The 144,179-nt window shown below is 41.8% G+C and overlaps 2 protein-coding genes and 1 long non-coding RNA gene across 4 annotated transcripts; 2 read left to right on the forward strand and 1 right to left on the reverse strand.

The window, feature by feature from the left end:
• Positions 1 to 19,599: 19,599 nt before the first annotated feature.
• Positions 19,600 to 28,575, forward strand: LOC308398102 (uncharacterized protein). Its single transcript, XM_080884528.1, has 2 exons — positions 19,600 to 19,710; positions 22,498 to 28,575. The coding sequence occupies exon 2, from the start codon at positions 22,504 to 22,506 to the stop codon at positions 28,330 to 28,332; it is 5,829 nt and encodes a 1,942-aa protein (XP_080740654.1). The 5' UTR covers positions 19,600 to 19,710; positions 22,498 to 22,503; the 3' UTR covers positions 28,333 to 28,575.
• Positions 21,728 to 86,843, reverse strand: lsp1b (lymphocyte specific protein 1 b). 2 transcript variants are annotated; one of them, XM_080884529.1, is made up of 15 exons: positions 86,640 to 86,843; positions 80,926 to 81,066; positions 78,188 to 78,446; positions 58,770 to 58,924; positions 57,747 to 58,041; positions 56,091 to 56,216; positions 39,360 to 39,383; positions 38,937 to 38,978; positions 38,046 to 38,077; positions 37,746 to 37,830; positions 34,353 to 34,493; positions 34,053 to 34,151; positions 32,546 to 32,629; positions 32,357 to 32,462; positions 21,728 to 21,990 (listed from the first exon to the last, which is right to left on the reverse strand). In XM_080884529.1, the coding sequence occupies exons 1-15, from the start codon at positions 86,696 to 86,698 to the stop codon at positions 21,965 to 21,967; spliced, it is 1,674 nt and encodes a 557-aa protein (XP_080740655.1). In that variant the 5' UTR covers positions 86,699 to 86,843; the 3' UTR covers positions 21,728 to 21,964. The 2 variants fall into 2 exon arrangements, with proteins under 2 accessions (XP_080740655.1, XP_080740656.1); XM_080884530.1 differs by lacking the exon at positions 39,360 to 39,383.
• Positions 86,844 to 128,309: 41,466 nt separating this feature from the next.
• Positions 128,310 to 130,760, forward strand: LOC308398970. The gene is made up of 4 exons (XR_013972049.1): positions 128,310 to 128,374; positions 128,473 to 128,533; positions 128,650 to 128,816; positions 129,728 to 130,760. It is a non-coding gene; the product is annotated as an uncharacterized lncRNA (long non-coding RNA).
• The last annotated feature ends 13,419 nt before the right edge of the window (positions 130,761 to 144,179 follow it).

Genomic DNA, 144,179 nt, shown 5'->3' on the forward strand with positions numbered 1-144,179 from the left:
TCTTACAACAGTTCTGACCTGGCTTTCAAGTTTAGGATCTGCATCTATTTTAACTCCCAGATTAGCAGTGACCAGTTTAACATAATGTGCCAAGGAACCAAATCCACCAAAAACCATCACTTCTGTTTTTTGCTCATTAAAATGTAAAAAGTTCAGAGTAAAACCATGAGCTAAGCTCTTCTGAATCATTATGGTCGAGCTGCATTAGTGAATAAATGACTGGATTTAACTGGTCAGCTGAAAGTCAGAAGTAGCCATGAACATGCTATTGATTATTAAGCATGGCTAAATGATGACAAATGCTGATAATTCAGCAGACTTCAGTGCTTTGCTTGAGCAAATACCGTTGCAGGAGATATAAGTCTTTAACCTCTCCCTGAGGCAGTCACGTCCCTCAAAACATCCACCATCATTCCCATTCCTAAGAAATAAGTGGTCTCCTGTCTGAATGACTACAATCTTGTTGCACTGACATCCGTCATCATGAAGTGCCTCGAGCGGCTAGTCAAAGGTCACATCTGCTCCTCCCTCCCCGACACAATTCAATTCAATTCAATTCAATTCAATTTTATTTATATAGCGCCAAATCACAACAAAGGTCGCATCATGGCGCTTCATAGATACAGAGAAAAACCCAACAATCATATGACCCCCTATGAGCAAGCACTTTGGCGACAGTGGGAAGGAAAAACTCCCTTTTAACAGGAAGAAACCATCTGCTGTGACCGGTTGGGGTGAGAGAAGGAAGACAGGATAAAGACATGCTGTGGAAGAGAGACAGAGGTTAATAACAGATATGATTCAATGCAGAGAGGTCTGTTAACACATAGTGAGTGAGAAAGGTGACTGGAAAGGAAAAACTCAACGCATCATGGGAATCCCTGGCAGCCTACGTCTATTGCAGCATAACTTAGGGTGGATTCAGGGTCACCTGGTCCAGCCCTAACTATATGCTTTAGCAAAAGGAAAGTTTGAAACCTAATCTTAAAAGTAGAGATAGTGTCTGTCTCCCGAATCCAAACTGGAAGCTGGTTCCACAGAAGAGGGGCCTGAAAACTGAAGGCTCTGCTTCTAGGAACAACAAGTAGGCCTGCAGTGCGAGAGCGAAGTGCTCTAATAGGGTGATATGGTACTACAAGGTCATTAAGATAAGATGGGGCCTGATTATTTAAGACCTTGTATGTGAGGAGCAGGATTTTGAATTCAATTCTGGATTTAACAGGAAGCCAATGAAGGGAAGCCAAAACAGGAGAAATCTGCTCTCTCTTTCTAGTCCCTGTCAGGACTCTTGCTGCAGCATTTTGGATTAGCTGAAGGCTTTTCAGTGAGTTTTTTGGACATCCTGATAATAATGAATTACAGTAGTCCAGCCTGGAAGTAATAAATGCATGAGCTAGTTTTTCAGCGTCACTCTGAGACAGGATACTTCTAACTTTAGAGATGTTGCACAAATGGAAGAAAGCAGTCTTACATATTTGTTTAATATGTGCGTTGAAGGACATATCCTGGTCAAAAATGACTCCAAGGTTCCTCACAGTGTTACTGGAGGCCAAGGTAATACCATCCAGAGTAAAAATCTGCTTAGATACCATATTTCTAGGCTTTTCAGGGCCGAGTACAATAACCTCAGTTTTATCTGAATTAAGAAGCAGACAGTTAGCGGCCATCCAAGTCTTTATGTCTTTAAGACATTCCTGCAATTTAACTAATTGGTGTGTGTTATCTGGCTTCATGGACAGATAGAGCTGGGTGTCATCTGCATTGCAGTGAACATTTATGCTATGTCTTCTAATGATGCTGCCTAGGGGAAGCATGTATAGTGTAAACAGAATTGGTCCTAGCACTGAACCCTGTGGAACTCCATAATTAACCTCAGTGTGTGAAGAGGACTCTCCATTTACATGAACAAACTGGAGTCTATTAGATAGATATGATACAAACCACTGCAGTGCAGTACCTGTAATACCTACAGCATGTTCTAATCGCTCTAATAGGATATTATGGTCGACAGTATCAAGCGCTGCACTGAGGTCTAGCAGGACAAGCACAGAGATGAGTCCACTATCAGAAGCCATAAGAAGATCATTTGTAACCTTTATTAAAGCTGTTTCTGTGCTGTGATGAGCTCTGAAACCGACTGAAACTCTTCAAATAAGCCATTCCTCTGCAGATGACCTGTTAGCTGTTTGACAACTACTCTTTCAAGGATTTTTGATATGAAAGGAAGGTTGGAGATTGGCCTATAATTAGCTAAGACTGCTGGGTCTAGAGATGGCTTTTTGAGTAAAGGCTTAACTACAGCCAGCTTGAAGGCCTGTGGTACATAGCCGATTATTAGAGATAGGTTGATCATATTTAAGATCGAAGAATTAATTAATGGCAGGACTTCTTTGAGCAGTTTTGTAGGAATGGGGTCTTAAAGACACGTTGATGGTTTGGAGGAAGTAATTATTGAAGTTAACTCAGAAAGATCAATTGGAGAAAAAGAGTCTAACTTAACATCAATGGTACTAAGAGTAGCTGTAGATAATATTACATCTGTAGGATGATTATTGGTAATTTTTTCTCTAATGATAAAAATTTTATTTGTGAAGAAGTTCATGAAGTCATTACTAGTTAACGTTAAAGGGATGGTTGGCTCGATAGAGCTCTGACTGTTTGTCAGCCTGGCTACAGTGCTGAAGAGAAACCTGAGGTTGTTCTTATTTTCTTCAATCAGTGACGAATAGTAAGATGTTTGGCTTTGCGGAGGGCTTTCTTATAAAGCAGCAAACTATTTCTCCAGGCTAAATGATGATCCTCTAAATTTGTGACACGCCATTTCCTCTCCAGCTTATGAGTCATCTGCTTTAGGCTACGTGTTTGAGAATTATACCACGGAGTCAGGTACTTCTGATTTGAGACCTTAGTTTTCACAGGAGCTACAGTATCCAGAGTTGTACGTAGTGAGGAGGTAAAATTATTAACAAGATAATCGACCTCTGTTGGGGTAGCGTTCAGAGCTGGTCTGCTCTATGTTGGTACAGGTCATTGAAGATGATAACAGTGGGTGGATTATATTCCTAAACTTAGTTACAGCACTTTCAGAAAGACATCTACTTTGATAAAGTCTACTCTCCACTGCTGTGTAATCAATTATTGTAAATGTAAATGTTATCAGGAAATGATCAGACAGGAGAGGGTTTTCAGAAAACACTGTTAAATGTTCAGTTTCTATGCCATATGTTAAAACAAGATCTAGAGTGTGATTAAAGTGGTGGGTGGGTTCTTTTACATTTTGAGAGAAGCCAATTGAGTCTAATAACAGATTAAATGCCATGTTGAGGCTGTCATTTTTAGCATCTACATGGATGTTAAAATCACCCACAATAATTATTTTATCTGAGCTGAGCACTAAATTAGATATAAAGTCTGAGAAATCAGACAGAAACTCTGTGTAAGGCCCAGGTGATAGATGATAACAAGTAAGACTGGTTTCTGAGTTTTACAGCTGGGGTGGACAATGTTAAGCATCAGGCTTTCAAATGAATTAAAAGTCTGTCTTGGTCTTTCGTTAATTAATAGGCTGGTGTGAAAAATTGCTGCCACACCGCCCCCTCGGCCTGTGCGTCGAGATTTCTGGTAGTTAGAATGACTCGGGGTGTTGATTCATTTAAACGAACATAATCATCCTGCTGCAACCAGGTTTCTGTAAGGCAGAGTAAATCGATTTGTTGATCAATTATTAAGTCATGTACTAACAGAGACTTGGAGGAGAGAGAACTAATATTTAATAATCCACATTTCACTGTTTTACTCTTTGGTTCAGATGTGGATACTGTATTGTTCTTTCTTTGTGATCGTTTATGTTTAAGTTGTTTATTAAACTAAGGGTGATAGAGCTTTTGCTACTGTGGCCGCCAGACTGTGGAATTCTCTTCCTCAGAACTTAAGATCTGCAGACTCAGTGATTACTTTTAAAAAACAGCTAAAAACACATCTTTTTAAAATTGCGTTTTGTTAACTTTTGACTGTTTTTTTTTTATACCTTGTGAAGCACTTTGTGATCTTTTATCTAGAAATGTGCTATATAAATAAAATTTTACTTACTTACTTACTTATTGCTGGTTTTTAGTTTGTTTTTCGTCTTTTTGGGAGCTCCTGCTACCCCCCCAAAAACCCATCTCTATGGAGATGGGTTTTTGGGGGGGTAGCAGGAGGAGAGAAACTGCAGAGAGGCGTGTAAGACTGCAACTCTGCTTCCTGGTCCCAACTCGGGATAGTCATATTTTGGGGGGTTTAATAAATTTGTCCATATTTCTAGAAATGAGAGCTGGCAATGCACAGCACCCTCACTCACCTGGAATACATATGCAAGAATGCTCTTCATCGACTACAGCTCGGCATTTAACACTATAATCCCCTCAAAACTTGCCATGAAGCTCGTCGACCTTGGGCTAGGAACACACCAATCTGCAGATGGATTCTAAACTTCCTCACAAACAGGCCCCAGGTGGTGAGAGTTGGTAAGCACACCTCCTCATCACTCATCCTAAACACAGGAACACCACACGGTTGAGGAAGTTTGGCAACACTAACATCGCCTCAAATTTCTACAGGTGTGCAGTTGAGAGCTTGCTGATGAGCTGCATTACAGTTTGGTATGGAAGCTGCTCTGCTAGCAGCCGTAAATCACTACAGGGGTGGTGAAGGCAGCAGAGCACATCACTGGCACGAGACTTCCTGCCATTCAGGACATTTATCTTCAATGATGCCTCCGCAAAGCACACAGCATCATCAAGGACCACAGCCACTCAGCATATAAGCTCTTCTCCTTGTTACCATCTGGCAGACGTTACAAGAGTCTGTCTGCTTGGACTACAAGACTTAAAAACAGTTTCTACCATCAAGCCATACAACACCTCAACCACAACACTTAAACACACACAACACACTCCACAGAATGCACTCAGACGCTACCCTGCAGCTTTACAAGTAAACTGTAAAATCTGCACTGGTCACTTCACTTTATTGGTATTTATATTAGGAAAAAAATGTGCAATACTGTACTAACTGCCACTAAAGAAAATTGTACTGTTCAGTCTGTACTGCTGCTCATTCCTGCCACTGTGCAATATTCCATGTGCCCCCCCACCCCCCACATTCCTATTTAAGATTTTCTTTATTTAATCACTAGTGTGTACATATATTTATATATACATATATAGCTGCCTCCACCAGTGTGTGAATGTGAGAGTGAATGAATAGTGGCATTGTAAAGCGCTTTCGGTGCCTTGAAAAGCGCTATATAAATCCAATCCATTATTATTATTATTATTATTAGGGGTGCAACGATACTCGTATCGATATTGAACCGTTCGATACAGTGCTTTCGGTTCGGTACGCATATGTATCGAACAATATAAAATTTGTAATTTATTTTATCAACTTTCCTTCTGACGATGCTGTCTGTGTTGAGCGCTCAGTGAATCTGCGTTCGACTACTCCGCCTAGGCTGCACTGTCAAGGGCAGATCCACTGAGCGTTCAACACAGACAGCATTGTCAGAAGGAAGAGCGCAGGGCAAGCTAGCGAGACAGAAGTTAAGCTCTCCTTGCAACATGGCAAATTGAACCTCCCCCACCCTCATTCAGATCTGGCGTTTAGAATTATTTTGGTTTTCATGTGACGTATGACCCTGAAGGTAAGCGTGTCATGGACTAAAGTAAAACAGTATGTTCAATTACATGGGTGGGAACTAGTGTGTTAGCGCAGTTAGCTCGTTAATGTGTTGGCCGTCTAGCCCCATGCACGGGGCGATCAGGGGTAGCTCGTTAACGGAGATTTGCCGTGTTGTGGCGTTAACGTCATTTCAATGAGATTAACGCTGACAGCACTAGTGGGAACACAACGAATATGACTGCACATTTACGCCGACATCATCCTAGTGCAAAGACAAGTGGAAGCAGACAAAAACAACAAGCATGCATGCTACAGACTTTACCCGAGTCGTTTAGACAGCCGTTAGCACATGATTCTCCTTATGGGGACCTGATATGTTTAATATTGTGGCAAGCTCAGACAAGGAGGAGACGGAGGTGTCGTTTGGTCTTGCTTCCCGTGAGCTAGCCAGGGAGCACAGCCGTTTATTAACATCTGCAGAAGAACACTGCCGCTAGCTAACTGCTCAGCGCCGCAACCGCACAGCAGCAACAACAACAACAACAACACACAGGGCGCCCTCTGACCCCGGAAGGACACACCGTCGCAGCGAGAGGGCGTCACCCGTCACTATGGCAACATAAACAAAACATAACTGTACAAACAGAACCCCAAAAAGCCCTGACCCGCTACAATATGCTGCTGAGAATATAGCCCAGAAGAAGCGTATAGTATTTCTTTTATTTTGGAAAGAGCCATTTCTCTGTAATAAACTCTCTTTTCCAAAGATGAGTGATTCCTCAATCAGATACAGGGCTCGCAAAATCGCTAGCCCGACGTCCCGGGGCTAGCGATTTTTCCAGTTGGGCTACCAAAATCTATCTTTGCCCTGCCCGTCGGGCTATTGTAGGGAGGAAAAATATATGTCAATGCTTTTGTATTCTTTCGGAAATGTAGCTGGGTAATTACAGTGGGGCAAAAAAGTATTTAGTCAGCCACCGATTGTGCAAGTTCCCCCACCTAAAATGATGACAGAGGTCAGTAATTTGCACCAGAGGTACACTTCAACTGTGAGAGACAGAATGTGAAAAAAAAATCCATGAATCCACATGGTAGGATTTGTAAAGAATTTATTCGTAAATCAGGGTGGAAAATAACTATTTGGTCAATAGCAAAAATACAACTCAATACTTTGTAACATAACCTTGGTTGGCAATAACAGAGGTCAAACGTTTACTATAGGTCTTTACCAGGTTTGCACACACAGTAGCTGGTATTTTGGCCCATTCCTCCATGCAGATCTTCTCGAGAGCAGTGATGTTTGGGGCTGTCGCCGAGCAACACGGACTTTCAACTCCCGCCACAGATTTTCTATGGGGTTGAGGTCTGGAGACTGGCTAGGCCACTCCAGGACTTTCAAATGCTTCTTACTCCTTTGTTGCCCGGGCGGTGTGTTTTGGATCATTGTTATGTTGGAAGACCCAGCCTCGTTTCATCTTCAAAGTTCTCACTGATGGAAGGAGGTTTTGGCTCAAAATCTCACGATACATGGCCCCATTCATTCTGTCCTTAACACGGATCAGTTGTCCTGTCCCCTTGGCAGAAAAACAGCCCCATAGCATGATGTTTCCACCCCCATGCTTCACAGTAGGTATGGTGTTCTTGGGATGCAACTCAGTATTCTTCTTCCTCCAAACACGACGAGTTGAGTTTATACCAAAAAGTTCTACTTTGGTTTCATCTGACCACATGACATTCTCCCAATCCTCTGCTGTATCATCCATGTGCTCTCTGGCAAACTTCAGATGGGCCTGGACATGCACTGGCTTCAGCAGCGGAACACGTCTGGCACTGCGGGATTTGATTCCCTGCCGTTGTAGTGTGTTACTGATGGTGACCTTTGTTACTTTGGTCCCAGCTCTCTGCAGGTCATTCACCAGGTCCCCCCGTGTGGTTCTGGGATCTTTGCTCACCGTTCTCATGATCATTTTGACCCCACGGGATGAGATCTTGCGTGGAGCCCCAGATCGAGGGAGATTATCAGTGGTCTTGTATGTCTTCCATTTTCTGATGATTGCTCCCACAGTTGATTTTTTCACACCAAGCTGCTTGCCTATTGTAGATTCACTCTTCCAAGTCTGGTGCAGGTCTACAATACTTTTCCTGGTGTCCTTCGAAAGCTCTTTGGTCTTGGCCATGGCGGAGTTTGGAGTCTGACTGTTTGAGGCTGTGGACAGGTGTCTTTTATACAGATGATGAGTTCAAACAGGTGTCATTCATACAGGTAACGAGTGGGGGACAGAAAAGCTTCTTACAGAAGACGTTACAGGTCTGTGAGAGCCAGAGATTTTCCTTGTTTGAGGTGACCAAATACTTATTTTCCACCCTAATTTACGAATAAATTCTTTACAAATCCTACCATGTGAATTCATGGATTTTTTTTTCACATTCTGTCTCTCACAGTTGAAGTGTACCTCTGGTACAAATTACTGACCTCTGTCATCATTTTAGGTGGGGGAACTTGCACAATCGGTGGCTGACTAAATACTTTTTTGCCCCACTGTATGTCATTGGCATCGGTGAGCCACTGTCAATATGTGACATATTGAAATCGCGTTTGAATTTACGCTTGTTTTTTGCTTTCACTTTGCAATCGCGCGAACTGTGTATAGAGAGCGACAGTACTGATTGGTGAGTGATGATAATTTGCGCACCATTTCCTCTGACATCGTCTTATCAATCGTTAGCTTACTATGCAAACATGACAAGTGAAATCTCCCGCAGCAAGCTTAAACATATGAGAGATTGATCGCGCAGAGAATCGCTGACCGTTATGTGTGTGTGTGTAAAAGCAGCAGGATATATATTTTAGTTCTGCTGAGCCAAATGAGACAGGTCAGGGTGAAGAAGTGACAGCCAAAGAAAAGCTTACCACAAAACGGAAAAGTTATGACAAATCAGACTATAAGGCAAAAAGAAAGTGCAGCTTTATGCTTTCATGGACAAAAGAATTTCTGTGGCTGCAATATGACGAGCTATATAACCGGGGCTGCACATAAGTGGTCCGCAGGTGCGCATTCGCTGTCAAAATAAAAAAAAACGCGCACAAGATATGAAGTTGCAACGCGTGTTTGCATACATACGATTTTCTGGAGGAGGACAGACATTTGTTTAGAACTCTTAAAGATGTCGAAGAAGCAAGCTCCTTTAAGCAATTACTTTGGTGTTCCTCCACCTCCAAACAAATGTCAGAAGGAGTCCGAACCACAAAAGAAGCACGTATTCTCGGAAAAGTGGTTGCAGGAGGTGAGCTGGCTTCAAACAAATGATGAACGCACAGAGATGTGGTGCAGAATGTGCCGTGAAAATCCCGCTCTAGCAGACAAAAACAGTGCTTTTTATATGGACGCAAATGCGCGTTGCAACTTCTTATCTGGTGCGCGTCTTTTATTTTGACAGCGAATGCGCACATGCGGACCACTTATGTGCACCCGTGTAAATAACATAATGTTCTGCCGGGTGTGTTGTTGGTTTTCTCTCGATTTCTGAGTCGACAAGCGCCTTTGTTACTGGGACCAGTCATTTTAAGAAAGGCCCCCATTAGAACCCATGAGAAATGCAAGAAATGCATTATTGCTCAGTCTGCAATATCTTTCCCAGAACAAACACCAATTGCAAATAACATACTAAAAATAAACCTGAAAAATCTGTTTAGAACAGCATACTATGTTGCAAATAGTGGCAAAATTTAGCAGTCTTTGCAAACTTCAAAAAGCAAATGGCCTAGATCTTGGTTCCACTTGTCTCTTACCCGTGACTTCAGTGGAAATTTCAAATTCAGGATCTGACACAGACTGATTCATGTCCTACACAGTTCTTACAAGTTCATAGAAATTTCTGTTCAATTAGAACCAAGTATTTGAGTTGATGATTGTAATTTTTATACAATGTTGTAATTTGTTTTTCAACAATTTTTTAATTAATGTTTTGTTTCCTTTACAATATTATACTTTAATGTATAATATTGTAAAGGAAACAAAACTTCAATCAAAAAATTGCTCTCTTTTTTATTCGGGCTAATTACATTTATTTTGGGCTACGAAAAACTGAAGAGTCCCTGCCCGAAGGGCTACCAGGGATTTTGAAATTTTGAGAGCCCTGAGATATATATATATATATATATATATATATATATATATATATATATATATATATATATATATATATATATATTTTAATTACTTTTGTTTCAGCAACATTAAATTTAAAAACTGTACTTTTGAGTTAACATATATATTTATAATTTTAATAAAAGACAAATTAAAAAGGCATGAACATTTTTTTTGTATCGAAAAAATATCGAACCGTGACACCAAAGTATCGAACCGAACCGGTTCGATACTTTGGTGTCACCCCTAATATATATATATTAGGGGTGCAACGATACACAAAATTCACGGTTCGGTTCGGTTCGATACTTTGGTGTCACGGTTCGATATTTTTTCGATACAAAAAAAATGTTCATGCCTTTTATTATAAATATATATTTTAACTCAAAAGTACAGTTTTTAAATTTAACCCTAACCCTTGTGCGTGTTTTTTATTTTGACAGCGAATGCGCACCTGCGGACCACTTATGTGCAGCCCTGGTTATTTAGCTCGTCATATTGCAGCCACAGAAATTATTTTGTCCATGAAAGCATAAAGCTGCACTTTCTTTTTGCCTTATAGTCTGATTTGTCATAACTTCTCCGTTTTGTGGTAAGCTTTTCTTTGGCTGTCACTTCTTCACCCTGACCTATCTTATTTGGCTCAGAAGAAATGAAATATATATCCTCCTGCTTTTACACACGCACTCACATAAGCTCAACGATTCTCTGCGCGATCAACCTCTCACGTGTTTAAGCTTGCTGCGGGAGATTTCACTTGTCATGTTTGCATAGTAAGCTAACAATTAATAAGACGATGTCAGAGGAATTGGTGCACAAATTATCATCACTCACAGATCAGTGCTGTCGCTCTCTATACACAGTTCGCGTGATTGCAAAGTGAAAGCAAAAAAACAAGCGCAAATTCAAATGCGATTTCAATATGTCACATATTGACAGTGGCTCACCGATGCCAATGACATAATTACCCAGCTACATTTCTGAAAGAATGCAAAAGCATTGACATATATTTTTCCTTCCTACAATAGCCCGACGGGCAGGGAAGAGATAGATTTTGGTAGCCCGACTGAAAAAAATCGCTAGCCCCAGGACGTCGGGCTAGCGATATTGCAAGCCCTGTATCTGATTGAGGAATCACTCATCTTTGGAAAAGAGAGTTTATTACAGAGAAATGTGTCTTTCCAAAATAAAAGCTATACTATCCGCTTCTTCTGGGCTATATTCTCAGCAGCATAAGGAGAATCATGTGCTAACAGCTGTCTAAATGACTCGGCTAAAGTTAGTAGCATGCTTGTTGTTTTTGTCTTTGCACTAGGATGATGTCGGCGTAAATGTGCAGTCATATTCGTTGTGTTCCCACTAGTGATTTCAGGTTAATCTCGTTGAAATGACCTTAACGCCACAACACGGCAAATCTCCGTTAACGAGCTACCGCCGATCGCCCCGTGCATGGGGCTAGACGGCCAACACGTTAACGAGCTAACTGCGCTAACACACTAGCTCCCACCCATGTAATTGAGCATTGCACGGCACATCCAACATACTGTTTTACTTTAGTCCATGACTCGCTTACCTTCAGGGTCATACGTCACATGAAAACCAAAATAATTCCAAACGCCAGATCTGAATGGGGGAGGTCCATGTTGCAAGGAGAGCTTAACTTCTGTCTTGCTAGCTTGCCCTGCGCTCTTCCTTCTGACTATGCTGTCTGTGTTGAGCGCTCAGTGGATCTGCGCTGGACAGTGCAGCCTAGGCGGAGTAGTCGAACGCAGATTCACTGAGCGCTCAACACAGACAGCATCGTCAGAAGGAAAGTTGATAAAATAAATTACAAATGTTGTATTGTTCGATACATATGCGTACCGAACCGAAAGCACTGTATCGAACGGTTCAATATCGATACGAATATCGTTGCACCCCTAATATATATATATATATATATATATATATATATATATATATATATATATATATATATATATATATATATGTATTTCCCGTAGTGCTGCATTAACATCATCTAGCAGACCTTCTGAGGGTACTTCAGGTAATCTTGGTAACTGGCTACGGGGGATCCAGGTTTCAAGCTTGGCCATGATCCTATTTTTCAGGTCAGTTCCTCTCGCACTCAACGATCCTTCTCCTATCGCACTTGGGGCTATGTACCCAATCTCGGGTGGGGGTGATGATATTGCCCCCCTGACCTGGCGTCCTGACTCCTCCTTGCCGTAGCATTTGTGTTGTACCTCGTCAATCTCTAGCTGTGAGAGCAGTCCCTTCTTTCGAATGTTGGAACACTGAGCTACTAGTTGTTTCGCCGTCATTGTGGATGTTGGGTATCGAAGAATCCATAGGTCCCTCATCCTATTCATGTAGCCCCTTCCGCCGGGGTTACTTGCGTAGTAGCATTCCAACAACGCTCTGTTTTCGTCTCTTGCCCACCGATGCCTTCTTGTTCCAGTAGCCCACTTTTCGTCAGGGTGCCCTGGTTCCTCAACACCTGACGCGGACCTTGTTGACTTCCAGATACAGACGGACAAAATGGTGGTGGCTAACCAACCATAGTGGTGGTAGACAAACAGAAGAAGACGGCCGTAGTGATCGATGTAGCGGTTCCGAATGACAGCAATATCAGGAAGAAGGAACACGAGAAGCTGGAGAAATACCAAGGGCTCAGAGAAGAGCTCGAGAGGATGTGGAGAGTGAAGGTAACGGTGGTCCCTGTGGTAATCGGAGCACTAGGTGCGGTGACTCCCAAGCTAGGCGAGTGGCTCCAGCAGATCCCGGGAACAACATCGGAGATCTCTGTCCAGAAGAGCGCAGTCCTGGGAACAGCTAAGATACTGCGCAGGACCCTCAAGCTCCCAGGCCTCTGGTAGAGGACCCGAGCTTGAAGGATAAACCGCCCGCAGGGGCGTGCTGGGTGTTTTTATGTATATATATATATATATATATATATATATATATATATATATATATATTTAGTCTGTGAACTGTAAATCTGTTTTTCTTTGACTATTTTATTAATATTTTGCTCTTTACTATTTTGTTCTACTGTACCATTCTGCTGAGTGACTGTCTTCTGCTCATCAAATACATTTCATTGCAATGTTGACCCAGTGCTAACTTGCATATGACAAATAAAACTTAAAACTGAAGTGTTAAACATATTGTAACGTGCGGTGGAGATGAAGCCAGCCGCCTACAGCCAGATGCCGGACATTTATTAAAGGACTTTCTCTGCACAAAGCATGAACTGTTTTTATTGGAAAATTACAAGACCAAGCAATATGAAAAAAGTGTACTTAAACAGTGTGGCCTTAATCTATCGCAGAGGTGTGCAGGTGGATAGCGAATGAGCAACAGCTTTTGACTTTCCAAAAGTACTCATTTATTTACAATATCAAAAATAAAAGTGCTACCTCTACCACACATTACACGAGAGCACACACGGGAGCATCCATTACAGGAGGAGTGCGAAGAAGAACAAAAAGGGGATGACACACCAGTCATGAGACAGGAGGCGCCACCATGTGGTGATACACTGCATTACAATAGCAACTATTACATAGTCCCCCTGGTGAGAAAAAGGCTGTCCTCAGCCGTACACAGCTGAAAAAGCACACACCGCACCTAACAGTACCCTATACATAGAGGTTACAGCTAAGATTGGTGCACACACACAGGGCAAAAGACCATTTAAAAATGAAATTGGTGAAAATAAGACGAATATGTACAGTGGAAAATCAGTTTCCTTAGATTTTTCACTTTTTTTTTTTTAAGTAAATGCCAAGAATGAATCTTAACACACTAAAGAGCCATAAAACTGGATTAAGTAGAGCAAACAGAAACATCTACATATCATGACTCAAAATAGCAATGCAACAAGACAGCATCAAACAGGTTTAACCAAAACATTTCACTTCAGATCAAGCCTGGTTGTGTGAAAATCATTAGTCCATCTTTTGTTGCTCCAGCCAGACGTAACTCTGGGGCAACGTCTGGCCGTGAGATTATAATGTCCACCAGCAGCTGGGTGCTGGACAGATCTGGGTGAAAGACTGTCTGAAACAGCTCCCACACCAGAAGAAGAGTCAATGTCCGGTAAATCAAAGGGGAATGGCTCAGAGTCAATGTCAGTGTCTGCAGGGCGGCCAGGGTGGGTCTGAGAGTCAGAGTTCAGATCCCCTGCGGTCTCTCTCCCAGCAGGTGATGAAACAAAATGTTCTTTGGAAGTGAGAGAGTCCCAGGTATGGAACGGTTGCATGTTCACAACATGATAAACACCTGCATCCACACCGGAGTCCACCCAAGTGAGCTTGTAATTAACATCACTGAGTCTCTGAGATACACACAATGGTCCCTGAAACAGTGGTGCAACTTTAGCAGTAAAGTTAGACTGAGCGTCTGACCTGGGGTGCGTCTTAACTCTCAAAAGGTCACCAACACGAAACGTGGCATGTCGATGTCTCAAGTCATAGTAATGTTTTTGTCTGTCATGGCTATAGTCCAGAGCTGCTTTGGCGTGGTCATGAGCTTCCTGCAGGGAGGCTCTCAGAGTCTCAGGGTAAGGCACACCCAGTTCATCAACACCTGCTGTAGAAGGCTGAGTGATAAGGTCAAGCGGGGTGTCTAACTCACGACCATAAAGCATCATGGCAGGAGTCATACCTGTCCTGTCATGGGGGGCGGTACGCAGAGCAAAGCAAATCTGAGGGAGAAACTTGTCCCATGATGTGTGCTTATCACCTACATAAGCGCGGATTGCAGTTTTCAGAGTCCGGTTGACGTGTTCAGTAGCATTTGTCTGAGGGTGATATGCCGTAGTGAGTCTGTGCACCGAGCCTAAGGCAGAAACAACATGTTCAAAAAGCTCACTCACAAAAGGAGACCCTCTGTCAGAAATCACGTAAGTGGGTGTACCATGTCTAGCAAAAATGTCAGTGACGAATTTACCAGCTGCTACCTGAGATGTAGCTTCTTTGACAGTGCTGGCTTCAACCCATTTAGTCAACAAACACGATCAAATAAGCATTACCAGTGGGGGTGCGGGGAAGTGGCCCAACAAAATCCACACCCACATACTCCCAGGGTTTCTGGGGGACAATGGGAACCATAAGACCAGCTGCTTTTTTCTGACTTGGCTTGGTGAGTTGGCACACTGAGCATGAAATCACATAGCGTTTCACATCAGCTGCCATTTTGGGCCAGAAAAACCTAAAACGCAGTCTAGCCAATGTCACACCCAAGTGACCTGCTGTGGAGTGGTCGCGGTAATAGTCCAGCAAGGTGCCTCTCATGGAAGTAGGGGCAAATAGTTTCAGCTCTTTCAAAGGGTGCAAAGCACATGTGGACTTGGGTTCTCTGTAATACAAAAGAGAGTCATACACAACATACTGTAACAAGGTGGCACTGTCCGAGCTGTTCAGAGAGTCTGCTTCAATGTCTCTGAGGAGTGGACCTGTGACATGATCGTCTAACTGCAGCTGTCTCAATTGTGAACGGTCAGCCAGAATGACGGGGGGCAGAGTACGAATGTCCAGGCTGCCCATAACAGCATGATCTGGTAAAAGATCAGTCGGCCTGTCACAGGTCAGAGGCAAAGGGTTGCGTGACAGTGCGTCGGAAACTTTGTTTTGTGCACCCGGTTTGTGCACTATTGTGAAATCAAAGTCCTGCAAGCGAAATGACCAGCGGGCGAGTCGCCCCGTTGGGTTTTGACGAGACATGAGCCACCTGAGACTGTTGTGGTCAGTGAAGATAGTAACATGAACACCTTCAACATATGGGCGGAAATGTTCCAGGGCCCATATCACAGCAAGGCACTCCTTCTCTGAAGTGCAGTAGGGTAGTTCAGCTTTGTGAAGGGAGCGACTAGCAAAAGCCACAACATACTCACGACCCTTGTCATTCTTTTGCATCAACACTGCCCCAAGACCCATGTCACATGCATCAGCGTGAATGGAAAAGGGGGGGTTGAAGTCTGGAAATGACAGGATCGGGGCTGATGTGACATGGTCCTTCAAAGTGTCCATGGCCCTTCGACAGCTGTCATCCCAGTGGAAAGCATTGTCCTTTCTGGTGATGGCGTGAAGAGGTTCAGCATGGCAGGCATAATTCTGAATGAAGCGCCGATAATAGCCAGTCAAGCCAAGGAACTGACCGACGTGTTTCACCGAGGTTGGGGTTACAAACTCCTTAACCGCCTTTACTTTGTCTGGATCGAGCTTAACACCTGATGATGTGATGCGGTACCCGAGAAAGGTGAATTCATCGAGGCAGAATTGGCACTTTTTGAGCTTTAATGACAAGCCAGCAGCCTAGAGTCTGCCCAGCACCTCCTCAAGATCCACCAAGTGCTGTTCAAAGGTAGGTGAGGCGATAACAATGTCATCCAGGTAGACTGCGCATGTTTTGTAAATGAGGCCAGCAAGCACAGAGTTCATGAGTCTCTGAAAAGTTGCAGGTGCGTTGCAGAGCACAAAAGGCAGCACCCGAAACTGAAAGAGACCCCAGTGAGAGATGAAGGCAGTTTTAGGCTTCGAGTCCTCTGCTACCGCAACCTGCCAATAGCCTTGCGCTAAGTCCAATGTCGAGACAAACTTTCCCCGTGCCAGAAAGTCCAAAGACTCATCTACACGAGGCAGGGGATAAGAGTCTTTTCAGGTAACTTGGTTGAGCCCTCGAAAGTCCACACAAAACCTTGGTTCCGCGGCAGCTCTATTTACAATGACTACAGGAGCTGCCCAAGGGCATGTGGAAGGTTCAATGATGTTGTCCTTCAACATTTGTTGCACTTGTTTGTCAATCACACGTTTCTTAGCAGGTGATGTGTGGTAGGGTGGGAGATTGACAGGTGTTGCATTGCCAGTCTCTATGGCGTGCTCAGTGAGAGCCGTTCGACCAAGTTGACCATCAAACAAGGAGCTAAACTTGCTGAGCAGATTGAGTAAAGCATCCTTGTTGTTCTCTGAGAGACTTGCTTCAGACAGTTTGGCTGTTAAGTCTGAGCGAATCAAGTCCAAAGACATCAGTGTTCCAGGTGAATGTGAGTAATCATTTTGAAGGTCCTCTTCATTGTCTGCGAGTGGGCAGGGGATGTCCTCAATGTAGACTGTTCTAGTGGGAATGTGAATAGAAACAGAAGCTCTTGCCATAAAATCCATTCCCAGAATGAAAGGAGAGGACAAATCTGGTATTATTGCAAAACGCTGGTAAAGGTTTTTGTTCATGAATCCAATATTGAGCCAAATAGCACCGTCAGGGATACAGGGCGCATTATTGGCGAGGTTAACTGCAGGACAATTCCACTCACTTGTTTTTCTAGGGTAAGAGTCATTTACTTGAATGAGATCTGTTCGTACAGCCGAGAGGGAAGCACCCGTGTCGAGGGTAGCATCCACAGATGAAGCATTGAAGTTCACTTTCGTTCTTAGTGGGGTATTCCAGTGGACTTGTGAAAAATTGTCTTCCAAGTATCCAAGACTGTGTCCACCCTGTAGTGAATCGGGCGTGTAAGGCTCCGTTAGTAACTGGGGGAAGGTTGGCCTCTGTGAAATGTCCTCCCCTCCTGTAGTTTCCTGACTGCCTGTATTGTGGCTGGAATGTGGTGCTGCTTAATTCCACCTTTTCATGGCCAGGGTCAGATGGGCCAGGTACCAGCAATGGCTGGACTGGGCCATGCCTAGCGGTGTTTGAGGCTCGTTGTGGCAAATGAGGTTGGGTGTTACAGTTTGGGCAGGTGCGTGTAGTGAACCCTGGCTGAGAGCATTTGAAGCAGTAAGGTTCAGGCTTATAGTTGTCTTTGCCACATAAAGCAGGCTGTGGTCTTTGTGGTCACTGAGTGAAGCTCATGAACACGTAGCAGCAGGTCCATTACAGAAGTGACATTAGCACCATACAGGGCAACTCTGTATTTTTCAAGAGCATGTTTACTAATTAGGTCGATTCTGTCTTTTTCAGGTGGAGGACTCTTCAGTTTGTCAAACTCACTCAACATGTGGGCAACAAAGGTTGGGAGCGGTTCGTCCTGAGCCTGAACATGATCCAAAATTCCTCTCAGGATGCGTTCTTGGTTGTCGGAGGGCAGAAAAACTGTCTTAAACAGTTGACAGAATTGAGCCCATGATGTGATGTGGGAGCTCAATGCCTTGAACCATTTCCCGGGCTCTTTTGCAAGAAAGTGTGGCAGTTCGTTTAGCAATTGCCCATCGGTTAGGTTCAATGAGGCTTTGTATGTGCCAACTGCATTAAACCAGTCCTCAGGTTGCACTTTGCCGTCCCCAGCATACACAGGAGGCTCCAGTTTGACGTGATGTAAAGCTGCCGCAATTACTCTGGAAGTGCTGCTGAGCTCAAGTGAGTGAGATGGGAGGAAAGGATTTGTAGGTTGAAATGGGTTGCTGGCCAGGAACGGATTGGTACTGTTGGTGGGTTCAGTTTTGTCCCTCGCAGGAACATGAGGTATCGATGTGGCCATTGGGAAAACAGGAGACTGTGGGACAGCAGGAGGGGGAGAATTCCCCGTTGTGAGTTGGTCCCACTGCTTTAGTAAACTCTGCTGTATGTTCAGTGAGTCACGTGAACAATCACTAAGCTTATTCACCTCAGTTCTTAACTCCACCACTTGTTGGCTAAGGCTAGGAGTCACATTTTCAACTATCTGGCACATAGGTAACGAGGTAAGTTCCATGTCTGAGTCAGAGTCGTCTGGGTAGTGTGCCATTGCGATTTCAAAAAAAAATTAAGCCGCTCCAGGGCACAGCGCAGTTATTGATGTAGCAGTAAAAGAGTCAGTTAGGTCAGACTAGAAAGACAAAACTGCAAAAATGCGTTCAAGATTAAATTTAGAAAAACCACAAATAAAATTTCGCCCAACAACTGAAATTAGACTGGAGTGATCAGAACCATGTTATTACAATAGCGTGGAAGTGGAGTGGGTAGGGGTGAGCTGCCGTTTCTTTTGATCACCCATTTTCTCCTGTTTTGAATTAGTTAAGGAGGTTAGACTCTGTCTTTATTTTTGACTTTGTTTTGGTAAGGTCAGGGGTGCAAGATTTGTGTAGATTTGTTTTTGTTTATTATTTTGGCCTTGGCTCACCCTGAAGTGTTGACACTCCCGTTTTGTTGTTCCTCTTTTTTTTTCACTTTGTAAATAAATCACATTATAAAGAACGAATTTGTTTCCTGTGGCTGCTTGGGTCTTGTAATATTTGCAATGCAGTGAATTGCCGAATATCCCCACCCCATCTTTTAAAACTGAGTGATAGTTAGTTATTAATTTCAGGTATCAGAGCTCAGTATTCAACAACCAGCATCCCAGCACAGTTTCACATAAATAAGTATATTGACAATACTATCTCATAGTTGCTACACTGTGCGGCACAATACTGCCTCTGGTGGTAAATTCTATATCTATACTTTCAGAGGCAAAAAAGATTGTCATACTAATTTATTAATCACAACTTTATGATTGAGTCGCTAACCATATCATTATAGTGGACAACTAATTAGCCAGGTAACCATGCATGTTTTTTCTGTATTGCATGGCTGTGATGTAAACAACAATTAAATGTGGGTTACAAACCAGTGACCCCAGTCCAGCTGATGTCCACCCGGATGACTAAGTTGCTGTAAATAAAAGTTACCACCTTTCTTCAGGTAGAGGTGGCCTTCAGCTGCCTGTAGGGGCGGCACCTCCGCCATCTCAGGTGGCATGGAAACCCCCCCATCTGCCATTGCAACACACACTGCAGGAAACATTTTTATTTTTGGAGTAGCCACGGCCACTGTAGCTTGCTCCCCAAGGCTCAAATTCACTTCAGGACGGGACGGCCCTGTGGCACCCTGAGCTGGGATTAACAAGCAGAGAGCAGTTGGTCCTGACAGCCACTCACTGAAGGTAAACCAGTCAAACTCAGTGTCTGTTTGATTGACAAGCTGGTGGTTCTTTAACATATTCCTGGGATTTGATAGCAACAAGTGCACGATGTGAAATCTTAAACGCATGATGCATATCAGACATAATATCCGTGAGAAGGAAAGCTTGCAATGCAAAGTTTAAAATGAACTTTTCAGCAGTTTTGTGCTATGACAGCAAAAATCAAAGCACGAACCAGTTTTCAATCAAAACTGTGCAACAACAGATTTATTCTTGTCTAAATTAATTCTTCAATTATTTTCTTACACAAAAATGTTGTTTGCTTTGCAGTTTGACCAATAAAACACAAATAACATCTACCTAACACTTAACACTTCAGGTAAGTGTTTCGAATATGTGCAGCACTCTGATAACAATTGTCATGCTCGGCCTCCATTTTGCCTAATTGAGCTCTTTAAAGATTGAGGTCATGACACAGTTTGAATGCAAGCAGCTAATCTTATACTTTCCTCTTTTGAGTTGCTGCTCTGGAGACCTCCCACGTCCAACCCCAGAGCCTTAAAAGGGGGTCTTCTTGAGTGTCAGCTGGCCTTCTTGTCACTGTGACAGCAGGAGTCACTTTGACAACAGGGGTTCATGATAAACATTTGCAGAAGACCTTCCAAATATCCAAGGGTGTTAAAATTTGAAGGTGGGGCAGAAGATTTCACAGAAGATTTGCTACAATTAATGTATTTAAAGGAAATCAAGCTCATGTAAGGGCTAAACGTCTGATGCTTTCTTCGGACCAAACTGGTGCAAGCAGGACAATAAAAATTTAAGAAAAATCATCACTTCGAAACATGAGGCTAAGCTCACACTGGGAGCAACTCAGAGGATTTGGCCCTGGGATTAATTTCCAGCAGACTGAGGCTGTTTCAGTGAGTGCAGGACAGCAGGCAGCAGGTGCTCGGTGTCAGGATGTTTGCTCTTATTTCCCTAAGACTAAAATTAGAGTGCAGACATTTTCTGCAGCCACCCAAAGATACTCCAGAGTTCAGGAGGAAAGGGAACGATTCAGCTCATACTCAGCAGCACAGACTGCTTGAGTCCACAACAAAACAACATTATATCCAACTGAAACTAAGCCGGTTTCAAGCCGGAGTTCAACTTTGTAGAGTAATTCTCTTTCATTTGCGTCTTAAATTTGCTTCTTTTATAGGTATGTCTGATAATCATGGTTTTAGGCTTTGACCTCTAATTCTGTTTGGTAAGGTGTGGCTTAGACAGTATAGTAGATAATCCGTGAAATGCTGTATTTGTAGATCTATCCTCAGTTGTTCTCTTTGTGCCAAAGTTTCCTATGCTGAACCTAAAGTTGCCCCTGATGGCTCCTGTTGCCATTGTTGTGTGAATGACTGTATGAACAAACACATTGTAAAACACTCTATACAAGCACAAATGCTAAAAAGTTGTTATGTAGGTGAGGACACTTTACCATTTGTGCCATCAGTGGTTGATCATTTTCAGCCGAGTTTACTCCCTCTCACTTTTTAAAACTTTGGTCATGGACTCAAAGCTACCACCCCTCTCCTCAACATGAATCTGGTCACCCTCCTGTATGTGTCAGTGAGCTTCCTTGGGTTTACTTTTATTTGGTACAGAGGCCATTTTTAAATCCTGCAGTCTTCTTGAGACACTATTTTTAGTAGCAGTTTGTCATCCTTTCAAAGCAGTCTTGCCTTAAGGAAGGACTTTACATGCCTTTCTATTTCAAATAGTGACACTTCTTGTAACTGTGCAGCATCTTCAGGACCCAATTAAAAGTTATGAAACCTGCTAATGAGCCTGCTGTCATATGAGCTCATAGTTTCCCAAACCTAGCTGAAAACTTGGCCTGGAGCCCATCTGCAGAGGTTAAATCAGTAAATCTAGCATGCAGATGAATTCTGGGCACACAGCAAAAGATTTTAAGTGCACCTAAGCAGCAAAATCAATGAATGCAAAAGAAGAAAATTATAAACAGATAAAATACCATAATCAATCATCAGCACTCAGTGTAACTGAATTTATTTATCTGTAGTCAAAGATGTATTAAGTTCCATCAGATATCATTCACAGAAAAATATAGTATAAACAGAGATAGGACCTACTTTTTGCTTCACTACATTTTGCAATATTACAACAAAGTGCCACAAGAAACAGAAAATTTAAGTACTTTCCCCAACCTAAAGGCAGAAATACAGAGAATTGTCAAGTGATAGTGGCATTGTACTTTCAAAATCCAACATGCGTTTTACAAATCTTCATAGAAGTGGCCAACTGTGAAGGAAAAAACAAACAAACATATTATTAGCATTTACACTTGTAGAATGAATTACCTTTATCAAACACCTATTATCTCTAATTAATGAAGATAGGTTGCTCATAATATTTCTGGCACTTCATGTGTACATTTTGTGTCAACTTTGTTGTGGAACAAAAACAACATTTGCAGCTGTGCAGCGACTGAGATTATCATGCATTGCAACATCTCATAAAAAAAAACAAAAAAAGCTGCTCTGAAGACTTAATAGTCTATTTCTTAAGCCTTAAAAGGGAATTCCAAAACCTTTTTCATCATCAGTGTGTTTAGCAATGGTGATGTCTAACATCATCACAAAAGTATTTGTTTGATGTTTTTATAGAGTTAATTTCTTTTTTGAGGAAATGTTGTCTTTGTCTAATTACAAATATTGACTAAGCAAACTAGTCTTAGTCAGAACTCTTCTTTTGCATTATTTAGACTAATCCATCATCTCTCACTGACGTATGTCACCTGTTTTGTAGTGTGAAATGCTGATGGAAATCAACTACAGCAACGGGCTGGAGTCTGACCTTTCCCAGCCATATCCTCCGCCCTTATTGCCAAAGCCGGGAAAAGACAACGCAAGACTTCAGAAACTCAAGAAGAAGAGAGCCAAGAAAAAAGGCAGCCTCACACAGACGCCAATCCCCTTTCGCTCCTGTTTGTCGCCTGTCAACGAAGCAAGCACAGACCTCGAACACAGCGACCAGTCTAGCCCACCAAAGACACCAGATTCAGTCTACATTGCTGATTCATCTGTTTTTGGTTTTCCCTTTGGTTCCCTTTATAGTTACTCTCCATCTGCATTCCCTCATTCTCAGAGTATCTCGTATGGCCAAACTGGTGGCTTCCCTCCTCAGCCCCTTGCAGCTCAGATCAGGACAGTAGACGAGCAGGTAGCTCCGCTGTATGAGTGCTCCTCTTTCTTATTTGACGATGCTACTCCTTTTACAATGCCACCTTTGAGTCCACCAGCCCTCTTGCCACCCGATAAGCCTAAAACGTCACTTCTTTCTTCTACTGTCAATGTAAACATGACACAAAATTCCCATGGGTCAGCCACAACAGTCCCTCCAGTCACTATGTTGCAGTCCAGCCCTAAAATATCAACTCATGGCTTGACCCTCTCCCCAGCTGCCACCCACTATGGCCCAGACCTGGCACCTCCTCAAGCTGCAGAACAACCTTCTGTTCCAGTGCTGAGATCAATTTACAACAGTCACACACAACCTTTTATTTCGAGCCAGAGGGAGAACGATACTGGTTCAAAGGACAACCCTCAGAGCCAGATATCGTCTTGGACCGCCAGACCTACCAGTAATAGCCACTTTGTTCCAAGCCACATGTCTCCTGAAGTAACCGCCTCAAAAATATCACTTGTTGAAGCAGTGAAAGAGCCAAAGCCTGAAGTCACACAAACTAGGATTTATACATCAAAGGCAACATTTTATGAAATTTCTAAACCTTCCTCCATCCAAGACCTCACAGCAATACATTCAGCTTACCATGGTGCACAATTATCTGCCACATTCAAGGAGAAAACAGCTGTGTCAGTGGTGAAAACAGAGGAGAACACATCATTTTCTAGGACACAGCATGGAAGACCCAAGACTCCCTCTTGCATGCCAAATCGAGTATCCACACCCATTTTTGAAATATCAAAACCTAACCCGCTTTTATTTGCCGCAAGTCCTGCATTCAGCTCTTCTGAAGATATGCAAGTACCTGCTCTCCCCAAGGAGGCTCCAAGACACAATTCAGTGATTCACACTAGTGCTATAAGTAAACCCCCAGCTGCCACAGAAGAACAAAGGCAGACTCATAATAATAACATGTCTGCTTTCAAGCAAGCCAGCAATTACAAAGAGGTAGACATTCATACCCAGAGGAGTTCTATAAATTTAAGTGTTGGCAGTTCAGAGCTGTGCCATAGAGAGAAAATGACTGTACCTAACATCCCCATGGTCAAACCAACACCAACAGGACTTGTCACTCCAAAACAAAATGCAGGACACTTTTCTGGAAATGAAGCTTTGTCTTTGCCAAAGATTCCATCATTTCTTTACGTGCCAAAGACTCCTAACCCTACACCAGTGACATCAGTCCAAATACCACCGTGTTCCAGCCCAGTGTCCACCACCTATCGCCCTCCTGTCATCGAGGCACGCAAGTCTTTGACATCACTGCTGGAGAGTCAAATGTCATTAGCAAATTCAAAGCCCAAATCACGATCTACATATTATGGGCTGACTCCAGCTGAATATGCTGCCTATGGTGGAATTAGGACTATCACATCACATCACAGCCATGTATCCCTGAGGAATAATGAAAGCTTTGCCGATAAACTACACTCAGATGTATGCATAGATGGCTCAGATATCTCAAAGCCAGAAAAACAGCTCAATGGACATGAGGTTCTGCCCTCTTCAGTTCACAGTTTACAACCTGTGTCATCATCAAACAATTCTGAACATGCAGCTGAACAGGTTATATCTTGTAGGAAAGATGTCTTTGAGGAAAATTGGTCTGAAGCTCACAGTAATGGAATGCAATCACTTAAAACATCTAACGTGGACACAGTAAAACCTGAGATTCCCCTTGGCTTGGCACAGAAAACAATACAACAATCCCCAAGTGATGTATCCACACCAAAAGCCTCATACTCTGAGGCTCCAATACCAATACCTAAAGCAGGTGAGGTACTCACACAAAGTGTGGCACAGTTTTCTGTAGAGGCAGCACTAAAATGCCTCACTGATAACAATGGTTTGTCAAGTTCTTCCTCAGCCTTAACTAAAATACATCTAAATGCAGAAACACACCCTGAAGCAAAACTGGTACATTTTATAGAAAATGGTTACAAGCCCAATAAAACACCTCCAGTTTCACAGACTAATAAAAGAGACCAGTCAGGAAAAACAGAGCTAGGCCCAGTCCAAACTTACGAAACTGCTGGTGGAGTCAGTTTGCCAAATGTCCAAATCAATGCCAAGCCCGAGAAAAACCTGTCCGACTGTGAAAACCCATTAGTTCAATCTCCTCCCACACAGACAGAGTCCAAATTCTCAGAAAGCGACATAATTAATGATGAGTTCAACTCAGGAATGCAGCAGTCCAACAAAATGTTGATTAAAATACCTGCCGAAGCCACACTACACAAACAAAGGGAAGATGTCAAAAAGCAAACTAAAGTGTCCACTAAGACAAACATTGGGAACATTATGCCTTTAATGGCCGAATGCATCCCTGATATATCAATCAGTGAGCCCACTTTTTTAAATATGCACCCTAAGAAGACAGTTATCACAGCCCCAAGATCTGTGGTATCCTATGGGCCTGTCACAGCATCTGTATGTTCTGCCGAGTATAGTATCTACACACAACCTGTAGCTGACCAAAGACCCAAATTTATACAACCACCCAAAGCAGAAATGCAGGTTTATACACATAATCAACCAGTTGAAAATAAGAGCTGTCTGCCCATGTTATCAAATATGTCTGTAAATACAGAACCAAACCCTCCTGCCCTACATACCGCCATAATTCAGTCACCCAAGATTTCAAACAAAAACCCTTTAAAATCAGACTCATTCAATGTGCCAGCAAAAGAGCCTCAAAAGCTAACAAATATTAGCAAAAATATAAACACACAGACTATAGAATCCAGTAATCAAAGTAATGTTGTTCAAGGGATACGTTTTTACACAAACTCTAGCAGAGTAATTGCTCAACAAGCAACTGAAATCGTTCTTAATACTAAAGATGGAGTAATATCAAGCCAAGCAAATACAGAACCCAAACTGACAAATTATATTAATACTGATGCTAACAGAGACAAAAACTCAGCAGTTGACAAAGTACATCCACAGGCCATCACTGAGAGAGAAGGTTTATTAACTGATAATATGGCAATAGAATGTCTTTCCACTACAATTTCCAAAACAGAAAACATGCAAGAAAATTGTGAGTTTGAAACAAAACAAGCTGCTCCTAGTCTTTCAAAAGGGACCACGGCGGTTAGCATACCCTTAAATGAAAACAAACTAGCCAGCAAACCAAATGCAAACTCTTTCACAGATGCAGTTCCACCAAGATTATTAAGAAATCTGGAGGCAATTCATTGGGAAAAGACACAGTCAAACAATTTCCAGAACAGCAATACTCAGTTTATTCCTCCTGCTGAAACCAAAGTCCCCAACAGGCTTAACATGGAAACTGCCCTGCCAATAACGGCAGATGCAGCAGTGAGTGGTAATCCAATATTTAATGCTTCACAAGCTGGTAAGCAAACATTGCCTCCTAGCCCTACAATGAGGCATATGATACCAAAAGGCCCTCAGATGAAAAATGACAGATCTGAGAGTCTATCTTCAATAAAGCCAGTCATGAATACTTCTCTTTGTGGCTCTGTTGATGGTAACCAGTTTGGCAAATCATCTGACACACCTGAACAACAAATTGCTACTAGAAACCATGTGAATAAACAAGTCTCTTCCAGCGAGCCAGTTATAAGCAATAAATCTTCAGCAACTCCACCTAGAAAACTGAAAAACTCTGAAATATCTATGGATACAACAACTTCCCTTTGTACTGTTCATACTGCACCATATTGCGCATCTATGGAGCAGCAAACTACACAACTGGCAAGATCTAGTCAAATTATTGGAAATAATGCTCAGACTGTGAATTCAGTGGGCTCTCAGACTCTACTGAAACAACTTAGTTCTGCCACTGAAACAAACAAATCAATAGAAACTAACATGTGTGTTGTAAATTCTCCTATAATCTCTTATGGTGCTTCAAATAAACAGCCTGCTACAAATTTTCAATGGTTCAATGAAGCCACCAGTAATTTAAAAGTCCCGCATAGCCCCAATACAGCAACTAAACCTTCCCCTCTACCAGAGAGAAGAGTGTGTAATACACCTAAACAATCATGTACTCCTACCATACCCCTGTCCCCTCAAAGCTCTGTGACGTTAAACCATGTGACAGAAATAAACCCCTCTACTACCATAATGAACGATCAGATAAACCCTCCAATTACAGCTTTTCAAAATAATACACCTACTAGAACCACCGAGCCATTTGCTATCTTAGAGAATACCTCAAAAACAGAAATAAAACCCCTTAGAACTAATGATACTTCAGCCACTGAGGTAAAAATAAACTCCCCAATTCAACACAATAAAATTTCAGCTCAAGATGTAAAACTCTCCCAACTAAGCACTGACGCTAGTATTCTCACCCATCACAGCTATTCTTCGCTGCTTAGTGGACCTAGAGCAGAAGCAAAACCTCCCATTAAGCAGGTCGGTCTTGGGTCTCCAAGACAGTCCTCAGATGTACAAATAGAATCCTCAAAGTGTCCCCAGTATGTGGCTCAGGTTAGCTCACCAACTATTAGTGTTCATTCTATGACAGAGCAACTTGTAGAGAGCATTTCCCCCACAAATCCAGCAACAGATACTGTCATGAAACCACCCATGATTAAAGCCGATGTGATTGATTCTGCCACTCCTGCCTCTCTGCCTCAGGCCTCAATCTCAGTAAAAGCTCCATCCCCAAACAGAGGAACGTCACCGCTATCTCAGCAAAAAACTGGACTCAAAGGCAAGGATGTTCTCAAGTCCAAACCAGCTGCACCAACAGGAACCCCGATAGTCGAAGCCTCCACGAAGTCAGTGACATCAACTGCATCTTCAATTGCTGACAAGAAGCCTGTTGCAGCAGAAAAATCTCCTTCATCCAGTGAGCAGAAAACAGCCCAGAAGCCAAAAGGCCTTAAGAGTAAGCTTAGTGGTTGGACACGACTGAAGAAGCACATGGTCGTTGAGCCAGAGGAACCCCAGTTTCCAGAGCCAGAGGCTAAACCTCAGGTTAATTCCAGTGGCAGCAATAAGAAAATAGAACAAATTGATAACAAGTTGACAGCAGACCAACATGATCAGGAGGTAGCTACGAACAAAGAAGGTCCTAAAGCACTGAAGATGTGGGATGCACTCCTCTTTCAGATGTTCTCCACTAAAGAGCGAATTATGCACCAGATCAACGCCAACAAGACTGATTCAGACAAGAAAAAGTCTGCTAAAGATAATCAGGCAGAGGTTCCTTCATTTGTCAATCGTCTCCCAATTTTACTGTACAGCCCTCGATTTGACGCCAGGAAGCTGAAAGAAGCAGTGGAGAAGCCACTCACAAAAATAGCAGCAGTGTTTGAAAGGGGGCTGATAAAACGGAAATCTCAGGAGGAAGAACGGAAGGACTTCAACAGAACAGCCAAAGGATTTGGTTCAACAAAAGCTGCAGATATGTAATGATGGAAATGATAATGATTTGAAAATTATATATCAAATCGCTAATTCATAACTCAATAGACAGAACACTGAAAGTGATTTGAAAAAAACAAACAAAAACAAAACATTGGCTGACTATTCTTGGAAAGGTGATGAAGGCTGCAAAATGACAGCAACGCTGCAACAAGTGTTTGACCCAAGGCTGGAACTTTGTCATTGCCGTGGTGTAGTTTAAAGTATAAAGGTAAAGAAAGTAATGAAAAAGTAAAGAAAAAAAGAAAAGAAATCCCTGCTACACAATAGATGTTTTCAAGTACTCTTAGTGGTGAAGAAGTGCAGGTTTACTTGACCAAAAAAGTAAACTTGACAAAATAAAACATAACGCAAAAAGGAGGAAAAATATTAAAGAAACACATTATAAAGTCTAAATCTACTTGCTTAAATTTTTCTTTTTTCATTTGATCGTGGGCTAGTTGGGAGTTTTAAATGCTTTTATTGTAGACTGTAGATTTGTTTGTTTTATTTGTAATGCTTGACCTTTTTCTATTTTTCTAAACAATTTAAAGCTTCTAGTATTCATTGCTGGCAGGCAGTTTATCTGTGTAATAAAAAGGGCTTTGACATTCCTGCAACAACAGGGCAGATGGATTTTGAAAGAAGGCACACTTCCTGAGACAAATGAAGATTCAACGTGTGGTCAGAATAAATGTAGGTTTCTGTAAGTCAGATATTGATGAGAAAAAAGTGTTGGTTTTCAAGCAAGGCAGGAAACAACAATCAGTGTATAGGTTGGCATACTGCAGAGGTGGGCATTAATGAAAAAATATTGTGTTAACTACAGGAGCAATGTTTATGGTTTTAGCCATGCTAGCAACTTTAGGACGTGGATAGACCATTCTTCCAATGGTACGGTGGTCTGTTGGGTGTTCTTGACCTAATATCTTCACCTTCTACGTAAAGAAGCAATATATTTTGTACTGATATCAATGCCCCTGTTAGAACACAACCAAATTATCGTTGTTTTTATCTGCCACAAATAGTCATGGTCAAGTCTGGGACTTCATTAGGTCCAAACTTTAGTTTGTCCAGTTCTCAGATACCAAAGTACCATACATAATGGCTTATTAATTAACAATAGCATGCTAGCATGCGAACACACTAGACTAAAATGATTATGGCTGTTAAGTGTTATGCCTGGTAAACTTGTGCTAGCTTTGTCACAATGTTCTCAAAGCGTAAACACTGTTGTGCCTCAGTGCAGTCTGAGAGAGCTGCTAGCATGGCTCAAAACTTTTTTCTTTTTAATATCTTAATCATATATTGCTCAGGCTGGGGGCATCCCAGAATCAAATCCCTTTTCCATCACTCTTAATTCATAATGGTAAAGATTAGCTCCTCCGTCAGCAAAGTCAGTTACACCAACAGTTGCCTCAATGTGCTTTCTATTGTAAGGTAAAAAAAACCCTACAATAATACAACAATACAAAATGATACCTATGAAAGTAGATATTTTCCTGTATGAGCATGTTGGAGAATGATAGTTTCCACCAAACAATGATGATATGATAAACTATCTTCATCTAGTGTGATAGTTAAAACAACATGAACTGTTTTATTGGTGAGGATTAGTTTTCTGCATTGTTACAAATTGTTAAGGGCTTCTGACTAAATTGCAAGAAGGATGTATAACCACTGGTAAATGATGATGACAGTAAATATGGCTGATGTAGGAAGACAAACTGAAGGAAAATGAGTGAAGAGTAGATTTGTGATATTTCACGTGTCTGTCTATAGGATTGTGCTGGACGGGATGCTGTTTTGTTTAAATCTTTCTCTTACATTACTGGGATTCAACATCTGTTTAGTTTGGGTTTTTTTCTGAGATCACCATTGTGATGTGGAATTTCTTCATTGAAGGGACTTAAATCACGTAATCTAAAAACAGACCCATTTATTATGCTGATGCTTAATATATCTTTGTGTGATTTTTAAAAATATATAAAGTTTTGTGAAACTGTTGGATTTTTCTTTTTTTTTCCTTCTCTGAGGAAATACTGTGAAAGTTCCAAGTGGCGGCACATCAGAGAGGATAGCTCATTAGAATGTTCCACTGTTATACTTATTATTTTCAGCCCCTCCAAAGTCTTAACATTTGACTTCCCCGTTTGGTCAAAAACAGGGAAAGATCTTTTTTTTTTCTGATGGCAGTTTCCTGATGATGACAGTTTTGATGAAAAAAAATGCAAACAGGTAAAAATAGAGAAAATGTGACAGACTAATATAACACATTAGTTCACATTTGATGGTCAAGTGATTAATTCTGGAAATGGGCTAAAAAAAGTTTCAGTGTGCATTTGAGCAAAAGCAACAAATCTTTTATTTGTTACTCAGACAATTGGGTTTAAGTAATTTAATTTCCAAATTTGAGTGTAAATATTGTTCAAGACTGAACCAATTTTAATTCTAACTTACATTTAAGATTCATACAGTAAAACCTTTAGCCAGTATTTCACATTTTAAAGTAAAAGTAAGGCTTTGGTATGTGGAAAAGCCATGGTTAAACTAACTGTAAAAGTACTTCCTCCCATTGCTCAAAAATTAAGATAGATTATTTTCCATCAATATTCCACACATAGATTGTCTCATTTGAGCCCCGCCCACAATGTTATGACTTAGGGCTGGGCGATATGACCCAAAATTCATATCTCGATATATTTTTAGCTGGATGGCGATATAAGATATATATCTCGATATTTTTTTTTAAGCCATAAAGTAAGAACAAAAAGAGAGTTCTTAGTCAAAGCTGTTTCCCAGATGTCACACAGGCACTTTTATTAACATACAGCACAGATGTACATGAAAAATTACTCAAAATTAAATTATGAGCATTCATTAAATAATAATGCTCCATAAATAAAAGAAAACAAGGTTGTTTTTGTGCTAAACAAAGAGCTCACAATTGTGCAGTCAAAATGTAAACTAAAAGACGCTGAGCGTAATAACAAAGACAGACAGATTTCACAGCTGCTCTGTTCCCAAGTTTTACTGTGTGACTGATAGCCTGGAGTTTGAAATCCGCTTCATAACCACGTCTCTTACAGGTGCCATTTATGGTCCTTATACACACACAATACGGTAATATTACGTTGATGCACAGTACGTATCACTCCGCGAAGCTCCTCGGTAGCCGTAATGCGCCGACAATCTATCAAGCGGTGCAGCTTACCAAAGTCGTACTCAAACATTTTTGACAGATTGCTGAGCGCCGTGTACCACATAAAATCGGTTCGCGGCCATCAAGCACAACCAGAATTCATACATAAGGTGCGCTATCAACTTTTGAGAGAATGAAAGGATTTTAGGGTTAGCGCGGTTAGCTCGTTAGCGCGGTTAGCTCATTAGCATGTTTAGCTCGTTAACACGTTGACGCCGTCCAGCCCCACGCATGGGGCGATGCGCAGTAACTCGTTAACGGAGATTTGCCGTGTCCGTCTTGTCGCTGCCTGCACGTGAAGCGATGGGGTAGGAGGGGGAGTTGTCTTCAGTGAAGGCGAGGCGGAGTAACGTTGCGTAGAGACAAAAGTGGACGAAAGAGAGGCAAACTTGCGGCTCCACAACTATAATTATAACGTAACATAGACTATATCGATATAAAGGATATTGTCACATCTTATATCTCGTATAAAAATATATCGATATGTTTTAAAAACTCGATATATCGCCCAGCTCTATTATGACTCTATAAGAATATTTAATCACTTTTTCCCTGATCAGCTATCTCTCGATTATTGTGTGTTTTATTGAGCTCTTCATCATTTTCTATTTTGTATTTTATTGAGCTCCTTTTCTTTCTCCTTTTTGCTTGTTTTATTTTTATTTATTTTTATTTTTAACTTTTCCAAGCTATTTGCTGTTTCATAAAATTGTACTGAGCTGGGTCATTTTTGACATTCTGGCTGCTACGACATGACAAGTGTCCAACATTTTCCATTACAATAGTGCATCGTATCTAATGTTAGCATTACTAGTTAAAGGATTCTCTCACCTGACTGGCAGTTTATGTCCTCACTGCATCCGCTGTCAACAGAAACCTTCTCATACTTGCCGTGACCTGTCACCACAAATTTATATCTTTTGCCAGTGGAGCTCTCCTGCAATTCAGTCGATAAAAGAATATTGATCAAGACAAACGTTTAAAAGTTTCTGTTCCGCTATCCTCCGTGTGAGCGTGTACCTTTCCTTCTTTCCCAGACGATAACGTGTCTCCAAGGCTCTCCCATAAATTTTTCTTGTTTAAAACACCACCAGGGTTGATTTCCTGAAAACAGGAACAGTAAACAAACCACACTTTGGTATCTCTGTCTGAAAGAGCAACATGTAAAAGCTGCTGATGTTGCCATGAGGGGGCAGACTTTCACTGCCTAGCCTGCAAACCTGAGGCTGATTTACACCAGACAGAAGAGAAAGTGGGAAGCGAAAACTTCAAGTAGAAAAGAACAGAGAATGATGTGGACTGAAAGACTTTAAAGAATAAGAAATAGTAAGAAATTTAGAGAATAGAGGAAAAAGCTGAAACTGTATGAAACTGACAATAATAATAAAAATAATAATAAATAATGATAGGAACGGAATCATAGCTAATTTTAGAGATTTTTGTGAATCTGACAATAAATAAATAAGAACAACAACAAAAAAGACATTTTAAGGTCACAGGATGACGAAAAATCTTAAAAATGGGCTTTTTAAATTATATTGGCATGAAAGACTGCCATGTGGGAATAGCTGAGCACTCTTAATGTCAAGCACTATCAATGTAGAAAAAACAACAATGTGCATAGCAAAGCCTGGCAGTGAAAGCAGATGACACACACATGAAGAGCGGGGCAAAGTTTGATTTGCTCTTTTACCAAATACTCATGACATCATTCCCTTGCAGATGGCAGAATTCAACATTGCTTCTGAAATCAAACTTTTCTTCTTTTAAGGTTCACTATTTTGTACTTTATTTTGTATTCACTTTAAGGATTCACATTATATGAATCTTATTTATTTACTGATTTAGAGAGGTCTGAAGTCTGAGCTTTTGGTTTTATTTATACAAACTACACTGACCTCATGATACTTTGGGTATGTTTAAGTTGAGCATCCACTGCTATAGCAGTATATACAATGACAAAAAATATGAAATATGAAAAAATATGAGCAATGGGGTACCCTTTAAACAAAAGCTGATAGCAGCTGACACCGTGAACAGTGTGATACTTAAAGAGTGTGTTATAAGCAAGAAAATATTCATGTTCAGAGAAACATCCATTAAAGCAGAAGAAGTAGTTTTGTGTAAAAAGCACTAACCACTAGCTTGTTGAATAAGAAGTTTTTCTTTTTGCTGTGTGTGTGGGTTTTTTGTTTTTTTTTTAACTGTGACAAAATCTGAACAAAAACATGCTCTTAGAACCATAGAAATCTTCCTGGGAGGATTAATAAACATGGAAGCAGAGGACATCATCCTGACATCCTGGTAAATGTTGACTTTTGAGCCACCCAAACCGACCGTATGAACAGCATGCATTAAAATCATAAATTAAACTTTTGGTTTTGTATATTTTTAAAGTAGTTGTTGCCTTTCCATTTTTGGTTGGAAAAAGACATAAAGACTGGGCAAAATACCTGTTTAAAAACTGATGTAATCAATTTAATGTAATTCATGTAGAAATAATAATAATAATAATGATATGACTTACGGCTGGTTTGGAGGGGGAGCTAGATCTGCTTCCGTCTTCACTTCCTTTCACCCACTGGTTGATGAGATCAGCAACACCCACTTTTAGAGCATCTGCGTCCTGAGAGGAATGTGAGAAACATCATGTATTACAGTAATATCAAAATCATTCCCCTAGGAAATCTTCCCTCCTGTTTTCTGTTTAAAATATATTATTTTGGAAATTATTGGAAACATAAAGGAACAACACCCCCCCCCCCCCCCCCCCCACACACACACACACACACACACACACACACACACAAGTTATGTTTCCATAAACCTTAGATGCTGTGATCGAGGTGGCATTTTGGTTCCAGGCGTCTCCGGCCTCAAACAGGTTCTTCTTGGATGCAACTGGTTCAGTGGGAGCAGTGAGATCAGTCACTGTCTGGCAGCCTGATCTGCCTTCCTTTGAGGAGAGCTGAGAAAAATAAGATGACAGAAAGAAAAGTAGAAAGGTTTAGGTCAGTTCTGAGAATCTAGTGAGAGAGTCACTATGTGAGCGAGTAAAGGAGTGCTAGTTTGTAAAGCAACCAAATATTAGTGGAATTTTTTTTGCCTTCATTGTGAAACGATGATACTCTACACATACACAAAAATGAAAACTCATTTGCACAACAGACCAATTTCTTCTACAACACGGGACTCACGACGGGGGACATGGACCCGTACAAAGCGTGCGGAGGGCGGTGAAAGAGGCGAAGCAGCGCTACGGGAGGAAACTAGAGTCACAACTCCAACAGAGTGACTCTAGGAGCCTGTGGCGGGGACTAAGGACAATAACCGACTATAAAGCACCAACAACCGGTATGACGAACGCGGCCGTGACTCTGGCAGACGAGCTGAACACTTTCTATGCTCGCTTCGAGGCTGCAGCTAAGGACTCCAACAATGCTAGTGCTAGCGGCGCTAACGGCTGCAGACAGGAAGATACTGCCAGCACCGGAAACGTGCTCGTCATCTCCAAGCATGAAGTAAGGAGAGCCTTCAAAAGAGTGAACACCAGGAAAGCAGCAGGACCAGACGGCATCCCAGGTCGTATCCTAAGAGACTGCGCATACCAGCTAGCTCCTGTGTTCACTGAGATATTCAACATCTCTTTATCTCAGTCGGCGATCCCCACATGCTTCAAAGAGTCCATCATTGTTCCTGTCCCGAAGAAACCCCACCCTGCTCCTCTCAATGACTATCGCCCTGTAGCCCTCACCTCAGTAGTGATGAAGTGCTTTGAACGCCTGGTCAGAGACTTCATCATTTCTTCACTACCAGACACACTGGACCCACTACAATTCGCTTACCGTCCAAATCGTTCCACAGACGATGCCATCTCTCATCTCCTCCAAACATCACTCACTCACTTGGACACTAGAAGGGGTAATTATGTTAAAATGCTCTTCATAGACTACAGCTCTGCATTTAACACCATAATTCCCTCCACACTCACCACCAAGCTGGAGCATCTGGGACTCAGCTCATCTATGTGTCAGTGGATCTCCAACTTCCTAACTGGCAGACCACAGGCAGTAAGGATGGGCTCAGCCTCCACCACTCTCAGCACTGGAGCCCCCCAGGGGTGTGTTCTGAGCCCCCTGCTGTACTCTTTGTACACATGACTGTGTGGCCACTACCAGCTCCACCACCATCATCAAGTTTGCTGACGACACCGTCGTGGTGGGCCTGATCTCTGATAACAACGAGACAGCCTACCTGAAGGAGATTAGGAATCTGGAGAACTGGTGCCAGAGGAACAACCTCCTTCTAAACGTCAGTAAGACAAAGGAGCTGATAGTGGACTTCAGCACTAAGCAGGAGAGGAACTACCAGACCCCCGTCATCAACGAGTGCCCAGTGGAGAGAGTGGACAGCTTCAAATACCTCGGAGTTCACATCACGCAGGACCTGTCATGGTCCTGTCACATCAACACCGTGGTGAAAAAGGCCCGACAGCATCTCTACCACCTCAGACGCTTGAGAGACTTCCAACTGCCCTCCAAGGTGCTCAGGAACTTTTACTCGTGCACCATAGAGAGCATCCTGACGAGAAACATCTTAACCTGGTTCGGGAACAGCACCATGCAGGACAGACGAGCTCTACAGAGGGTTGTGCGGTCAGCTGAGCGCACCATCCGCTCCGAGCTCCCTGACTCAATCTACAGCAGGCGGTGCTGGACCAAGGCCAGGAAGATTGTGAAGGACCTCAGCCATCCCAACAACAGACTGTTCTCTCTGTTGAGGTCAGGAAAGCGATTCCGCTCCCTGAAGACCAACACAGAGAGACTAAGGAGGAGCTTCTTCCCGCAGGCGATACGGTCTCTCAATCACACCACCACACAGTACTGACCCACACATATAGTTCTTACACACACACTGGACATTCTGGACATTGTTTTCACTTCATCACTTAAATCACTTGTACAGCTGCTGTTATTGTGTATATATTTATTTATATTTCTTCATACATTCTTATATAGTTCTATATTGTGTATTTTGTTGTACAGTTATTTTATACAGTTATTTTATATATTTTATCTTATTCTTTCCCAGTTAAATTTACCCTTCATTCTAATTTGTGTTGTACAGTTATTTCATTTTTAACCTTAATTTATATTTTATTCCTTCCTAGTTAAATTTACCCTTTTTAATTTTTCATATTTATTTCCTATCTTATTCATAGCCTTTTCCTTTTTTGTTTTCTTTAGGTCACGAGCAGTTGTCCAAGCATTTCACTACATATTGTACTGTGTATGACTGTGTACATGACAAATAAAATTTGAATTCTTGATTTTACATCCTTCACTTTAATACTTTACCTATTATTGCTATATATATATATATATATATATATATATATATATATATATATATATATATATATATATATATATATATATATATATATATATATATATATAGCAATAATGATGTGTGATTCACAAGACAATGTAAACCAGTTTATTTAAAAAATGTTTTTAATGCAATAATTGTTGCCAGTCACAGGCAAATTGAATAGATGTAACTGTTTTTTCTCCACTTTCTTTATGTTTTATTGAACACCATCACCTTTTCGTTAATTTTAGAATTCTTTTTATTTGGATAAATACCCAGAAACACTTTTTCCCTGTGATCAATGATAGCCGTATTTTCAAACGAGCCAAGACCACACCATCTTTTTCACACTCAGGTTAAAATATGTTTATTTTAACAAAGACCTCACAATGTTAAAAAGATGTCTAAAGCAGCGGTCCCCAACCTTTTTTGCGCCGCGGACCAGTTTATGCCCGACAATATTTTCACGGACCGGCCTTTAAGATGTCGCGGATAAATACATCAAAATAAATCTAGTACCGGTACCGAAAAAAGAAGATTTATTCATAACACACCTGAAAAGACCCAGGAAAACTGAGTTAACGATAAAAGCAATAACAAAATAACCTGAAAACCGATAAAAACCCTGAAAACCATACATTTCAAACCTGAGGCTCAACTCTCGCGGCCCGGTACCAAACGACTCACGGACCGGTACCGGTCCGAGGCCCGGGGGTTGGGAACCGCTGGTCTAAAGTATCCTCTGAGATTTCAAGTGATTAGTCTGCGGAATCTGTTAATGATTACAAAAAATTATCCCACGAATATCCTCTTACTGGTTGAGAAGAAAAACACTCTGCAGTTTTACCTCCAGGGCGTGTGTATATTGTTCCAGTCTCTTGTCGATCTTGGAAACAGGAAGAGGTGGCAGTGTCTTCTTTATGTTGCTGGTGCTTTAGAAGAATGCATAAACAACTGAATCAGTCATGGCAAAAGTGTAATTCTGTCTGATTTTAGCATGTGGTACAAACTCTTTATGTCCTTCCAGAGGAAAGTTTGGTGTTTCTACGTGTAAATGGTGATGGACATCATATCACACTGAAAGAAAGCTTCCTGCACGTGTTAGATTTTGATCATTCTTGTGTGTGTTTTTTATTGGTAGGCCTACCTTCTCCTCAGAGACTCTGTTCGCTCTGTGATCTGAGGAATGGAAATTTTCTGTTTATTAATTTGCATTTCGCAGATCAACAATTTAAACAGGAGTAAAAAACCAAACAAAAAGGAGACACAAAAACTTCAATGTTCTTTCACAAAGGAAATCAGCTGTCAAATAATATTCTACTAACAATTACATAATTCCTGTCTTCATGACAGGCCAAAACATTACTCTGATAAATTCTCTGTCTTCCTTCTCAAGTCCTCATCTCAGGTCCATGCAACAAAGATAGTAAATGTTCCCTCTTCAACCAGGTTCAGTTTAACAGGATAAACCTTGATCCTATAATGTTTCTAATAAGAGTTGTTCAATACTTGACCTGTTAGACCTTTTGCAAAACACTGCAGGCAATTTGTTATCAGAAAACAAAGGTGTTTTATGCCTTGTTTTTACCCTCTGATAGAAATCCTTAACTTTCTGAGGCCAAAGTCATCCTTAACAACTCCCAAACCCAACCCTAACTTTAACCCTAGCCCTAGCCTTATATGTCATTTTTGTTTTTATTGAATTGTTTTTCCAAGTCTTGACTATCAGGGAACAAGGATTATTCTAATTGACACGCATGACTCCTATTTACATTTGTTTAGAAAAACGTCTCTTTTGACATTCTTCAAAATATCGGGTTAGTCATATGTCATGACTTCAGGGGGTTAAGTTACCTAATACTTTTATTACCGAGACAGATTTCACTTTGCAGCTGTAGGTTTTTCCTCTTGTAGCAGGTCAAATTATCAGTAGTTTTGCAGTCTTTCTAATAGCAGTGCTGCCAGATTCGGGGTGTATCAGGGTGTGTTTGCTTGAGTTTGCTTGAGAGTAGGCCTGCTGTTTTTCATCCTGACTCACCTTGAATTTACCATCTGCTGTGATGCGGCTGCTCACTTCATCCTGTAAAGAGACAGAGTAAGCTGAGACACAAATTCCTATAGAAGTCAGTGACACTGCACCAAAAGACACTGCAAAATAAAAAAATATATATCTCTGTGGTTCAGAGTTCATTTTACCCTTTCCCTGTTCTGAACTTTTTAACATCCATCAGGTCACCAAACCACTGAGGGTTAATGTTAGGGTGGTATAAACTTCAAATTTCAAAGAGGTTTTTTTTAACCAACAATAACAGGTTTTCTCACCATTTAAAAATCCTACCAATAAAACTGTGTCATGCAGTTCATGGCTGCTCTTTAATCAGTGCAATCAAACCTTAAGTTTGACAAATGACTCTCTTCCATTGCTGCACAATAGGTCAGCTGACACATGCAGGTTACTTACTGGGTAAAACTGTATGAGGAGTTTCTTTTGGGACATCAGGAGGCATTAAAGAGACAATGGGTTTAGACATGATTAATACAATGTAACATAATAATATGAGGTGCCATAAGGAACATTATTACTGAAACGCTCTCTCACACACAACTGAAACGCTCTCACACACACTACTGAAAAACCAAGGCATTTCACTTGAACAGGAAGGTGTTTCAGTTAAACAGGAAGGCATTTCAGTTAAAAAGGAAGGCATTTAAGTTGAACAAGAAGTCATTTCAGTTAAACAGGAAGGCGTTTCAGTTAAACAGGAAGTTGTTTCTTGACAAGGAAACTGAAAAAAGTGGTAGATTTCAAACAAACCACTACACAGATGTCTACTCAGCAACCTGCAAGTAGCCTAAGAGAAGCAGCTGCATTACTTAATATATAAGCCTCAGCATAAGTCAAAATTTTGAATAGCAGACACGCATTATCCTGGTTAATTTTTTTTGGCATATGTGCTTTTTGTCTTTTTTAGCAAAGAAAAAAATATCTTAAAATTATTAATAAAACCAGGGAGAGAAGGCTTAGTGTTCCTCCATTTAGCACAATGGATATGATATTTACTCAAAAGTATGATGATGTTAATGATGTCTGAGACACCCAATGCTAGATGATCCATGTAAAAAATTTATGATGTAATTCAAATAGTGGCACGTCATTAATATTTAGGGAAATCCAATTTTTTAAGTTGCACCAAATGCATTGTGTGATAGGGCATAGAAAAAAAAGATGTTCTAGGGTTTCATTTTCATCAGTACAAAAAGAACACTGATCCACCTCAAAGCCAAATCTCTTTTTTTAGAAATTCTGCCACAGGATTAATTTTGTTTATTACTTTAAAGTGTGTTTCTTTAACTTTAGGTATAGGCTATTTCATAAATTTTTAGTAGGCTTTATCCAGTGTATATGAAATAACTAAATTAGAACCATGCAATGTAACCATTCTGTTGTAACTATGAAATATTTTGTCTTTGAAGAAACTACTAATAAATTTATTATTGCATTTTTATCAAACAGCTGACATTGCCCTAGCAATAAATTTGGGAGCACTGATGAGAAATTATTGTATATTATAACATTTTTAATCAAATGAAGCAGAGACAGTGGGACCAGTTCACACAATTTGTTATATTCTCTTTGAGAACAGTTTAGACAATATTTTTCTGAAAAGTCTGTGTAACTTAGAATGACACCGTTATCATCCAACAAATCTGTTATGAATATAAGCTTGTTTAAACCAGTCGCTCTCGAAAATTGATTTTTGATTAAGTGTTATTACCCTATGATTTCATAAGGTTTAATTATGGGGAGAAGTTGTGGGTATAACTCATTATCTCAGATTTTAACCATTTAATTCTAAGGGTGCCAACCATAAATTCTAATTCTGGAGTTTTGATACCACCTTTATTGTATTCCTTCACAAGCTGAGATTTTCAATGTAAAGGGTTTTATTCCTCCACAAAAATTCGAAAATAACTGTGTTAGCCTTATTAATGCTTTTAGAGGAGATATATAGAGAATGACAAGGATAAATCAATTTGGAGATGCCTTCAGCTTTAGATAGGATGTTTCTGCCAAAAATAGTGAGGTCTCTGGTTAACCAATGGCTAAGTGATTTCTTCATCTCCATGATACAGTTAGAAATATTAGTGTCTTCTCTGCTAATTGTTTTTTTTTTTTTTTTTTTTTTAGATATTATCTACGGAAGCGTAGAGCTGCCACCCAGGCAAAAGAAAAATACAAGTGTATCACGTTATAACGTGAAAAGTTTATTGTTCTAACAAGATACTTTTCCTGTTTGTACAATATACTTTTCACGTTTGAACAACATAATATCACGTTATTACAATATACATAATTATCACGTTCGTACAATATAAATATCATATTGTACGAACGTGATAATTATATTGTTTGAACAATAACGTTTTCACGTTATAACATATATTTTATTGGTCGAGCATGATATATTGCCGTAAAGATACGGAAGTGTAAAACATAGGGTGACAGTGCAGATCAGAGTGCGAGAAAATGGCTCGTTTATTGGAATTAATTAAGTTCTATTTTATGCTTGGATTGAGGCATGGGGAGATTTTGGTGTTATTGAGCAGTTTGGACAGTATTGTGATAAGCATGCGGACACTTAGAAGAAACCTAAAACACATGGGACTGTACAGGAGAAAGAATGAGTCCGATCCGATTGAGGTGGCACGATTTCTTATTGATCAACTGGAGGGACATGGGAGGCTCCATGGATACAAACTACACCACCTGAACTGCATTCAGGCAGGTTATGTTGTCACGCAGAGTATTGTGAGACATTTACTGAAATATCTTGACCCTTACGGTGTTGAGCAACGACGCAGAAATTGCCTAATGCGACGCACGCATGTAAATCCTGGACCAAATTTTATGTGGCATGTTGACTCCTATGACAAACTGAAGCCTTTTGGAATCTGTATAAATGGAGCTATTGATGGCTTTTCGAGAGTTATGATTTGGCTTCATGCCTATTCAACAAACAATGATCCCAAAGTCATTGCTGGATATTTCATAGCAGAAGTTGAAAAGAGGATGGGAACACCTGCTAGGATTCGCTCTGATTTGGGAACAGAAAATGTCATAATGGCTGAGATGCAACGATTCTTGCGCTGAACTATGGATCCGAACGTCAGAAACTGTTTTATTACTGGATCCAGCAATCACAATCAGCGTATTGAAGGCTGGTGGGCCTTTCTGAGACGACATCATGCTCAGCACTGGATAAATCGTCTCCAGGAACTAAAAGACCATGACTGCTTTTCTGGATGTTTTTTGGACAAGCAGCTCATATTGTTTACGTGCCTGAATGTCATCGAGGTATGTAACCATGTTTATATTCTTTTAATGAGTCATTGTGTGTGTGTGTGTGTGTGTGTGTGTGTATGTGTGTGTGTGTGTGTGTGTGCGTGTGTTAGAGAGAAAGAGAGACACGGAGAGAGAATAAAAAGTTTGCTTTAACACCCACGCACCATCCCTATTATCACTCCGTTCAGGATATGAAAAAAATGCATATTTCACTGGCCAGAAACATAAAATCGCACTGTCTAAAACAATTCACGTTTAATAATTACTTAAAATTTTCCACAGTATCACGTGTCTACCACTGTTATTCTTGTTGTTGAGTATTTTTGATAAACTCTGTTTTTCCGACTGCTTTTGATTGATTGATTGATTGATTGATCGTACTTTATTCATCCCAAGGGAAATTGGGTTAAGGCTGCCAGCCGTGCCAGCGTGTTCTTTTACTGATATGAGATTTTTAAATTTTTAATATTTAATAGGAAGAGCTGCAGCAAGTTGCACATATGTGGAACACCCACATAATACGCAGAAGCAGAAATGCAGTTGCTCCAAGTGGACGTCCGATTCTCATGTACACCATCCCTCATCTCTTTGGAGGACAGGATCATCTGAAAGAGGTTTCTCGGGAGGCAGTGGATGCTTGTAAGCAAGAATGTCAACAGAGAGGAGGACCTTATACCTGTGATGAAACCGTTTTCAGCTTGTGTTGCCTTATAATGTCAGAGAACTTCTTACTTCCACCAAGCACAGCAGATGAATCCATTGAACTGTATTTCTTCCTGAGAGCCTATATACTGAAGGACTTATAAACCTAAATATAATTGGGCTTTGGGAATTTTTACGCATATATTTTTGGGTACAATGTTTTATTTGTGCAATAAACAATAGAAAAGACATTCATTATTATTTTGTTTGGATTTTCGGTTCAAGATAGTAGCAAGCAAGCATGTCTAAATATATTTAACCAAATCTTCGTACTCCAACCTTTTGGCATTTCCAATTATTTTTTAACTGAATTTCTATTATATCTGATTTCTGTTTTAAGACTGTCGAAAAAACATTTTTTAAACTGCTGATCCTATACATTATTATTCATGAAATATTGTTTTCAATTTTACTGAACACATTGTGCAACTGCTATTCATCCACGAACAGTTTCTTGTAAACTGGTAAATGTACAAATTCTGCATTATGTAATAATTAACAAACAGTGTTAGATGTTAACCTCCCTTTTATTTGTGTTCAAGGAGAAGAAAACACGGACTCTTGATAAACACTACAAAACTTAACTTATGTGCCAATTTTCTGTCTTTTATTCCAGTCAACTATTGCATCAAACACATTGCCTTCCTATTGCCTATGTTCTAAACAAATGACTGGTGGAAAGGTAAAAAAAATATACTTGAAAATAATTAATATTAAGTCTTTTGAATTATTACTAAACAAAACATCCCCTCTATAGCAGACATTTTGTATCCTACAAAACTGCACCACAGACCTGTGGAAAAGGACCTTGACACATGATAAGAACTAATAATAAGCATAGTTCACCTCTTGCTGCTAACCATATGAACTTATTAAACATAATTAGTTAACATTTAAACTAGTTAAACCTTTAAGTATGAAAACTTAAACTGAAATTTACATTTTTCATGGTGGAAACAAATTGATGTTGTCCACAATTTTTGAAAATAAATTCAAATATGAAATAAAACACTTCCCTGAAATTTAAGCTCTTTCTTTTTTTATACAATGATGTGTTCCCTGTTTGTGGGTTTAACAAACTTTAGAGCTTCATAGCCAGTCATTGTTAGTGCAAACCTTTCATTCTTTGGTTTAAACATGATGGACTTTAATCAAGCTATGCTGAACTCATGAGAGCTTTTAGCAGCCAAAACATTGTCCAGTTCATTTCGTAGTTCTGGGTAGGACGTGTATGTCCATGGTAGTTCCAGAAGAGGGCCACATGTGTGTGCCACAGGTCGTCGTGCCAGTCCATCCACAGGCGTGAACAGTACCTCAACCTTGTCAACACAGATGACATCTGACCCAGTAAGAAACCTGAACATCCTTCTGAGCCCTGTATCATCAAGTCCTCTGATGTACTGGTGCAGAAATCTGAAGCTCTGCTTCTCTGCTTGAGTGGTGGGAGAGACAGTAAGCAACTTCAAAAGCTTTCTCGTTGTTGGCTTTTTATCCTCATACATTTGTAGGGCATCTTGTGGGCTTTGAAAAGCTTCTTTTAGGAAGTAGCTTGCAACTAAGGACATTTTCTCTGCGGCATATGCTGGTTTTTGGATTAATTGTTTGTGTGCGACTTTCAGAAGAAGGCCTTTTAAGTTCTCTTTGGTTGGAAGCACTGATACATCCAGGCGATCCATGAGATCCAGCACTTCATCCCTGTCTTCATCTGTAAGATCTTCTTTTAGTGCCCTTGTTATCAGATCCCTATCTGATTGACTTAGGTAAAAGAGAAGACTTTCAAACAGCAGATCATCTGATACTTGATTCTCACCGAAGATGAGTGCCACTGTGAAAACAGGAGCAAGGCGACAAGGGAAATATCCATGGTCTTGAAATCCCTTCAGTAAAATTCTACCCATGGATTTCCACTCTTCTTCCTGCCATTTCGGAGACAGTGATGGCACTCTGAACTCCTCTCCTTCAGCTGTGTTGTCCACAAACTCTGACCAAAATGCAGCATACACATCTCTTGATATGCCATCTGCATCAGCTCCTTTTTCATCAATGTAGGTGTATTTTAGAGGGTGTATGAGGAGTGCTGGATCTTTGAACTGGCTGATCATCTCCTCCAGAATAGTAATCCTGTGAAGTTTGATGGTAACACAGACAACATCATATGATCCTGCAGAGCTTATTGCTTCATTGCTTATAGATGTATCTGGACTACTGACTGCTGTGTTTGTTGGAGGAAGTGTAATGGATGTGATGACCAGATCATCTTCCTCAAACTGCAGGAATGGTTCATCTATTACAGTGTCATCAAGTTGACAAGGCAGAGGCTCTCCAAGGTAGGGTCCAATCATTACCTCAGATGTGTCTAATAATACATCTTCATCAGCATTCCTAGATTCTGATGATGAGATCACAACAGTGTGAGAAGCTTCTTCATCTCCTTGATGTGAGTCAGTCAGTTGTGTAACATTGTTTACATGTGTTTTCCCTCTATCATAAACTTCTTCATCATCTTCATCATTGGAAAATCTTCTTGTGCACAAGTAAAATTTCAACATTCCCATTTTAAGTGCTGAATAGAGTTCTCCAACTGTGACATATTCATCAAATACGGCCTCTTCCTGATAGTCTAATATGTCATGACTGAACACCTCCCATCTTCCAAATTTGCTTTTTCCACTTGGAAAGAAAAGATCTTTTGCATACTGTAATATGTCAGCTTTTTTGGAGTCTTTGGGCACATCAAAGGTCCTTGTTCCTCCTCCTCTGTGCTTTCTCACTTGCTTACCTTCATGGATCCACCCTAACTCAATTTTTCGAGTCTTTTTCTCAGCTCATTTGTTGTTTTTTGCATATGTTCTTTTTCTCTTAGAAACAAATGCCTCCTCATGATCAGATTTCTTCTCATTTTCATTGATTCCCATCTTTTCCTTCAATTTTTCGAGCAATGAGTTTTTTCTTGATTCCTTAGTACTTGCACCACTGTTTTCCAAGCAGAACCGTCTGGCAGCTATCCGGTCACCATATGTTGGGATGTAACAAGACAGGGTCTTGTCATCCATGAAATCAATCACTGTGGCATCAATCTGTAATAACAGAGATATTTATTACTATACAGAAGTACAAGGTATGCCTGCTGCCACACCACATGAGGTACCTCACTAAAAAAATGTATGTACATTTCACATGTGTTTTGATAATTGTCTGTTATTATTTTAGTGGCAGCCATCAATATTTAGCATTTATTCTTTTCCTCTCTCTATGCCAGCAACATTAATGAGATTCTCTAACATGTTATTAATAGAAATATTACAGTATATACAATGCCCACCTTTGAAAAAGTAAATTAGTATTCACGTATCTTTCAGTTGCACAGAGCACAAAGGGTTGAACTCAGTGTTTTTTTTTAAATTGAAGCCAAATATCAATATAAACACAGTTTAATTCATTTGTTTTTAGATAAACAAGGAAACATTGTGCATCACATAATATAGCGATATATTTAAGAAACCTGGAATCTGCATACGGGTTAAGTAGTAACATGTGGTCATACAACGACCCAGTTTTATACAGCGGGTTAATTTGTTTTACATTCTCCATTCCATATAGATCCACACCAATGCAGCCTACCGTTACGTCCTTACGCAGTCAAAGCGAGAGAAGCGAAAACCGCTGTGGTTGTTAACTAAGCAATATGTCACATTTTTAGACGCTGTAACTTCGTAAAAAGCGAGTTTTACAAGTTTCCCCCTCAAGAGAGCACTTACGTGTTCTTGTAGCATTCGTAAGAGACAGTCCTCAGGTACACCACGATTCCAAAGAAATCTCAGAAGTGGGCTATCAGTGTTTGTGTCCATGTTGAAAGCAGGGCATTCAAAGTTAAGTGCCAGTTCTGAAGAGCGCGAGCTCTCCACAACTACCATGGATTTGGGTTTCCGAATGCAACACGTTTTACGTTCTTACAATAAAAAATGTTATTGTAATGGTATTTTTTTTAACGTTTGTACAATATATGATCACATTCGTACAATATGATATTTATATTGTACGAATGTGATAATTATATTGTACGAACGTGATAATTATGTATATTGTAATAACGTGATATTATGTTGTTCAAACGTGAAAAGTATATTGTACAAACAGGAAAAGTATCTTGTTAGAACAATAAACTTTTCACGTTATAACGTGATACACTTGTATTTTTCTTTTGCCTGGGTGGCAGCTCTACGCTTCCGTAATTATCAGCACTATATATTTAACTTTAGATTCAACTCTAACCAAAGCTATTGAGGAGTCAGAGCTTGTATGAATCGGTAGTAGTTCACATTTTTTGATACTGAGAGATAACGAGATGCTTTAGAAAAAATTTAGTTTTCTCTACCACGTATTTATCTTTCAAAAAAATAGATGTATCATCTGCGAAGTGACTTATTTTGAAGTCTTTATTAAAAATTGATATTCCTTGTATGTCTTTAGAATTTTTGATTAATAGTGTTAACAACTGTATATATACCAATATAAAAAGCTTAGGGGAAATAGGACATACTTGCCGAATTCCCTGTTGCACCTTGAATCCATTCCTGGATTCAAGGAAGCTAAAATATTGTTAAGTAATGCGGCTGCTTCACTTAGGCTACAAGCACAGCCATCCCCAACCCCCAGGTCCTGGACCAGTACCGGTCTGTGAGTCGTTTGGTACCAGGTCGCAAGAGTTGAGGCTTGAGTTTGAAATTTATGGTTTTCAGGGTATTTATAGTTTTTTTTTTTAATTTTTTATATCGTTTATATTGTTAACTCGGTTTCCCTGGGTCTTTTCCCGTGTGTTATGAATAAATCTTCTTTTTTTGGTAGCGGTACTGGTTTTATTTTATTGTATTTATCCAAGACAACTTAAAGGCCGGTCCGTGAAATTATTGTCGGCCATAAATGATACGTGGCGCAAAAAAGGTTGGGGACCGCTGTATTAGCAGGACGCTGAGTAGACATCCTTGTAGTGTTTTGAAATATATCGCTTTTTCCATCAGTTTCCTTGTCAGGAAACAACTTCCTGTTCAGCGGAAATGCCTCTGGTTTCAGTGGAGTGTGTGAGTACCTTTCAGTAGTGTGTGTGAGAGCGTTTCAGTAGTGTGTGTGAGAGCATTTCAGTAGTGTGTGAGAGGTAAAATTTCAGTAGTGTGTGTGAGAGCGTTTCAGTAGTGTGTGTGTGAGAGCGTTTCAGTAGTGTGTGTGAGGTAAAATTTCAGTAGTGTGTGTGAGAGCGTTTCAGTAGTGTGTGTGAGAGCGTTTCAGTAGTGTGTGTGTGAGAGCGTTTCAGTAGTGTGTGTGAGGTAAAATTTCAGTTGTGTGTGTGAGAGCGTTTCAGTAGTGTGTGTGGGAGGTAAAATTTCAGTAGTGTGTGTGAGAGCGTTTCAGTAATAATGTCCCTTACGGCACCTCATACAATAAGACTTTATCATCAGAAGTTCATTACATTATATCTGAGCAATTTAACATCATCATAGGTAAAAAGTGCTGGGTGCAACTGAAGCTGACCCAGACCGATCCACGTGGTACACACCTGCTTCATTGTTAAAAAATGAAGAAGGAACTAGTCCATCTCAGATGAGTTGCAACATCCTCAAACAGAACCAAGGGAATTTTACAAGAAATTTAATTTTTGAAGGAAACACTTATAAAATCTGTAAAGTAATCAAAATTCACTTGCACATAACATATCACATGAAAACTTTGCATTGAACTTTAGCTTTAGTTGTTTTCTGTATTCTGATTGAACAATATGTCAATGCAGGAACAGTACAATCAATGTTCCCTCTAATTTTCCATGTGTCTGAGTGAACACCAGGGCTGGACTGGGACAAAAAATCGGCCCGGGCATTTTGACTAGAGACCGGCCCACCAGAGGAAAAACCATAAAGCCTTTGAATGAAAACAAATGCTGTTGTCACAGTGATGTACACTGTCTTGTTGGTATATATGTATCAGTCTAATACATCATCCTCCCTATTCTGGTATTCTAAACAGTACCCGAAAGTAGACTGCTTGGTCGAGTTAACCTCCTGAACTATCTACAACCCATGGTGAAAACCTGAAATTAAGACTGAGAAGACTAGAGGGGAGACATGATCATTACTGATTACTGATGACAGATTTAGATATATTTTCATAAACCATTCATTTGCCACATCAATAAACAGCATGGCAGGGCAAAGCATTTTTTCTAACATGGCAACCTTTAAAAAGCGATAGGAGATAGAAAGACAGGTGAGAAAGAATAAAACTTAATTGACTTTTTGATGGCATTTTACACACAGTACTGGTACAGTATCTAGAAAATGTGGGTAAATACTGGCATCATATCACTTGGCATCATCACTTGGCTACTTCTGAAGAAATTATGATGGGACCCTAAAAAAAATTACTATGTACCATAATGGATTTCTATACATTTTACATTAGATGAAAACGTTTGTTGTAAGATTGTAAGATTGTAAGATTCAGATTATTATTTTTTAAAAGCGAGACATATACGTATATGTAATCTGATTACTTTTTTCAAGTAACGAGTAAAGTAAGGGATTACTATTGCAAAAACGGTAATTAGATTACCGTTACTTTCCCGTAGGAAAAGTAACGGCACTGACCGCGGCACTGACCGCGGCACACCTGCACCAGGGTAAACCTCCGCCTACTGCAGTCCTGCTTTACAGGTGAAAATAGAGCAATACAGCAGGACCGCTGAGTCTTTGACTTTATTTATTTTCTGCTGTGTTTTACTTGCATCTATTTGAAAGAGTGAGTGTAAACACAAAAAATATTTTATTTTATGTGCTGGAATGTGTCGAAAACAGGTTTAAATGTTAAACTAATTTATTCAAGTCAGAGAATGTTGCATATAATTAAATTTTTGCTTGATGCATAAAGTTAAAAGATTAAAACTGATAAAACAAGTTTAAAAAAAGAGACTTTTCCATTTGATTACATTTTGTATGATGGATTATGTAGAAAAAGTAGAATTGGGCTGAAAGATCTATCGCTTTATCACCTCTTCAGGTTGTAAATCGTGTTTTCAAAAAGTAACTAAGTAACTAAGTAATTAATTACTTTTGAAAATAAGTAATCAGTAAAGTAACGGGATTACTTTTTGGGGGAAGTAATCAGTAATTAGTTACTGATTACTTTTTTCAAGTAACTTGACCAACACTGATTATGAGTATGAGTCTGTGGTCTGGGAGAGAGTCCTGTAACTCTCTGTCTGCAAAATACAGTATATAAAGACCAATGTTGGGCAATTAATTATATAGTTACTTCTTCAAAAAAGTAACTCAGTTTGGCAAACAACAAAGATTTTTACAGCTGTTTTTTTTTTTCAAATGAAGCCAAGGTGTTTTTTTAAATAAACATTTCAAACTATTTACAGCACAATCAGCTGTTCTGCATCAAATATGATGCCACACAAATTATTTGTGCCACTCCAAAAATAATTTCTGTCCACATAAAGGAGAACAATAGCCTGATACCTGCAGGCCTGACAACAGGAGATGTATCACTCCTGTAACACCTGTAACATTCAGCAGTCGCCTCATTGTTCTGACACACACAACAAAACTATTGACTACACTACACACTAAGTACACAAGATTTGTGCTGAACGTCGCAAATCTCTCACATCTCAAAACACCGTCATCACTCCTAAAACTTCCCCCCGTTTCTTAACAACTTGCCATATCATTTTTTGATTGGTCGACATGGTACTTTTTTCGACCAATAGGAAAGGGTGGGGGTGTTTTTGGTTTTGTTTTTGCTCACAGGCGGAGAGTGCTTTCGAGCGTTTTTTCTTATAGAACGTTTCTTCCCGCAGTAAATATAAACAACGATAGTATTCAGGAAGAAAACCAAACATTGCACATATTTTTTAATCATAACTCTGGTTTAATGTGGCCTATCAACACAATTTAAAAACTGGTATAAAGTCCACACTTTTTCCGTCAATTGTTCCGTCTGTCCTGCTCACATCTCCAATGGTTGTACACGTTGTCATTAACGTGGCTTCACTCCACATCAGCCACGCCGCTTTGCTAGCTAAAACACCGGTGTCAGCACATAAGGACGCTGTCATAGCCTGCCGACGACGTGGATTAGCTGCGTATATACGAATGTGAATCCCATTATTGGCTGGACTATGGGATAAGGTGGCATCGTTCTAATCCCATACGGGAGCAGCCAGTCACTTACTTGTGGTGTAATCTATATTGGTGAATATCATGCGCCACTAGGCGGCAGTACTTACCCTTCTAGACAGGAAGGATGCTATGTGATGGATATAGAGTGAGCTGGAATAAACATGGTGGGATTCCACGTTATCGCCTAAACGAGGAGTTTTATTAAAAGAGCCCAACACAACATGGTGTCAGAAGTGCACTCGCTCTAGGCGGCGAAGAGAGACAGTGGAAAAAATAACCGTCAGCTTGGCGAACGGCTAGTGACGAAAATGACGGAGCAAGCAGCAGCGTTACCGGCGACTCCTGGCCCGGTTACGGCAGCTCCACGAGCGGCTACTTTCACCATCAAGCCACCGGAACCGTTCGACTTCGCAAAGCCCCAAGAATGGGAGAAGTGGATCAGACGTTTCGAGCGTTTCAGAATGGCAAGTAATCTGAATGGTTCAACTGATGCTAACCAAGTGAACACATTAGTATACTGCATGGGAGACGAGGCTGACGACGTGCTAAGGGGACTAGACCTAACAGACGGGCAGCGCCAGCAGTACGATGCGGTCAGAAACGCATTTGACAGACATTTTGTCCCCAGAAAGAATGTGATTTATGAAAGAGCAAAGTTTAATAAGCGAGTACAACAGCCAGCGGAAACAGTTGACTCCTTCATAACAGCTCTATATGCTCTCGCCGAAAACTGTGAATATGGTGAACTCCATGATGAACTTTTGAGGGATAGGCTCGTTGTGGGTCTTAAAGATTCATCACTGTCGGAGAGAATGCAGCTCAACAAAGATTTGACGCTAACCAAAGCTATCACAATGGCGAGACAATCTGAGGAAATAAAAAGACAGCAAACTGACCTCAGAGGCGACAGCAGCACAGGCAAAACAGCCATGGATGCCGTGCATGTCAGAAAGTCACAGCCCAATAAATTCAGAAGCAGAGAGCAAACGCAGTTCAAGCCACGAAAACCACAAATAACAAAACAAGAGAATAAAACGTGTTTTAAATGCGGAAAAACACAGATGCACCCAGCAGCACAGTGCCCAGCTAAAAATGCAGAATGCCACAACTGCGGGAAACGTGGACACTACGGGAGAGTTTGTAGGTCTACAGCTGTGCATGTGGTGGCAGACTGTGCAGATGGACTCCTCCTAGGTGAACTGGATTCAGGAGAAGACCCGTGGCTTGCTAACATCTGCGTGAGAGGCAAAAGCATGACCTTCAAATTAGACTCGGGGGCAGATGTCACAGCTATCTCAGAAGAGACATTCAAAGACATTAAGCAGCCAAATGAGCATCTGCAAAAAGCTGAAAAGCCACTGTATGGACCAGGAGGTGCAGCACTGACCATGCCTGGGTCCACAAAGGAGGACATTTCCTACAGTGACAGGAGCACTGCAGAGACAATCTATGTAGTCAGAAATCTGCGTGTAGCTCTCTTAAGCAGGACAGCTTCTGTGAGACTGAAATTAATTGCCCGAATGGACAATGTTGACCTTGAGACAGTGAAGAAAGCGTACCCGAAGCTATGGGATGGGCTCGGGCTTGTTCAAAAACCGTACACGATTAAGCTGAAGCCCGACGCTAAACCTTATTCACTGAAAGTGCCCAGGCGTGTTCTGCTCCCACTACTGGGCAAAGTCAAAGCAGAGCTACAGAGGATGGAACAGTTGGAGGGGCCCACAGACTGGTGTTGCGGCATGGTCGTAGCCCCTAAAAAGGACAAAGAGACAGTCCGCATCTGCGTGGACATGACACCTTTAAATGGGTCGGTGTGCCACGAAAGATATATCCTTCCCTCTGTCGACCAAACACTAGGCATGCTCACAGGGGCGCAGTATTTCTCCAAGCTCGATGCTAACATGGGCTTTTGGCAAATGCCGCTATCCAAAGAATCTGCTCTCCTCACCACGTTTATTACGCCATTTGGTAGGTACCATTTCAACCGTCTGCCATTTGGTATTTCCAGTGCACCAGAGCATTTCCAAAACATGATGGTGACAGAAGTGACAGCCGGCCTCGCGGGAGTCGTATGCCACATGGACGACATCCTGGTCTGGGGATCTACGAGAGAGGAGCACGACATGAGACTCCACGCTGTCCTCGACCGTGCAGAGAAGGCAGGCGTCACCCTGAACATGTCAAAATGTGAGTTTGGCAGATGAGCGGTGAAATTCTTAGGATTCATTGTGTCATCTGAAGGCATGAGTCCCGACCCTGACAAAACTAGCGCGGTGCAGAAGATGAAAGAGCCAAGCACTGTGAGTGAGCTTAGGAGCTTCTTAGGAATGGTGAACCAGCTGGGGAAATTCATCCCAAACCTTTCTGAGAAAGACAAACCACTGAGAGACTTGCTTTCAACTAAAAACATGTGGTACTGGGGGCATGAGCAACAAAACGCCTTTAACAGTTTAAAACAAGAACTGTCATCTGCACCAGTGCTACAGCTCTACAACTCAAACAAACCCCAGAAGATCTCAGCAGATGCCTCTTCATACGGGTTGGGGGCAGTCTTACTACAGAAAGACAATGATGTGTGGTCACCTGTCGCGTATGCCTCGCGATCATTGACAGCCACAGAGCAGCGCTACGCTCAGCTGGAAAAAGAAGCGCTAGCGCTCACCTGGGCCAGCGAAAGATTCAGTGACTTTATTCTAGGGCTACACTTTGAGCTTGAGACCGACCATAAGCCACTAGTGAGCCTACTCGGAGGACAAGCCCTGGATTTGCTTCCACCACGGATACAGAGATTCCGCATGCGCCTGATGAGGTATTCTTACACTATAAGGCACATTCCAGGCAAAAGCCTCACCACAGCCGACACGCTGTCACGGTTGCCGTTGGCAGGCAACGTGATTCCCAGAGACAATGACCTTATGGAGGACACTGATATCTACGTTGACACAGTGCTGGAGGGCCTTCCTACTAGCAGCAAATACCTTTCAGATCTCCGTGAGCAGCTGCAGTCTGACAGCGTCTGTTCGCAAGTCATGAAGTACTGTGCAGAGGGCTGGCCGGACAGGAACCAGCTGCAGGGAGTGGTGAAGCACTACTGGTCTGAAAGAGCAGTTTTGAGTGTACACAATGGACTACTACTGAGAGGTACAAGGTTGGTCATACCTGCAAACATGCGAAACGCAGTTCTGGACAAAATACACGAGGGACACCAAGGAGTAGTCAAGTGTAGAGAACGTGCGTGACAAGCAGTGTGGTGGCCAGGCCTGAGTAACCAGATCGGTGAACTTGTCCTTAAGTGCAGGCTGTGCATTCAGGAGAGAGTTAATGTGAGGGAACCTCTTATGCCCACACGTTTACCTGAGAGGCCATGGCAGAACTTAGGAGCTGATCTGTTCACACTAAAAGACAAAAACTATCTGTTAGTAGTGGATTACTTCTCGAGATATGTCAAGATTGCTCAACTCAGTCCAACTCGTTCAGCCAATGTGATTGTGCATTTAAAGTCAATATTTGCACGCCATGGAATCCCTGAAGTATTGCTCACCGATAATGGGCCACAATTTGCATGTCAAGAAATGAGAGACTTTGCAAAGGACTACTGTTTTGAGCATGTCACCAGTAGTCCCAGGTACCCGCAGAGCAACGGCGAAGCGGAGAGAGGCGTCCAGACCGTCAAGAATCTCCTCAAAAAGGCTAGCGATCCATACAAGGCGTTGCTGGCATACAGAACAACAGCACTGGCAAATGGCTACAGCCCGGCTCAACTTCTCATGGGGCGCAGGCTTCGTACTACCTTGCCAATGCTTCCTGAAACCTTACAGTCCTGTCTGCCTGATTTTCAGCAGGTTAGTTGTTCGGAGAGAGAGAAACGGCTGAGACAAACCGAAAGTTTTAACAAGAGACATAGAACGAGAGAACTGGATAAATTGGTGCCAGGACAACCAGTCTGGATCACGGATGCAAGAGCACAGGGCACAGTGACAGCAGTCCACCCGACTCCACGATCGTACGTCATCAGTGGGCCCCAAGGGACAATTAGAAGAAACCGCAGTCATCTTGTGCCGATCCCGCAAACAGAGGCTCAAACCGAAGCCACACAGATCCAAGCTACTCCTACAGAGAAAGTTTCTGAGCCAAGCGCACCCCATACACCAGGTGTGGTTAGAACCCGGTCTGGTAGGGAGGTGATTAAACCCAAAAGACTTGATCTGTGAAGCTGATTGTTTGAAAACGGAAAAGTGTGTTTCAAATGCTGAGTTGTGGTTTTGAGGGTAGCATGTTGAAAAGAAAAAAATGTGTTTATTCTGTTACAGGTTGAAAAGAAAAAAAGTGTTTATTCTGTTACGGGTGGAAAAGAAAAGAGAAAGTGATTATTCTGTTACAGGAGGAAAATAGAAAGTGTTTATGACAATACTGACTTTATGTTTCCTGAAATGTTGGGGTATGCCTGTATTGAAAAAAACTATATGCAGTTATGTTTTGTTTGAAGAACAAAAGAATGTACCAGTCTGACTTCAGTAAGGGGGATGTGGTGTAATCTATATTGGTGAATATCATGCGCCACTAGGCGGCAGTACTTACCCTTCTAGACAGGAAGGATGCTATGTGATGGATATAGAGTGAGCTGGAATAAACATGGTGGGGTTCCACATTATTGCCTAAACGAGGAGTTTTATTAAAAGAGCCCAACACAACATTACTGACTAGCACTGCAAAACAGAATTGTTAAAGTTTTAATTTTAATTTCACTTCAGGTTAGATTTTTTTTTTGTGCGCAGAGACCATGCCAGCAGTGCGCAATTGCGCACGTGCGCAGCTTAGAGGGAACATTGAGTACAATACATCAAATTTTGTACCGGAGCATAGTAGATGTTACCTTTTCTGTAAGGAGGTTTACACTAGACACCATATGATTATGGAGACCCAGTAAATACCAAAAGAAGTCCTACAGATCACCCTCGGTTTTACAAGTTACCTTGAATGTTGGACTCATGGGACCGTAGCAGTTTAATGACTCTTCGCCTTCACTGCTGTTGCAGAGAGAAATGGCAGAGCTTCTGTTTTCCAGCTCGCTCCACTGGTCTCTGCTGTCTGTCAGTCGCTAGGAAAAAAAAAAGAAAAACAGAACATTTGTATTTGATAGACAGATGTGCAGTAAAAGTACTTTCTGTCCTTAATTTGTATACACTGAAGGCAAGGTAAATATATGCCTCAAAGCAGTATAAAGCACATATTTGCATTGTTTTTTTTTTCGAGTTTAAGATGATTTAAATTAATAAGCTTTCTTATTTCTTTAAGGCACATTAGTATCCACTTCACCCTTGGGTGGGGAAAAGTAAAATAAAACCAGATGTTGCTAGTTTTGGTATCGCAGCCTTTGTACATTATGGCAGAAAAATTTCCTAAGAGGATCAAGGTTTGTTTCCATAAAGCACAAACCACAATTGTAACAAATAACTACCCCCCATCAAAGACACAATGACAGCATCTTAAACAATAACACTCCAGACATAAGCTGTCGTAGGATTAATGGTACAACAATATACCTCTCTGAAAGTGTAGCTGGCGTTTGGTACTTTTAGAGTGCACCCCTTTCAAATGTTGGCGGGGCTGGGTGTTGATGCATAATTTTGACACTTTTCCCCAATATCGCCCAATTTTAAAGTGTGAAACTTTTAAAACTTGTTTTCACTGTTCGCTCAAACTGCATTAGTTGGTGGCAAAAGCCTAATGAATACCTAGCCCACTGCTGGTGATAAAAACTGGAATTTCCACAGCGCCTTACATCATTGGTGCTTCATTTTGACACCCTCTAAGCCAAAGCAGCATTCTTTCACTTTATTGCTTCAGATCTGGAGCCAAATTCTATGAAATTGGAGTTGTTTAAAAAGCTTGCGTGTACTTCATGAAACACTTTTTATGAAACACTAGGGGAAACAGGACATTTTTCTGGAGCTATGTCAGTAAAGTACTGACATAGCTGCTTTGTAGATGTCTGAATAACAAAATGAAATGCCTAAATCCCAACTTCTTAACATGTGAAACTGTTGGACACATTTGACAAATTGTGTGAGAGATTGAATCATGGAGGCAAAACTGAAGTTAGTTTGTCCTTGATGTTATTATCTCATGAAGATTTCATGAGATTCATTGTTTTTATGTGCACACGATGGATTATAAATGACATAGCCAAATATAAAATTTCAAAATTGTTTCCAGAAGAGTGTAATTCTAGTTGATTTGGAACCTGTGTGCTTGCTGCATGACATCTATGTCAACAGTGTTTTATTGAAAATGGATCTTCAGTCTGCCTTTATTGATAGACTCACAAACCTCCTGACATTTTCTGAGGTAGCATTTTGCAAATCTTACATGAAAGTATGATCTTATTCTCAAGATTGCTCTACATTGATCTTATTGTGCAAAAAGGACAGTTACCTAAGTAAATTTAAATATATCTATTTTAAATATATTTTATATGTAATATATAATAAATATATTTTTAATTAATTCTCTCTATATATAATATATATACATGTGTGTGTGTGTGTGTGTGTGTGTGTGTGTGTGTGTGTGTGTGTGTGTGTGTGTGTGAATCCATAGATTTCCTTACAATCTGTACAAAGCAAACCTTGTTTTGCAGTGTTCTTTCTTCTTCATTGTCCTCCCTCGCCTCATTCTTGTCATCCCTGTGTCGCCACACCCTTATGTGGTGGAGGTCTTCCTTCACTTCATGTGTGAAGTCCACCTCTTCCTCCTGTTCATCATCTCTTGGAGTCTGTCTGCTTTCTGTCGGCCTCCTCTCTTTCTGCAGAGTTGGCTGCACCTCTTCTTCTTCTCTCTCCTGCTCATGGTTGTTATTCTCATTCTTCTCCTCCTGTTCCTTTTGCACCTCCACCTCCCCCTTCACCCTGCAGGCTTCTTCACTGTGGAAAAGATAATTACATTGAACTGACCAAAATGTTGTGATCCAGACACATTACCACAAGTAAAAACCTTGGGGAAAACAACAAAGAAAAAAACTCTACATAACCTACACAAATGACTGCATTTCAAAATGTAAAATCACTTAAGTACTGTACTTGAGCAAAATGAGCAGGGTGTAGTAGAGGCTGACAGTCATACTGTATGATTTCACCTCACATGATATCATCTTTCCCTAATGTTTTCTTAAAAATATAGCAATTATGTTACATTTTACAACTGCAGGAAAAAAGAAAAGAAAATGTTGAAGAAAAGTAAAAAAAAACATATTACTTTTCCTAAAACATCTGCCTGGCTTCCTACAGAAACTACGCAACACTTTTTTAAAGCAGGCATTTGCAAAATATCACCACCAAAATATAATTTTGTATTATTGCAACAAGATAACCCACAATTTTCATGACTGTGACTTATTTATTTTCCTATATTTTCATCAAATAAAGTTTTATTTCATTCCTTTTGTTAAGCAAGCTCACTTCTAATTCTTTTTTCATTATTATTATTTAATTATTTTGTCAACCCAAATACAATATAGCAACATGCTATGTTATATTTTATTTGTAGCTTTTTGTGTTTAAGAATTAGAGAAGATGAGTAATGCTGTGTGTCTATTACCTAGATTGGGCACAGCAAGACATTAAAAAAAAAGAACAAGGAAAAAAAAACTAACAGTGAGTAGGGAGCATATCGTGGCTTCATTGTTCCTGCTGCCAAATACGATGTCATATCTGCTGGCCGGCAGGTTGTGTGCTGCAACCTTGTGTCGTGTGCCAAGAAGACCGATGAGCTGTAAGATGTCCTGACTTCCTTTTTGTCATTCGAGGTCTATAAGAAGTCAAATGCAGAGAAGGGAACACAACATCTTTAATAAATTAATGCTATATACCAAGAGTGTGCAAAAGATGTTTACATCAGACCATGCATTTTTTCTTAGCATTGCAATAATTATTTATTAGAATTATTTACTGTTTCCCCACATAAACCCCTAGGTTACAAGTTATGATTAAAAATCACTACAGGTAATAATAAACATACTTAAATTCCTCCTGTGCTTGCAGAGCAATTTCCCTAACAATCATTATGTAGAGCATTATTAGTGTAAATGATTGGGCAACCAAAGTGCAGATTTGGGAACCATAACAGAGTGTAGATATGAATGTCATGGTAATTTGAGCTTTTAATGATTTCCTTGAACTTTTTCCACTTTGCAAAGCATTTAAGCATTTAATGACTTCACTAAACAAGAATTGGTGCACAAGTTCTACAAAGGGTCAAAGGTATACAGACGAGATCAAATAATTATATACCCCCACTATTTTTTGGTTAAATCTCCCTCAATAACTCACATCTTGCCGGGGTGGTTTTAGAAGTCATTAGATCCAAGTGGTTGTCATACTTCTTGCTATATATTTGTCTCAATATTTAAACTCTACCAGGGCCTGGCAGAACTGGTAGAGCTCATTTAAAATTGTTGATTTCTTGGCACTGATCTGGCTTTTAAAACAAACTTTCAATACGGTTGAGCTCAGAGCTTTGAGTGGGCAATTTCAGCAGCTTAATGTAACCCAGTTCCTAAAATCATCTCAAACAAAAGAGAAGAAAAAGCAAAACATTTAATGTTCATTGTTTCTGTTCTTACTGTCCTTGTTTAATGAAAGTGAAACGAGATCAAAATATTTATTTAAACATACACTCAACAAAAATATAAACGCAACACCTTTGTTACTGCTCCCATTCCCCATGGGATGGACGTAGAGACCTAAAATTCATTCCAGATACACAATATAACCATCCCTCCCAAACAGTGGTCACAAATCAGTCCAAATGTGTGGTAGTGGGCACATCTGCTATATTGAGATAATCCATCCCACCTCACAGGTGTGCCACATCAGAATGCTGATCTGACATCATGAGTAGTGCACAGGTGTACCTCAGACTGCCCACAACAAAAGGCCACCCTGGAATGTGCAGTTTTTTGCGCTATTGGGGGTCTGGGGACCCAGAACCGGTCAGTATCTGGTGTGACCACCATTTGCCTCATGCAGTGCAACACATCGTCGCATGGAGTCTATCAGATTGTCAATTGTGGCCTGTGGAATGTTGGTCCACTCCACTTCAATGGCTGCGCGAGGTTGTTGGATATTCGTGGGAACTGGTACACGCTGTCGTATACGCCGGTCAAGCACATCCCGAACATGCTCAATGGGTGACATGTCCGGTGAGTATGCTGGCCATGCAAGAACTGGGACATTCTCAGCTGCCATCTGCCCTGAACAATGTGAACCATGATTCATCCGTGAAGCGCACACCTCTCCAACGTGCCAGACGCCATAGAATGTGAGCATTTGCCCACACAAGTCTGTTACGGCGACGAGCTGGAGTCAGGTCAAGACCCCGATGAGGACGACGGGCATGCAGTTGAGCGTCCCTGAGACGGTTTCTGACAGTTTGTGCAGAAATTGTTTGGTTGTGCAAACCAATTGTTCCAGCAGCTGTCTGGGTGGCTGGTCTCAGACGATCTTGGAGGTGAACCTGCTGGATGTGGAGGTCCTGGGCTGGTGTGGTTACACGAGGTCTGCGGTTGTTAGGCCGGTTGGATGTGCTGCCATATTCTCTGAAACGCCTGTGGAGACGGCTTATGGTTGAGAAATGAACATTCAATGCACGGGCGACAGATCTGGTTGACATTCCTGCTGTCAGCATGCCAATTGCACGCTCCCTCATTGCTTGTGGCATCTGTGGCATTTTGCTGTGAGACAAAACTGCACATTCCAGGGTGGCCTTTTGTTGTGGGCAGTCTGAGGTACACCTGTGCACTACTCATTATGTCAGATCAGCATCCTGATGTGGCACACCTGTGAGGTGGGATGGATTATCTCAATATAGCAGATGTGCCCACTACCACACATTTGGACTGATTTGTGACCACTGTTTGGGAGGGATGGTTATATTGTGTATCTGGAATGAATTTTAGGTCTCTACGTCCATCCCATGGGGAATGGGAGCAGTAACAAAGGTGTTGCGTTTATATTTTTGTTGAGTGTAGATGGGACGCAGATTATATATGATATGCTCTGGTCAAACAAGGGTTAAGTTTTCTCAGAGGGTTGATGAGCTCTGATGAGAGCCTATTGTTTTACTCCACTCCTCGCATGTCAGCCAATCGGTGACGCTCTAGGCAGCTCTTGTCCCTCCTTAGTACCAGCTCCCAAGTTTTCACTCTCTTGATCGTAAAGCCGAACAGAGCAGGCGGACTAAAACTTTGTTATCGGGCAGAGCGAAACCGGAAGGTTTACTGAGCTGTGGCTTCACGTAAACGCTGAGCATCCACTCGACGGCGATCAGGTTTTTATATGGGACGAATCCAAAGACCAGGTCAGCGATTCCAGAACCCAGAGTGTTCCACTGTTCACTGAATGGCGAGCCAACCCAAGATCCTAGGAGACGATATACATATACATGCACACTCATTTGCACATTGATGGACTACAATCCTCTACTGTACAAGTACTACGGTAGGACAGACAATCACACACACACTCCTTGTCGGACGAATTCTATTGGAATACACCCGTTTGTCATGGGCCCCACCGGTACCATTTGGACTTAAAAAAAGACTAATTCTTTTACTTGTGCACAATTTTATTTTATTCTATTTTTTTTGCTACTTTGGGGGAAATTTTTATACTTGACATTCTGTTAAAACCTGTTGAAATACTGTGTTGTTTACAAATTTATTTTACAAGGCTTAACATCACTAAAGTACTTTTGAAGCCACACAACTGTGTTTGTCTGGTTTCTCTGCCATTCGTGTACCAGAGCTCTAAGAGTCGTTCTTAATCTTCTGATGCTAGCCCAAATTACTTATTACCTTGGTAATTATCCATTGGTACTTTATATAACTCCACGTGCTACAAAAGTGGCGAGCCAGCCAGGAGCTCTTTGGTGCATGAATATCAGCAGTGAAACCTCCTTAAAGTGTGTATTTTCATTTAAACATCTTTTGCTATTGCCACAAGATGGATTTTGTATTGAGCTCAGGTATCAAAGTCCCCAATGCAGTAATTGTTAGTGGTATACTCAATTCATCGGATGATGAAGAGGTTCTTGACTTTTTGAAGCAGTATGGTACCTTTAGAGCCGTCCCAGTTGTAGACTCCAAACTCCGAATTTTTCAAAAATCTGATCGTTGAGTATCGAAGTGGTAACTCCATTGATGCCTTAACTGATCTTTTGCCATGAAGTTGAAGGGAAGCCCGGTGTAAAATACCATGTAAGAGCTCTCTCCAGCGTTTACACTGCCACCGGACGTTTACACCGGACGTTAGATCGTTCAGCGGTTTCACAATACTTGAGTAGCCTTTAGGAACTGGGTTACACCCTCCCCTGGGTTACACCCTCCCCTCTTGAATTCATGCAAGTCCCTTTGCATGCCTACTGCGAACTGCATCATCTAAGAACAATAATTCCGCTTTAGCATTTAAAGATTCAATGAAAGCTGTGGTTAAGCCCTGAAATAATGATTTGACCACAGTGACAAGGGGATTTCCCAATTCAGGGTAGTCTAGCCTTTTTGGTGGCTGGCAACTTCTTTCAGATCGTCGGACAGGAATTTCTTTGCTTGTTTGTTCATCTCTCTCCTTGTTTACTGTTTCTCTGTCAAATATCAAGTCCCCTCCTTCCTCATCACTCCCTAACATGTCTGGGGGAAGTAGAATTTGTTCATCCCTCATGTCAGGGCAATCCGTAGAAGGTAAGTCTTTTTCCTTTTCAGATTCATCATTTCCAGGTAAGTCTCTTTCCGTTTCAGGTAAGTCTTCTTCATATGAGGCTTCTCTATAACTTGTGATCTGATTGTCATAAGGTTGGTTGTGGTCAGCATGACTGGCTGGAACAACATCGGATATGGTGTCTGCACAAGCTGGAGTATTACCAGCCAACTTGTCTTGATCTGCAGTCACATTATCTTGACCAAGACTTGATTTATGAGTCAGCAGAACATCTCGCTTGACAATGTACGCCGAGTCATTTGGCACTGATCTATCTGCAAACCAGTGGATTGAAACAGTATCAGGGTGATCTGCTCTTTCATTGTCTTTGTGAGTGGTCTGTTGAGTTCTGGGCCTTTTCTTTGGTTTTGGTTCTTCAGGTTTCACTTCCTTGGCTGCAGAGAGGAACCCACAAGGGAGTAAGAGGTCTCTGTGTAGGGTGCGTAAGGGGCCATCCCCGCCCTCTGGTATAACGGTGTAGACGGGGAGGTCTCCAGCTCGTTTCACCACCACGTAGACGGTCTGCTCCCATTTATCGGCGAGTTTGTGCTTCCCTCGAATGCATATGTTCCTGACAAGGCTGGACTGGGACAAAAAATCGGCCCGGGCATTTTGACTAGAGACCGGCCCACCAGGATAAAGATTGAAAATGTGACGTCATTCAGGGGTAAAACCGCAAAGGATTCTGGGAACTTGTGGCAAGAGGTACTAGCGCACGCAGGCTTTCAATTGAGCTCAGTTACACAGCGATAATAAGAAACCCAAAAAATGGCAAGAAGCTGTTGTATTATTAACTGCAATAGCCGGTCGCATGACAGCCACGGGAAGCCGACGGGTAAAGAGATCTTTTTTTTTTTTTATCGGATTACGTCCTTGAAGAGAAATTTTTTTAAGCCATGTTTCCGAAGTAAGAGCCGACGGATGGTCTGGATATGCCAAATATAACGTCTCAGAACACTCCAGCTCACATGTTAGTCTGCTCCAAGCATTCCCACAAAGGTCAGAGTTTTGTAGTAGTTAATACGTCATTTTTCTTAACATAATTGGTGATATAGGTTACAAGCAAGTCTGGCGCTGAACAGAAATTATCGCGCTATGCTCCTTTATTTATTGTGCATAAATAGTGAATTGTCCTGACACAATATTGCGTTTCGCTTCTGTTGTTACCATGGTACATTGACAAAAACATATACTTTTATTCACAGGATAAAACAGTTGTTTTGTATCACTAATTGTCCAGTACGATTACAGCATACAATATTATTGTCACTGCTACATTTCTGTAATGCTACCAGAAATTATTTCCACTGCTAATTAATTACGGTTGAGCTCAAAGGTTATATTAATAAACGGTTAACGAATGTGTATTTATGACGACGATTTGTGAGACTGGTAAACTTACCTTTGTTCGTACGATGGTCTTTCGTTCTACACGGTGCATTTCAAGGTCCTGCACCCATCCGTCGGTAAACTGTACCTGGGCTTGTTGCAGTGACCTGAAGTTACTAAACTTCATGAGTGTATGCACTCACTCCAAGAACCGTATAATTCTAAATATGAGCGTGGTGAAAGTTGGGCAGCACGCTAACGTCTTTGGTCCACTCTGTGTGCTCGTAAGGGTCTGACCCTTTCACTCCTTTGATTTTTTCCTCGTATCTTTTCTTTGTCTTTTCGTCAAGTCTGTCTTTGTACGGACCGGCATTGTTCTCCTTTTGTTTTGTACATTCCTTTTTTGTGCGGCAAAGAAAAAACAAGAAGGTATTGAAACCGGAGAATGAATGTTTTGCGGTGCTGCAAATGCTTGCATTTGATGCGGTACTTGGATTGTTTTGCCACGAGTTCCCGGCATGCAATGTGCGAAAATCACGTGATTGCTAAACAAGGGGGCGGGTGCATCCGGCCTCCTCGGCTGTAATTGGTCCAGCCCAGAGTCGATCATGACCAATTGGCCAATCCAACACCTTTCATTATATATACCCTGAAAAAAAAACAAAAAATCCATCGGCCCATAAAAACAAAAAATCGCCAGCGGCCCACTGGGCAAATGCCCGGTATGCCCGATGGCCAGTCCAGCTATGGTTCCTGACCAGCACTCGGTCCCCAATTTCCAAGGTAGATGTGGTCACATGTTTGTCAAATCTGGTTTTGTTCCTTTCGGCTACCTTTGCAGCACTCCGTGTAGCTATTTTATAGCTCTCCTCGAGATGGAATTTGAGGTCCTTAACATATTGGAAGTGTAACTTTTTTCATTGTTCTCTCACAGGTAAACCAAATGCTAAGTCGACAGGCAACCGTGGCTGACGCCCAAACATCAGCTCATACGGTGTGAATCCAGTCACCTCGTTCTTGGTACAGTTGTATGCATGAACTAAAGGCTTTACAAAATCCTTCCAACGTGACTTGTCTTTGTTCTCCAGAGTTCCAAGCATACTTAAGAGTGTTCGGTTAAAACGCTCCACCGGGTTGCCCCTGGGGTGGTACGGCGTAGTCCGAATCTTCTGTACGCCTATTACTTCACACAGCCCCTTGATCAGCTGAGACTCAAAATCAGGCCCTTGATCGCTGTATAATTTTTCAGGAATGCCATAGTGTACTATGAAATGGTCCCACAGACACTTTGCGACAGTCTGAGCTTTTTGGTTCGATGTTGGGATAGCGACTGCATATTTAGTAAAATGATCTGTGATGACAAGAACATCTTTCACATTACTGCTGTCTGGTTCAATGGATAGGAAATCCATGCAGACTAACTCAAGGGGTCTTGATATTCACCAAAGGTGCAGCCTTCTCAGGTAACGTTTTCCTGCGCACACACCTGTGGTAGGTCTTTATCTTTTTCTCCACATCTGAGGACATTCTCGGCCAATAGAACCTTGCTCTGACCAGATCGAGTGTGCACTCTATTCCCATATGACCCATGTTGTCATGTAGGCTTGTCAACACAGACTCTCGCAGGTCTTCAGGTAAGACCAACTGATAATGTTTACTACCACCTTCATGGCGTGTTCTGTAGAGAATGTCATTGCACAGCTCGAACCTGTTCAACTCTCTCAGCAATAGGACTACGTCTGGAAGTTCTTTCCTCAATGTGGGAGGGGGTTTCTTCCCACTCTCCATCTGGGTGATAATATGTCTGATGCACCGATCAGATCTCTGGCTGTCTCTGAGATCTGCCTGTGAGAGTTTGGGAATGACTTATAGGCCTCCCAACGTCTCTTCGTGCTCAAAACTGTCAGGTACAGCATCTTCAGAAATGGCAAGACTTTTGACAAGGGATATACCTGCATCATCACCCAAAGCTTCAGAGGTGGTTGAATGATAAACAAACTGTTTCTCACAGATAGCATGAACAACATCCTGATGGACTGAGTCAATATTGTCTGGATCTGACAGATGTTATTTTGCGAACTCTCTTTTTGAGATGTAAGGTCATCAGGTAGCTTGCCATGAGGACGACGCGAGAGTCCATCGGCATCTCCATTTTGTTTTCCAGAACGATACTGGAGTCTGAAATTGAATGTAGAGAGGGCCGCCAACCACCTGTAGCTGGTTGCATCGAGTTTTGCTGAGGTGAGGATGTAGGTCAGAGGGTTTGAAACTGTGACAACGGTGAACTGATTGCCATAGAGCAGTGCTTCCCAAACTTTTTCCAGCCACGTACCCCTTGAGACATGTCACCCTCAGCCGCATACCCCCTACTACGAACGACTCTTAATTAGTGTCTATAAATACATTGCAATATCGCATGCATAAAGATAAATACTGCACAGTCGATTATTTCTCACCACCAAATGAATTTATCAATATTTTTTAGTAATGACAGAGTTTTAATAACAAACTTTACTACTTAATACTAGCAGTGTATCAAAGGATTTATTAGAATTCACTTTTTTGTCGAGAGCATAAAGGCCATGAACTTTCATTAAACAGAACTTTATTTAATGTGATAGATGTGCTTGAGCAGAGGCACACAGCTCTTCAATGTTTGGCTCAATTTGGGAAAGGCTGAGTCTTAAATCGTTTTCCACACAAAGTCTTGCTCTGTATTTTGTTTTCATGTTTGTTAAAGCAGAAAATCCCTTTTCGCATAAGTATGTGGTGGCGAAAGGCATCAGAGTCTTGACAGCGCGCTTAGCCAGCGCGGGCTGTTCAGTGCGCAGCCCTATCCAGAAATCCGCCAGGTTCTTTTGAGCGTGTTCAACTTTTAGAGATCCATCTGTGGCGATTTCAATTAGGCTCTCCTGGTCAGACGGTGATAACGAAGTAGGCACGGCGGTGAACGGGTGACGTATCCAATCATTTGAGCCGTCCGTCTCTGGGAAGTATCGGCGTAACTGCACCGCCAGCTCCTCAAGGTGCACGTTACATTCGCGCTTTACACTTTTAGATAGTGTGAGATCATTAGAGCACAGAAAATCATGCAGCACAGGAAAGACTTCAGTGTTGTTTGTATCCAAGCAGTTCTTCCAAAGGTTTAACTTCTTTATCATGGCCTCAACTTTATCTTGAACATTGAATATAGTTGCAGAAACGCCTTGTAATCCGAGATTGAGCTCGTTCAGACGAGAAAATATATCACACAGATAAGCCAGGCAGGTAAGGTACTCTTCATCATGCAAATGTTCAGACAGCTCAAAGGGATGGTTACTGAAGAAAACTTTAAGTTCATCCCTCAACTCAAAGAAACGGGTCAGCACTTTCCCTCTAGATAGCCAGCGAACCTCTGTGTGGAGTAATAATGTCTCATGCTCGCTGCCCATCTCATTGCACAACGCAGCAAATAAGCGGGAGTTCAGCGGCCTGGCTTTCACAAAGTTAACCATTTTTACACTCGTGTCCAAAACATGTTTCAAACGGACAGGTATTCCCTTTGCAGCAAGAGCCTCTCGGTGGATGCTGCAGTGTACCCAGGAGACATCTGGCGCGACTGCTTGCACACGCGAAACCACACCTCCGTGTCTCCCAGTCATGGCCCGTGCGCCATCAGTACAGATGCCAACACATCTGTCCCACACGAGTCCATGTGTGTTCATGAATGTGTCCAGCTTTTGAAAAATATCTGCGGCAGTTGTCCTTTGTTCCAGCGGTTTACAGAACAGCATGTCCTCCTTGATGGTTCCTTCATGAATGTAGCGCACATATACGAGAAGATGCGCCAGGCCAGCCACATCCGTGGACTCATCTAGCTGTATTGCATAACATTCACTGTGGCGTATGCCAGAGGAGGAGCCAGACATTTGAAACACCCGGGGCTTAGCCCTAAAGGGTAGTATGCATGTGGGATTTTTTTTTTTTTTTTGAGGGGGGGGGGGGGGGGGGGGGGGGGTGTAGAAATGACTGAAAGATTAATAGGCTCTGTTTTGAGTTTTGTTCAAAAAAGAATGACTTCATATAGGGAAATATATATATCACACATGCAGGACACCTTAAACTAGTTTTTTAATTGAGCAGCAAGACAGAACGAAGTCGGGGCTGTATCAAGACACAGGGACTAAACCCCAATTCAACCAGACCCAGAACTGATCCAGAATTAAAACAGGACTACAACAGTTCAAAAGCAGGATTACTGAGGACTTAACCAAGACATAACCACAATCAGAACTAGATGATAGTAGCACTAAAAATCATCATAGACCTGCACTACACTTATTTATTTAATTCTACCAAAGTACAATATTTAGATTGAGAAAAGTTTATATAATTATTTAGCCTTGTTGTGCAAACAAGCCTGCAGAACTTAATAAATATAGAATTTGAAAAATAGCAAACCTAAAAAGAAACACTAGGTACGAGATACATGAGTACCTATGATACAGTGATACTTTTAGTAAGCAACCATTTGACTAACATGTGTGTCTCACCTGCTCTTGTTCATCTCTGTTCTGTCCTCATTCTCCATCTCAATCTCTGCTCCTCTCTCGCCCTCTCTGCTCCTCTCTCTCCCTCTTTGTGCTGACAATCATCAAATATACAGTTGAAACCAGATATTTACAAACTCTTCAGATCAAAACACAAACACTTTTTTAATTGTAACATCAAATCAGACTAAATGTTTATTTTTTTAGATTGATAAATATAAAAACATATTTGTTAACTTTAAGAGTAAAGAGAGAAACTGTCTGTGTTTTTTAATTGCAAATGGCACCAAATTGTATTCAAATTGAGCCACACTTATGGAGCTCCACGATTCTTTTCCTGGTGTTTTAGTTGACATCTCTGGATTTTCCCATGTCAAAGAAACAGGCTCTGTGTTTTGCCTTATATGCATCCACAGCTGTGCCACCAATTTACTCACATGGACTCTACTAACCTATCAGAAGCTTCTTCAGCTCAGAATAGAATCGTCTGGAGTTTTCTTATTAATTAACAAACTTAGTGTACATGTACTCCTAAATTTAATGAAAGTGATAAAAATAGCTCTGTCTCTCTTTATTCTGACATTTAACTAATTCAAAATATATTTCAATATTTATCTAAAACAAAAGTTTACTCTAAATTGATGTTGTACAGTAAAAATGTTTTATGTTTTCTCCCTAAAGTGTATGTAAATATCTGGTTACAAATGTGAATATCCTGCTGTGTACTGAAATCCCTCTTGTTTTGCATAGAAATATACTGAACAACATAGTAAGCATAATATATAAAATAACATTTACCTGAGTTTTTTCTTTGAAAGAACCCTCTAATGTCCATTCTTATATTTCAGTACATAACTGAAACCGAATTAGTCGGGGAGGGTAAGAACTGAAAATATGAAATAAACACACGTAAGCTAAGACTCTCTAAAAAATAGCATTTGTTCGGCTTTTCATTTCGCCATTTGTTGATTCACTTGAAGAGCAAGTAAAATAATATTGGTCAAGTGATCAGTTTCATATCAATCTTTCGTGATGCACCGTCATATTTACATTATTTGTACGGTACGAATGATTTGCTTTGGTACCTGCTCAAACTTAAGCTCTCCTTAGTATGGCTGGCTCAGTCGCTTAGTGCCTGAGCTTGGATCATACCAATATCAGGGGGGGATTCACGCACAGTCGTAAATTCCCACAGTGTGCACTATGTGCTTCGAATATTGTGTGTACTTTTTGTTTTATACAGTTGTCAGCCAGGCATCTAACTATGAAAAAATTACACTCCAAAATACCCCGGGCTTCTGACAAAACAACCCGGGCTTAAGCCCCGTAAGCCACCCCCACGCTCCGCCCCTGGCGTATGCGCAGAAGTAGCTGCTGTAAAACATTTTCTGACATTGCATTGATGCGCCGTAAGACAGTATTGTTTGATGATGGAATGGACTGTATCGTCTTTTTTGCCTTTTCCCCCAACATTGTCCCTACCATATCTAAAGCAGCAGGGAGAATGAGGTCCTCCACAATAGTGTGGGGTTTGTTGTTTTTAGCCACTCTGTAACTGACCATGTAAGATGCTTGTAGTCTGTTTTTATTCATAAGATCTGGCACCTGAATGCAGGTTTTACTTGTTGAAAGTGATTTTAGCTGTCGCTCAAAATATTCCCTTGGTTTATTTTTCAAATGGGGATGATTTGTCTCTAAATGTCTGCGCAAAAGTGAAGGTTTCATTGAGTTCTGAGACAATACTTTTGCACAAATAACACACTGTGGCCGGGGAAATCCACCAATATTTATACACGTAAACCCCAGCGAAATATAATTGTCATCATATTTGCGCTTCTTTGATGAGGTTGTGTTACAGTCCGTGCTGTCATGCTTTCTCCCACTTTGACGCTCCGCATCAGACACTTCATCACTTTCCACATGGCTGGCTCCAGCTATGCTAGCCACTTGGCTAGTAACCACAGATACATCCCTGCTAGCACTGCTAGCATCCAAATCTGACGAACACATTGTTGTTGAACAATCACCTGTGCGGTCACTGGAAAATGCATCTTCAGATATGAGCTTATTGGTTGTTGTGGCCGGTGTCTCTGTGGTAGGGCCTTTTTTTCTTGTTAACCACTTGTCCATTTTCGCGCTGCACTGAATGCTTGGAGGCAACTTCAACTGTTAGGTGTCAGTCATTTGGGCAAATCACGCCCATGTATTTTGTCAGAGCTATTTTTTTGCTGAACACCAGAGGGTGGTATATAGTCATGTATTTGACAGGCAAAAAAAACTGCATTAGCGCAAATTTCGGCTTTTAAAACTTTTGATCCCCACTCCAACCCCAACCCACGCGTACCCCCTACAGCCACTTGCGTACCCCCGAGGGTACGCGTACGGTAGTTTGGGAACTACTGCCATAGAGGTAGTCACTCAGCTTCTCTGTTACAGCCCACTTTAAAGTCAAAAACTCGAGCTTATGTGCTGGATAGCGGGACTCACTACACGATGAACCTCAACTCGCGTAGGCGATAACCCGCAGCTGTCCCTCCTGCTCCTGGTATAAGGCTGCTCCAAGGCCCCTAGTGCTCGCATCTGTATGAAGGATGTAAGGCAGCTTTGGGTCAGCAAAGGCCAGGACTGGAGGCGATGTTAGCTTGTCAATGATAGCCTCAAATGCTTTCTGGCATGCAGGGGTCCACTGTCCGTAAAACGGCTCCTTTGGATCATGATACTGATTACTCCTCCCTTTTGATTTGCAATGCTTCCTCAGTGGTGGATAACCGGACACTTTGGGAAGGTCTGGGTTAGCCGATGATGAGCCGGAACCATGGAGGAGCGCTAATGGACTTCAGCTTGGGTTGAAGCCCTCCAGCGCTTCCCAGGAAGATGATGACATGCTGGACATCGGCCTGGACATCCATGGTTTGTCGGAGGATGAGCAGGAGAGCTCATTGTCTGCCCAGTGTGCCGCTACTGCTGCACCGGTTGGCCACGATGACGCCTCTCTTTTTTCCCTTTTTCACCGTGCTGCTGAGAAGCTGCAGACCGATTGGCCCTCTCCTCTGCTAGCTCAGAAGCCGTCGCAGTTCACAGGTTTTTTCCTCCGAACGGAGCCCGCAATGGCCAAAATCCCTCAGGCCGGCACTGTGCCATGAGCTCCGTCACTATGCTCCAGACATGCCAGGCGATGTGCCTGGCGGAGCTCGGATCTCTGGTTCCTGATGACAGCCCGCTGGCACCTTTTCTTAACAAGGTCAGAGTCGCCACGGATTACATCCTCTGTGCATCCTGCTGTGCAGCGCTCTCCCTGGGCTTCAACAGTAGTGGCACAGAGGTGTGGCTGACCCTCTCTGACGTCCTGGATATGGACAGGGTTTTATATCTGTGTCTGCGGCTGGGTTATTCGGACATTCAAGCTCTGCGCGACATCATCCCCTGACGTCAGGCGAGGCCCAAGCCTGCAGCTACCCCTCACAGGCCCGCCACTCCTTTGCCGACTGGCAAGAGACCAGCACCTACTGCCGCAGTGGGTGTGCTGCCAGCAGGAGCACATCCTCCAGTCCGAGCTCCACGCCAATCGGTCTGGAGCCCCCGGTGGAACCCAACGCCCAGAAGGAAGAAGCCTCAGCCCTCCTAGCTGTGGTTCCGAGTGGAGAAGGGGTCCAGCAGCAGGAAGACGCTACTTTAACCCCTCTGTTGCCGCCCAAAAGGTGCCACTTAAGTTCTCTCCAAGCACAAACCCCCTGCACACAAAATGCCTCAGGTTGTAACTCCCTGTTCAGGTGTGTTAAATGTTCAGGTGACCACATTAAGTGTCGCCGCTGTTTTTCATTGTTGTACCAATGGCCAGACATGCTCCTGTATGCATTTCCCCCCAGTGGAAATGATATCTCCAGTTCTAGAGACAGTGTGTCGGCAGTCTCTCTCTCTGATTCTAGTGGCCCCTTGGTGTCCACAAGGTCATGGTATGAAGAGATAATCAGCCTGCTAGCAGCGAGTCCTTGGCAGATTCCAATCCGCAGGGACCTCCTCGCTCAGGCAGGAGGAGAAGTGGTTCATCCACGCCTGTGGCGTGATCTGTGCACCTTCATGCTTACCTCCTGAGAGGTCAAACTTGATTGCTAAGGTTCTGCCACCTAGTAGCAACAATTCAGAGCGCTAGGGCCCCATCTACTAGAGGCTTGTATGCTTACAAATGGCGAGCCTTCGAGCAATGGTGCCAGGACCGCCACACTCTCCCATTTCAGTGCTCTATCCTTCCTGTTGTGTTCAGGTCAAATTTGACCGATTTACAGCTTAAAGCACTCATAAATATTGTGTTTTACATCCGATTGCCTCAAGGCCTTATGCATCCTCCACACCATGCACTAGAACATTTCACAGTGATTATCGCCTCTTTTGTTGAATTTTGAGTGTTTGATTACATCTGTGGTGTTCCCGGTCAAAGGTGATCGCCATAGGAAATGAATGGGAATCCCACTGAATAGTCCACTGAACGACCCATTGAGTGGGCCACTGAACGACACCCACTGAACAACACCACAGAATGGGTCACTAAACGACCCATTGAATGGGCTGCTGAACGACACCCATTGAATGACCCACTGAATTGGCCACTGAACAGGTGGGTGGAGCGCCTACCAGTTATGTTATGACTGAGAACCTTCACAGACATACCAGCTATGTACAATGCAGGCCCTGAGGTGACAGTTGATGAGCACCTGGTACCTTTCAGAGGTTGCTGTTTCTTCAAGGTGTACATTCCAACAAACCAGGAAAAAAAGAATAAAGATCTGGGTAGCAGATCTTTATACACACACACACACACACACACACACACACACACACACACACACACACACACACACACACACACACACACACACACACACACACACACACACACACACACACACACACGGCTTCTGTATTTTGCTTCTGTATTTTGTAATACATTTCCAGTGCGTATTTGTATTTTCAATGCAGTTATTTTATGTCTAATTCTATTTATTCATGTTAAACACTACTTTGAGACATTGTTCAGAGCTAAAGAAGGTTGAGTAAATGAATAAAAATAACCGAAGGGCTATTGTGGATGTTTTGACATTCCTGCAGGAGCTGCTCAATAAGGGCCTTTCATTTTCAACAATTACGGTTTATTTAGCACCTATATCTGCTTGTCATGTTGGCTTTGACAGGCTGACACCAGGTGCACATCCCCTTGCTATACATTTTCTGAAAGGGGTTCGCTGGCTGAGAGCCATGCTTAAGTCCAGTGTCCCTGCTTGGGACTTGTCTTTGGTGCTGTTTAAACCCATTGAATCTGTGGATATGAAATTTCTCTCAAATAAGACTCCATTCCTTCTTGCTTTGGCTTCGGCAAAGCGGGTGGGTGTCCTCATGTGCTGTCTGTGCATCCCTCCTGCACATAGTTCTCTCCTGATGGCCACAAAGTCATAATGCGTCCAAATGCTGCCTATTTTCCCAAGATCATGCCTGCATTTTATAGCTCAATGGAGTTTGAGGTGCTGAGCTTTTGCTCCCCTCCTTTGGCATCTGAGGAGCAGAGGAAGATGCATTCTCTTTGTCCAGTGCGTGTGCTACACACCTACATTGAGCGCGCTTAGAATGTGCATTTGTGTGACCAGCTGTTTTTCTGCTTCGCTAATCCAACTAAAGGTAGAGCTCTGTCTAAACAGAGGCTGTCCCACAGGATTATAGAAGCTATCTCACTGGTGTACAGCACCAAAGGCCTTGCTTTGCCCCACTTACAGTGGGGCAAAAAAGTATTTAGTTAGCCACCGATTGTGCAAGTTCCCCCACCTAAAATGATGACAGAGGTCAGTAATTTGCACCAGAGGTACACTTCAACTGTGAGAGACAGAATGTGAAAAAAAATCCATGAATCCACATGGTAGGATTTGTAAAGAATTTATTCGTAAATCAGGGTGGAAAATAAGTATTTGGTCAATAACAAAAATACAACTCAATACTTTGTAACATAACCTTTGTTGGCAATAACAGAGGTCAAACGTTTACTATAGGTCTTTACCAGGTTTGCACACACAGTAGCTGGTATTTTGGCCCATTCCTCCATGCAGATCTTCTCGAGAGCAGTGATGTTTTGGGGCTGTCGCCGAGCAACACGGACTTTCAACTCCCGCCACAGATTTTCTATGGGGTTGAGGTCTGGAGACTGGCTAGGCCACTCCAGGACTTTCAAATGCTTCTTACGGAGCCACTCCTTTGTTGCCCGGGCGGTGTGTTTTGGATCATTGTCATGTTGGAAGACCCAGCCTCGTTTCATCTTCAAAGTTCTCACTGATGGAAGGAGGTTTTGGCTCAAAATCTCACGATACATGGCCCCATTCATTCTGTCCTTAACACGGATCAGTCGTCCTGTCCCCTTGGCAGAAAAACAGCCCCATAGCATGATGTTTCCACCCCCATGCTTCACAGTAGGTATGGTGTTCTTGGGATGCAACTCAGTATTCTTCTTCCTCCAAACACGACGAGTTGAGTTTATACCAAAAAGTTCTACTTTGGTTTCATCTGACCACATGACATTCTCCCAATCCTCTGCTGTATCATCCATGTGCTCTCTGGCAAACTTCAGACGGGCCTGGACATGCACTGGCTTCAGCAGCGGAACACGTCTGGCACTGCGGGATTTGATTCCCTGCCGTTGTAGTGTGTTACTGATGGTGACCTTTGTTACTTTGGTCCCAGCTCTCTGCAGGTCATTCACCAGGTCCCCCCGTGTGGTTCTGGGATCTTTGCTCACCGTTCTCATGATCATTTTGACCCCACGGGATGAGATCTTGCGTGGAGCCCCAGATCGAGGGAGATTATCAGTGGTCTTGTATGTCTTCCATTTTCTGATGATTGCTCCCACAGTTGATTTTTTCACACCAAGCTGCTTGCCTATTGTAGATTCACTCTTCCCAGTCTGGTGCAGGTCTACAATACTTTTCCTGGTGTCCTTCGAAAGCTCTTTGGTCTTGGCCATGGCGGAGTTTGGAGTCTGACTGTTTGAGGCTGTGGACAGGTGTCTTTTATACAGATGATGAGTTCAAACAGGTGCCATTCATACAGGTAACAGGTGGGGGACAGAAAAGCTTCTTACAGGAGACATTACAGGTCTGTGAGAGCCAGAGATTTTCCTTGTTTGAGGTGACCAAATACTTATTTTCCACCCTAATTTACGAATAAATTCTTTACAAATCCTACCATGTGAATACATGGATTTTTTTTTCACGTTCTGTCTCTCACAGTTGAAGTGTACCTCTGGTGCAAATTACTGACCTCTGTCATCATTTTAGGTGGGGGAACTTGCACAATCGGTGGCTGACTAAATACTTTTTTGCCCCACTGTATTTTGTATGCGCAGTCCTTTGTTAACAGCTCTTAATGCTTTGGCCTCTGAGTACCGATGCAGAGTTTATAGTCTCAGCTGTCAATTGTTTTCTGTTCAGAGTGGAGGGTTGCCTTCCTGTCTGTCCCCCACTCATGGTCCTGGATGAGGTCACTCATCGGTGTGTGTACATTGAAGACTGTGAGTATCTGTGTAACACTTTATGATGAACAGTATTTATAAATTCATGGATTTTTTTTTCACATTCTGTCTCTCACAGTTGAAGTGTACCTCTGGTGCAAATTACTGACCTCTGTCATCATTTTAAGTGGGGGAACTTGCACAATCGGTGGCGAGGTGGACCCACTGAGCATTTTGGCTCGGTGAAGAGCGGCTATTGAACTGAGGGATGACTGTGATGACAGCGGTTATATGTGCAGGTGGGCTGTATCCCAATTCAGGGTCTGCAGCCTTAAAGTACGCGGCCTCAACAATCCTCAAGGGCCGCGTACTTAAAGACCGCTAAGGCCGGAAGTGCGAGGCTTGTGAAATGGGACGGTCCAGCCTCCGTTGCGCTGCCCAGGTTGCCTAGCAACCATAATACTAACAGCTGGAAACGTTTCATACAGCATTGTTTGACAGAATTGAAGGAGAAAATCTTTTGTTCATTTGTTTTTTTGTTTCTACATGAGCTTTGATCATTCTCTGTAAGATTAAGGTCAGCTATTGAACGGCGTATATTTTAAAGTACAGGCTTTAAAACCAAGTTAGTACAAACGTCACTAATGTCACATAACTTTGCCGACATGTGGCCAACAGTAATGTTTTAATGTTCTTCGTTATTAAACATTTGCACATAAATAAGTGACATAATATTCAGTACTTACTTAAAGTTTACTCTTCGGGCGCCCCTCATCTGCAGTTTTTTTTCGGCAAAATTATCCACACCCACCGCCGCGCTATGCATTCTGGGATATGTTGGGCCACGAAGTCTACACCGCCACGTCCTTAAAATTCAGGGAAATGAAGGACGCATTTGAGGGCCGCATTTCGAGCAGCCTTCGAATTGGGACAGCCTTCGTCGTGTCGCTGTGACGTAATCGGCCTTAAAATGCGGCCTTTAAGGCTGCAGTCCTGAATTGGGATACAGCCCTCATCTGCCTTAAAGACGTGAATAAAGGTTTCTTCAGCCAGGACATGCGAGGGCGTGATATCCCTTACTTATGTGTTGTACCTCGTTCCTCTCCTTCAGGGAACAGAAGTTATAGACATAACTATTCGTTTCAAGTCTTTAGGTTTTGTCACTGTGCCTCCCCTGTATTACACGTTTCATGTCTAGTCTCCCTTGTCTTCATGTTTGTTTATCGCCTGTGTCTGTTTTGTGTCAGTTATGTTCCCATGTCTGATTCTTCCCCAGTCCCTGTGTCAAAGTGTGTGGCTCATGTTTCCTGTTTTATTTTGATAGTCCCTTGAGATGTGTTCAGAGTGTTCTGTTTTGCTTCCTCCCTGTCTCATTGTGTCAGATGAGTTCCAGCTATGTTTCCCTCCTGATTCTCATCCCCTCATTATCCTTTGTGTATTTAGCCCTCTGTCTTCCTTTGCCTGTTGTTGGACTGTCTGCCCTTTGTTTCCTAGTCCCATGTTTTTGTTGTTCCAGGTAATTTCGATCCATGTACTTAGTGTTTAGTTAGTTGAATATTAGTCTCCCTTTGCTTTGTTTGCATTTCATGCAGCCAGAAATAAAGGCTCACTTTTTGTTAATATTAAATTGTGTCTTGGTAGTCTGAATTTGGGTCTACTCTCTCTCTACACTCTTCACCGTCTGCCACTGCAGACATGACAATTTGAGCCTATATGAATGCTTCAACACTATGCACGCAATTCTTGTTTTTAAAGTCATTAAAGGCGTACGCTGTATAATCATTCCACTCTGAAAAAAATAACAAAATGACATGGCAATCATGCCCATGATGAGTGTATGTAAACATCTTACTACAACTGTAAACCAGAACTCTTGTGTCTGAATGAACCTCAGATCACTATAGTGAGGTAAATCTGCTCTGAAGATGTAGGTTTAACACTATGTTAGTATGCCATTGAAGGTACAAATCTATTTGACCTTCACTGGAGCTTCTGTTGAAGTGTCCTGGGTCCTACTCCTTGGTTCTAGTCCTCCTGCCTCCTCCTGTCCCTCTTCATCCACCTGATGTTGGTCACTCTGAGGGTTTGGTGGTGATGCTGAAGGTCTCTGCTCCTTTGCCCTGCAGCCATTCTGCATCTCTTGCTCATTACGGGTTTCTAGCCTGTGGCTCCAGTCACTGAAACCTTCATCTTCATCCAGGCCCACGGAGCAACTGGGCTTCAGCTCCTCATCTGACCTAAGAATAGAGCACAGAAAATTTATCACTTACCTGATCTCAGAAACCGAAGCCTTGGCCTTGGGTGCAGTGTTTTTAGTCATGTAGTCTTTGACATGTAGTCTTTGACTGTGTTAGGGAGATTTGGACATTTTCACAGTACTCATAAGTAATTGGTCCTTTAAACAGAGGAAGGAGAAGTATCACATGCCTTTATGGGAAAGCCTGAAAGTCTCACAACATAGTATAACCAAAAACAATGTGTAAATAATTGTCAGAAAATAGCTTTAATACTTAATTTATGTATTGTAATTTAACCATGTTTTCATTATTGCTAATCTTAATGACATTCATAGTCCATATGGCAGACATCCAGGTTTATAATATCACTACAATAATCACTATCAGTGGTGCAAAAGGTCAATGTGAAGTTAGGCAGAAGATGGAAAATAACTAATCAGTAAATCTGGCAAAAATGGTCAGAATCTTACTAACTTTAATAAAATAAAATCTTGACAGCAGACATGGAGTTCAGGACCCAGTCTGATCATTTGAAATTTTCTGACTCTGTGTGTGAGAGCTCACCTGTCTGAGGTGTAGAAAGGTAGAGCTTTTAATCTACAATCCTGAGTGAGCCCATCCCAGTCAAGAGAAGAATAGTTATCAATAATTAATACGGTTTTCTCTCACATTGGGAACACCCTTACACAAGTTTAAATGATTCCCTCTTATGATTACACCCCCTCCACGACTTGAAGTCTTATGCACAACATCTGATGACCTGTATGTACCAACCATGCTGAACTGATTTTTTTTTCCAAACTGACCACATAAGGTAGGAAAATATAAAAGGAAAGCCAGTCAGTTTTCTTATTTTCAGTTAATTCTGCTATTCACATTTTCAGAACTTGATAGTCAAGTTTAGATTCTGTTTAGTTAAATTTGTTAGGCAGCAAGTGAGCTTGCTTCGGAGCAAACAAAGAAAATATATTCATGGGGGCAAAACTGTTGAAAGATGGCTGGCAGGTGGCATATGGGATCTTAGGTTTCAAGCTCCATGGAAACAGAGACAATAACTGTGGAAACACCAAACAGAGGCACTGCTGCCTCCAGTTTCAGAAAACCTCAAGTCAGCAAACCAACCTTATAAGCAGCAACAGATTAAAAGCTACTGATGTCTCTAAATAACTCCAAGTAGAATTTGTTTTTACACAAATGTTTCTCTTAAAAAAAGCCATTTTCAGATTGTCCCTTGCTAGAGCAGGAGGCACTGGATGTCCTTTGGCAGAATGTCTTACACTGGATCTTCTTCCTGATGCAAACTCAGAGGGGATTTGTGTCTCTCACTGGAATCAAACTGTCACCCTCATACTTGCCAAGCATATGTGTTAACCATTACACCACTGGAAATTCCAGAGTACCCTAGATTTCTCTATAAAGGTTCATATTATATTCAGCATTTCAGATTTTAGCAACTGGAATTCTATTTAGATTCATCTAATTCAAATCTTGTCCTTTTAGCAATCTATAATAACAGGTGTCTCACAAACTAATTATATGTGACTGGGTGGTAGTTAAGGCAATGGGTCAGGAAAAGAACTTACAGTTGTTAATACAGACATTTTCTGATAAGAGGATGAGTGAGTTGTGCAGTTTTTGCTGAGTATCATAAACTCAAGCGATGGGAATATTTCCTCCAGAGATTCCCTTTCTGACATCTGCCCATACAACCGGAAGCTGATGGTGCAGCAGCTTTTTCAGCTCCTTTACCTGCAGCATCACTGGGCTAGGTAACTGGGCTGAATGTACTGATGACACCAACACACGCTTTTCCACAACAATGAGCACAGACAGGCTGAGCTGTAAACATGAAGAGCAGCCCGTCTTCAGTGTTTGCTGTAAATGCAATGGTTGGGTTAGTGAGAGAAACCAAGCCTTGTTGGAACAGATAGTATCAGCTGAGAAGTCTTGCTAGAAAGCAATCCAAGCAAATTAAATATTCTTCTTGGTTGTCTTATTGGTGTACTAATCCCAGCTTCACTTGATTAACATTCCTAAGTTTTATAAACTGCTGCATAAAGACTAAACATGCATGCAACTCATTAGAAGAGTCTTTAACTTGGACATTTTGCAAAGTTTGTGATGTGAATTCTTGTTGTTTTAAGTTTATCAATTTATTACTGTGAAGTATTCACAGAGCACAAGCTGTCCTTGTGTGTAATGAAAGTACAGCCTCTCTAAGCAATAAAACATATTTTTTAAAAGTGATGTAAGTGGATGGATGGATACAGCTCTGTAACATTTCTTTGGGTGGAAGACTATAAACAACTCAGCTTAAGCCTAAGATAAAAGGTTATTTGTTATGTGACGAGAAAAATTACATACTTTTATATTTTCTGTTTCTAGACAGACTTGTTGATATTTACGTAGCAAAAGCTGTAAGAAGCTGAATAAGAAGCTGGAAGGCCTGACAAACAATGTGTGCTACAACATTTCTTACTCTGTGTTTTGTGTGTAGTGGTTCTGTTGGGTGGGCTCGAGCCAGGACGGGCTCTTCTCTCCTCTCTGCTTTTCCCTGGCCCTTCTCCTTCTCTCCCGCTCAATCTCTTCAGCATCCTCCTGGCTCCGCTGTGCTGTCACCCTGCAGTTCGCACAAATATCATTACACTTACAGGACACACAGTGTATACTGCAAATGCAATGTTATACATTTTAGAAAAGACCTTTTAAGAGGCTATATGTAGCTTATCCAGCCCTTACTGGATAAGCGCAAGGACATGGATGGATGGATATATTAACTCTAAATGGAAATCAATTCTTCATTAATTTTTACATACATACATACATACATACATTTCCAAAAAAGTGTATTTGAAAAAAAAAAGCCATAAGTAGTTGTAAAATTCTTCTCATAGTTTTCATGTAATTACTGTTGGTGGACTTTTAAGCTGTTGAAGAGATGGTAAAGTTGGCTTCCCCTCAGTGTGTGCCCATGTAACTGCCCAAGGCTCCCCAACCTTCCAGATTTGCTACATTGTTCTGAGTTTGTGGACACCTACTGTGAATATTAGAACAACATGTGATTATTTAGAAGGTTACTCTGCCAGGAAATATGCTGCTCTGAAAGCCAGTGTTTTGATTCAGTATTTCCATGAGAGCGCTGATGTTGAGCAATAATGCCTGCATTGCTCCAACTCATCCCAAAGCTGTTGAATTGAAATGAGGTTGGGGCTCTGTGGATGCTCTTAGAACTCGGGGAAAAAAATCTTTTGGGAACTTGCTTTGTACACAGGGTGCTACAAAGATGTCACTGAACTAAAATTTCCTTTAATTTAGTCTAAGAGGCCAAACCCAGGATGATATAGTGAGGATTGAAAGTTGTAAGAAATGAAAAACTGAACTGACCTTATTAGCATCGAGCAGCCACGCTGGCACCCAGATCTATGTTATGCACATTTGCTATTTATCTGGTACAATGTTGAAATGAACCTATGGAAAAGTCTATGCATGATGAGTTTTTCACACATAATTTAAAATTCACTGGAAAGAACGAGTTCTTTCCCATCAAAAGCGCATTAGTTCATTTGCCCGATTGGTTTTAGCTTCCAGTGGGTGTGACCTGATAACAATAACTCCTTTTATTGTCCAAGAACATCTGGTGGAGTTTGAGCCAGCTGCCGTGCTTTTTCACTTAATTTCAATCTCGAGAGAAAAACAGAGAGAAGGAGAGTGAGGAGGTGGAGGAGGAGGTCAAGATATGGAGGAGAAGGACAGAGAGAGACCTTAATGCTCCATCTTGTCATACAACTCGAGGTCTGGATAAAGTCTTGTCTGGAAATTGGAATGAGCAAAACCTCGGAAATATTTATTCATCTGATTGGCTGGGAGTTTGACATCACCTAAATCTCTGGACTTTCTATTGTGTACAGAAAGGGTCTTTGGAGTGTGATGTCATTGTTTTGAAGGAAAATGTCAGCTCATTACAATTTGGATACAGTTTTAACAGCCACAATGGCAGTGAATTCATCACTTTAATTGCTTCTGTTTGGAAACATAACAACATTGTTGCATATTCTTTATTTCTGGCATGCAACAAGAGACGTTGGGCTTAAAATAAACACCCTGGAAGCATTAAAAAAAAAGAAGACAATAAATGATTAAGTTTTAGCACTGTGTGTAAACATTCAACTATTCAGCTTTGATTTCTTTCTCTGGAATGGGATGGTAATGCTAATGTCCATGTTGTAGTATAGTATACACATCATTACATGATTAGCTTGATGAATGATACATATCACCTATATATCACATCGAATTTATTCCACACTAACTTGTTTTGGAAATTGTTAGTCTGTGATCAATCTGTTTGAACCGTATGCATAGGTAGAAAACTGCACCAAAGAAAAAAAGCATCAAAATAAATGATGGGTGTAAGTTTAATAGTGAGGTAGTCGATTCAACGCTATGTTAAAATATGACTACATAACATTAAATATCACATTTACATCCTGGTGCAAATAATTGGTTTCGTTTGTTTGTCAGATTTTTATTATTATTATTTTTAAAAAGGGATATTATCTAGTTTATGGATTTAGTTTGCTATTAAAGCTAGCATTAGCTGCTAACTTATCATTCTTGACTCTTGTCCACATATAATCACTGCTGGCCCATGCCAGCAGTCAAAAAGCTTCAAAATACATTACTTTATTTTTAGTGTCTCATTTTGAAATATTTTTTTCTGACGTTTCATAAAACTGTAGAAGAACAGCAGGAACAAAGAAAGGCAAAAGTGTGATCTTGTTGGTTCTAACTGAAGGAATACATAAAACATGCAGAAAATTTGCCAGTGCAGTGCAATGCAAAAGGCTTAAATATAAATCAGCTCATCTGTGGATAAAATCTTTGTGAAAGTTTTTAATAAGCAACTGAAGAAAATCTCATTGCTTAAGACTTTTAGTGAGGACGCTGACCATAAGTTCTAAGTCAAACATGCTGTGGTTGTTATGTGGGAAAGTGACCTACATAAGATTGTACTCACTAGAGATGTAGTAGGAGTCATGTTGTCAAGTCTGTCTTAAGTTTGCTGTAATCTGATTTGATGTGTGACAGGGCTGTTTTGGCTTCGCAGTCAGGCTATGGGGAGAGAGAGAGTGGGTGGTGATGGGTCAATTGGAGATCAGGTTTGATTGTCTGGACCTCATCACTACTGCATGAAATGTAACAAGGGGAAGAAGCATGAAATCTTTATATGTCCATATGTGTTGGCTATTTGCTCGCTGATGTTTGATGTTTCTGTTGGTGTCTTTTGGAGCATTTTGAATGAAATTATCTGACAAATAATATGACCTATTGTGAGGTACAATGCACTCAGAAACTAAAGTATTTTTGATTGGATGTTGCTTATAACTAATTAGCACCTATGCGGTTTTTGAATACACGATGGCAACAAGCTAACTAGCATTTTCTGACAACTGTTAACCTCTCATCCAGATTTGTTACATAAACTTCTGGCTCCAAAAACAAAAATGGCAGCTGAACTGCTAACCTGAACAGATTAAACATGTAGGAGTCTAGAACTCTTCTCCAGAAGAAGTCACTAAATGAAGTGACCTAATGTTTCTCACACTGGAAACGCAACATCCAGAAGAACAGAGTCAACTTTTTGAGTGGGCTATGCAAATGTTTTGGAGCCTTTTGGAAAATGATAGCCTGTTATCTATTTAGCATAATTTGTTGCCTCAAGGACAGCCTACCTGCTTCCTAACACACACACTGTTTGCTTATCTAAAAGCTATGTTTAGGAAGTGGTATAAAAAACTGTGTCAGGTTAAATTTCAGAATTAGTTGATCATGCTTGCTGAATTATTATTTCTGTGCAAAGGCAAATGTAGTCTTATCAATTCCTGTAAAAATGTAAATTAACGCATGAAATAATTGCAATTTTACATATGTTGGCCAAACTGTAAATATAGTACTCTCACATAGTCTTTAATTTTTATGGTTTGTGATGTGATCTAAAATTAGATGACATCCCACTGACACTATGTCCTTAAGTAATTGCTTCCTTTGAGTAAATAATAATTATGTACCTCTCTGGAAGTTGATTAGGCAGTATTGCGGCTCTATAAACTGCATATTTGTGTGGTGAGGTTTATAGAGTCACATCACTTTGTTTAAGGTGAGTTGAACTTTATGGTTTCTGTCAAATGTTAATACTGGCAAATGTCATGCCTTTGTACTTATTTGAGCACTCAAAGTATTTTCTTACTAGAAATCTCATTCACCAATCACACACATTCATACGGTGCTTTATAACATTCACGCACACACATAGTCCCATATGGTCCACTGGGGTAACTGTTGGGGCAACTGTTGTTGGAGGATACTGACTCCGCCAGTGCCAAAGTATCCTTTGGCACTGGCGGAGTCAGGGATGGATTCACCAATGTTTTGACTGGTGGATGACCTACACAATCAATCCATGCAACGTGTGGTATAACATCAGCAGCACTTAATCTATGCACACAAAACAGTGGACAAAGAACTGACCAACAGCTGGCTTGTCTGCTGACTTGTTGCATTCTACACGACTGCTTTTAGATGCAATAACAAATCAGTCTGGCAGTGTGAAACTGTTTGTGTGATCTGCCAAAAAGCACAGTTTTGTATTGTTGCATTTTCTTCACATGCTCAGACAATGTATTGTCTCTGCAGAGTGGTCTGAACTACACGGTATCCTTGGGGTCTGCTGGGGTATTTAACACAATGTTAATAACCATAAAATTACAGAGGATGTCTGTCTGATTAGCATAATTTTTTCCACCATTTACACAATGAGGCAATGCAGGCCTGCAGAACAGGATTTTCTTTGTGTGTGTGTGTGCGTGTATGTGTGTACGTAGTAGAGCAGGAGGGGGTTCAGGAGTCAGCCAGATGATGTCATAGACATTAAGAAAGTTGCAGCTATAAAGGAAGCCATTGAACTCAGCCTAATGTCATTTTGAGTATAGTCACATAGCAATGCTCCAGCACTCATGGAGGAAACAAGAAATACAAGAAATACAGAGACAATGATTGTATCACTGATTCAGGGTCCTGTGCCTATTAGAGGTGAAAAATTAGAGCAGATTGCTGTAAATGGCCAAATTAGGCAAATAGAGAACAGAAAGCAACAAATGGCTGGTTGAATTAAAAATCATTGTGATGATAAAAGTAACTTAAATTGAGCAATTACCTCCATTGTTTTAAAGGAGGAGCTGCAGAAACTGTTTAGAACTCATTTTACAAACTTCTATTTAATTCTTGGTAACTTGTCAGGTCATGCTCCAAAACAGTGGTTAACAACTAGTCAGCAGAAGACACTTCTTTACGTTTTCTTTAGAAAAATACTTATTTTCTGTCTTATTTTGTTTAACACTAAAACTACTAAACTATACATTTTAATTTCTCCGTTACCACATTTCTGGTTTAGAAGTATACACAATTTCAGTAGGATGTGAAATACGATTCAGATAAATGTGGTGCAAACTGGTTGCAATAAACCTAAACAGGGGTGAGGTGACATGTAAGTACAAAACAGAGATACTGGACTGCTTTGTTATAAGCTTTTCACTCACATCATTTGAAAAAACAGTCACAGCTTCATGTTATTTGCCAAGTACTCCATTGTAATGCTGAAGTCATGAGGATGAAATGTCTTGATTTTCAAAAAACCCACATCACCCATCTTCAAGGACATAATTTAAACCATGAGACCTGCATGCATACAATTGCATATTAAAGATAAAGTAGAAAGGACTAAGTTGAAATCGAAACATAAAAAAGCCATGCTGCTTTTCTGCTGTAATCAGTTCATCTCTTCATTTTTACAGTTTTTCAATTTGTACATTACAGACAATTACAAACAATACATTACATTACATTACAAACATTACAGTACATTACAAACAATATGGTCATATGATCATAATATAAGATGTATTACAAATATTGCACGTTCAAAAATGTATCTTGCTTCAAAGTATGGCTGATCGAAATTTTAGCTGTACTCATAGGTTTTTAATATCTGCTAGATATGCACTTATCTTAAGTTTATCGCTAGCATTTAAATATGCATTTGCATTCTTCTACTGTTTTGGCTGATGTGTCATTATGTATCTACTCATTTTATTGTGCAGGTGAAGAATCTGTGACCAAAAAACATTTCCCACTGACCTGATGAGGTTCTGCAGAAGCTGCCTGCTGGAGCTTCTTCTTCTGATGGAGTCTGACATGGTGAACTGGGCTGCTCCTGGTCCGTGGTCCTGGATTCAGTCCTGCTTCTGAGTTTGGTGTACTCTTAGACCTTCTTTACAGCTTTTTTCTTTTATCTTACTAGCTCAAGTGGGCCTCTCTCTATTTCTGTCTCCCCCCCTCCCCTCTCTTTCTGGTCTCAGGTCTCTCCTCCCCCCATGTGGTTTTCATTGAGGCACTTTAACCCCCTCCACCTCCTCTTGCCCTAACAAATGTCATGTGACTTTCCCAAGGGGGAAAGTGAGATGATATCATAACACTGAACTGGTAACAATACTATATGCATGTAACTCTGTGTTTTCTTTCATTTAATTATTACTTATATTCATTTAGTAACACTTCAGACTGTTAATAATGCACAAATTTATACTTCCTATGTTGTTTTCTAATGAAAAAGTACATTTTCTTTACATTACCTGAGAATATTCAAACACTCGTTACCAGTCAATATCTCTCATTCAAAATCCACAGAGCCTGAGCTGCTAAGTCATTTATGTCAGCCACTGCAAGTGAAACAGACTAAAAAGCACTGGTATCACACTTTTTAACAGATTCCTTCAGCATGTGTTCTAAAGGTTAAAGGTCATGTTGACTTTTGGTAATTGATGAGCTGTCACTTTTCTGTTCTCTTTCATGTAGCACAGCAAAAACAACTGGAAATGTCTCTGTGATCTTTAGTGCTCACAGTCCTGCCTGGAACTGCTTAACACCAGTGAGAGTAGCTCAGTCAGAGCTCGGAACCTGTCAGTTTTAAGGACGTTTGTGTATATTTTGGATTTGATAAGATTGAATTGTTGTTTTATTTATCAATTACATTTTAAGTTCTCAGTTTAAATGCAGTATATAAAAATATATGTGAGTTAAGAATTTGCTAGGGACTATAATGATGTTTTTGCACCACTGGCACTGCTGGCTGTCATGTCTAATCTCTCATTGGTAGAAAGCATAGACAGGAGGGTAGGGCTGTCAAAGTAATCTTAGTTCAAAGGTCAAAGTCTCAAAAAAAAAAATAAAATAAAAAAATAAAAAAGCAAAACAAAAACCTTCCCTGACTTGTAACAAAAAGAAGCATAAGTGCATACTGAAAATGTTCATGTTTAATGGATGATTAGGAGGGCCATTACAAAACCAGCTGTTGTAAATCAAAGCAACACATCAACGTCACTGCTTGGCTTTCACTGAGTTTTCTCAAAGCAACCCTTACCACTCGACAGCTAAGGATTTATCTGGACAGTGATTTTCTATTCAGTTCAGTTTAGTTCCGAAATTACAACAACAGTCACCTAAAGGCACTTTATAGTATAGGTAGTTCATACAATAAGGGAGTGAGGGAGACAGAACAACAGATATGCTGTGGAAGAGAGCCAGAGATTAATAGTAACTAAGTGCAAAGTGGTGTGTAAACACATAGTGATAAAAATCTGAGTGAAGAAGAAACACTTAATGTATCATGGGAAGTCTCCAGCAGCCTTAAACCTATTGTAGCTTAACTAAGGGAGGAATCAAGATCCCCTGATCCAGAACTAACTATATAGTTTGTCAAGAAGGAAAGTTTTAGGCCAAATCTTAAAAGTAGAGAAGTTGTCTGTCTCTGGAATCCTAACTGGAAATCCCAACTCTGCCTCCAATTGTACTTTTATATACCCTTGGAGCCAAGTAAACCAGTCTGAGAGTGAAGTGAAACATATACTATTTGAATGAAATGGGAATATGAGGTCTTTAAGATAATGTGGGGCCTGATTATTCATGAGCTTGTATGTGATGGGAAGGATTTTAAATCCAATTCAGATTTAACAGGGAGAGGCCAGTATTGGCGGACTATGCTCTCTGTTTCTAGACTCTGTCAATACTCTTGCTCTAGCTGAAGGCTTTTCAGTGACCTTTAGAACAACCTGAAAATAAAATAATAAATTACAATAGTTAAGCATAGAAGTAATAAATGTATGAACTAGTTTTTCAGTATCATTCTGAGACAGGACAATTTTACCAATATTTTTGTTTGTTTGTTTAATATGGGCACTGAAGAACATGTCCTGGTCAAAAATAACTCAATTCCTTACAATGTTACTGCAGGTCAAGATAACCAGGATAAATATTTGATTAGACACTATGTTTCTAAGATTTTTGGGTACAAGAACCTCAGTTTTATCTGAATTCACAAGCAGGAAATTAGAGGTCATCCAGGTCTTTATGTAATCAAGACATTTCAGCAGTTTAACGAACTGGCATGTGTCATCTGGCTTCATGGAAAGATACAGCTGTGTATCATTTGGGCAGCAATGAAAATGTATACTATACTAAAAGCCACTGAGTGATACTGCACAGGGGAAGCATGCATAATATAAATTTAATTAGAATTAGACCTAGCACAGATCCCTGTAGAACTCCATAATCAACCTTAGTGTATGAATAAGAATCCCCATTTACATGAACAAATTGGACCCTATTAGATAGAAATGATTCAAAGCTCTACAGCCCAATACAAATAATATGTACAATGTGTTCTAATCTCTGTAATGAAACATTGTGGTCAATAGTATAAAACGCTGGTCTATGAGAATAATCACAGAGATGAGTTCACTGTCAGCAAACATTAGTAGGTCATTAGTAACTGTCATAAGCGCTGTTTCTGTAATGAATTTTTAATCCTGACTGAAATTCTGCAAAGAAACCATTCCTCTGCAGACAGCCACTTTGCTGTTTTACAACTAAATGGTAAATGGTAAATGGCCTGCATTTGTATAGCGCTTTTCTAATCCCTAAGGACCCCAAAGCGCTTCACACTACATTCAGTTATTCACCCATTCACACACACATTCACACACTGGCGATGGCAAACTACTCTTTCAAGATTTTTTTTAACTAGAGAAAGTTTAGAGATTGGTCTGTCAATTGCTTAAATTTGAAGCACATGAATAAGGCAATCTGAATCACCATTCGAATTTGAAATAACTAATGTGGCTTTTCACAATTTATTTATTTTTTTAACAAATGTATGTCTTTTAGTGGACATCATAATTCTGCCACCACATTTGCTGTAGTGGAAGTCTGTAGATTATGAAACTGATTCATAATAAGCCATCCATCCATCCTCTTCTTCTTATATGTTTCAGCGTCTCGGGGCAGATGGAACCTATTCCAGCTACAGATCTATTTTTACCAACTTGAGGTAAAATGCATCCTGATACAAAACAAAGTCAAAAATTGTGTCCCTGACCTAGACCCTTTGGTTGGGTGGTTTTGGACTGTGAGACTGATAGACCTGCTGTGTGTAAAAACAAACAAACAAATGGTTGTGGACTACCATTTCAAAACTTCAAAGCAACAGATTTAAAAATAATGCAAGACCTGGAAGGATTAAGGTGTAAGAATACTGAACTACTTTTTCCTATAATGGGACTTGGTGCTTTTTAATTACATTTCTGAAAGTAAAATGAATAGTATGATAATAGGAAAGAGCTGGATAAGAATAATAAACACACTAGATAAGTGAGATGAAATAAGTAAAACTTCAACTCAGAGATAAAGCTCTTTCTGGCATTGAGAAACTGTAGAACAGCTTGAGAATGAGGCTGAAGAACTAATGAGTTGGTTGGATCTGGTTACTATTCTGCAGGTTTATTAATAAGATATGGCAGCTTAGAACATGAGCTGCTGGTGGAGGGGGCACGATAACCTTAGTCACATCCCCAGTGTCAGAGCATTGGGGCCCGATAACACACTGCTTGTTTGTTTGCTTGATGTTTTGTTCTAAATTAGACTTTTTTAATGCCTCGATTAAAGTTGCTGTTCTGCTCCTCTGCACGGAGGAGACTTTTAGACTTTTAAACGCTCTCTGTCTATCATTCCAACAACACAGATGTGCATTAGGTCACCCAGGCATTTCCAGCCAGCACTCATTTACACACATACATACATAACCACACACACACACACACACACACACACACACACACACACACACACACACACACACACACACACACACACACACACACACACACACACACACACAGTTTCTTACTTGCCCGCCCCCTGAATCCCGTAGGAGCTTGAAACACTCACAAACACTCCACAGAACCGTTACCACAGCAACACTCCCACAGCACTTAACTCAGCCTAACTCTTGTACGACTCAGTATGAGGTTGATGGTGGTGGACAGAGACACCACCCCGACCGCCAGCTTCGACACTGTTTCCAGTATTTCCCCAAAGGAAGAGTTTTAGTTTTAGAGCAGTAAAACCCAACACATGCAGTGCTGCTACAGTAACTGTGTACTTCAAGCTTTCTTCATGGCAATCATCATTTCTTTAAACAGTTGATTAGTCTCACTTAAAGCTTTAAATTCCATTGTATTTTTCAGAGTTAGACTAAAGTAACAAAGTTAGCATCCCTTGTATTTTCATGAAACTAAACCCTGTCTTTATTGTCATATTCCTTCAACAGTCATTCACTGTATTTCATGACTATCCTTTTACCTAGTGATCTTACACTGAATAAAAATTGCCTTCACACAGACTACAGGATTTACAGGATTTATAGGATTCTAAGATAATGCTTTGAATTTTAGCTTAAATATGTATCAGCATAACATAGATGTATTTACTGTTAATGTATTGCAGACATTAGCTTGTGCTGAGACTTCACATTTAAAAAAAAAAACAGGTGACAAACCTCAGGGTAGCTTTTATTGTGGAACCACTACCAAGCCAGGAGGAGGTGATAACAAGGTTAGTCTGAAAATATTGTGTGATACTCTGTTGGCACACCATTCTTTCTTAGAAAAGTGCAATGGAACAAGAAGAACCCTAATAATGTCGTCATCACTGTGGCGTAATTCAATCAAGGCAGGGGAGCTTAGTTGCCCTAAAGTGGGATCAATTTAGATGTGTAGCTTTCTTTTTATTTAACTAAACAGACAAGAATGATTTAGGATTTTCTCCCCATGTTTTTCCTTTGTGATTAAATTAGTCAAAGCATAATGTGGCTTGTGTCTTTAAACACACAACCCATGCACACACTGTAATGAAGTAATCCCTTGTTAGGTCAGTAGATGCCGCTACGGTACCATTATGGATCCACGATAAATTTGCTTACATATTCTCAAAGTTGTTCTTAGGGCAAGTGATAAGTGCTACTGGTTAAGCTAGTAGCATAAACAAATTCTGAGAGTAGACAAAGATAAGATGCTAAATGCACTAATGACACAAAAGGTGAAATTTTTTGAAAGATTTGAGTCCTGTTAGATCTGACTTGAAGCTAACACAGCGTTTCATTAAAAGATCATCATACCAACAGTCAGACATGGTGATTATAGCATGCTAGGGCTCCTTTGTAATTGATGTAACCATGAATTCTGCTCCTTGCCAGAACATCCTGAAAGAGAAAGATCAACTGTCAGTTCATGCCCTGAAACTCAAGCACGCTTGGGTTTTTCAAAAGGACAATAGGATCATTTGGCATGACCTTGCTCAAAAACCCTGCAATGTGTTTCAGTTAAAACAGTCCTGAAAAGAATAGGGGGCCAGAATTCCTCCACAGTGCACCTTTAAAGTCATTATAGGGGAAATATAAAAATTTCATACTCTGAGCTACCCATTAGGAGACACTGAAAGACGAAAGAAAGTGGCATATTGAAAGCAATGCCTGCATGTAAAAAAAACGGTGTGTGTGTGTGTGTGTGGCTGTGTCTTATAGAGGATTTGTTCCAGTTAGAATAGTGCTATTTTTCTGACCACTTTCAAGCATTTGCATTTGGTTCATGGTGGAATTAAACAAAGTGAAATACAGATTTATTTTGTTGGTGTTTGTTTTAGCTTTTTAACAGTTCCTCAAACATCACCAAACAATCTGAGAATTTCCGTCTGAGTTTTGCCTTAAGGTTGCAGCTCAGTCCTCAACTACTGGCCCCAACTCCTCATCAGTCTTTCACACTGCAGTAAACGTTGCCAGCTGCCCCATAAAGACGCCGTCACGAGCAGGAAACCAGCCACTGCTGGTCTGATCCAGACAGATGAGGGAATGGATTCAAGGTGAGTGACATCAACAAGAAGCATTCAACAGTTAATCCAAGAAAGTCTGATGTTACTCCAGCTTGTCAGAGATGAAAGAAAAAAAAAGGCATCTCAAGAATAAGTCTTTGTTCCAGAGTAATGATAGAATAAGGCATTCAAAAAATTTGCCACAGGGAGAGAGTGGAAAATAAGAACTCATCTGCAGGGCAACCTTCAGATACCTTACAGGGTAGAAAAAGGCAGGTTAGTTTAAAAGGCATTGATTTAGAAAGGTTTGCATTCAATTTAAAACACCCCTCCCCAACCACCCACTCATACACACACTCTCTCTCTCTCACACACACACTGCTATTTCCCCTCATCTCTCATCAACCTAAAATATTGGCCAAGAAACCAGATCATAGCTCTGTGATCTGGTTTCTTTTAGACATGAACCCTAACAATAAAATGTTTCTGATTTATTTCAACCTGTTGTATTTCTCACTGATCAGGTTACTGTGGCACTGTGGGTTTTTTCTTTCTCTTTGGCCACAAGTAGTGGCAGAAAACAGTAAGAGTTGTAATTTATGGGGGCAATCCATGTGCTGAATTTTAGAAAACTGATTATTATTTAAAGTGTACTTAAATATTTGCTTTTAATATCACTCTTTCTTTTAGTATTATTAAAAGCAATTTGAACCCATTGTTACAACCCCCTCTGCTAGGCGACAGGTGGGGAGAAACATACACAAGCCCTCTCACGAAATCAGAGAAAATAAGGGGTTTTATTGCAAACGTTAAACTGAAAACTGATGGGGCTGTTCAACAGACCACCGGGCAAACAATTAATACACAAAGAAAAGAACAGGCAAGAATAAAAGCTAAGGGTTAACTAAGGTGAGCCAGCAAACACAAGACTCTAATAAAACTAAGGTCAGCTGTATATCAGGGTTTACAAACACAGTTCAAATGCTAGGCAGACGAGGGAGACACTGCATGTTCACTTCAGAGCAGCAGTTCCCCGCAGTGTGAAGAATCTTCAGCCTTTTTATACTCACAGGTGTAGACAATCAGCCAGTCAGTTGGTCTTGGAGTGTCATGGGATCTCCAGGCAGGCAATCGTCCGCATGGTCTGGCACACTTTGATCTTCATAAAAGAAGGATGGCACAGGACTCCCAGCAGCCAGTCATCCACGAGTCCTAGCACACTTGGATTTGCATAAACAAAAGGGTGGTCTCACTTCCTCCAAGGCCCAGGGCCGTAACACCCCTCCCCTTAAAATAAAAGACTACGTTTTGTATACACAGATTTCAATATTCGTGACAGACAACAAAACAAGTCATACTCACAACCGGGAGAGACCATCAGCTCGTACATTTTCTGATCCTTTTATATGCCGAATCTCCAAGTTGTACTCTTGCAGCAGCAAGGCCCATCGCATGAGTCGTTGATTGTGGTTAAACATTCGGGCAAGAAATACAAGTGGATTATGATCAGTGTACACTACAACAGGTAATGTGCCAGACCCCAAGTACACATGGAAGTGCTGAAGAACTAGCAACAAGGCCAATGTCTCCTTTTCAATGACAGAGTAATTTACCTAATGCTTGTTAAACTTGCGGGAGAAGTCACAAATGGGATGGTCCAATCCCTGCAAGTCTTCTTGCAATAATACTGCCCCAGCCCCAACAGCACTGGCATCAACCTCTAACTTGAATGGACGCGTCAAGTCGTGTGCAGTTAACACAGGAGTGTGGCATAGGAGGGCTTTTGCACTTTCAAAGGCATTCACCAGGCACTAGGAAATCAACCTTAGGACTCAGTAGGTTGGTTAACGGCTGGACTACGGAGGAGATTCACCAACCTCTGGAACATTGCAGGTGCATTACACATCCCAAATGCCATGACAGTGTACTATAGTGATGTGTCGGTCGCAAACGAAACGGCTCTTAGAGACGGATCTTTGACATGAATGACGCGAGCCGTGGGTTTTTTATTTTTCTTTCTCTCACCCTCTCTCTCGCACTTTTTTCCGCTTCACTCCACATGTGAGCCTTGTGTGGAGGGGCGGTAGTTACACTCGCAGTAGCACAGGAACAGAGCAGGAGGGAGAGCCAGAGAAAGAAAGCCAGGGACAACAGCGTCACATTAGAAAGGTATAGTAATCATCCACAACTATTTTCAGTTGCAGATGATAAAGGATTCAGAAAAGTCTTGATGCATTCTCAATCATCCAGGAAAGTAAATCTCCAAAAAGTTGATTCTGTTCATCTGGATGTAGCGTTTTGTGGGAGAGACGTTTCGTCACTCATCCAAGTGACTTCTTCAGTCTCAGCTGACTGCAGGTTTCCCCAATCTTATAAACAGTACATTTGTATAATGACTGAAACCAGCCCACTGAGGGAACAATGAGCTGGGAGGTCAGTGGTCTTTGACAGTGGTTGTTGATCAATGGCCATGAGAATTTGCATAATTAAGATTAAGGAACTGACCTCCCAGCTCATTGTTCCTTCAGTGGGCTGGTTTCAGTCATTATGCACCTTCACAGACATTATGCAAATGTACTGTTTATAAGAGTGATGTTTTGGGGCTGTCGCCGAGCAACACGGACTTTCAACTCCCGCCACAGATTTTCTATGGGGTTGAGGTCTGGAGACTGGCTAGGCCACTCCAGGACTTTCAAATGCTTCTTACGGAGCCACTCCTTTGTTGCCCGGGCGGTGTGTTTTGGATCATTGTCATGTTGGAAGACCCAGCCTTGTTTCATCTTCAAAGTTCTCACTGATGGAAGGAGGTTTTGGCTCAAAATCTCACGATACATGGCCCCATTCATTCTGTCCTTAACACGGACAGTGTTGGGGAGTAACGGAATACATGTACCGCCATTACGTATTTAAAATACAAAATATGAGTAACTGTATTCCGTTACAGTTACCGTTGTGGAGATTAATTTGTTATCATATGTTACCTTATATATGAGATCAAAGTAGTTGCATTATAATATGGTATGTAGTTTTAGTTTGCATTAGACCTCTGACTTAGAAGAGTGTGAAAATCATTAGATCTGTTGGATTGACCTGTATTATGTTGAATGTCTTACATTGTTTCAAAGGAGTTGTTAGGATAATGGATGTTATTTTAATCTCACTGATATCATTTACATGCACTGTTGTAAGTTCATTATTACTTCATTAGTCTGCATCAGTTTATCAGTTTCTTAGTTTCTTAGTAAATCGGCTACAAGGTAATTCTCCACCAGCTTACTTTCTCTCTGCTTAAACTGTTGCAACATCACCACTCCACTCGAGCTGGACTGTTACATTCAGTTATGCACGTAGTCAGGCCTCACTAACGTGCACATATATACAGACTTATGTAACACACGCACGTTCCCTCACATACACACTTATTAACAAAGGGAGGTCGTCTCAGGACATCCTCTCTAGTGGACTCACAGTTTCACAAAATGCACAACAGATCACACACTTGTTTTTCTCTAAAAGTACCATCTGATGTCTATATAAGGAAGACTTTTGGGATTGTGGGGACTTGATATCATTTCCAGTAAGGTCTGTGTGACGTCATCATGAATAATATAAAAGATATGGAGAGCCGCCGCCCGGCGGAGATCTGTGGCTGTACGCTTGTCTTCCCATGCTTCTGTCTTAGAAGTGTGTAATAAAGATCACTATTCTGGCATCTACTGAGACCATGCAGTCGTTTGTCTTCTCCTCAAAACTCGAATCATGACATTTCTGGTGCCGAAAACCCGGTTTGGGGGGAGACTAATGGAGCCTGGCTGACGGTCTAGTGGTGTCAGACGGACGGCCAGGAGGCCGACTGAGTGATGGGCCCCGAAATAAGAGAGGTAAGCACCGCCTGTTGAGTAATGTCCAAAGGTGCTGAATTGGAGGAATTAAGATAAATTAAATGTTCACTCAGTGGGGCTTCTGTTCTGTCCGTGGTGATCTTGGGTAATTAGTTTGAAATAAGGAATATTGGTCTGTCTAAATTAATTGTTGTTTATTGTGGGAGCGAATTTTGAAGTTAAGAGGTTAAGAGGTTATTTTGAAGTTAATACGGTGTGTATTTGAGTGACTGGATGCCAGCTAGTCACACGGTAGTGTAGGGAAAATTTGGTTTTTATTGAGTAGCAAAAACGCGGTTTTGGGCGTCAGGTAATTAAACTGGGGGGCGGCGACCTCACAGTGATGCTTATAAATGCGGCGATGGTTTCCACAATCAGCAAAGAAAGAAAGAATGGAGGAATGGAAGAATGAATGGATGAAAGACTGGAAATAAAAACAAACGGACTGACTGGTAAAAGATGACAAGACTTGACCATGACTCAAGGTTAACCACCTCCACCTAGATAGGATAAAAGGGTGGATGAATTTATGTGTGTTTCTTTTTACAGGAGTAGAAGGATGACAAAATATTCGAGGATGAGTGAACCTGTAAATGCCATTTTTGTGTCTTGTGTTGCTTACAGAGGTAACTGCGCAGCGTTAACATTTACACTCCTCCTCTGACAGGAAATCTTTTTATAGCACCTCTGGAATGTGGATGCCTGACTGCGGTCAATGTGCTGCTAATGTTTGCTTTGCTTTGTTAAGAATGCGTGAGAAGGGTGCAGTAGAAAACAGACAAGTGACATGAAAACAAGTAATAATAACAAATAACTAATTTGGGGACAGTTTGACAGAGCTCACTAACTGGCCACTAGGGAGCTCTTGGTAGGGATACACAAGTGGAGTAACATTGCCCAAAGGGTGAATAAAACAAATTGTGGCAATAATAGTGATTTAATGATCAGAGAAATCCTGAACATGATACTTGTCTGTTGTGCTGAATCTTTTATTACTCTTATGATTTGCAGGTGGTTGTAAATAAGCTGTTTGCTTTAACAGGTTTGCTTTTTAGCTGAATTGCAAAATACAACTAGAACGATTAATTGAGACTAATCGCAACTAACCTGAAACTGAGGAGGTTCTATATAAGGAAGAATTAAAACAGGTATAAAGTGCATTTGATCTTTAATTGCAGGTGTGACCATGAAGATTTTTGGTACAGATTGCAGGTTGTTGCTCATTATTGAAGTGTGCTCATAAAGGCAAAAGCTATATAGGGGGTCTATGATTTGGTTTGTGTTTTAATATTTTAGGTATGGCAAAATTAAAGGTTTTTAGACAATTTAGGGGACCAGTGAGAAGCATAATTAGATGATCAGAAACTGAGTACTACACTTAAGTTGGAATTAAGAATGCCCAATTTGTTTTGAGGTCTGTTGTTCATTTTTATACACACATTGCAAATGTGCTTATAAGGAGCTGGCACTTAGTCTATGAAGGTCAAAAGCTTCATCCGACAACGGATCGGATTGATATATTGGAGCTATTGACTTCACGTGCAGAGGGTTAAATGCATGCACGCTTACACACATAGGCATAGCATAGGATTGGAATAAACAAAGTCAACAACATTAGGTTAGGAGAGCCAGCGCAGGAGAGGTGTTGGCTTTCTGTCTCTTGCAGAGAAGGGAGCAGACACCAGACGGGGACACGGAGATATGGGGACCCTTCACAGCAACTGGGGTCAAGTGTCATGGCCTTCATTTCCATTTAATACTTGTACAGCTGCTGTTGTTGTGTATATATATATTTATATTTCTTCATACATTCTTATGTATTTCTATACTGTGTATTGTGTATTTTGTTGTACAGTTATTTTATTTTATTTTCAACTTTAATTTATATATTTTATTTTATTCCTTCCTAGTTAAATTTACCCTTTTTAATTTTTATATTTATTTCCTATCTTCATAGCCTTTTCTTTTTTCTTTAGGTCACGAGCAGTTGTGTAAGCATTTCACTACATATCGTACTGTGCATGACTGTGTATGTGACAAATAAAATTTGAATTTGAATTTGAATTCTAAAGCCAGTGCTGTTTTTCTTTTCCTGTGTCTTAGTGCCTATAGGGTTAACTCTTGTTCTTGCAAATCCTTCTTCGGGTTTATTTTATCAGGTGATGTCAGGTGCGTGCAGGATAAAACAACACACTGAGCTGCAGACAAGAAAAAATTGTATTTGAAATTCAAAGGAGTTAAACCCTGCTCATGCGATTCTTTTTTTTTTTTGTTCTTCTAGTTTAAACAGTGGAAAGGCCTACAGTAGGGTGCTACATCTAGCCTCAATAGAATAGGCTCCAGCTCCCCGCGACCCTGATGAAGGATAAGCGAAAGAGAATTGATCGAAGAATGGTTTTGTGAAACCAGATGCTTAAGCACATCTTACACAAAAACGTACCTTCCACAGTTTGTACAGTGTACTTAACGGCCTGGCGACCTGGGGCATTCTACTGTATTTTTTTCTCTGCATCTCTGTACTATTGTATAGTGTCTTTACCTTACAATATAAAGTGCCTTGAGGTACCTGTTTTTGTGATTTGGTGCTACATAAATAAAAAAGAATTAAATATAATGCACACCATGAAATCACAACATGAAGTCACAACACAACTGATTCCAGAAGCTGGATGGAATGAACCATTTCTAAACAACTGCAGATTCCAAGATCATCAGTTTAAACAACTGCACACAAGTTATTCAGACATGTACTCACTTTGGGTCTTCTTTCGGAATGTGTTACTGTTACTACCCCAAAGCCTGCCATTACCTGGAAACTGCTGAAATACCAGCATCACTGTCCACAGTGAAGCTAGTTTTACACCGCCATGGACTAAGTGTGCGCCAAGAGAGAAAGAAGAATCTGTTCTAAAATTGACACCTTCAAAGTCAGCTGAAATCCCACATGGATGAAAAAAAACCTTTGGGAAAAAAGTTCTATGGTTGGATCAGAAAAAGCTTATTTGGTCACAATGAGAAGATGTATGTTTGGCGGAGTAAAAGTGAGGCTTTCAAATTTAAGAACATTATACCAATTGTCGAGCATGATGGTGGCAACATGATCTAATGCCGTTCTTATCTCAGTGGTGCTGATATATTGCAAAGATGTTAGAATAATGAAGGACTACCTCCAAGTTCTCCAACTTACAGATAAAACTGCAGCTACAGTTAAAAATTTGAAATAATTGGACCTTTAAACGGGACAATGATCCCAAACATCAAAACTGGGTTTTGGGATAAAGCAGGATAATATTAAGCCTCTGGAAAAAAAAATGAAGATATAAAACCAGAGTTATGCCAGAAGCTTGTTGATGACCATCATAACCTTCTGGTCAAGTTGCAGCTTGCTAGGGTCATTTAACCAAATATTTATCTATAATTTTGATCATATGTAGATCAGAGAGAATCCAAAATAAATTCAAACTTGTGCACCCATGTTTTATGTTTTTTAAAGTCACTAAGATGGATGCTGTACAATCCCATGATCCCATAAAAAAATTCAAATGAATCATTAAAACAGAAAGTACACCATGACGTTCATGCCCATGATAAGCCAAAGTAAACTCTTGAGCACAAATGTATGCATTTGGGAAATTCAAGTGGTTTGTCTTTTGTAAATTTTGTAAATTTTGTAAATTATTTTTGGGACCACCCTAATGGTGATGATTTTAGAGATGTTGAGGGCCCTACTTCCTATAGCACATAAAATATTTTCTCTCTGCACAGTCTCTGTTCTCCATACTGCCTGTGCTGTTTGTGGATAAGACTCCACAGCGCTGTACCATTGGGGGGCAGAGGGGCAGGTCAGAGTACAACATATCTGCGCCATTCACCCACAGCCATTTACCAGCCAGGAAACGCAGACCTGTCCACACCTAGGGGGGAAAAGCAGCTAGTGAAAATACATATATATAATATATTCATAGTCAATTATTCTGAGATTTTTATGTTGCCACAATGCAACATAAAAATCTCTTGCAGCTGAAAAAGCATTTTCCATAATATGCTATTAAAGTGTTATAAATGGCAAAAGACTGCAAATAAGGTTAAATATGGCCATGTAAATCATTTATACATATAGCCAGAATATGTTACTATTCTGCACTACACATATCTTGTATGGATTTCGCTTTTGATTCTGATTGATTTGATTCTTCAGTGGTTAGATGTTGGCTGCATGTTCTCATTCTAACCAACAACATGAACGCAAATCTCATGTAAACATTTCATGCATGAGTCACTGAATTTGAACCCACCTCTTCAGCATTGGCCTCCACCAACTTTTTCATTACATAATCGTAGTCTTCAGGCTGTATGCTGACCAAGTCGTAGCTTGTGGGTGAACTGAGTGCTCTGCAATGTTCCAGTGCTTCCTCCCAGGTTTTGTTCTCCTCTACGAGAACTAGGTTATCCTCCTCTACGAGAACTAGGTTGTCCTGTCCTGTCCTGTCCTGTCCAGCCCTGTAGCAAAGGAAGGGAAACCGAGAGGAGCAGTCTTGGGTAGTCATGTTTTTGCTGAGAGACGAGATGGAGACACAGTTTTTACTGTTATCTGGCTCATCCGGTGCCCAGTTTGTGTAGTTTGACAAGCCTGCACTCCATTTCCACGTTTGCCCTGCAGAACACAATGAATTTTTTCCACACATAGATAAGGTTAATATATGTTTACTGTTTCTCAAGTAATCAATCTGTTCCACCGCCTGCTTTAAGGCTAAAATGGGCAGGGAAAAAATGCCCAACTCTACAGATTTGAATAAGTTACTTAGCTTAATTACCAGATTACTTAGTAATAATGGATTGGCTTTATATAGCGCTTTACAATACCACTATTCATTCACTCTCACATTCATACACTGGTGGAAGCAAGCTACCGTTTGTAGCCACAGCTGCCCTGGGGCAGACTGACAGAAGCGAGGCTGCCATATCGCGCCATCGGCCCCTCTGGCCAACACCAGTAGGCAAGTAGGGTAAAGTGTCTTGCCCAAGGACACAACGACTAGGACAGAGAGCCCAGGGATCGAACCGGCGACCTTCCGGTTACAGATGCAATTCCCAACCCCCTGAGCCATGGTCGCCCCAATAGCAATAGTACTTAATAATTTATCATAAACTAAACAATCATGAATCTCACTTGTAAGACATGCTTAAGGATGAAGATTTTGCAAGCTATTATATTTTCAGCTACTGATATTGACTTAAACTGTGAAAAAAAAGCAAAGTAAAAAAAATGTGTGACCGAGTTATGGAACTACATTTTAGTTTACAAAACTGTAACAGGAGTGTTTGTCTTTACCATCTCTCTGGAGTCCAATCCAGATGGGAAAGTTCTGATCACCAAATAATGAATTCAGTTGGTCATAGTCTGACGAAGTTAGCAGACCACCTTTCTTCTCGCAGTATTTATGGGCATCATCAAATTTCATTGGCTGAGTTATAAGTTCAGTTGAACCTTCACACATGAAGAAGAATTTTTTGTCGCATTCAGCTCCATAAACCCTTTCAAGAGAAAGAATCAATACAACATGAAAGAATCTGATGCATTTAAAACTTAAGAGCCGCACTGTTATCTGAAGTATCTGGAGACACTGCAGCTCTCCAGCCTAAGTCAGGAAATGTGGCTAACTGGCAGCAGATTGTGGTTCTCTCAGCTAAAGGGAGTGGTTGAGAAAAATGAATCAAAGTGTTCAGCTGTGTTATAGGATTTATTGGTCGTGTAGTGACGCAAAAAATTTCCAGTGGTTCTGTTTATTACCCACTTCTTACTAGAAAACAAAAACTGAAGACTCTCTCAAAGTCTCTTTTAAAGTTAGCACACACCAATTTCATATAACAGATTTTTCAAAGTTTGTCCAAATACAGCCATTAATGTAAATCTAAAAGCTGTAACTTATTTGTAAATATTTACTAAAAATGCAAAAAGTATTTTTTAACACGTCTTTAAACAAGAATTAACAACAATCTCACATACCTGCCACTGTCAGAATGAACAGCACCACATGTTCTTTTTTCATCTGGATGACATTGTCCCCTGAACAAGTCCAAAAAATTATTGTTTGACCAACAGACCCATGCATAATATTCCCTCAAGTCCATTGCATCTGCATCGGATTTTGTATAGATGGTAGCCAAATCAGTCTGGCCGTAAAGTCTGTTGGAGGGGAGAGAAAGTTTGTAGTGATCGCTCAGAAAAAACCATTTTCTATTGCCTATTCCTTTGCTTATTCCCCCCCCCATCTGAAGTCTAAATTTTTGCATACCTCAAGTTTAACTGTAGCTGGTGTTGTACTACAAGTGTAATACTCTTCCCTCCTTCGGCTAAGGTATTTTGTGTTTAATGTAAGAAAAAACGCACTATTAGTGATGTTTTTAGCCATTGTCATGAATCGCTGTGTGGCAGGCAAGCAGGAGTGGTGGACCCAAAATGCAGAACTCAGACACGGAAGTGAAACTTAAGGCGCAGCTTTATTGCTGGGAAAAACCTCGTACAAACTAAACTCACCAAAAGAAAACCAAAAGTCAGAACAGAGGAACCAAGGACTGAAACACTGGAAAGAATCACTAAACTGGAGCAGGAGACCAAACACTAGGAACATAGAAGCAGAACACACAGCTAGTTGAGGGTACGACGCGACACTGACACAGAGAAACACAGGGCTTAAATACACAGACGGCAGTAATCAAGGGATGAGAGACAGGAGGGGAACACACCTGGGAGAAATCACAGCTGACGAGACAGGGGAAACGTAAACTGAGCACACTCACATACGACACAAACCTTCACAATAAAACAGGAAACTCAGACACATGGAACCAGACAAGACATTGAACTAAACAGACAGATTCACAAACAGATGGGGTGACACCATAGACAGAGACAGACTCAAAGGCAGACCAAATATAACACACAGAACTCAAACAATAATAATCATCATCATCATAAACTAGAAAATGATAACTAAAAGTGCTGGGTCACCGACCCAGGACCATGACAGTACCCCCCCCCCCTCAAGGGCTGGCTCCAGACAGCCCAGCAGAAACACAAAAACGGACCAAAACCAAAAAAGAAAAGCACCCAACCAGGGCGGGCGGAGGGGGCCCAGGACGGAGGGACAGAGTCCAAAAAGGCCCAGATGGCCAAGTTCAGGGGGCCGACAGCACAGGAGGCCAAAACAGTTCAGTTCCGGAGGCCGACCACGCAGTAGGCAGTGGCGTGGAAACAGTTCCGGGGGCCGACCGTGCGGACGGCAACGGCGGCGCGGATGCAGGTCCGGGGGCCGACCGCGCGGACGGCAACGGCGGCGCGGATGCAGGTCCGGGGGCCGACCGCGCGGACGGCAGTGGCGGCGTGTAGGAGGTCGTCCACGCAGAAGGCGGGGGTGACAACAGAAGTCCGGAGGGCGGCCACGGTGGTGACGATGCCCAACAAGAGGCCTGACAAACGCTCGATGATGTTGAGGCGGTAGTTTGGGACCTGAAGGTGGCGTGATCCCTGCGGCACCAGGCGAGGCGGAGGCTGGATCAGACGAGGCAGAAGCCGAGGCGGAGGCTGGGCCAAACGAAACTGGTGACGCTGAAGAGGAGGCCACTGCAGGCGATGCTGGAGATGATGCGGGGGGCTGGACCAGGCGAGGCAGATGAGGATGAAGCTGAAGCTGGACCCGGCGACGGCGTGGGTGGACCTGAAGCTGGACCCGGCGACGGCGTGGGTGGACCTGAAGCTGGACCCGGCGACGGCGTGGGTGGAGACACAGAGGCTGCAGACGGCGTGGGTGGAGACACAGAGGCTGCAGACGGCGTGGGTGGAGACACAGAGGCTGCAGACGGCGTGGGTGGAGACACAGAGGCTGCAGCTGGCGGCGGCGTGGAAGCCGGAGACGGAGGCGCTGCAGCAGGCAGTGTGGATGAAACTGTGGATGCGGCTGCTGCTGCGGGTGTGGATGAGGCTGCTGGTGGAGCAGCTGGTGGCTGGACGGGCTCCTCGGACCCCCAGCTGACGAGGAAGGTCGCTGGACGGGCTCCTCGGGCCCCCCAGCTGGCGAAGCAGGAGGCTGGACGGGCTCCTCGGTCCCCCCAGCTGGCGAAGCAGGAGGCTGGACGGGCTCCTCGCCCTCCAGCGAAAACAGTCTCAGGACCAGTGGGCACAGGGGCCCCTGGAACACACAGGACAAAACCAGCAGGCGCGGGGACCTCTGGCAGGCACAGATCGGAACCAGCAGGCACACGGGCCTCTGGCAGGCACAGATCAGAACCAGCAGGCGCGGGGACCTCTGGCAGGCACAGATCGGAACCAGCAGGCGCGGGGACCTCTGGCAGGGACAGGACAGAACCAGAAGGCACACGGGCCCCTGGCAGGGACAGAACAGAACCAGCAGGCACACAGGCCTCTGGCAGGCACAGATCGGAACCAGAAGGCACACGGGCCTCTGGCAGGGACAGAACAGAACCAGGCACACGGGCTTCTGGCAGGGACAGAACAGAACCAGGCACACGGGCCTCTGGCAGGGACAGAACAGAACCAGGCACACGGGCCTCTGGCAAACACATGGCAGACTGCAGCTGCACAGAGCATTGAGTCTGCTCAGGCAGCAACGGCCGGGTGCGGTCCTCAGCTGGCTTCTTAACCGCCAGGGGTCCAGAGTCTGCTGGGGGCTGAAACCCAGCCTCTGGGGAGGCCCTGGAGTGAATCTCAGTCTCAGAACTGGCCAGCTTTTGAGGACTGATAACAATATTGTTTGGTTTGTCTCTCTGATTAGGATTCAAGGTTGTGGAACAGTTCTGTAAGGGTTGGATAGACATAGCTTGCTGTACCGGAGGTGTAGGTGAAGATGATGGCTGTATAGGTGGCTGAGCTGAGGGCAACTGAAGAAAAGGACGGGAAAATGATGGTTGTGAAGTTGGAAACCAAGCTGACGATAAGGCTGATGATTCCTCTACCAACTGAGCTATTGATTGGGCTAAGGATTGAAATAAGGTTTGTAGTAAGTCAGGCTGTGGATGTGACTGTGCTATGGGAAGCGAGGCTGAATGTGGTGGAGGTGGCGACTGAGCTTCGGGCCGGGCGGCTAACAGAGCTTCGGGCCGGGCGGCTAACAGAGCTTCGGGCCGGGCGGCTAACAGAGCTTCGGGCCGGGCGGCTAACTGAGCTGACATAGCCCCAGAATAAACAGTTCCAGATGAAACAGTCTTAACTCCTGGGTCCGAAGGAGCATCAGAAGCACAGTCTTTTGAACCAAAGTGGAAACGATCGCTCTCAAAATGAATACTGTCATTTTCTGGAACAGGAGGAACAGAAGATCTAGAGTTCATGAAGCTGACGTTAGCGGCCTTGGGGGAAACGGTACGTTTATCCCTCGACACAGAAGGCGAATGTAGGGGGACTTTGTCACTCACCCTAGGCGGTTGGTCGAGAAGAGTCCCAGGCTCCTGCCGGAGCCGTGAGTGCTGGCGGCACGTTCGCCGCTTCCAAGTAGAAGAGGAAGCAGCACTGGCAGAATGTGACAAGGAATGACTCGGCTGTGGCTGCTCCTGCTGTGAAGTGGAAACGCTGGGTGAGTCGGGTGGCACTATAATGATCCCTAACATCTTGCAGAAAGCTTGAGCTGGTGTAAGCTGGTTGCTCGCGGTCTCATAGTAATCCTCCCGGGACCGGCGGGAGCGTTTTCTGTGAGACCGGGGCATCCGGGGGGAAGAAGCAGGTGAGTGGACCGAAGGGTAAGCAGCTAGTGAGGAACGGCAGCACGGAGGCCCTCCAAGCGCTAGCCGGGTCCCGTCAAAGGCTGAGCTGCGCTTCCTCAGTGAGTCTGCTGGATCCATACTGGCCGTGTCGTTCTGTCATGAATCGCTGTGTGGCAGGCAAGCAGGAGTGGTGGACCCAAAATGCAGAACTCAGACACGGAAGTGAAACTTAAGGCGCAGCTTTATTGCTGGGAAAAACCTCGTACAAACTAAACTCACCAAAAGAAAACCAAAAGTCAGAACAGAGGAACCAAGGACTGAAACACTGGAAAGAATCACTAAACTGGAGCAGGAGACCAAACACTAGGAACATAGAAGCAGAACACACAGCTAGTTGAGGGTATGACGCGACACTGACACAGAGAAACACAGGGCTTAAATACACAGACGGCAGTAATCAAGGGATGAGAGACAGGAGGGGAACACACCTGGGAGAAATCACAGCTGACGAGACAGGGGAAACGTAAACTGAGCACACTCACATACGACACAAACCTTCACAATAAAACAGGAAACTCAGACACATGGAACCAGACAAGACATTGAACTAAACAGACAGATTCACAAACAGATGGGGTGACACCATAGACAGAGACAGACTCAAAGGCAGACCAAATATAACACACAGAACTCAAACAATAATAATCATCATCATCATAAACTAGAAAATGATAACTAAAAGCGCTGGGTCACCGACCCAGGACCATGACAGCCATTGAGCATATAAATGACCAGAGGTATCACTTTATATTGTAAAGTCTACATTGAGGATTTTGATAGTGATAATGAATATTAGTGCATTGAGGTTTTGATTAAAGCTTTAAAGTGGAAATGAAACACCAAATGTATAAAGGGTATTTACACCATGGAAACCTGCTCTCAATAACTCCCATAGATGTAACTCTGTGAAGCTGGATTTAAGAAATAAGGGCTTAAAGTTTTAAAAACATGTTTAGCACCATCTTCTGTCAGTACAGAATGTTTCGTCACCGTGTTGGTTGGTGTCAGTTGACTTACATTAGTTTGTGTTAGTTAACTAGTAAAAGAAAGCTGCACTGATATGGAAAAATTCACCTGTTAGCCATAATGTTCGGGCTTGTAAAACGCTTTATAAATTAGCAGGGTGTGGAGGAGAGCCCGTTTGAGCTAGGTGACAGGCAGCTCATCAGCCCAACAAGCTGGAGTCAGGAATCAATTTTCACAGGCATTGTGGTGCAATCTGCTGATGTGATCAGCGCTATTTTATATAGCAAAATCTTTACCCCACCCCCCAAGCATATCAAAACAGTTAACAACATAACAGCTTACTACATGCACACCAAACATAACATGTTCCTTACCAAAGCACAATCGGGAATCCCAGTAAAAATAGGCCGACATGTGCGATGGGGAGGGGGGGAAAAGCAGCCCCTTGCTTTGCCAGCTTTGCAGATTAAATTCAATTCAATTCAATTCAATTCAATTCAATTTTATATATATAGCGCCATATCACAACAACAGTCACCTCAAGGTACTTCATATGGTACAGTATATCCTATAATAATATATACAGAGAAAAACCCAGCAATCATATGACCCCCTATGAGCAAGCACTTTGGCAACAGTGGGAAGAAAAAACTCCCTTTTAACAGGAAGTAAGCTCCGGCAGAACCAGGCTCAGGGAGGGGCGGCCATATGCTGTGAGAGAAGGAAAACAGGATAAAGACATGTTGTGGAAGAGAGACAGAGATTAATAACAGGTACGGTTCAATGCAAAGATTTCTATTTACACATAGTGAGTGAGAAAGGTGACTGGAAAGGAAAAACTCAATGCATCATGGGAATCCCCCCGGAGTCTACGTCTATTGCAGCATAACTAAGTCTGTGAAGGTTCTCAGTCATCCAGGTCATCGTAGTCAAAGGAGCTTGCAAAGAAAAGCGTCTGGACTTCTTTAAGTTACTTGAAGACGTTTCACCTCTCATCCGAGAAGCTTCTTCAGTTCTAAGGTCAAATGGTGGAGAGTCCCAGATATAAACCTAGTGGGAGTAACCCCCCACAGAGGGACAAAAGGACCCCTTGATGATCCTCTAATCGCCTGAGCCAAGGTGTGAAACTGGGTGTGGGTCCCAATCAGCCAGAGTTTCGGGTGTGTTCATTGTGAAAAAGGAATGCCCGAGGAATGCCGGGAGGAATGCCCAGACCTCTACATTGGAGAGACCAAACAGCCACTTCACAAGCGCATGGCACAACACAGAAGAGCCACCTCCACAGGACAAGACTCAGCAGTCCATCTGCATCTTAAGGATAAAGGACACTCTTTCGAGGATGCCAATGTTCACATTTTGGACAGAGAGGACAGATGGTTTGAAAGAGGAGTGAAAGAAGCCATCTATGTCCACTGTGAGCGACCATCTTTGAACAGAGGTGGGGGTTTACGACACCAACTCTCTGCCATCTATAATCCAGTTTTGAGATCCCTTCCCAGACGCCTTAACGCCCAGTCACATCCTGGGCCATCTGACCTCAGGAATTCGCATGATAAGGTGGGGCCAGGTTTCACAATGAACACACCCGAAACTCTGGCTGATTGGGACCCACACCCAGTTTCACACCTTGGCTCAGGCGATTAGAGGATCATCAGGGGGTCCTTTTGTCCCTCTGTGGGGGGTTACTCCCACTAGGTTTATATCTGGGACTCTCCAATTTGACCTTAGAACTGAAGAAGCTTCTCGGATGAGAGGTGAAACGTCTTCAAGTAACTTAAAGAAGTCCAGACGCTTTTTCTTTGCAAGCTCCTTTGACCAGCATAACTAAGGGAGGATTCAGGTTCACTTGGTCCAGCCCTAACTATATGCTTTATCAAAAAGGAACATTTTAAGCCTAATCTTAAAAGTAGAGATAGTGTCCGTCTCCCAAATCCAAACTGGAAGCTGGTTCCACAGAAGAGGGAACTTTCGAATGCCTGAAAACTGAAGGCTCTGCCTCGCATTCTACTTTTAAATACTCTAAGAACAACAAGTAAGCCTGCAGCGTGAGAGTGAAGTGCTCTAATAGGGTGATATGGGACTACAAGGTCATTAAGATAAAATGGGGCCTGATTATTTAAGACCTTGTATGTGAGGAGCAGGATTTTGAATTCAATTCTAGATTTAATAGGAAGCCAATGAAGGGAAGCCAATACAGGAGAAATCTGCTCTCTCTTTCTAGTCATTGTCAGGACTCTTGCTGCTGCATTTTGGATTAATTGAAGGCTTTTCAGTGAGTTTTTAGGATTTCCTGATAATAATGAATTACAGTAGTCCAGCCTGGAAGTAATAAATGATGTTGGTACTTCTGGCCTAAGGAGGGAAAACACCATGAAAAGCTGCTGTGTCCAGCTTGTTGAGCTGGTGCTTCAAACAGGCTCCCCTCCACATTGTCCTCACTTATAAAGTGCTTTACAAACACAAATATTACATCTAATAGGTGGATTTTCTTGTTTTAGTGCAGCTAGATAAACAACTTACTGCCAAAGAGACAGACAAATTGGGCAGTACATCCTCGGTTTCTTTTTTTTCAATATATTTTTTATTGATTTTATAATTGAGCAGTATACAACAATCACCTTCAAAAGAACACAATAGAAGGTGGACGGCAAATCAACAAGGTGGTAATACAGCATACATAAATGTTAAGACAGAGTATATTTCACTTAAGTTTATCCATCAGGCTAATGACTGGTTGCCAAATCTTATAAAACACACTCTCTCGGTTAGACAAGGTAAACCTGATTTTCTCCAGATGGAGTACATTTCCAAATTCTCTCAACCACATTTCGAAGGTAGGAGGTTTATCAGACTTCCAGCAGAGAAGTATCAGCTTTCTAGCCACAAGTGTGGACATTGACACAACCTGCGTCTCTGTCTTGTCCCTTGCCCATCCCGGTTCAGACACCCCGAACAATGCTGCAAAGGTGGTACATGGGACCTCCCTGCCAATGGCTTTGGTCAGAAAATCAAACAAATGATTCCAAAAAAGCTGTAGTTTTTGGCATTGAAAGAAAAGGTGAGATAAAGTTCCTCGACCACTTGAACACTTAACACAGAGGGCTGAAACGTTCTTATATATTTTTTCCACTTTAGTGGGAGAAAAATGCAACCTATACACAACCTTAAATTAGATCAGACAATGTCTAGCATTTATAGAACTACAATATATATTCTTAATGTACTCTTGCCAAAGATCATCAGTAACATCCACCCCCAGTTCTTCCTGCCACTGCTCCCTAAAAATATCAGATGAAGGACTGTATATATCTAGTAAGGCCCTGTAAAAGCGAGACACAGCACCTCTAGTATAGGGCTCAACTGACATGAAGCTGTCAAGCACTGAGTTTCGAGGAATCAAATTGTATTGTGGAATAGATGCTTTGATGACATGTCTTAACTGTAAAAATCTGAAAAAATGTGAATTAGGAAGATTAAGTTTCACCCTCAATTGCTGAAAAGATGGAAAATGTCCATCAATGTACTGTAAATATCTTTGAGAGAACAAATCCCTCTTCCCTGCCATGTCACAAACGTGATGTCCTCCAGCCCAGGCCTGAAGGCATGATTGTTGCATATTGGAGCATCCAAATACATTTTAGGAGCCTTTACTGTGCCCAATAGTTGGTTCCAGACCTTAATTGAATTTTGAATCACAGGATTTCTGCCATATAGTGTATTCTTCACACAAGTTTGTCTACAAGACAGGTGTTCCATCATCAACCATGAAGGTTGTCCTTCCAAATCAGCACCTGGAGTACACCTTCGCCAAAATGAAAAAAATATTTAAGTGTGCAGCCATATAATATAATCTAAAATTTGGGAGTCCAAGGCCACCACAAGTCTTATGTTTAAGAAGATGTTTTTTGGAAATTCTAGGAACCTTACCCGACCACACAAAGGAGGATACAATAGATTCCAGCTTTTTAAAATATGACTGGGGAATGCACACTGGGATTGACTGAAAGATGTACAAAAATCTGAGCGAAACTACTATTTTGATGGCATTAATCCGCCCCACCATGGAAATTGGCAATGTTGTCACGGTCCCCGTGTCTCTCTGGTTGGCCCACGCTGGCTACAGGTTTTGTTGTTGTTCGTTTTGGTTTTTTTTGTCTCTCCTCCTCCTCCTCTCTGCCTGGGTGGAGCTCGTTACGGGCTCTCGCTCTTGGCCCACGCACCAGTGTGATGGTGTCCACCTGCGGCTGATCTGGCTGATTTCCCCAGCTGCTATTTAAGGCAGTGGCACAGAGCAGCTCACCGCTGGAACGTTGAACCACCTGAGTTCGTGCTCATGGCATATTCAAAGAAGAATCTCTTACATGTATTTTGTTGTGGGACTAACCTTGAACTTCTGTCTGTAGATATCCCTCTCCTGGACCGAATCACCGGACCTGTCCAAGTGGGGCAGTGTGTGGAGTGTTGGAGTGAGTGCGGCTGAAGAGGAGTGTGTGTGTGTGTGGAGGAGCGGTGGCAGTGACTGAGTGGAAGAGGAAGCGTGTGTGTGTGGATTCCCCCCCCTTCTCTCCCTGGAGCCCTGGACCCCCCTCCCAACTCACTGTACATATATTTTGCACTAAGGTGATCCCTATTGTAAATAAATCCCCTTTTTCCTTGAAAGGTACTGTCTGCGCGTGAGTCCGTTCAGTAGCCATGACAAATGTGATCCAAAACTCAATATTCTTCTCCAATTGATTAACTTTTCTATCCCAATTTTGCTTTAAAAGTTGTGACACCTTACGTGTGACTGTGATACCGAGACATTCAAACTTATCTAGCGCTATTCTAAATGGAGTATTATGCAGATAAGCCATGTCCACCCCATCCGACAGAGGCATAAGTTCACTTTTCGTCCAATTTATCTTATACCCTGAGAGAGAGTCAAATTCATTAATAAGCTGCAATAGTGGACTGATAGAGGTCTTAGGTTTTGATATTAATAAAACTACGTCATCAGCATAAGCGGAGAACTTATGAGGAATACCCTGATGTATAATCGGTAGTATATCAGAACTTAGCCGTATACAAGCTGCTAAAGGTTCTAGGGCCAGGGCAAAAATAAAAGGAGAAATGGGATCTCCCTGTCGCGTGCCCCTGTGCAATCGAAAAGGGTTTGATACATCATTATTAGTCCTTGCCGAGGCCATAGGTCCTTTGTACAAAATGCTAATCCAATTGATAAAAGAACATCCTCGGTTTCTTAGCATTAAACTAATTTTTGCAGTACAAAAAGAGATCCTCTTAGATTCATTCTTAGTTTTAGTCTCCTTTTTTCCACTGAGTTTTTGGTTCTGTTACTAGTTAGGTAACACAAAGTAAAGTAAATGTATTGACCGCAACAACTAACCAACTCCGTAAGTTCCGTACTGACAGAAGATGGCGCTAAACAGGTTTAAAAAACTTTAAGCACTTTTTTCCTAAATCCAACAACACAGAGTTATATCTATATCAGTTTTTGAGAGCGCGGCTCCACGGTGTAAATTAGGCCTTATACATTTAGTGTTTCATTTCCACTAAGCATTATTGCTTTCTTCTTGTTCTGATGAAGTGAAATATTTTCCATGGTTCCCAATGCTGTATCACAAAGTGTTATATTAGCTTAAGAGCTTTAAAAAGCATCACTATAAACGAAAGCCTACCCTCTGCAGTATCTCTGGGCATCCTGCCAAGTGTAATATCTTTGGATGTAAAGATATTCTCTTGGCAACACTGATGATGATGGCGTCATGATGATAAGGAGAATAAAGGTTCCACACAAGATGGTCTTCAATGCCAGCCAAATTCTTTTGTATTGAGAGCATTAAGACACTTTTACTTAAATAGAGGGATAGTTCTTTTCTATATGAGCAGTTAATATGAAGAGCAGCAATAATCTTAGTGTTCAGTTGGTGCACATACCTGCTCTTATGCATCATGTTGTCTTTTTTGCAGAGTGTGATCCTCAAGTGTTTACGAAGAAATACCTGCTGCTGCCCGGTGAGCTACCAACATCCAACTGAGTGTTTCACTGCTTAAATTTCATATACAAGAACGCTGATTGGACTAACAGAAATGTAAATGTCTGCCAAACATCAGCCTTCAGTCAGTGCATATGCAGAAAGCATTTGACTGTTGTCAAATGAAGGAAAGATTTACATAAAGACAAACGTCTTGCAAAAGAAAACAGGCAAGTTGAATTTAAATTAAAAATAGTCTTTGCGTCATCAGCTGTGGGATTGAGTTGAAAATTATGATTAGACATTTCTCTGAAAATTGGATCTTGAGAAAAAAAATACATTACATGTACCTGTGAAATAAAAATCCAGAAGGCCAATCTGGGAAAAAGACAAGCCATTGGAAGCAGTGGGATCATCAGTTCAATGATTTGCTAAAGCCTTTTGGGCATTATACTCAGAATGAATAAGTAAACCCTAACTTAGTTATCATAAGTGAGCTTTACTTAGTTTTTTTTTTTTTTTTTTTGAGGCAATGAGTCTGCATGATTTGTTTAACTTGTGGGAACTATTTAGATTTTACAGTGTACCACTTATAAGTACCACTCATCTAAAGTAGCCTGTTTCAGCACTGCAGTCTTTGATCAAGGGTGATTGTCAGCAGTTTAACCTCTCTCCATTTGTGTGTGTATGAGCTTTGGTGAAGACAAATTATTTGTAAGAAGATGGATTCATAAATTTAGATAATGAACAGTGCAGCAGATGGATCTTTTATAGTATATGTTTTATTATGCTAGTGTTTAAATGGACATTTCCCCCTTTAACTGAAATCACATAGGAAATCACATAGGACTCATATCTGGAACAAAACGCAGTTATTTGTTGCAAACCAACAGCACCTCAGTTAATTAAACTGAATTCTACACTTCAAGATGAGTTTTATTACAAAGCATTTTGAGGATGCAGTAATTCACTGGTGGATGAGGCCAGCAGCCTGGCTTAAGAGGCTTATTGTCCTGAAAATTTTAAACACTTTCTGATTTTAATTCATCATTTGGACAAAAGCCTGTCTGAGGAAAAAAGGTTCTTGAGGACTTTTCAAAATGGCGAGTTTTCCTTCATTGGGATGCAGGCATCCCAATGAAGGAAAATGGTCCAGGTCCAAAGTTAGTGTTCCCATCCTGGGCTTTATGGTCCTTGCCTTACTTCTGCTCTTGATGGGTTGACAGGAGACGACATCATTCTTGACCTTGTCAGTGATGATCAGATTATTGACAGTAACATCAATAAATACGGGTTGTGTCAATCATTACTAACTAGTCTTCTAGCATTGCCAGTGTTGGGAAGGTTACTTTTAAAATGTATTCCATTACAGATTACAGAATACATGCCCTAAAATGTATTCTGTAACATATTCCATTACGTTACTCAATGAGAGTAACGTATTCTGAATACTTTGGGTTACTTAACATATTATCATGTATTTTACAACTACGTGAATGTACTATTGCTGTGTGATTTATTACTATTACTGAAGGTCCGCGGCTCCGAACCGTAGTAAAGGGACCTCTGACTAATACGGGTTCCGTGTAGGGCTCTTAGCCGAAAAATAGCTTTACTTTGTTGTCTGGGTCAACTCTGCTTGCGAGAGACAGAGAGAGGCGTTGAAAGGCTGCTCCAACGGAACTTATTGTTTCGGAGGAAAACACAAACACAGCATACTGTCGAGTTTTAATAGCTTACTTACACCTGGGCTCGTCAGGCACTCTTCTTGGCTGCAGTGGTTATTATTATATTTACATGCTTCCAGCTCCCGTTTTTGCTCGATGACAACTCGTACTTTCGACTCTCCTTTTTCTCCCACCATAACGAGTATGGCAGTCCATTCTCCCTGCAGCACGGACTACACTGCCCATGATGCTACATACTGCATTGTGCCTATTAGCTTAGCACAACAACAACATAAAGGCGCTCTCTCACCCAGGAAACACGCAGAGTGAGAGCGTCACCCTGTAACCATGGCAACCGCAACGCTGCCGCCTGGAGCTACAGAACGTAGCTGTCAAACAAAACCCAAACAGTCCTGACCCGCCACAATATGAAACAGAAAAGTACTGCCGTGTAATCCATTTATTTCAGCAAAGTAACTGTATTCTAAATACCACCTTTTTAAACGGTACATGTAACGGAATACAGTTACTCATATTTTGTATTTTAAATACGTAACGGCGGTACATGTATTCCGTTACTCCCCAACACTGAGCATTGCATATAGAAAATTATAAAATTATAAAATTTTAAAAATCCTTCAGTATTCAAAATGTGTATTTGACTTTGTGTAAAAGATTTATGTAGAGACTGAAGTCACTTATTGATTACCTACAGCAAACAATGAATGACTGGGGGCCTGTGTTTGACTTGACCAGTCTTACTTGTTATCATCTATCGTCCACCTGGGCCTTACACAGAGTTTTTGTCTGATTTCTCAGACTTTATTTCTAATTTAGTTCTGAGCTCAGATAAAATAATTATTGTGGGTGATTTTAACATCCATGTAGATGCTAAAAATGACAGCCTCAACATGGCATTTAATCTGTTATTAGACTCAATTGGCTTCTCTCAAAATGTAAAAGAACCCACCCACCACTTTAATCACACTCTAGATCTTGTTTTAACATATGGCATAGAAACTGAACATTTAACAGTGTTTCCTGAAAACCCTCTCCTGTCTGATCATTTCCTGATAACATTTACTTTTACAATAATTGATTACACAGCGGTGAAGAGTAGACTTTATCAAAGTAGATGTCTTTCTGAAAGTGCTGTAACTAAGTTTAAGAATATAATCCACCCACTGTTATCATCTCCAATGCCCTGTACCAACACAGAGCAGAGCAGCTATCTGAACGCTACCCCAACAGAGGTCGATTATCTTGTTAATAATTTCACCTCCTCACTACGTACGACTCTGGATACTGTAGCTCCTGTGAAAACTAAGGCCTCAAATCAGAAGTACCTGACTCCGTGGTATAATTCTCAAACACGTACCCTAAAGCAGATGACTCGTAATCTGGAGAGGAAATGGCGTGTCACAAATCTAGAGGATCATCATTTAGCCTGGAGAAATAGTTTGCTGCTTTATAAGAAAGCCCTCCGCAAAGCCAGAACATCTTACTATTCATCACTGATTGAAGTAAATAAGAACAACCCCAGGTTTCTCTTCAGCACTGTAGCCAGGCTGACAAAAAGTCAGAGCTCTTTTGAGCCAACCATCCCTTTAACGTTAACTAGTAATGACTTCATGAACTTCTTCACAAATAAAATTTTTATCATTAGAGAAAAAATTACCAGTAATCATCCCACAGATGTAATATTATCTACAGCTACTCTTAGTACCATTGATGTTAAGTTAGACTCTTTTTCTCCAATTGATCTTTCTGAGTTAACTTCAATAATTACTTCCTCCAAACCATCAACCTGTCTTTTAGACCCCATTCCTACAAAACTGCTCAAAGAAGTCCTGCCATTAATTAATTCTTCGATCTTAAATATGATCAACCTATCTCTAATGATCGGCTATGTACCACAGGCCTTCAAGCTGGCTGTAGTTAAACCTTTACTCAAAAAGCCATCTCTAGACCCAGCAGTCTTAGCTAATTATAGGCCAATCTCCAACCTTCCTTTCATATCAAAAATCCTTGAAAGAGTAGTTGTCAAACAGCTAACAGATCATCTGCAGAGGAATGGTTTATTTGAAGAGTTTCAGTCAGGTTTCAGAGCTCATCACAGCACAGAAACAGCTTTAGTGAAGGTCACAAATGATCTTCTTATGGCCTCTGACAGTGGACTCATCTCTGTGCTTGTCCTGCTAGACCTTAGTGCAGCATTCGATACTGTCGACCATAATATCCTATTAGAGCGATTAGAACATGCAGTAGGTATTACAGGTACTGCGCTGCAGTGGTTTGTATCATATCTATATAATAGACTCCAGTTTGTGCATGTAAATGGAGAGTCCTCTTCACACACTGAGGTTAATTATGGAGTTCCACAGGGTTCAGTGCTAGGACCAATTCTGTTTACATTATACATGCTTCCCTTAGGCAGTATCATTAGAAGACATAGCATACATTTTCACTGCTATGCTGATGACACCCAGCTCTATCTGTCCATGAAGCCAGATGACACACACCAATTAGTTAAACTGCAGGAATGTCTTAAAGACATAAAGACCTGGATGGCCGCTAACTTTCTGCTTCTTAATTCAGATAAAACTGAGGTTATTGTACTCGGCCCTGAAAATCTTAGAAATATGGTATCTAACCAGATTCTTACTCTGGATGGCATTACCTTGGCCTCCAGTAACGCGGTGAGGAACCTTGGAGTCATTTTTGACCGGGACATGTCCTTCAACGCACATATTAAACAAATATGTAAGACTGCTTTCTTCCATTTGTGCAACATCTCTAAAATTAGAAATATCCTGTCTCAGAGTGATGCTGAAAATCTAGTTCATGCATTTATTACTTCCAGGCTGGACTACTGTAATTCATTATTATCAGGATGTCCAAAAAACTCGCTGAAAAGCCTTCAACTAATCCAAAATGCAGCAGCAAGAGTCCTGACAGGGACTAGAAAGAGAGAGCATATTTCTCCTGTTTTGGCTTCCCTTCGTTGGCTTCCTGTTAAATCCAGAATTGAATTCAAAATCCTGCTCCTCACATACAAGGTCTTAAATAATCAGGCCCCATCTTATCTTAATGACCTTGTAGTACCATATCACCCTATTAGAGCACTTCGCTCTCGCTCTGCAGGCCTACTTGTTGTTCCTAGAGTATTTAAAAGTAGAATGGGAGGGAGAGCCTTCAGTTTTCAGGCCCCTCTTCTGTGGAACCAGCTTCCAGTTTGGATTCGGGAGACAGACACTATCTCTACTTTTAAGATTAGGCTTAAAACTTTCCTTTTTGCTAAAGCATATAGTTAGGGCTGGACCAGGTGACCCTGAATCCTCCCTTAGTTATGCTGCAATAGATGTAGGCTGCCGGGGGATTCCCATGATGCATTGAGTTTTTCCTTTCCAGTCACCTTTCTCACTCACTATGTATTAATAGACCTCTCTGCATTGAATCATATCTGTTATTAACCTCTGTCTCTCTTCCACAGCATGTCTTTATCCTGTCTTCCTTCTCTCACCCCAACCGGTCGCAGCAGATGGCCGCCCCTCCCTGAGCCTGGTTCTGCCGGAGGTTTCTTCCTGTTAAAAGGGAGTTTTTCCTTCCCACTGTCGCCAAAGTGCTTGCTCATAGGGGGTCATATGATTGTTGGGTTTTTCTCTGTATCTATGAAGCGCCTTGAGGCGACTTTTGTTGTGATTTGGCGCTATATAAATAAAATTGAATTGAATTGAATTGAATTGAATTGAATTGAAAATTGAACTTGTGAACGATCTTTATTGGTCAAACATGGTTTGTTCTTTAATGAATGCCTTGGGATATCCCATGAATACCAGTTGTAAGTGTTTAAACCTACAATATTATCTGATAAAGTCACATGTTAAATCCAGAAAATAAATGTTCATTGAGACTCTGCACAATCACCCAATGCTCTAACAAAGTAACCTATGGGTGGTACATAATAATGTGGCTCTGAGCGGTTAGTGTGTACTGTGTACTCAGAGGAAGAGGAAAGTGATTTCAGCAGCTCCTCCTGGAGAGGAGCATCATGGGAGGAAAACACATGAAGCTCTGCTGTCAGGGGACATCGGGTCTCCAGGAGCAGAGTTTAGCTTTTTATTTATACACACAGGCCGCACGTCAGCTTTAATCTCTTTGTACTGGATCGAGCAGACAATGCTGGGATTCCCCAGCAGCCACAAGCTTGGTTTCACAAAAGTATCTGATGGACAGAAATATTTAGTTTGCTACAGTGATTACTTTAGAATCATTTCTCCAACACATGAAACCAGACGAATAAAGTCAAAGGCAAAAGTGTTGTGTGATTGCTTCTTTTCCAGAAAAGAAATTAACAACTAAATTTTTTGTAACAATTTCCCTCCTTTCACAGTGACTGCATACAAAAAAAAGTATATTAGAAAGCATAGCGGCGGTACAAAATTTTGACAAGGAGGCATCTATTTTGTTTGTCTGCTACTGTGCACTGGCACGATAATGTATATATTTGCACCTCCTTAAGAAAGGCAAACTAGACTTAATGTAGTTTGCCTCTAGGTTTCCAAAGCTATTCATGCAACACTCAAGCACAAACACACACTGCACTGTAGTGGCAAATACACAAAGCTCACTAAATAATTTCAATATAGTGATGGAACTATATCCTTTTGTACTGGAAAAAAGGGAAAACGAAAAGGATTTAAATAAAATAAAATCACACACATCAGTGTCTAAAGCAATACAATGTGTCTCCCAAACTGGCCTGTTGAGGTATAAACTGACTATTTCCATTTCTTTAAAAAGACTACACATGCCACCTTTTTAACCCTAGAACACTATCGCTGGGTGATTTACACCCGAGAAAATACATTTACATGATTTCTCTCTCCTGCAGCTGTTTGCGTGTCGAGGAGCCTGTGCCATCACCAGGGAAGTCTCAAATGTCCCAGGAATGGGTGGACCAAAGACCAGCTTTCCAGAGTCATTATTTTGTTTTAGGAGTTTTATTTTTCATTTTGTTAGACATGGCACAGTTGAAAGTAAAAGAAGACCACTCTAATTTGTCATGTGTTGTCATATTTTGATATATTTGATTACTTTTCATTGGTTATATTATATCGGGTAAAAATCACCCGGCATTAGTGATCCTGTTACTTTTATAGCAATAGTGTTCTAGGGTTAAAGGCAAACTAAGAAACACTGAGAGTGATTGTAAGTAGACCTTTACTGCTAAGTTATGGGGGTGGGATTCAAGGCAGGCTCACCTGATGTTTTATCGTACCAAATAAATGTATCTTCTCTTTTCGAGGTTCTTACAAAAGGCTTCTGGACCACATAATGATCATTCACACGCATGCACAATGAGAAAATACACACTGTCTTACCTTCAGATTGATTCACTGCTTCAGAACAGGTCAAAAACTGCTCATCCATATGACAAAATAAAGAGCAAACACTACTGGCAAAAATAAAATCAATCACCATGATATAACTGGCAGTAGTAATACAATGGCACTAGTCAAATATGGCGGCCAACCAAACCGGTTTGACAACCGGTTTGACCGGTTTCGTGCGTGTGCGCATGCACGTTCAGGTGTGCTACTGGTTATGCTTGTTCATGTGTGGAAACACCACAGGGCGTCAGAGGGGTTACATGAGTTTATAGGTTTATATGAGTTTGTGTGTTTTTAACTGGGTTTTAATTTAATCAAACCATAGGGTTTTTTAATTAAACTATTTTTATCACTTAGGTGTATCGCAACATTCAGTTATGCAGACATATGTGTTCTTAAAAGCTGTTTTGGTTCACAGTGCACCTTAATAAAGAGGGGGTGCTCTAGTCAAAAGTGTTGGTAATAGTGTTTTAATCACACTAATTTTCTAAATCTGACAATGTCTCAGCTTGCAGCGATGCAAGCATTTTATTTATTTAAAAACGGATCAAACGGGCCATTTCTTTTGTAAGGGGTTTCATGGTTTCAGAGTAGTTTTTAACACAACAGATGGTCGCAAATAACATTCAGCCCTTTAGAAAATAAACGCTATTGGGGCTACTTCTAAAACACGCTGCACACAATGTCACCTTTCCCCCCAAAGCAGCCAGTATCGCTCTTTTCAAACTAATCGTCTTTTAAATACACTCATTTTGTGATTCTGGTGTCACACCTTGCAGCGATGCAAGCATTTTATTTATTTAAAAACGGATCAAACAGGCATTTCTTCTGTAAGGGGTTTCATGGTTTCAGAGTAGTTTTTAACACAACAGATGATCGCAAATAACATTCAGCCCTTTAGAAAATAAACGCTACAGTGATATTTCTAAAACCAGTCGCCCAGACCAGCTCCGACTTTTCAACAGCTGGCTAACTGTTTGAATTTGTTCAGGATTGCAAAAGCCCACCGCGGGTATCACTTAGTTGTTGAGAGTACCATGCGAACAAGGGCCCAACCTATTGTTTAAAGTGGCCAGTATTGGCTCTTTTTGTAATTCCTCAACAAGGTAAATGGTAAAAACAAACTTAAAACACCTGAGTTTCCTAACGTGTTTGCAGCCTGTTATAATTCTAGACAACGGGGAGTAGCAATTTTAATACATAAAAATGTTAATTTTACAGTACTCGATACAGTTATAGATCCAGAGGGTAGATTTCTAATTATTAAACTATCAATATTGAACAAAAAACTATGTATTGTAAGTATATATGGTCCAAATGTTGATGAACCCTCATTCTTCCACGGATTTTTTAGTACACTCTCTGAACACCTCGATTGCACACTCATTCTTGGCGGTGACCTCAACCTTGGACTAAATGAAGAAATGGATAGGCTCAACACAACAGGAACTCAGCGCAATTGGCAATCCACAAATATAATCAAACAGTATATGAGCGACTTTGGTCTTCGCGATGCATGGCGCTCCCTTCACCCCAACAGTAAGGAATATACTTTTTTCTCGCATGTTCATCACTCTTACTCTCGTCTGGATTATTTTCTGGTCAGCAGCTCACTGCTGAGTGACATTTCAGACACTGAGATTCATCCTATAGTTGTCAGCGATCATGCTCCTGTATCTTTAACACTAATGCACAAGAATAATACTACGCCAAGTAAAAACTGGAGATTTAATACATCATTGCTTAAAGATGAAGACTTTATTAAATATTTTAAAAAGGAATGGACTTCATATTTAGACTTTAATGACACTCCCGGAATATCTGCTTCTGTTCTATGGGAAGCAGGGAAAGCTGTGATGAGAGGTAAAATAATTTCTTTCTCATCACACAAAAAGAAAGAAGAAAACAAAAATATTCAGGAATTAGAAAAAACCGTCAAATCACTAGAAGAAGCCTACGCGTGCGACCAAGATCAGGAAACATTGAACAAAATACGCAAGACAAAACTAGAATTAAATGAAACTATTAATAAAAAAACACAATTCCTTATACAAAGACTTCGCTTGCAGAATTTTGAACACAGTAACAAATCAGGTCGATTTCTAGCTAACCAGTTAAAAATAAATAAAGAAAAAACAACTATATGTGCTGCTAAAGATTTATCGGGGAATATATGACCCTAGAAGAATAAACAACATTTTTAGGGATTTCTATGAAACTTTACACTCACCACAAATAAACCCATCTAAAAATGAAATTGATCTGTTTCTTGACAACGTAACTCTTCCAAAATTACTAGACAGTCAAGCAACGAAACTGGATTCGCCACTGACGCCAAGTGAACTCCAGGAAGCCCTGATAAGTATGCCCAATAATAAGGCTCCAGGTCCAGACGGCTTCCCTGCAGAATTCTACAAAGAATTCTGGACAATTCTGGCACCAGTATTCCACGGAATGTTGCAGGAAATCGAGGAAAATGGCAGACTACCACCAAATATGAATTCTGCCAACATTAGTCTCCTGCTAAAACCAGGCAAAGACCCTTTATTTCCCTCAAGCTATCGTCCAATTTCTCTTTTAAATGTAGACCTTAAAATAATCTGCAAAGCTCTCTCAAAGAGATTAGAGAAAATAACCCCCCTCTTAATTCATCCTGACCAAACTGGTTTCATAAAAGGTCGGCACTCCTCAACAAACACTCGTAGATTACTTAATTTAATAGACTACTCATACAATAAAAACATCGAAACCATAATATTATCTCTAGATGCAGAAAAAGCATTTGACAGAGTTAACTGGAAATTTTTATTCGCAACTTTACACAAATTTGGTTTTGGAAACTCTTTCATAAACTGGATAAGAATATTATACAATTCCCCAACAGCTCGTATCAGAACAAATGACCAGACATCCTCCAGCTTCTGTCTCCTGAGGGGCACCAGACAGGGATGCCCACTCTCCCCTTCACTTTTTGCAATTTTTATCGAACCTCTAGCAGCAGCATTTAGACAGACTACAACAATTAAGGGCATAAAATGTAAGAACATAGAACATAAAATCAGTCTCTATGCGGATGATCTGTTGCTTTTTCTGCAAAACACACAAACCAACCTCTCTGAGGTAATTACTCTAATAAACTGGTTTTCAAGAGTTTCAGATTATTCAATTAACTGGCCAAAATCTACAGTTCTCCCCATTAACTGCTCCTTCCATAATTCTTCCTCTGCCCCACTGCAATCTGGAAATATTAAATATTTAGGTATTAATGTTTCTCCTAAGCTTTCAGACTTAACTAAATTAAACCACATCCCACTTCTAAAGAAAGTAGAAGGCGATCTGACTAGATGGAAATCTTTACCCATATCACTCATGGGAAGGGTTGCCACTATAAAAATGATGATCTTGCCAAAAATAAATTACTTATTTTTGATGATCCCTAACAAACCATCACAAGATTGGTTCAGATCTCTGGATTCATATATTTTCAAATTCCTTTGGAAAGATAAACCCCCGTGTATCAGCTTAAAAACGCTACAAAGAACCAAGGATAGAGGAGGATTAGATCTGCCTAATTTTCACCAATACTTCTTAGCCAACAGGCTTCAGTTCATCTCAGAATGGTCAAAACATACCTTCTTAGATGAGCCTTGGCTAGATGTTGAACAGGCACTATGCAAGGATCTAGAGATTTCAGACCTACTATTTATTAGCTCAAACATCAAAAGACATGAATGCTTTAAAAGTATCAACATCAGCTTCTCTCTGACAGCATGGTGGGAGTTTCTAAAAATAACGGAGTCTTCATTAATCCCATGCAAACGTACACCTATCTGGAATAACCCCGACATATTACAAAACAATAATATGATTAATTTCCCAGAATGGAGTTGTAAAGGAATTAAATACTTAGACCATATATTAGAGGGAACAGAATTTATTCCATTTGACAGACTAGTTGCACAATATGGGATCAACAAGAAAAGATTTTTAGAATATCAACAAATTAAATCCATAGTAAAAAAGAAATTTAACCTCAGTCAAGTTGAATTACAAACACCACCAAGTGCGGCACATTTCCTTACTCTTAAATCCCCCAAATTATTATCTAAAATATACAGAACACTTTCTAAATTAGATGAATCATTATCCCTTCCTATTGCAAAGTGGGAAGCAGATTTATCAGTCAGCTTAGACCAAAACTTCTGGTCTCAGGTATGCTTAAAAACCTTTAAATTGATTAAAAATCCCAGTCTGCAATTAATATAATACAAAATACTACATAGAGTGCACTATACAGGTCATCGGATGTTCAAGATGGGCTTTACATCTTCCAACAACTGCTCACACTGTCAAGGCAATACACCAGACAATTACATTCACGCTCTTTGGTTCTGTCCACCAGTGCAGAAGTTTTGGCGCGAGATATGTGAAGACTTATCAAAGTGTCTGAAATGTAACATTCCAACTTCCCCCTTAGTGTGTTTGTTGGGCAGCTTAGATAATGTCACTTCAGAAAAGAATATCGCCCATATGGTTTTCACTGCCCTATGCATAGCCAAGAAAACAGTCCTCATGAACTGGAAAAATAAAAATAATCTTAATTCTAACCAATATAGAAATTATCTATTAGATTACATTAGTCTTGATACAGCCTCTGCCACCACATCAGATCAATTGCTCTGGGCTCCTTTGATCAGCTCTATAACCTAGTGGGGGTGGGGGGTCATAGTTTGGTCCCGCCTTCACTGTTGTGATTGGTGTGGGGGTAGGGACAAGCTTAGGGCGTCGGGGGATTCCCCGGAGGCATCTTCCTTTGGGGGCTCAACCCGGGGTAGCGGTCATGTCCGGTTGGGGGCTCTTTTGGCTCTCGGGTGACTGTTTCCTCGCGGCTGCGTGCAGTGGGGCTAGGGGAGGGTCTGTGCTGACGGACGTGGGTTACTGACCTGGTAGCCTGTCTGCCCCTGGGTGGGTCCGGGATGGGCGTGAGGTTCTGGGGGCGCTCCGTCTCTGGGCTGGGGCCCTGGCCGGGCCTCGGGGGCTTGGGTCCTGGTTGGTGTGTTGCCGGGGTTGTGGGCGGGTGGGTGCATGGGGGCCCAGCCCTGGCGCAGGGTGCCGCCGGTGCATCGAGCCACCTGAGGGGCTCTTCAACTGGTGGGGGAGATTGTCACACCTTGCAGGAGCTTTCCTCTCCTTAGGAACTCTCTCTGCAGGAGGGGGAGATACAGGAGAGGTGGAGGAAGATCTCAGCCTGGGCGTCTATTGTCTCATGTAGTCTGGAAGATGAGTGGATGGTGGGGTGGGTGCAGTTTTCTCTGTGGTGGGGTTGGGTGGACTGTCCCGGGCTCTGTGGGGCCAGGGGGCGCTGCTGCGCTGGGCCCCAGTCTGGATGAGCCTGGGCCCCCTTTCCCTGGCGGGTCGCGGAGTATGGGAGTGCCTACTGGGGTCAGCGGGGGAGCTGGCCCCAGGGAGGGGTCACTTGCCCCTCCCTTCCTTCCCTCCCCATCTCCAGCTGCCTCCCCCTTCCCGCTCCACCACAACCACCCACACATGCAGGGCCTTGGAGTAGGGGTATGTCACCAGGGTGCAGAGGAGGCTACCCCCCCCCCCCCCCCCCCTGTCCCCTTCTGGCTGCCTCTGCCTCAATTTTATCCCACAACTTAGACATTCACATTACTCACACTTTCATTACACATACATATAGGATCTTGGGGTGGGCACTATACACGGAGTCCAAAGTACCATCAGGGTGTACACCTCACCCCCGGCGTCGTTGCCCACCTCTCAATTTTGAATACACGTAGACATTGAGGGCTAGCAGGAGGGACTATGCGCTTACCTGCTGCTCTCTGGCAGGTAGCTCCATGCCCTCCTGGGTTTTAATTGCACCTTAGAACACACATGCATCAACACTACAATGAGCGGGTGGAGGGAGGTTTGGAGTCTTCTCTCACCCCCATTCTCTGCGGCCTGCTGGAGCGGGGGGGCTAGGAGGAGTTGGCTGTCCGACTGCGGTCTGGAGTGTGGGGCCTCCCTGCTGCTGCGGAGTCGGGGCGGTCTGCCTCTCCCCACCGCAGGGAAAAGGGTAACACCACCTGGGTCTGGGTGCAGTTCCCCCCTCCAGGGGCAAGGGTACCTAGACCCGGTTCGTAGAGTACGCTTGGGGAGTGTGATCGTGTGTACAGCGTCTCTTTATGTCTGTCTCCACGTTGGTTGAGTGTGAAGTAAGTGCATATGAGAGCATGAGGGTGGGAATGGATGTTTGTGTCTGTGTGTGCCTGTATGTCTGTGTCTATATGTCAGGTTGGGTATCAGACACCACCTCTCTGGGGACATCTCAGGCCCTCCAAGGTTTGGAGGCCTATCTCCACCCACCACCACTTCCCCTGCCAGTGGCGGACTCCCTCAGGTATCGGTGCGTTGGTGGTTCTTTGTGTGTGGGGGTGGGCGTCCGGGTACACACCGGCTCACTCCTTGACGGCCGCTTATCGGGGCCTGGAACCTGGGGCTCGCTCGGGCCACTTCGGAGGTGGGGTGCCCCCGGCCTCTCGGCCTGGGGCTCGGTCACTCAGGCACAGCTGGCTGCCGGCGGATCTCACGGGCGCGTCACTGCAACTCCCCCTGGCTTCTGCTCCGCGGCTGCTGAGTGAGCCCTCATCTGGGACTCTCCTCAGCTCTTTCTGGGACTGCCCCTCTGTTGGTCTTCCTTGGTCTCTTGTGTTCTGGGGGCCTCTGGATGTCTGGAGTTTTGATCTCCTCCATACCTGCTTCATACCCTGGAGGACAGGGCTGTGGCCCCCCCACACTCCCTAGCAGATCGTTACATGGAGAAACCTTTGGAATGCAAGCATGCTGATCCACACAGGTATGCACACAGGTGTACACACTGGTATTCAGAGACGCGGACTACAGCTTTCATGGCTGCTGCCTCAAAGCACATTGTGCGCTGTCTATCTACTGATATCTACTGCTAGCTAGTTTATTGTGATGGTGCCGTTTTTTTTTTTACTATGTTGCTCTTTGTTGTTTGCTTTCTCTTCTGTTTTTTTTCTCCATACAGGTGACCCAGGTGTTTTGTTTTTTTTTTGTTTTGTTTTTTTTCTTTCTTCCCCCCCCCCCCTCTCACCGTCTCTTCTCCCCTTTGGTTTTCTTTCTCTCCCTCTCTTTCTTTCATTCTTTCTCCTTGTCCTGTCCCGTTTGTAGCAGCTGAAAATAAAATAAATTCATAATTATAATAAAGGTCAATCAAATGGACCAATATGGCAAGGCCATGATGATCCACTTGATAAAATAAATCCGCTTGGCATCTTTCTTGGCGTTAAGACAGCAATTCTGATGGCTAAAGATCCAAACGGGACACAAAAAAACAAACAAAAAAAAAACAAAAAAAAAAAAAACAAGGTAAATGGGGCAGGTGTACCAGTCGGGTGGCGACCCCGCCTATTGTCTGAAGTATCGGCTCCTTTGTAATTCCTTGAGAAGACAAAAGCCCTGAAGGGTCTCGTTTAAATTGGTTGGAGACATACCTTTCTTTTTGGAAACACCCGGTCCTATATGAAACGTTCCTGAGAGCGTAAGACCCTTGCCATTTCGCGTCAAGATTCGCTGCGGAGCACACCATTTTCTTTGCGATCATCAACACTAACATTGTTCTTTATAACATGGACATCGTAAACGGTAAGTAAAAACAAAACCTATTATTGTATTTTTAAAAGTGTTATGTTAACATATTATAGGATATTCAAACTATCTTTTTTCCTAAAACAAAAGCTAATTTTTAGGAGTTCGAGAGAACAGCCAAGGACCCTTTTCTTTAGAAACGGGCGCTTTTACAGCTGGAACTAGTTCTCTAACAGGCACAAGGTGTGTACAGCATTACTGGATTTTTAAACGTATGTATGTTTTAAACTTGCAATTGTTTTAAAGTATGTAATAACGTTTTTCTTTGATTTGTTCCAGGGTTAACAAACTAAGTAGGAAAACATTCAGACACCGCGACCACAGAGCCCAACCCTACATCAGGTGTGTATACAATGGGATGTATAGTTGTGTATTTTCTTTTTTTAAAAAGGGGTTTAAACAATTACAAATGTTCTAAACTGACCGTTTTAAACATACAGAGCCACGCCAGAGAACCGTGTGTGGAGAAACAGGACCATCCCGAATAACGCACACTATAAGGTAAGCATAGGCATATATAAATTAGATAAAAGGAGATAGAGAGGGAGACACGCTTATTCAGTTTGAAATGGGTACATGTATAAAATGTTTTAACACATGTCTATCTATCTTCACAGACTGCAGAACAGCACCCCTCCTCATAATGATCAGGACACCGTACGATTCCAGACGTTTTTGGAATGTTTAAGCAGTATCGACCTCCCAGAACAACAAAAACCTGGAGCTTTGTGCAACAGTGGAGAGTCAGAACCGATCTTCATCAGCGAACCTGCAACACCCCCGAGTGAGTGGCTACCTAGTTGTCAATGGAAAATTGTATTTAGTAGTCAGTATAATCTTTTAGTGATATAAGTTTGCATATGGTAGAATACTGCATGTAGTTATTTGTATTAGGAAATATTTAACCATGTATGCTTAGAGGCTTGTGGGGATAGGTTAATTGGAAAATCCAAATTGCCATTAGGTGTGAATGTGCGAGTGAATGTGAGTGCGAATGGTTGTCTGTCCCTGTGTGTTGGCCCTGCGACAGACTGGCGACCTGTCCAGGGTGTACCCTGCCTCTCGCCCTATGACAGCTGGGATAGGCTCCAGCGCCCCCCGCGACCCTGAAAAGGATAAGCGGAAGCGAATGGATGGATGGATGGATGGATGCTTAGAGGCATATAATTAATTGTGTAGTGACAGGATGTGTGATCTCTAACAGGCTGCAGGCTTGGTGTGCACTCCAGGAATGCACCCCCACGTCCTGGGAGCATAAGAGTTCGTACCTTGTTTTATTGTTTTATGGTAGGATTAACATAGCTACGTCTGTTCTAGTCTAAGTGCTTTAACTGCTGGACTTCCTCACCGTGTTATCTAGGGTGAACCATCTAGGGTGGGGGAGACTACCCTCTTTGTGACCAAGGATGTACCTTTTGTGCTTTCATGTTATATGACCCTTTGATCAGCAGGACACACACACACACACACACACACACACACACACACACACACTGAAGTATAAAATAAAGACCGGGGCAGTTTTTCAGCGCGAGTCTCAGTCTGGAGGCTGCCCTTGCTAGCAAGAAGTTCTGTGTGTTTCTCTTCTCTGAGTCTTTACTGAAGAAGTGTTTTAGAACATTTTCCTTAACATTATTTGGTCCTTCGTAGCCGGTGCAGAAAATATCAGAACTGTTATCTGTGACTCTGTTCCAGGATCCAGCACTGATTCCTGACACCGTGGGGAGCCAGCACCGAAGCCTGTGCACAGCCCTCTTGGACGAGGAGAGAGCCCCAGGACGTTAAATTCGGGTCTGGGCCGGTGTTATAATCTGGTCCACATTATTTAATTATCTCGTGACAAATTAAAAAAGGTTGGGTTCGCCAAAAAGAGCTGAATTAGACTTAAGTTTTAGAGGTAGCTGAAATTATCTTGTGACAAATTAGCGCGCAAATGTCTATGTGTGTGTATGTGTCTGGAAGTAAGTTGATTTTACAGCACAATACGCTGCTGAACTACTTCCATTTTTGTTTTCTTTGCTGAGGCTCACGTACTGGTGACAAAGGAGAACGGTTGAGTTTCATCTCATAAAACTGATACCGCTTCACCGTTAGGGTGAAGTCGAAGGCCGTATCAGTAAATCACTCTGAAGTCAAGCGTGCCAGCGACGGCCCAGCAAAATCTTTGAAAATGGGGGATAAACAAGAAAAATTAACAGCTGATGAGGAATGGTTAGAAAACAACAAACCGGAGCAGGTAAAATAAGTGCAAATAGGTGGAGAAATCCACAAAAAGCAAAAAAAAAACAAAAAACAAAACAAAAAACGCAGATTCTTTAGATTGCCCTGATCAACAACAGCCAGTGCTCCAGACCATTAATTTAACCAGTTGTTAATAGAAATCTGCATTAAGCTTAGGGTTGCTCAAATTCAGTATAATGACATATGAGATGAAGTAAAATAGGCAAATATTTAAACTAATGATGTGCATAGAGGCATTTGACCTGTTTGAAAGACTGTCGTCTTATTATGAGCCATGGTCGAGATATAGAGCACACCTGTGAAAACAACTAATATGTTGAACCCTGTATGAAACATCTAAAGGTACATGATGGAGAAGCTGAATTGAATATGAAAGTGCAAGACATTGCCACGCACGCGACCACTGTGAAGTTGCGTTGCGGTCTCTTCTGAGCTGATGAGCAAGCTACACATCATCAGATCGAGAGCTGTCTGAGAACTCCTCAAAGAGAGGGAAACAGAACTGTGATAACTAGAGTGTGCAGCGTTTCCGTGAGCAGTTTTTCTGCATCTTGACTCATGTGTAGAGTGTTCATAGCATCAGCATTATGTTTTTGTTTATTTGTTTTGTTGGGTGGAAAAATAGTTAAAATAAACTGGTGATCATATTTATGGATCACCATGGCACATATCATCAGCCATGTGATTTAAATATGCAGATGAAAAAGTGTGTGTGAATGTGTCTGACGTCACAGTGTTTTTGTGCGCTGTGTAAAAGTAATTGCATCTAATTGTGAGAGCGGTGATTCTGCAGGTCACCAGCTATTTAAAAAAAAAAAAAAAAAAAAAAGGAGTGAAAAAGAGAGAATTTACTTTGTAGATGAAATAATCTGTCCTGTCCATCCTGCAGAGGATGGACAGTAGAAGAGTCATAAGTATTCCTACCGCAGGATGAAGGCCTGAAGTGAGGTGATGGGGGTTGATAGAGGCCAATTCAATTGCTTCTGACCATTTCAACTGCCTGCAAAATAGCGGAGAGACCCTCCTGGATACATCAGAGCCACTGCAAAAAGGTTGAGGTCCCAGGAAACCCCAGCACCCCCAAGACAGCACAATAGAGAAATCTCACACTTGGTTGTTTCAGTGGTGAGGGGGGAGTGCTGATTGAGCCCCCATAGGGTAAGCTCGCACTTCAACCTCCAGCCTCTGATCAACTCTAGGGCAACCAAGTGCGAGGCGTGACGGACCCGTGTGCAACCATGGGAAGGTGGACCCTCTTGGTTACCTTGACTACGACGCTCACCCATACAGGACCCCAGCTGACGCAAACAACAGCTGAACCAGGAAAAAGGCAGAAAAGATGGACACACGACAACTCTCACTTAAGAGACATAGAATAGAATAGAATAGAATAGAATTCAACTTTATTGTCATTGCACATGCACAGGTACAGGGCAACGAAATGCAGTTTGCATCCATCCAGAAGGGCTTAGTGATATAGATATATTACAATATATATTAGCAATAATATAGATATGTAAGTATATTACAGAAATGGGTCTATTATGTTATAATGTACACGGTATGAAGTATGTTGTGAATATTCTATAACTATAAGTATGTACAGGCTGTAGTGAGTACAAGCTATGTACAGGCTATGGACAGGATATAAATATGAAAAACTATACAGAATATGAAATAAATAACTTTACAGGAATCTGAGATATACAGCTATACAGAAATGGGAACTATGCAAGTTGTAAACAGTTGTAGGGTTAAAAATTATCGTATGTACAGAATGATTGTTTACACAGGGCTATACAGTAGTGCAGTTAAGGTAAGTGAGGGTGTGGATAATTTCTACAGAGGCTATATAAAGTGCTAGTGGTTGTGAGTGGTGGTTCACTCCATGTTATTATTGTGTGTTTGAGGGTACAGTTGTCCATTGTGTGTGTGTGTGTATGTTCAGTCCATGTTTTAACGTGGGTCAGATGTCAGGAGGCAGAGTTCAGGAGTCTGACAGCTGTGGGGAAGAAGCTGTTCCGGTACCTGGTGGTCTTAGTCCGGAGGCTCCTGTAGCGCCTCCCAGAGGGCCGGAGGGTGAAGAGTCCATGTGATGGGTGACTGGGGTCTCTGATGATTTTCCCAGCCCTTTTCAGACACCGCTTCCTGTAGATGTCTTTTATGGCAGGAAGTGGTGCTCCGGCGATGCGCTGGGCAGTTTTCACGACCCTCTGCAACGCCTTCCGGTCCGAGGCAGAGCAGTTCCCGTACCAGACTGTTATACAGTTGGTCAGGATGCTCTCGATGGTGCAGCGATAGAAGTTCACCAGGATGTCTGAGGACAGGTGGTTCTTCCTCAGAGTCCTCAAGAAGAAGAGGCGCTGGTGAGCCTTCTTGACCAGCTTGGAGCAGTTGGTCGTCCAGGTGAGATCCTCGGAGATGTGGACTCCCAGGAACTTGAAGCTGCTCACACGCTCCACAGCCGTCCCCTTAATGTGGATGGGTGGATGTGGGTCAGCATTCCTCCTGTAGTCCACGATGAGCTCCTTGGTCTTCTCGGTGTTAAGCAGCAGGTTGTTTGTGTCGCAAGACCACATCCATCCGTGGATGAACAATGCCTGGTACCGTTATATTCATGACAGAACAAAAGCAGAATCGCAAATACAGACTATTATGTCTGTTCCCATCTACCCAGCACGGCAACATACCCCACACTATATATGTTCCTGGACCAACTCTCAGGGAAGAACTACTCTATGATACTAGCAGAGAAAGGGGACTTTGTGTCCTCTTCAACAACACATGCTGCACTTACATACTGGACGATGTACACTCATTAAACGTGACTGACGCCCTGAGTGTTTTGAGACAGATCCAGCAGGCCCAAAATCAGGACTATGTAAGTGATACAAGTGACTGGTTTTCTTGGCTATACACTGGCTCCTGGTTACAGGTGCTAAAAGGATTACTCATCGGAGTTGGGATATTTTTACTTTTATTTTGTGTCTTTGTAACGTGTATATTGCCATGTCTAAAACTCATGATTAACTACATAATATTTTCTACTGTTGCTGCATACATAGCCATGACAAGTGATGATGATAATGACCCCGACCTGTTGGAACATGAAGACTTTGTGTGATTGATGACGATGTGACAGAAAATGTACAACAAGATGTTACAAACTGGTATCTCACTTTAAGTTTTACTGACAACAGGAGGGAATGTTAATGGAAAATTGTATTTAGTAGTCAATATAATCTTTTAATGATATAAGTTTGCATATGGTAGAATACTGCATGTAGTTATTTGTATTAGGAAATATTTAACCATGTATGCTTAGAGGCATATAATTAATTGTGTAGTGACAGGATGTGTGATCTCTAACAGGCTGCAGGCTTGGTGTGCACTCCAGGAATGCACCACCACGTCCTGGGAGCATAAGAGTTCGTACCTTGTTTTATTGTTTTATGGTAGGATTAACGTAGCTACGTTCTAGTCTAAGTGCTTTAACTGCTGGACTTCCTCACCGTGTTATCTAGGGTGAACCATCTAGGGTGGGGGAGACTACCCTCTTTGTGACCAAGGATGTACCTTTTGTGCTTTCATGTTATATGACCCTTTGATCAGCAGGACACACACACACACACACACACACACACTGAAGTATAAAATAAAGACCGGGGCAGTTTTTCAGCGCGAGTCTCAGTCTGGAGGCTGCCCTTGCTAGCAAGAAGTTCTGTGTGTTTCTCTTCTCTGAGTCTTTACTGAAGAAGTGTTTTAGAACATTTTCCTTAACACTAGTGATTTCTCTGATGTTTTTGAGTACAGTATATCAGATTTTGATCTAGTTCATATACCCACCACCCCAGAATGTGCCAGAAATAGCATTGATTCACACATAGATTTTGAAGAAGACGGCATAACAGACTCTCAAATATCAGCGGCGTATGATGCTTACATGAAGCTTCCAGACTCTCAGCCTGCTGAACAGAGTCATATAGCTTCAATAGCTGATAAATTATGTTTGATTGAAGCTAGACTCAATCAATACCACCAAGAAGCACAGGTACAAAGGCAACAGTTTACCAAATTCATAAACAAAGTGTGTAGTACTTTAGTACTGTAGTCCACCCCTCACAACTCATCAGGAAACTGACAGACCTGGGCATCAGTTCCCCCATCTGCAATTGGTTACTGGACTTCCTGACCAACCGCCCCCAACATGTCCGGCTGGATAACCACTGCTCATCTACCATCACAATGAACACCGGTGTACCACAAGGCTGTGTGATGAGCCCTTTCCTCTACTCCCTCTTCACCCACAACTGCAGACCTGCTGATGGTTCCAACACCATCATTAAGTTTGCAGATGACACCACGGTGATTGGCCTCATCAGTGACAATGATGAGGCCGCCTACAGGGAGGAGGTGGATCGTCTGGCTGAGTGGTGCGACAGAAACAACCTGCTGCTTAACACCGAGAAGACCAAGGAGCTCATCGTGGACTACAGGAGGAATGCTGACCCACATCCACCCATCCACATTAAGGGGACGGCTGTGGAGCGTGTGAGCAGCTTCAAGTTCCTGGGAGTCCACATCTCCGAGGATCTCACCTGGACGACCAACTGCTCCAAGCTGGTCAAGAAGGCTCACTAGCGCCTCTTCTTCTTGAGGACTCTGAGGAAGAACCACCTGTCCTCAGACATCCTGGTGAACTTCTATCGCTGCACCATCGAGAGCATCCTGACCAACTGTATAACAGTCTGGTACGGGAACTGCTCTGCCTCGGACCGGAAGGCGTTGCAGAGGGTTGTGAAAACTGCCCAGCGCATTGCCGGAGCACCACTTCCTGCCATAAAAGACATCTACAGGAAGCGGTGTCTGAAAAGGGCTGGGAAAATCATCAGAGACCCCAGTCACCCATCACATGGACTCTTCACCCTCCGGCCCTCTGGGAGGCGCTACAGGAGCCTCCGGACTAAGACCACCAGGTACCGGAACAGCTTCTTCCCCACAGCTGTCAGACTCCTGAACTCTGCCTCCTGACATCTGGCCCACGTTAAAACATGGACTGAACATACACACACCCACAATGGACAACTGTACCCTCAAACACACAATAATAACATGGACTGAACCACCACTCACAACCACCAGCACTTTATATAGCCTCTGTAGGAATTATCCACGTATCTCACTTATCTTATCTTAACTGCACTACTGTATAGCTCTGTAATAATCATTCTGTACATACGATAATTTTTAACCCTACAACTGTTTACAACTTGCACAGTTCCCATTTCTGTATAGCTGTATATCTCAGATTCCTGTAAAGTTATTTATTTCATATTCTGTATAGTTTTTCATATTTATATCCTGTTCATAGCCTGTACATAGCTTGTACTCACTACAGCCTGTACATACCTATAGTTATAGAATATTCACAACATACTTCATACCATGTACATTATAACATTCCATAATAGACCCATTTCTGTAATATATTTACATATCTATATTTATTGTAATATATCTATATCACTAAAGCACTTCTGGATGGATGCAAACTGCATTTCGTTGCCCTGTACCTGTGCATGTGCAATGACAATAAAGTTGAATTCTATTCTATTCTATTCTATTCTAGTACATTAGACAACATCTGCAGAAAAATTTCAAGTCCCTGACTTTTAAAATCCAGACCATGGACCCTCCAAGTAAATTATTTAAACATAATAACGGAACCTCCACTCCTGTTAGATGTTTTGACTTAGAGACTTTTATGCAGTGGGCTGAAGAAACAAATAACAAATTAGACGATATTATAGCTAGACTTAATAGTGTGCCTGCATCAGCCTCATCTGATACACATCCTCGTCAGACTGTTTCTACGCCTGCTATTGCTGATGGGGCTATTGTTGTTAATAATAGCGATAATACAGCAGGTGTTGCTCGGTCCACTGTTGTTACTGATGCTAACCGTATTGCTGCTGCTGCTGCTGCTATTGAGCCTGTTACCGCTTCTACTATTACTTCAGCCACACATGTGTGTCCGGGCTCCGCTGGTGATGCTGCAACACCACACACCCAAAGAAAGGCAGACATTTATACACACCAAACAACACACACAACAATTTGTGCTTCTCCCTATGCATAGCACATTCATTAAACTCATCATCCTCTGAGCATGAAAAACTTGCTACAGCTAAACAGATGCATGCTGAAGTAGGTCTATGCGACACACAGCAAGTATCATTCTCTGATGTCGGTAAATTTGAGAAGCACTTCAACATTAAGATTGTAATCTATTACCACACAGAAGGGCATAAACGCCTGGAATGTTTTTACACACACGAAGAGCCAAACACAAACACGTTGATGATGTATCTCCATAATCAACATTACCACCTGATTTTAAACCCGACCACTTTTTTGGGGGGATCCTATGTGTGTAATTTCTGTTACAGTATATATAATACACCATTACAGCACAGCTGTAAACGTAGATGTAACACATGTTACACACTCTGTCAACATCACAGGGGTCCCACACTGAAATGCAGCGACTGTAACTGCATCTGCAAATCACAACACTGTTACCAGCAACACATATTACTAGAATTAAAACACAACATGATCCCCTGTGATAATATGAAACATTGCATGCACTGTGGCACCACATATAGAGAATCCAAGAAATTGCCACACAAATGTGCGCAGCCTAGATGCGAATACTGCCGCGATTATTAGCAGGAGACTCCGACCATCAGTGTTTCATACAGCCTGTTGAAAAACAGAAGCCTAGCGATAAATACATTTTATATGATTTTGAGACGCGGTACCACAACGGTAAACACGAGGCTAACTTTGTGTGTGCGTCTGATCTGAAGGGCAATAAGTTCACATTTAATACATTAAAGTGTGTGGAGGCGTTTGTGCAGCATTACAGACGCCCAAGGTTTCGTGGGTACACTTTCATAGCACATAATGCATCTGCCTTTGATAACTACATACTCCTCGAGTACTTTGTCCGACAGAGCATAACACCTAGTGTCATAATGAGCGGCAGCCGTGTGATTTTAATGCATGACAGGGACTATGACCAGCGGTGGATTGATTCGTTCAGCTTTTTGCCCATGGGTCTTGCCAAAATACCCTCTGCTTTAGGTTTTCAAGACCTGCAGAAGGGCCATTTCCCACACAGGTTTAATACGAGGGATAATGAGCGTTATGTGGGCCCGTACCCAGACCCCTCCTTCTACGGCTATGAGCACATGTCTGAAAGCGAGGTGCGATTCATGGAATGGTACCAGGTTGCCTCACAGGATCCCTTTGATGTTCAGGCTGAACTCAGGCGTTACTGGTTTAACGATGTTGATGTCCTGTGTAAAGCATGCAGCATTTATCGTGACACGCTAGTGGGTTGTACACAAGTTGATCCATTCACGTATACCACCTTGGCTGCATTTAGTATGGGTGTGTATAAAACGCTGTTTCTGCCTACAGACGCGCTCGCTCTCACGTATGACGGGGCATACGTTGAGCAGAACAAGACGTTTTCTAACTTCTCTATTGAATGGCTTCAATACGTGTCCCACACCACCAACAAAGTGGTAAAACATGCTCTCAGAGGAGGCGAACAGAAGGTTGGACCGTATTTTGTGGACGGTTTTGACCCCACAAGTAATACAGCTTATGAATTTGCAGGATGTTTTCACCACGGCTGTGTTAAATGTTACCCCGAGAGTGAAGTTAATCCTGTCAGCAAAGCATCCTATGGGCTGCTGCATCGCATGTTTTGTGACAAAGTTGATGCACTGAGATCACAACACAGTGTGAGCGTAATAGTGATGTGGGAGTGTGAATGGGCTGCCTTGAAGCAGACAGACGCTGCAGTTGTGGCTTTCATGCACACATACAGAAAGCCAGAACGCCTGAATCCCCGAGACGCCCTTTTTGGCGGTCGCACAAATGCTCTAAAGCTGTACCACAAGACTGCTTGTGATGAAAAAATATTTTACTACGACTTCACCGGTCTCTATCCCACAGTGCAGACTGAAAAAGACTATCCTGTAGGACACCCTCAAGTCATTTACACCAACTTTGACAAGCTAGAAAATTATTTCGGCTTTGTTAAATGCACAGTGCTCCCACCTAAGGGTCTTTTTCACCCCGTCCTACCCTACAGATGCCATGGAAAACTGATGTTTCCACTCTGCAGCATGTGTGCTGAAGACCAGAACCAGCATACTGCATGCGGGCACAGTGACAGTGAGCGGGTGTTGAAAGGCACATGGGTCTCATTTGAGCTTGAAAAAGCTGTTGAGAATCGGATACAGGGTTCTTGCTATTGATGAGGTGTGGCATTTCCCCAATAAGACCGACACATTGTTTAAAGACTATGTGAAAGCTTTCCTAAAACTCAAACAGGAGGCCTCGGGGTATCCTGAACACGTGAAGACACCTGACGAACAGAAGAAGTACATAGACGAGTATTATGAGAAGGAGGGAATAATGCTAGACCCATCCAAGATTTTTGTAAATAAAGCTGTTCGTAACTGTAACAAGCTGTTGCTAAACTCGTTATGGGGTCGTTTCAGCATGAGGTCAAACATGGCATCATCTGAGCTCATTACAGACCCTTCCAGATTTAGCCAGCTAATGTTTAGCGACCAGTACGACATGTGTCAGTTTTGTTTCATCTCTGACGACGTCGCAATGGTGCAGTGGCGCCACGCTGATGGTAGAGCTTCCCGTGTGAAGGACGTTAATGTCTTTGTCGGGGCCATGACCACTGCACACGCCAGACTCATGCTGTATGATTTGCTAGACAACTTGCAGCAGCGCGTGCTGGATTGTGACACGGACAGTGTCATTTTCACGGCACGCCCTGGCAAGTGGATGCCTCCTCTAGGTCCGTTTCTTGGGGATATCACAAGTGAATTAGATTGTGGAGAGGGTGGTGTGGAGGATTACATAGCGAAATTTGTTTCGGGCCAAAATGCTACGCGTATCATACATCGCTGGGCAACACCCAGGTCAAATGTAAAGGCGTGACACTGAATGCATTAAACTCGAAAGTTGTCACCCACGACTCCTTGAAAGGTTTAGTCCACAAGTTTGTAGCCAATCAGACATCAGACGCACACCTAGTTGCCGTGTCTGATAGCATCAGACGCGATAAAAAGAAGCTTCATTTGAAGAATGAAACCGTTGAGAAAAAAGTTAAAGTTGTTTACAATAAGCGCCGTGTGCTCCCAGACTTTACAACCCTACCTTATGGATTTTAAATTAGAACAGCGGTTTGACGCCCGGTTGCAGCATCCGTTCAGCATGGTGGTCAGCGGTCCCAGTAACTGTGGCAAGACTTTTTTTGTTAAAAGCATAATTGAAAACTCTTCCAGGATTATATCATGCAGCATTGATAATATTGTGTATATATACTCATGCTGGCAGCCACTATATGACCAGCTTCTTAAGATAAGAAACATAAACTTTGTTAATGGTATACCCGAATCTCTTGCTGATGACACCCTTCTGCCTACAGAAAAGAACAATTTGTTAATTATAGACGATGTAATGAACGATGCCGCTAACAATTTAGAAGTACAAAATGTGTTCACAAAGTATGTGCATCATAGGAATTTGTGTTGTAGCTATCTTTAAAACCCCTGGAGGGTCTTGGGTCGATTTGTGGCTATTTTCAAATTTTGATTACCTGCCATTTGCACAGTGTTGAATGGAATATAGCGAAAGTCTGCAAAAAAAAGTTCGGTCACATTTACTGTTAAAATTTCAGTATGACTTCCGGAAATTAGCTTCAGTGGCTAAGCTATCGATAAACTTACGCTATCGGACCTAGTGGTCGATTTGTGCCCCATTGAAACCCATTATAAACGCTATTTTTCTCGGCAAAAAAATTACGGTCAAATCGATCGTGATCGGTAATGCTTCCGCTTCCGCTTGCAGTACTGGCCTTAGAGTTGTAATTTTTTTATTTGTCCACCGGGTGGCGCCCTTGCTCCACATTTGACCCGGGGCTGGAAAACAGCGGGCTGCTTAAAGAGACCTGCGGGGAATGAAGCGTCATTTCCGGCGTGCTGCAGCGGCTTCGCCCGCTGATCGGGCGGGACAATTTTCGGCCCCAGGACCGTTTGAGGTTGGATTTTTTTTTTTTTTAATCAACAGGAAATGACGTATTTGTTGTGACGTGGTACCGGATGTGTGTGTTGGAAAAAGGGGTCCGACGCAACATGCCCCGGTCATCGTCGCGAGTCAACCCGGGAGCATGCACCGATTCCGGCCTAGAGGAGGAGCATTTGCCGCCTGGAGACCATTTTCTGGTCCGGAAAAAAAAAAAAAAAGGCGATCGAAATGAAGGTTGGTGCCAATCTTTAGTCCATCTAAAGGCCTAATTATAATAACAATCAAATATTACTTCAAATGTTTTTTTTTTTTAAATATTTCGTTTTGTTTCGGGGGGCTAAAAAAAACGGTGCGCACATGTAATTAAACTGCGATTAAAAGGGTTAAAACCCCCGAAATATAATTAAAACTTTACATGGATAGTTCAGGGAGAAGTAGTTTTAAAAGATTGGCTAATTTAAAGTGGAATAAAATATTAATATATAAATTTTTTATAGCACTTTTTGGGCGTGGTCGATTTGTGGCTCTAGGTCCGATAGCGTATGCATTTTTCTAAGATCCTCCAGGGGTTAAAGACCTTCTCCATACCTGCAGGGGCTAGAATATCAACAAATGACAATTTATTTATGGGTAGGATACCTAAATTTGTCATCATTGCATTCATAGACAATGAAGCATACACTGGCTCCTACCAGCGTAATCCATTTCATTTTGAAAACTGCGATATAGAATTTATGTCTTTATATGCTGATAGTCAGGCTTATCCTGCTAAACCATTCCAGCCAAATTTCCAGAGAAAACACTATATCAGAGAATTTTACCAGCTGATACAAACCACAGGAAGACATTTAAAGGACAGATCCTTGGCCATAACACGTGCCAACTTTGGTAACGGCTACACTTTATTCTGTTTCAATCTGGAAGCTGACGAAGGATATTCAGGCAATGTGTCGTTAATTAAAACTGGGAACGTGAGATTGGAAACCCGTTTTAGAAATCCACTACCCCGTGCAGTGAACCTCTTGTGTTATTCTGTATTTGATTCAGTCATTGAAATATCTAACATGAGACAGGCGCTCTTGGACTACTATTGAGACAAAAACGGTCATGAACACTATAGAACTATCAGCATTCGGCAGCATTATCAATAAAAACACACATTTCCTAGGCGTGTTAGCCTATGATCAGCTAACCACTGAACGGCTTCAAAGACTCCCTGCTATGGGTATTGTAAACACCTACCCTTCTACGATGCCCGGGGAACATTGGCTTGCTGTTTATATTTCGAGAGACAGACGCGGTTATTTTTTTGATAGTTTTGGTCAGTTAGACAGTTTTCCCCCAGCAATAAAGATGTTTCTTCTAAAAAACTGTTCCACTGTTTTATATTCAGGAAAACAAGTGCAGAACGACTTCTCCATCACATGCGGTCAACATTGTGTATTTTTTTTTATATCATATGCAAAATGGTGTATCTTATGCCCGTCTGCTTAACATGTATGGGTCTGATTTAATTTGTAATGATGCTATGGTGTGTCGATTTGTCAACAACATACAACCTGTTGCTGTATGCAGTGATTATGTGTGTGTGCAATGTGGATACTGATATGTACTAATGAGAATAATAAAAACAACATGATAGCATGATTTAATCGAGTCAATGGTATTTATTATCAAATCTCGTGTGTATGTATGTATATATATATATATATAAACACCCAGCACGCCCCTGCGGGCGGTTTATCCTTCAAGCTCGGGTCCTCTACCAGAGGCCTGGGAGCTTGAGGGTCCTGCGCAGTATCTTAGCTGTTCCCAGGACTGCGCTCTTCTGGACAGAGATCTCCGATGTTATTCCCGGGATCTGCTGGAGCCACTCGCCTAGCTTGGGAGTCACCGCACCTAGTGCTCCGATTACCACGGGGACCACCGTTACCTTCACCCTCCACATCCTCTCGAGCTCTTCTCTGAGCCCTTGGTATTTCTCCAGCTTCTCGTGTTCCTTCTTCCTGATATTGCTGTCATTCGGAACCGCTACATCGATCACTACGGCCGTCTTCTTCTGTTTGTCTACCACCACTATGTCCGGTTGGTTAGCCACCACCATTTTGTCCGTCTGTATCTGGAAGTCCCACAGGATCTTAGCTCGGTCATTCTCCACCACCCTTGGGGGCATCTCCCATTTTGACCTCGGGACTTCTAGGTTATACTCGGCACAGATGTTCCTGTACACTATGCCGGCCACTTGGTTATGGCGTTCCATGTATGCCTTGCCTGCTAGCATCTTGCACCCTGCTGTTATGTGCTGGATTGTCTCTGGGGCATCTTTACACAGCCTGCACCTGGGGTCTTGCCTGGTGTGATAGACCCCAGCCTCTATGGATCTTGTACTCAGAGCTTGTTCTTGTGCTGCCATGATTAGTGCCTCTGTGCTGTCTTTCAGTCCAGCTTTGTCCAGCCACTGGTAGGATTTCTGGATATCAGCCACCTCCTCTATCTGCCGGTGGTACATACCGTGCAGGGGCCTGTCCTTCCATGATGGTTCCTCGTCTCCCTCCTCTTTCTTGGGTTTCTGCTGCCTGAGGTATTCACTGAGCACTCGGTCAGTTGGGGCCATCTTCCCAATGTATTCTTGGATGTTCGTTGTCTCATCCTGGACTGTGGTGCTGACACTCACCAGTCCCCGGCCCCCTTCCTTCCGCTTAGCGTACAGCCTCAGGGTGCTGGACTTGGGGTGAAACCCTCCATGCATGGTCAGGAGCTTTCTTGTCTTTATGTCAGTGGCTTCTATCTCCTCCTTTGGCCAGCCTATTACCCCAGCAGGGTACCTGATCACGGGCAGGGCGTATGTGTTGATGGCCCGGATCTTGTTCTTACCATTCAGCTGACTCCTCAGGACTTGCCTGACCCTCTGCAGGTACTTGGTGGTTGCAGCCTTTCTAGCGGCCTCTTCATGGTTCCCATTATATATATATATATATATATATATATATATATATATATATATATATATATATATATATATACAGATTCACAACATACTTTGTTTAAACATAAATAAAAGAAATCAAACATTAACCAGTAATAAAGGACATAAAATATTTAACAGTGATGAAAAGAAAAACATATATTTAACAGTAATAAAGGAAAATAAAACAAAACAATTTAGCAGCAATAAGTGAAAAAAAACATAACAGTAGAAAAACACCAAACAGCAAATATTTTTAGCAGAAAAACAATTTCTGCAATAAGAAAAAACCTGAATTCAAAAATCCAACCACTCTACAGGACCCCCCTTTAATTTGTTTTTTTATTCTTTATTTTTTTTAGTGTACTATGTCGCAGCGGTCCGCCAGGGGTGTTCTTTTTTGGTGTGTGTTTTAAAAAACCAGGGTCTTCAGACAGTGTGTGATCGGTTTTATACATGGCGACGGTCTTACGTATGCCTGTGTTAGATATGGCTGATAACGGTACGTTTAAATCTGAGACAGCTTTTAAAAACTCTGTCCAGCCCATAGGTCTCAAACCCTCAGAAGGTGTGTGTGTGGTTGTGACAGCTTTAATTAGATCATAAATGTGTGAACCAGGGATGGTGTGTTTATCAACAACAATTTCGCCTTTGTCGTTGTAAGAGATCAAGTGTGGCGAACGGCTCACCGCTGATAGAATAAGTTCTGCATTCCTCCTACTCCTTTTAGGTATGTGTGTTAAAACATTCTCCGCAACAAGATCCCTCACCCCTGCATCACCATGAACAGGCGATGTGTCCGCCGACTGGGGT

The sequence above is a fragment of the Rhamphochromis sp. 'chilingali' genome (genome assembly GCF_963969265.1).
Source record: "Rhamphochromis sp. 'chilingali' genome assembly, chromosome: 6".
In the NCBI taxonomy this organism is placed as follows: Eukaryota; Metazoa; Chordata; class Actinopteri; order Cichliformes; family Cichlidae; genus Rhamphochromis; species Rhamphochromis sp. 'chilingali'.

Excerpts from the sequence above, each read along its gene's own strand:
- LOC308398102 (XM_080884528.1), top strand. The coding sequence starts at position 22,504 with ATGCTGATGGAAATCAACTACAGCAACGGGCTGGAGTCTGACCTTTCC.
- lsp1b (XM_080884529.1), bottom strand. The coding sequence starts at position 86,698 with ATGTCAGACTCCATCAGAAGAAGAAGCTCCAGCAGGCAGCTTCTGCAG. Across the intron at positions 56,217-57,746 it reads AAAGAACACTGCAAAACAAG|CGACTGACAGACAGCAGAGA; the intron begins GTTTGCTTTGTA and ends TTTTTTTCCTAG. Across the intron at positions 37,831-38,045 it reads ACAGAGTCTCTGAGGAGAAG|CACCAGCAACATAAAGAAGA; the intron begins GTAGGCCTACCA and ends ATTCTTCTAAAG.